Raw genomic sequence first — 138,749 nt, forward strand, 5'->3', positions numbered from 1 at the left:
CCGCCGTCCTCGCCCCGCCTCGGCCGCGCTCGGCCCGGCGCCCCGGGTCCCGTCCGGCTGGCGGCCCGTGGCGCCGGGCCGAGCGCGGCCGAGGCGGGGCGAGGACGGCGGGCGGCGTCCCGAGACCCGCCCGAAGGCCCAGAGCCGGAGGGTTCCCTCTCTTCGCGTGACTCCGCCCACGCCGGTCGCTGACACCCCGGGGCTCGGCTTTGGCCGAAGTCCCTCACGCTTTTCGGGATCCAAGGCCTGGGGCGCACCGGGGATAGGCCGGGGCCTCAGCAGAGGAGTGGGCCCGGCCTCCCTCCCCGAGGCCTCCTCTCCCGCCCTCAGTACCGTAGGGTTGGAAGCCTGCCGGGCCCAGTCACCCAGAGTTGGGTGCCGCCTGGCACCGTAGCTTCCCGGTTCCAGCGGGCAAGTCTGAGGCTGCTCTAGCCTGTGGGAGCCCCTGATGCCCGGGCCGGGGAGTGTCCGGATTTGTGGTGTGACGGTGCCCACACTGGTCCTGACATTATTAGTAATTCATGCAACTATATTCTAAGCTCCTCGAGGGCAGCGCCCAGCATCCCTCACTAGGTGCTTAGTGAATGAGTGAATGAGTGCAGCTGAGTGCAGTTGGTGCTCAAAAATGGCTCGCTGATTGACTGACTTAAACACTGTATCCCTTCAGTCAGTATTTACGGATCATCTTTTCTGAGCAGTACTCTGCTGAGCTGAGAACAATGAATGAGAAAAAATAAAATTTCTGTCCTTGGAGAACTTGCCTTCAGGAGTGTTGAGTTTTGTTGCTGCCTTCCACAGGGCGGGGAAAGAGGCAGGGCTTTCCGGGGGGGGGGGGGGGGCCCATGTGGTCTAAACCTATCCCTTGCAGTTACCCCACTCTTGTATTTGTCTCAGGAAAGCCCTCCTGACTAGTCACATTAAAAATACAGCCAGTCCATCAATCTGCAGGAACACTCCCTAGTTCCTTGCCTGCTTTATTTTTCTCCTTTGCACTGACCACCATCTGATAGACTATACACATCATACTTCATGTATTATCTTTCTCTTCCTTAGAATGTCAGTTCCATGAGGGTAGGGACTTTTGTCTGTTTTGTTCCCTATACCCAGCACCTAGCATAGTACCTGCTGCATGGTAACAGTAAATAATTGTTTAATTAATGTGTCCTCTTGTTTGTTTTTCCAACTAGATTGTGGGGTCTTATTCATCTGTGCAACCATCAATGGTTGTTGGACGAGTGAATAAATAGAAACGGTTGAGAGAGGTGGTCCTCTGTCTTGCCAAACTAATAGGTATTGGAAGACAAAATGATTCACTGTGCTGGCTTTGGAAAGAGACTTTTCATCCATGCTATTGCTTCTCTGTGTTCATAAAATGGTATAGTGATAACTCTGGCTTGATCAGACCTAGGCCTTAAGAATATCCTTATAAACAGCATGTTCACGAAGTCCCCGCCAACAAGCCCTAGCCCATTCTAGATAGGTTACCACTTCTAACTGAGAGGGCATGAGCTTTCTGTGGCAACGGTTACTTATGGGCTTCAAATTCTTTCCCTCCTTTTTTCCCATCCATTGCCTTTCAGTTAAATGCCTGAGAAGGATAATAATAATGTTAGCTGCTAATATTTATATAGCACTCTCTAGTTAGTATCACGAAGCATGGTTCTGAGTTCATTACATGCATTGATTGACTCATTTAATCCTCACAGCAACCGAGTGGTGGTCCAAGTTACAAATGAGTACATTGAGGCACAAGCCAGGAAGCTTACCTAGCCGGGAAGAAACAGAACCAAGATTTAAACAGATCACCTGACACCATCTGAGTTTCTTTTTTCAGTTGGGATATAACTGATATATAACACTGTATATATTTAAGGTATATAACACATTGATTTGATATACTTTTATATGGATGAAGTTCATTAATGGGGTGCATGATATAAATGAACATATTAACAAACCAGTTCTGTATGGCTGCCATCACTACTTCTAGTTTTTTGGGAGTCATTTTTGGAGAGACCTGGACTTTTTTTTTTTTTTTTAATTTTATTTATTTGAGACAGAGAGAATGAGAGAGAGAGAGCACATGAGACGGGGGAGGGTCAGAGGGAGAAGCAGACTCCCTGCCAAGGAGGGAGCCCAATGCGGGACTCGATCCCGGAACTCCAGGATCATGACCTGAGCCGAAGGCAGTTGCCCAACCAACTGAGCCACCCAGGTGCCCCGAAGCCTGGGCTCTTTTCAATGAATAGCCACTGTGGAAGAAAAAGAAAACACACAGATTTGGGATGAGAAAAATTTGGGTCAAATCCAGTCTACCATTACCAACTGAGTGACCTTAGGCAAATTTTCGACTTCCTATTTTAAAAATCACTTAGAGTGTTTTCATGAGATTAAAAGAGAAAATGTATAAAAAGCACTCAGCACATAGTACACAATAAAAGTTAGTTTCCTTTTCTTTATTAATTACTTTCTAGTTAATGTCACTTTTAAATTGAGTCTAAAATTTTTCACCTATGTATAATTTTGTCTTTTACCATATTGACTGCTTCCCAGAGGAACATAGCTACTAACATAAATTTACATAAGATTTGGCATACACTGATATCTATTTTTAAACCAATTTATCTCCCTGAATCCCAAAAGTGTTTTAACTGGAAACTGTAATGCCAATGCATATTACCAATTACTGCTTTAAAATAAAAAGCTTGGGCGCCTGGGTGGCTCAGATGGTTAAGCGTCTGCCTTCGGCTCAGGTCATGATCCCAGGGTCCTGGGATCGAGTCCCGCATCGGGCTCCCTGCTCCTTGGGAGCCTGCTTCTCCCTCTGCCTCTCTCTCTCTCTCTGTCTCTCATGAATAAATAAATAAAATCTTTAAAAAAAATAATAAAATAAAAAAATAAAATAAAATAAAATAAAAAGCTTTATGGAGGGTTAAATATGGCCCAGAATTAACGCCTATTTCTTTCAGGGTCTCAACCATCTCTTGTACAATTGCAAGGTAGAGATACAGGCAGGAGAAAAGGAAAATTTACTTGGAGGCCAGCAAATGACCAACAAAAATTATCAAAATTTAAAGTCTCAATGCAAATATTATTGGGGACAAATAAAGAAATGAAGTCACTTGGGGGACACTGGGTGGCTCAGTCAGTTAAGTGGCTACCTTTAACTCACCTGATCTCAGGGGTCCTGCTCAGCGGGAGGTCCTGCTCAGCAGGGAGTCTGCTTCTCCCTCTCCCTCTGCCCCTCCCCCTGCTTGTGCTGTCTGTCTCTCTCTCTCAAATAAAAAAATCTTTTTAAAAAATGAAGTAATTTGTTGTTCAAATTATAATTTACTACATGACACACTACCTAAAACTTAATGACTTGAAATAACAACCATTTTATTACATCTCAGGATTTTGTGGGTCAGAATTTTGGGCAGGGCTCAGCTGAATGATTCTTCAGTTCCATGTGGCTCAGACTGGGGTCATTCAGTAGAATTTAGCTAGTGAATGACCCAGCCTGGAGGGTCTCAGATGGCCTTACCCACATGTCTAATGCCTTGGCAGGGATGGCTGGAAGGCAGCCCTCAGCTGGGATTATCAAGCAGACCCCCCAACATGCGGCCTCTTTATCATAGTGGTCTTGGGGAAATCAGACTTCTTATATGGAGGCTCAGGGCTCCAAAAGTGAGTGTTCCAGGAAACAAGGCAGAAGCTATGTTTTATGACTTAGCCCCTGAAGACCTGGCATGCAACTTCCCCAAACTTCCACAGTTGAAGCCAGCCCAGATTCATAGAGAGGGGAATTATACTCTATCTTTCAGTGGGAGAAACTACAAAGAACTTCCAGACACCTTCAATCTATCACACTTGTTTTTATGAAAGAGAATGGTATTAAATAAAGTTAGTAAAAACTCCTACATTTTTGTCCATTGTTCATGTGGAAACATATATCATTGTCAGCATTAAAGAGATTTACAATGAAGACCAGGAGTCATCCACCAGGTGTCAGGTTTATAGAAACATTCAAGAGTAGTGCAATTCAGAGCTGTACATGCTTTTCTTGCCCCATTATCATTGTTCTTAAAGTTTGTCCAGCATCTAAGTTAGCTATGTCCAACACAGAGAAAGGCAAAGTCCATACTTCCAGCATTTTGTTAATTTAACAAATATTTGTTAAGGACGTACTGTATGCCAAGCCCTATATTAGCTACTGGGGCCATAATAGTGAGAGAGGGAAATCTAGTTCATGTCCTCACAGAGTTTGGGAGTATATCTGAGAAAGAAGACAGATAAACAATGAGGATACAGGCTGAGAAGTTCAATGATCAGGTGCCATGGGAAGGTTTGATTAGACCATTGAACGTGGTAGAGGAGGAAAGGAATCTGGGTCAAGGCAAGTCAAGTAGGGTAAGCTAAACAAATAAACCCCCAGATGATAATGGCTCAAATATAATAGCAGTTTATTTTTTCTCAATGAACAACTGAAGGCAGTTCCAGAGTATGGGAGGTGGTGAGGGAGGAGGGTAGTCTCTGTTCCTTCAGGAACCAGACTGGTAGAGGTCCTGCCATTTTCAGCTCAAGGCTGCCCGGCTTTTCTGGGCACGAATGTCTCCAGCAGGCAGAGAGGGAAAGAACCTGGAGGCTCTCTCATGGGAGGTTTTTCACGGGCCTGGCACTTTTGCGTACCTTCTTTTGGCCAGAAATTAGTTATACGGTCCCTCTAGCCACAAGGAGGCTGGAAAACGTAGCCTTTGTGCCCAGGAAAAAAAAGAAGAAGTCAGTTTCCAAGAGCAGTAGCAGACTCCACTTCAAACCACCTTTATTTTATTTTATTTTATTTTATAAGATTTTATTTATTTATTTGACAGAAAGAGATACAGCGAGAGAGGGAACACAAGCAGGGGGAGTGGGAGAGGGAGAAGCAGGCTTCCCGCTGAGCAGGGAGCCCGATGGGGGGCTCATTCCCAAAACCCCGGGATCCTGACCTGAGCCAAAGGCAGACGCTTAACGACCAAGCCACCAGGCGCCCCTCAAACCACTTTTAGAGGACAAACAGGTGTTGGCCAAGTTCCTAGCTTTTATAAAGGATCCCAACATGGGCGACCCAGATAGCTAAACCATTTTTAGTTTTGATAATTTATTTTCAGATTATATAACACATACTATGAAAAAAGAGTAAGCCTTTCTTCATCCTACACCTGGTTTAAAGGATAGCTAAGAAAACATGGAGAAACTGATGATAAAGCGGGTGAGGGTGGGATTTTCATCTTCAACAGTTACTACTGATAAAACCTCTTAGCTGAGTTTTAATTGAAGGGGGAGAGTGGGAATTGTATATACATTTGTGGTTTAGCAAGGTTCTTAAAAAGGCTAATTACAGTGGAAAAAGCAATTTGGCAAGAAAAAAAGTTATCTTGGCATCTGACTCAATCTTGACTGACTGCAAGAAACACCAGTACAATAAATGTGTTAGTCTGAACAGTGGAAGAGAAAAGAGCTCCAGAAGTTGAGCCCCTGCCACGTCTGGGCACCTTTGACACCACGAAAGCTTTTTACTCTGTCTCAAACTGTCCGTAGAGGTGGACTTTCTTTCTCTCTAACGGTCTACTTTGAAATCTTCACGCTTGGTTTCTGCCCCAGAAGAACTGTACCTGTCACCTCACTGCAAGGCTAGTTTTCTCTGAGAAATTAGACATCCAGGAGGACATAGCTACCCAGGGACTTAACTCAAGGAGGCTCACTTTCTGCAAGCAAATCCACCTTCCTCTGCTGATGTTCTCATATTAAAAACAACAAAAGCATCGACACTGATGGTTAATTTTATGTGTCGACTTGACTGGGCTAAGCGATGCTTAGGGAGCTGGTTAGACATTATTTCTGGGTGGGTCTGTGAGGGTATTTCTGGAAGTAGACTTGAATCTGTAGACTGGAGAAAGCAGACGCCCTCACCAAGGCAGGTGGACATCCTCCAATCACTTGAGAGGCTGAAGAGAACAGGAAGCGGGAGGAAGAGTGAATTTCCTCTCTCTGCCTGAGTTGGGACATCCCTCTTCTGCCCTCAGACACTGGCATTCCCGATTCTCCAACCCGCAGACGTTGACTGAATTACATCACTGGCTTCCCTGGTTCTCTAGCTCATAGAGAGCAGATTGTGAGACCATCAGCCTCAGGAATCATGTGAATCAATTCCTAAAATAAATCTCCCCATATATAGATATAATCCAGATGTCTATATATAGAAGAAAACAGAACCAATAGGATACACCTATCTGCATCTGTAGTTCTACATAGATATACAGAAAAATTGTCCCAGTAAATTTTACGTCTATACGGATATATCTAGTTATGTAGATATACAGTTGACCCTTAAACATGGGTTTGAATTGGGCGAGTCCACTATTATGCAGATTTTTTTCAATAAATAGACACATAGTATGATAAATGTATTTTCTCTTCCTTGTGTTTTTCTTAATAACATTTCCTGTAGCTTACTTTATTATAAGAATACAGTATATAATACATATAACATATAAAATGTTTAATCAACTGTTTACGTTATTGGGAAGGCATCCCAGGCAACAGTAGGCTATTAGTGGTTAAGTTTTGGGGGAGTCAGAAGCTAACCGTAACCCCCACCCCCTGGGTTGTTCAAGGGGCACTTGTATGCTACTGCTTCTGCGTCTCTGGAGAACTCTAACACACTCACCAAAAGCCAACCAAACAAGCACATCCCACCATCACTTTGGACAACCGTTAAGAAACTTAACGAAGCTCGCAACTATTGAGGACTGACTTGCTAAAGAGGCTTTTTAAAGAACCCAGTAATTCTGATTTGGGCGGGGACATTGTATGGAAATGTGTTTTGGAAAGACTAGTCTTTGATCAGGACCCTGAAGCACAGGGTCCAGATAATCCAAATAAGCATGCTTGCAAGTTCCCTTATTTCTTATTTCTCCCTCCTCCCCAGAAAAACCCTGCCAGCACGAGGGTAATGCCAAACATTCCCTCTAACCATGATTAGCCGCACATTCTAGATTCAGAAATAGGCTGGAATGCAAATATCCCCAAGGGAATTCACACTGCAACAAACAATCACATAAGACATAAAAATTGTTGCAGATTCTTTTGGGATAGCAGGGTTTGATCAAGAAGTTGAAAGATACATGGGAATGTTAGGGAAAGAAAACTACTAGTTATTTCACAACTTTGCTACTTTTAGCTTATTTGGGACAGCGGGCACCAGGTTGGAGATCTATAATTGCTGTAGCCTTTGAATGCTTCCTTTGTGTCCAGCATAGTCTTTTATGTACATTATTTCATTAAATCTTTATACAACTCTATGAAGCATTATTATCCCTATTTTATAGATGAAACAACCTAAATCCTAGAGAGACAGCCTACAAGTCTGGCATAATTGATACTAGGATTTAAACTGAGGTCTGAGTCCAAGCCCTAACTCTTGACTACTGCCTAATAAGTGAATTTGGGGAAGAAGTCAAACATCTAAACATAATTCTGAAAGTTCTACTTTTCGCCTTCAGGTAAATTAATAATCAATCAAAACAGGTTATTACTTTTGTTCCTAAAGGTTCTCTGGAATATTGACTCCTAATACAATCCCTGCAGGCCAGTCTAATGATTTCTATTGCCCTGATATTAAAATGTAGTATTTTTTATGTTTTCTAGAAATCGTTTTCTAGGAAAGTGCGAAAAATGGGTAGTCTGGCTTTCACTGAAATTTTAAGGGAGGAGAAAGTTGTAAGACTTTCTATTTGTTTCTATTAAAGCTTTTGTCATTTCTTCTAAAACTGCCATATAACAGTCATTGGAAGGCTAAGAAATCTGGGATAAAAATAAATTTAAAATCTATTATTATTATCCATAATATCTACAAAAACCCAAAATATTTTCTCAGCTCACAATTTAGAGGCTGATTTCTCCTCTTTTATGTCTTGTCTGATGATTATTATTAGGAAGTCCAGAGAAAATTCTTTCTGATGACTCTCAGGCATGTTTGTACGGTACTTATTATTTATATACTTTATTAAATGTCATCTGCTTTTGCTTTATTAATGTTTTATTAAGGACCATCTGGCAGTTGCTACAGATCATATAGACTCTCCAATGAGTAGGTTCTCACCCATGAATAAATTATCAAGTGTCATGATTAGCAAAAAAGAGATTAAACTGGGTAGTGGAAAGAACAGGGGACAAGGACACACATGTCCCAAGGCTGCCCCGGGCTGGTCTTGTGGCCAGCATGGTCCCTCTACCTCTCTGGGCCCCATGGTTTTATCTGAAAACTGAAGGTTGGACTCAGTCTCTGAGATTACTTCAAACTTTAAAATTCTGGGTCAGAAGCTCAAATGCAGTGCTGTGGACCCAAACCCCAAGAACACAGGGGAGGGGATTCCGTATGGGGGTCGCTAGTAAACACGTCCTGGCTGTGGCCAGGGACCTAATGATTTAGGATGGGTGGGAAGAGGGAACAGCAAAAGCCAGGCAGGTGCAGCATTATATAAAGTTTGGGGCAGGAGTCGGGAACTGAGACTGGAAAGACAGGAGAGCAGACTGGGGAGGGCTTTACCTGATAAGAGGAATTGACAGTTGGATCTTGACCACCATTTCCCTCCTCCCTGGCCTTAGCTCTCTTGAGTCCTTAGGAACCATTCACATAGGTCTAGCCAAACAGATTGGTCTCCTTAGTGGGTTAAACATTACCCTTAAAGCAGAGTTTTCCAAATGGTACAGCATACAGATGATGAGTGGACCTAGAAATTGAGACCTTCAGCCCTTGAGATGAGTCACCGGCTGGTTATTACATAAACACTTTATTTTCTGTGTGTGCCATGATATGGTAAAGATTGGGAGCACTACCCTGAATTAATCTGGTCCACCACATTAATTTGCTTAGCAAATGATTTTCATCAGGAGTTCAAGCATAAAGCACTTATATTAAATTGTATAATTGCTTGTATTACTATACAATTACTATACAAGCAATTATATAATTGTACAATTATATTAAATTTTATCATAGACTGAATATTTGTATCTCCCCCCAAAATTCATCTACTGAAATCTAATTTCCAGTATGATGGTATCTGGAAGTGGGGCCTTTGGGAGGTGATTAGGTCATAAGAGCAGAGCCCTCCTGACTGGGATTAGTGCCCTCACAAAAGAGATCCCACAGAGCTCTCTTCCCCTTCTGCCATGTGAACCATGAAGTGGGCCCTTACTGGACACCAAATCTGCCTTGATCTTGGATTTCCCAGCCTCCAGAACTGTGAGAAAGAAATCCTATTGTTTAGAAGCTGATATTTTGTTATAGCAGCCTAAAAGAACCAAGACAATTATATTAAGTTGTATTATATATTATGTTAATTAAATGAATGAATGAAGAAATAGAGAAAATTCACTCAACACAGTTACTCACTGAGGCCCTCATATGCGCCAGGCACTGGATTAGGCATGAGGGATACAGCTATAAACAACAGATAAAAATAGACTAGAACCCCTGCCCTCGTGAAACTCATATTCTAATGGGTGAAATGACAATAAACAGGAAAATAGAGAAAACACACTTCCAGTTTCCAATTTGGCATGTAAGGAGCTTGGCTGTCATCACTCCATTCTAATGATAAGTGAAAAGTTGAAAAAACTGAAAGACCAACAACTCTTCTTGGATCTGTTGAGAAGTGAGGTCACAGGGCAAATGGCTAGCTTGGAGACAAATACAGAGAATCACAACTGACCAGAGTAGAACCCTCTGTAGGAACCAGGGTCAGAGGAGGAAAACCTGGTCTAGAATTGAGGAATTACTGGAGGCTCACAGGGGACAAGTATAAGAGTTAAAAATTTTCCATTCTTCTGTGAATTTTACCTCTAGGACCTCTAGCAGGTTCTCACAGTGAGTACTGAAGAAAAATCTTCTAATGCTTCCAGTAGGGAAATGGGAAGAATAACCATCTAAAAATATGCCAGTGCATCAGTTCTTCTTAACAGTCTCCTTAACTGTCTTCAACACAATTTATTTCACCAAGGCCTAAGCTGCTGAAGCTTTATCAGAACCTGACTGACTTGAGAGGAGAAATACCCAACTTTAGCTCCTCTAGCCATCCTGCCCCCCCCCCCCCAGGGGGTGGGGAGTTGAGAAGCTCTTGTGATTTCACAGCCCACCTGCACAGGCTGTCTGAAAGACTGAGATCTAATCACAGAACTATAGACCCCTTGCCCTCCCCCACACCACCTTACCACTACATCACTAAAGGCCTATGTACCACAGTTTCTTCGCTCAGTACATACATAATGCCCAGCTTTAAACAAAAAAACTACAAGGCGTACTAAGAGGCAAAACAAAACAGTGTCTGAAGAGAGAGTGTAAACATCGGAACCAGACTCAAATATGGCAGGCATGTTTGTATTATCAGACCAGGAATTTAAAACAATTGTGCTGAGGGTTCCAATGAAAAAACGGAGAAAACATTCAATAACAGATGAGTAATTGTAATATAAGAAGAAATATTTTGTCTTTGCCCTGGTGTCTGGCACAGAGCTCTTCAAACTCTTGGAATCTCCTGAGTGATGAGTGGTTTTGGCATGTTAATGAAATGACTCTTGGTTGAGGGGTGCCAAATAGCTTCGGGAGGAGAGCTGCTCACCAGAAAAACCATACCATGTGATTAGAAGGTTGGAAAATTCAACCCCATTCATGATCTCCTGGGAGGAGAGAGGGACTAGAGATTATGTTCAATCACCAATAGCGGATGGTTTAATCAATTATGCCTATGTAACGGAACTTCCATGAAAACCCATAAACAATAGGGTTTTAAGAACTTCCAGGTTGGCAAACACTTTGAGGGGCTTGAAGGGTCATGCACCAGCGTGGAGGCTTCTGGCCCCTCACCCCATATCTTGTCCTATGTGTCTCTTCCCTTTGAATGTTCCTGAGTGGTATCCTTTATAACAAACTGGTAATAGTAACTAAAGTGCTTTTCTGACTTCTGTGAGTTGTTCTAGTGAATTATCAAGACTGAGGAGAGAGTTGTGGGAATCCCCAAATTTATGGCCAAGTGAAACAAAAGTATGAATAACCTGGGGACCTGATACTTGTAACTGGTGTCTGAGGTGGGGGCAATCTTGTGTGGACTGAGCACTTAACCTGTGGGGTCTGTGCTAATTCTGGAAATTGGTGTCAAAATTGAATTGAATTGTTGGACACCCCCTTGGTGTTGAAGGACTGGTGAATTGGTTGGTGTTAGAAAACACTCCAGAAAGAACCTGAGAGTAAAGTAAGCAAAGAGATGAAAGCTCTGAGAAGGAATAAAAAAGAAATACTAGAGGTCAGAAACATTGTAACTGAAATGAAGAATGCCTTTGATACACTAATTAAATGGACACAGGTGAGAAAAAGACTGAAAAAAAAGGAACTGAGTAGCCAAGAACTGTAAGACAGTGACAAAATGTATAACATATATGAGAATATCAAAAGAAGAGAGAGAATCAGAAGAAATATCTGAAGCAATAATTGAAAATTTCCCTAAATTAACGTCAGACACCAAACCACAGATCCAGGAAGCTCAGAGAACACCAAGGAGGACAACGGCCAAACAAAGAAAAAAAGAAAAGAAAAAACCTTAAAAGACCCCCCCACAAAAAAAAAAACAAAAAATAAGCCCCAAAAACCCCCCAAAACATAAAACAAAACAAAACAAAACCAACTAAACAAAAAAATTACACCTGAGCACAGCATCCTCCAACTGCAGAAAACGAGAGAAAGAAAAAAATCTCAGAAGAAGAAAACATAAGGCATGTTAGGTAGTGGCAATGCTAATGCAGAGAAAAGTCAAGAGAGGACTAAGGAGTTACAGAGGGAGGAGGGGGAAAGGTTTGGAATTTTCCACAGAGTGGCCAAGGAAGCCCTCCTTGGAATGGAGGCCTTTTAGTCAAATTCCTGTGAACTTTGGAATTCATGGACACTTTAATAATGCTTTTCTTTATTTGGAGCCTGTAACAGGTCCCATGGTACAGTTGGAGGGGTGTAACCAGATGGCATCCTGGGCCTTGGGCAGGTGACCCAACTTTCTGGGCCTCCAGTCCACATCTCCAGCTGAGCTCCTTTCCACAGGACTTAGAGCTGCAAGGACCACTCTGTCCCCAGCTCCTCACGTGGCTGCCCCTTGCTTATCTTCGGGTCTCAGCTTCAACTTCATTTTCTATTGGCAGCACTCCCTGACCCACAGCCTTAAGAAGGTCTCTCTTATTTATTCTCACACCTTTCTTCTTAGTAAATTTCTTAATCGTAATTAATTTATTGGTGTGTAACTACCTAATGTCTGTTTTTCCTGCTAGAATGTAAGCTCTGTAAGAGGGACAGCCATGCCTCCCTCTGCTCACTGCTACATCCCCAGAACCTCTCAGAATGTCTAGCACAGAGAAGGCACTCCACAAATGTATTTTGAATGCATAGGTGAATGAATGAACAATCAAGTGGCCGTTGCTTAGGGATCATTCTAGATTAAGCAAATGGCACAGTTAAGGAATGGGCATATATTCGGTGTCTGATAAATGACAGCTGCTGATTTCATGGATGTATTTCTCATCAGATGCTAGTTGTTCCCATGACTAACTTGGTTTTATGTCTTTGCAAAAGCTGTTGGGATTTTAGGACTGGGTTTCCATATAGTTCAGCAATTTTTTCAGAAATCCAGGTCACTAGAATTTAGAGGGGCTTTTTTTTTCTGGTTTGTTGCCTCTCCTGCGATATGCTAATGCCTCTTATTAAAAAAAGGTCGGGGGGTGCCTGGTTGGCTCAGTCATTAAGCGCCTGCCTTTGGCTCAGGTCACGGTCCCAGGGTCCTGGGATCGAGCCCAGCATCGGTCTCCCTGCTCGGCGGGAATCTGCTTCTCCCTCTCCCACTCCCCCTGCTTGTGTTCCCTCTCTCGATGTGTCTCTCTCTCTCAGATACATAAATAAAATCTTAAAAAAAAAAGGCCATGACATGAGACTTGATCTTAGAAGATGAAGAATCCAATAGCCAGGGACTTGGGTTATTTCAAACAATAAAACACCCAATACCATTCAAGGACCTGTGGGGATGAGATGAGGCCGACAGGAGGTGCCGGTTAGAGTACAGGATTGAATTGTTATAGGACACCATGCTCTTGAACCCTGAACGGCCTTTGTGGTCTGGGAGGCTGCCGTCAGCGGCAGTGTACAAGATGACACGCAGCAACAGAATAAACTTTTCTTTTCCCACCTCCATTTCTGAAGAGTTTGTCTTTAGTCTCCTGGAAACTCATCAGTGACACTAAACACATGTTTTTCATCTTATTTTCTTTATAAACACAATTCCAATCAGGCACTTATAATTCTTGGGTAGAAACGAACCCAGTGTTTAGTTTTACATTGCTGTTTAAATCACTTGGGCTATAATTCAATTTCATGGTTTAGACATCTCAACTTACATAGCCAGTATCTGAAGCACTTTGAAAATAATTAAGTTTGATAGGGCTTAAGATGAAGTGCTATTCTTATTCTTTCACATTTTAGTGCCAATTATAAATCCATATATCCATGGCCTTCATATTAATATAGCTTATGACCAATTCACTTTAATTTTGTTCATCTTTGATGGCAATTCACATTGTTCTTCCATTTACTGATTTGTAATTGGTTCTTGTTTTCATATGTTTTATGGAGACTCTCAGCTTCAGATAGATTAGGCAGATCGAAAGAATTTTTAAGACTAACAGTCATAGACATATTGTAATTTGTCAGTATAGCTCCCTCTCTCACCCACCTTTACAAGTTAAAGGCTTTATAGGGTCGCCATGGTAGCTCAGTTGGTTAAGTGTCTGACTCTTGATTTTGGCTCAGGTCATGATCTCAGGGTCATGAGATCCAGTTAAAGGCTTTAGCGGCCTTTCTGTTCCTTCTGAAATAGTGATGGCATGGGCCGTTGGGTTTTGCAGAGCCAGGGAGCTTACATATATACAGATGGCAGGAACTCTTCCTAGAATCTAGTATGCTCCTTCTGAGTTGGTCTAACTCCCTTTGTCAGTTGTGGAAAGCTCTGTGACTCCTGTTTCCTGGGGTTTACCAGAAGACTCAAATGTCACAGCCACATCTTCTCTTGTTCCCAGTACAACCGTCTCCTTGGTTATTCTTCATTGTTTCTAATCTCTTTTTATCTTTTAATTTCCCTGTGTTTACATAGATGTGTGCCTCTTAGATGTACAAATCTCTTTGGAAAGTATGTGGGGCCTAGGTGAAAAACAAATCATCCTGCTTTCTTTAGGAGGGGACTAGATGGTCTTTCTAAGACTCTCGTCTTGTAGCAGTCTGAGTGATGAGGGGCTCCAGGCACTGTCTGTCCTCTGTCTCCCCCATGACTCCCCCATGACTCCTCCAAGGATGCCCTCTCTCTCCAAGTCATTTCCTGGCAACATCACTCATTTGCCACTTGCCACAAACAGTATCATGGTCACTTGCTTGACTTTTTAAAGCATTCATATTTCACCTGGAACCCTCAAACCAGAACCAGGACCTCCCCAAAGATTTCAAGCATTTCCCAGGATTTCAATCTCATCCTCACGTCTGGCTTTGAGATCCTGGGTCTGCAAACTCACCTACGCTTACCTAGTCCTTCCAGTCATTGGGGATGATCCAGCTACGGAATCAGGTCCCTGTCTTTCATTCACACAAATATCACCTCCACAAAGCATGTGTGTGTGGAAGATGTTACTAAATGCTTGGGGAAATAAAAAGAGCTTACAAGAAAACAAAACCAAGCAACTAAAAATTATGCAATAGGGGGCACCTGGATGGCTCAGTCGTTAAGCGTCTGCCTTTGGCTCAGGTCATGATCCCAGGGTCCGGGGATCGAGCCCCACATCAGGCTCCCTGCTCAGCGGGATGCCTGCTTCTCCCTCTCCCACTCCCCCTGCTTGTGTTCCCTCTCTCGCTGTGTCTCTCTCTGTGAAATAAATAAATAAATAAAATATTTTAAAAATAAATAAATAAATAAATAAAAATTACACAATAGGGGGTGCTGGCATTTTACGGTCTCTGTGATTTGTCTTCTGCCGAGCCATAGTCTTGGAGTGTCATGGTGTTTTTTCAAGTTAATTTTCCCGATGAAGACAGTTCTCCTCCTAAGAGGAATTCCAATACCAGGTTTCGTGGTAATTGTTCTCTCATTCTGTTACACAATATTATATGGACACATTATCTTCCTACCTCTGTGTTAAGTCTAGGAAGGCAAAGACCTTCTTAGAGCTTTCCTAATTATTCAGGAGAAGGGAAGGGCATGAATAATGGCCATCTACTGTGTGGCAGACAGTCTGCTAGATCCTTTTCTACGTGTTATTTTATTTACTTCTGTGCTGTGAAGTCAGGGTGGTTATCTTCTTTTCATTGACTTGGAAACTGAGGCTCAGAGATTAAATAATTTGCCTAAAAATCAGTGTTTGCAATGCAAAATCAACACAATTTGTGAAACATCTAGAATTCCATGCTTCTTCAAGCTTGCAAAGTGTGGCTCAAGGTTGCTTCTCCCTTACTGCATAGCCCCCGCCGCCACCACCACCACCTGCCCCAACCTCAGCCTCCCTCTTGGAGTCTTTGCTAAGGATGTGCTGTGGCAAGGAAGAGCTCCTGGGTGCTGGCCACGTTGGTCGTGCTGATTAATCCTATGTGACTAATACAGTGGTCATGGTGGTGGTGCTTCTGGGAAAAGAGAAGACTCAGAAATGGAAAGATGGATTTTGTCTCTCACTGTGAGCCAGTTCCTGAGTTTAATGGTTATTTGTTTTAACTTTTTGTTATGAAAAATGTCAAACTTCAGGGTGCCTGGCTGGCTCAGTCTGTACAGCATGCGACTCTTGATCTTTGGGTCATGAGTTCGAGCCCCACATTGGATGTAGAGCCTACTTAAAGAAAAGAAAAATGTCAAATATCTATCAAAGACAGAATAGTAAAATAAACTCCCATAACCATCCATCATCCAGCTTCAATTATTACAAACTCATGGACAATTCTGTTTCATCTGCATCCATCCCTACCCCCTCCCAGCCACCACCATTTTATTTTGAAGCAAACCCTAGGTTTCATTTGATGACCAGGTCTTTGCCACCTCATCAATATTTGTTTTTATGTCATTAAAATTTTCAATTAAAAGTAAAGCCTTATTGGACAGACTTCATTAAAGCCTACTGGAGCAGATAGAAACTGCTATTGCACAAAGGGACCCATGAGATGGGCACTAAACGTCTGCCCTGTCAGCTTAGTGTTGGCTCCCACCCTCACCACTCCGTGTAACATAAAATAGCAATATCCTCCAGGTTTGCCTCCCCGCCGGGCTTGTGTGTCTGTTACACTGCACATTTGTCTGTTTCTGTGCTCCTGTCTGCACCCCACCCTCTGCCCATGAGACTCTAACCTCCAGGAAAACAGAAACTTAATTTTTTCCTCTCTCTCCTGCATTCTGTATCATTGGCTGGATGAATGTGGGCAGGCAAAGGACCCTCTCAATAGGCTTTGTGACAACTGCTCACTCTTGGATAATTTTAATTCCAGAAAAGCATGATGATTCAAAAGCTGACAGCTTTTTCTGAATATGTGACATCATTCTTCCATGGGGCGAAATAATTCCCACTTTCAGGATAAAATAGAAAAGAATACTTTAAAGCAGATTCTGCAATTTGTAGGTAAGCTCCGTGAGGGCAGGGACAGTGTCTGGCACATGCTTGGTGCTCATGAATATTTGTTGATCGACCGAAGAACATTTCCACCTATTCTTGAGATCACAAAGTGGCAGCATAGAGAGAAACTTAAGGATAATCTGTCCATCTGCTGCTGGGGCTAAACGAGATTTGTAGAGGGTAAGTGACTTACCTACGGTCTCACCACTAACTAGAATTAGGTTTCCCAAGGCCCATCCCACGGTTCTTTCCCGTCCTTGAACTGCCTGTGTCAGCTTCAAAGACCTGATGAAACCTTTGGAAAACAAGTTCTTAACACTTGAGAAGGGACAAGCGTGTTGGGGTCACATTGTTTGCATCTCATTCTGTAGCAGAAGGAGCTAGATTTGGACAAGTCAGTGGTATGTCCCCAGACTGCTATTGACTAGTCGTGAAAGTTGGGTCAAGTTGCATAACTTCTGGTCCTCAGCGAACTCATCTGTTAAATGGGGATGGTCTTCTTCAGTCCCTTCAGTGCTGTCTGCTAGGACTCCCCACCCTTTACCTCCTGGCTCCAGGCGGAGGAAACCCCAGCTATTGTGACACATCAAAAATTTCACTGTGATGTTAGCTGGGAAGCAGTGTAGTAGCTTCACTGGCTTGGAGAGGAACTGTGAGTCATACGTGGCACATCCCCCCCACCCCCCAGCCTTAGCCCCTGTCGCCAAGCCCTCTTGTTCTCTTCACTGTCTGAGGTCTGTCCCTCCTTTCAGCGCACATCTGTGAGGCCCCATCACCTCTCCCCTCAGCACACGGGTGTCCTCTATATAGAGCCTTCTTACCACACTGGTTGTTGACCAACCTACCGGCTCCCCACCAGACCGGAAACTCCTCAAGGTGGAGGACTGTGTAGTTCCAGTGTCTGGGACCACTCCTGGCTGGGCAAATGTTTTCAAAGAATCCATCCCGGCAGCTGCTGACTGCTCTCTGTGTGCAAACCCCTTTTAAAGTACCCATGAGGCGTCACAGGAGAAAGAGGTGACAAGGCCCTTATCTTGACATTTCCAAGATGGTACAAAAGCAATATGTAACATTTCATGAAAAGAAACATAGTTGTTACCAACATGCTACTTTTAAAGACCTAGAACAATCATAAAGTTAGAAGGTGGTGTTTCAGCTCAGTGGTGAGCAAATGCTGGTGAACAGAGTATGTGGGGCTCTCTGGGAAGTGTGTGTGTGTGTGTTTGTGTATAAAATCACCCCCACCAGCACATTATCCAAAGTTGAGAATCACTGCTGAAGTTGATCGATCTTTCCTAGTCTGGTATCTGTTTAAATTATGGCATTTAATAAAGAAGAGAGGCTGCCCTTAGCTCATCAAAAATTTGAAAACAACCATATCACAGAGAACCAGAGTTTGTTGGGTTTTTTTTTTAAAGCACAGTTAATTACAATTCATCCTTGGTAAAATAACTAGGAGCCAAAATAATTTAACAAATTCTATCCTCTCAAAAAAAAAAAAAAAAAAAAAAAAACTCTTAAGCCTATTTACTTACTGAAGATTCCTCTCAAAGCCCAGACGTGAACGCCTCCAGTCAATGTAAGATCCAGGTGCTTGTTCTTCTGTTTGCCGAGCCCCCCACCCCCCGCCTCGCCCCGCCCCGGTTGCCCTGCCCTGGGGGCTGAGCTGTTAGTTCTGGGCTTCATGGGCCAGAGGAGACAGAGATTGGGATAGTTCTAACTTCCTCTGGGCTGGATTTTCTAGCAGAGGCCAAATGTCCCTCCACTCCAGCTGCCAATGGCCCTTCCCCTCTTTGGAGCTCCAGCTACTTCCGGGTGGTGGTAACAACTTCCTGCTCTTAATAATATGCCTTCAATCTGCTAGAAGCCTGCAAGTAGTCTCTTCATTTTCCTCTCTTGAACTACCGGCGTTAGATTCGGTTTCCTGCAGGGACCCCAACTACTAAGTCCATGAAAAGAAACCCTTGTCTGGGTGTGGAGGAGGACGGTGATGTCTTGATTTGTGGGTTACTCGTGGCCATCAAGCATGTTAGTGCTGGTAGAAAATTGTATGACTAAATTTGTAAACCAATGGCCTGGAACCCGTACCTCCAGATTTGATTGCCTCCTCAAAGCTGACACCTTAGGATGCTTAAAACCTATTTCAGCAATGGCTAACATGTTAAAATATTCTGAGGTTGCTTGTTAAGATTTTCTTTAGTGTTCATAACCCTATTTTGAATAATGTTGGAAAATGGCCCCCCTCTGATGACAGATTTGATTCAGATCAACAGACAATATCAACAACACATATTTGAAAATTGGCAAGAATTGCATTATGTTTCCATGCAAATTTCACTGATTATCTTCAAAATGTCTTTTATACCTTATTTTTCTTTTCTTTTAAGCCAGGATCCAATCAAGTTTCATAAATTGTTTTTGGTTGTCTCTTTAAGTGTTTTTAGGAATACAGAGATGTGAGTTTATGCACATAATTCTGTGATCCACTGTCTTGTGTACCATGATAAATATGTCAATGAATCGGGTGGGTCTTTAGTGAAGGCTAAGAATGTTCCTGGCATTGCAAAGGACACAACTTGCATATGGGAGGAGGAGATGAGTCAGTCATTCATAAGGGCCATTAAATTGGTATGAGCAGTCAGCGTTTTCCTTTTTCGTGTTGGGGCACACAGAAAAACCTCTTTCCATAGTCTGCTGGGGTAAACACAGGGCGCTCCTTGGGGGCTGTCTGGGGCTCCAGCTGCCTCAGGTCCCCCTCCTAAGGGCTGAGGGACCTACATTTGTAGAATGGCAACTTTATGGTTTCCCAGTTTATGTCCCAGGGTATTCTTATTTCAAATCTCTATCACTTTAGATAACCAGGCATGTTTCTTCCTCAAAAGAGCCTAGCTTAGCGTCTTGTTCCCCTTCAGCAGCCACTAATACCCATTAACCTGGAAAAACAAAGACAAAGGTGGCCCTTTTTCCATGTTGTTTATTCACCGTCAACTAGCTACATGAGGGGGATAAACAAATGAGTACGAACTTTTTGGGGAGAATGGGGTATATAGGCGGAAGGGTGGGATTTAAACAGAAAATAATCTTACACACAGCTAGATAGAAGATTAACAGGTATCCTTTTTTTTTTTTTTTTAAAGTATCCTCTGAGGGTAATGGAGGAAGATAAAATCATCATTAGCAACTTATCATTGTGTAACTCAAAACAAAAGTCTCAGAAAATGGTTTGCATTTTCTGTCATGATTTAAAGATACTCTTGTGATAAATATTTCCAACACAGAAAAATAAAGACTAACACCAAGTAACAGATTTATACAACGCAGAGGGAAGTTGAGCGCATGAAAATAGCTATCATCTGGTAGCAAAAATAGATTTATGCCAATGTTAATATCAAAATGAAAGACATTCAAATGAATTATGCCAATACATTGGAACTATTATTCCTAACATCATAAGAACAACTTTATTGCTCCTATTCATAACTAAAAGCCCGGAGAAAATTCTATGATAGCTTGAGGGCATAATATAACTAACTCATGGACTATGTGGTAGGCCTACAGCAAGGTTCAATAGCCAAATAAAAACTTTATTCTTTTTCTTTTAGGGTTGACACTGTTTATAGTAGAACAAGACCGCTCATCATAAATCTGGAAAATACAGATGAGGGACAGTCCTTGAAGCCCAAGCAAGTGATTTACTGGAAGTAATTAAAGGTAGAATATGAGAAAAGCAGCAGTTCAAATGAAGTAAACATGAAGAGATTTTTTGTTTTGTTTTGTTTTTTTAGCTTGTATATTTTTCTCTTCCAGAGAGCCCCACAGGAAGCACACAAAGACTGTGGGCTATTGGGGCACTCTAGGGACTTGATGGAGGATTGGACTGTTGGCCTAAAGTGCACTCTGGCTGTTTAGTTAGTCCCGGAAGCAGCCTGACTTCTGGGAGGTGAAGAGCAGGGAGAGTCGTGCTGGGATTCTGATGATTACATTTGACTCCGGGAAATACCAGCCGAGGCTCTGGCGCCTGCAGCTGGAAGGGATCTGCTGCCAGGCTACACAGGAGGCTGCTGGACTCTTCCAGAATGATCTGCAGCTTGGGGTAATCGATAGAGGCCATGGGCACATATGAAGTACAAGGTAGTCGACTGCCCAGAGTCCCGTTTCCAAGAATATATATGTTAATTCGCCATCAATTTGGGATGGAATAATCAGGAAGAAAAGGGAGGTTTAAGCATGTATCTCAGATGGCGTAGTGATTGCAATGATTGAATTGGGGTTTTCAAAGTCCAGAAAGTTAAACTCTACCTCCATTCTTCCCAAAGAATGCCACGTTTCAGTTTTCTTTGTCTTAAAAGTAGAAAATGCCCCAGAAATACAAATGAGATGGGAAGGTGCTATTGAGGATAGGGACTGAAGGGAAGAAAGAAGCCATTTCCCCCTCAAGGTAGTTTTAAGACTATAATAACAGGATGCATCACTAAGCTGTTTAAATTTCAGAAACGCCCTTTATAGGGCTGGTACTGACTCGTAGCTTTTTAAATTTGCATATAGTTCTGTGTCATATTCTAATTTATCACCACTTCCATCTCAAATAAGATGACTACAATGGTGGTATTTGGTCCATTTATCCTTGTGATTCCAAAATAAAGCATAAAGTCAATTGAAATAACAGCAGTGGGACAATTAAAAAATCTCCAGATACTGTATGACAGAGCTACATGCATTCAGGCTGCATGTCCTGTTTTTGTTTGTTTGTTTGTTTGTTTGTCTTTTTGGAGCCAGCTTCTAGAGGAGGCCTATTTAGTAGTCAGTATTGCTAAAAGTCTACATTTTCCTTCATAATTTGAAAACTAGATTTGGTTTTCCCTTGAGTATCCTTAAATCTACAGCCTGCTTTTTCCTGTCTGTGAGGAGAATTTGGATACATGCTTGAAAAGAAAAGAACAAAGCACATACACCAAAGAATTTGATTGTGTCATCGAAACTGCTTAGAAATGGAAATGATACTCACATTGTATTCATCTTGACTCCTTGATTTGGAAGGAATGAATGTAATATTTAATGAGCTGTGTATTGTTTTTAAATGCTAATCACTTGCAGATTCCAAAAGGCTACTGACCCACTTTAAAACTCTCCATTTTGAAAATGCAGTGCTGTCCAACTACTTGGTTATTTGGTGTGACACTGAAAAAATCATGCATTCTTTTTTACCATTATTATTCTACTTTTCATTCATAGAATTCTACATGCTCTGAAATGTTTTAAATATCCGTAAGTGTTTTCTGGAGAAATCTTTTTACTACACCATTATACTTGATATTCCATAGGATTATTATGGACATTAGAGTAAAAGGCTTAAAAATTAGGCTTTGGTTTTAATGTAATCTGGGCAGAAGTTGGCATTGCTTTGATAACACTTCAACTACTGCACAAATTGTATTATTGTACTTTAACATTTAAAATGACAAAGTTTCCCCTTCTAGTAGTTATAATCTGTATTATTTAAGACTGCTGCAAAACTCACAAGAGTGAAATGAGTAAGAAGTATAGGAAAGAGATAAGTCAAAGCTTTATCAGAACACAACACAAAGGAAGAACATCAATTCTCTACATTTATCTATAAGGCAGATGGTCAAACTTTTTATACAAGATCTAAAATATGGTGTTATTAAGAGGTAGAAAACACCAAAACAGTATTTAAGAAAAACTTGTTGAGTTATTTAAAATAATCAGTTATTTTGCTAAACTTTTAGAAAGTCAAACTGTTGTGTGGAATGCACTGTACGTTTTAGACTAAACTGGAACATTCCATACTCAACAGAGCTGTGGTAAAGTGTGGGGAAACTGGGGGTGGGAGTGAGATGAGAAAAACAGTTTAACTTGTCAAGAGTTCCGTTCTCACTAAGGAGAAATCTCCTACTGTGTCTCTGGGATGCCCCTATAGCATTTAATTAATGGGAATTTCTCAGACTGATGACAATTTCTCTGCGTAACAGGGTACACTTTTGCACATAAGGCAATACTCCTCTAGTGAGGGATGAGCTCAAATGCTTTCTCCTCTTCAGGAAGGTGCCATATCTATCTGACAGAAAAACACACATTCCACTAATCTTATACCATCCTCCCAACCACCAAAATGCAAATGCAAATATTCTTCAGACTCCAGCACCAGCAGAATTGTTCTGTATGAGCAATTCAAGAGCTGTCGGAGGCAAAAAGATATCTGAGCTACCAAATTAAACCTGGGTAGCTTATGCATGAGTGAGTAACCCTGGGTATCCGTATTTCTTAATGCACCTGGGAGAGATAAATTTTTTTCTCCAACACAATTTTATAAGGCATAAATTTAATTTGAATTTTCCTAACCTTTGGAAAATTAGTGTTAAAGCTTCTTTTTTAACCCACACGTTAACATTCAATCTTTCATTTTTATTAAATAGTTTATATATAAAATGAAATATCAAGGTGTTCTACGTTCATATAAACAATCGTGATAACATTTGAAATTGTAAAGAAACCTACTGAAGAAAATACATACTTAAATACTTACAATGCTAAGCTAAGCACAGGCGATCATTCTAAGTAATTTCTTTTAAATACACAGACACAGGTGTGTGACTTCGGAAAGCAAACACAGGAGAAGTAGAAGGGTGTATCATTCTTCTTTCCTTTTTCACCATAAGACAGGATGGTCCAGTTTGGAAAAACCAAGATCTTTTCTAAGTTCCAAATAGGTGCCGTTGCTCACCCAGGAGTCATCGTTGGATTTCCTGCGAAAGATAAAAAGAATTTCTTGAAGGCTATTGAAAATACTGTCATATCCCCTCTTTCCCTTTCCCTCTTTTCTCCCCCCCCCCACCCTGGCCTGGCTGTCATTCCACGTGCATATACAATATCCCTGACAGTCTCATACGGGGACTGTGAAGGAACAGGAAGCCCGGAAACGATTTTGTTACTTCTGACTTCGGCTTCTCAAACTTAGAGGCTGCGAAAAATGGTGCTTCTGAGAGAAGCATGGATAAGGGAAGAGTCTGTCATACATAAAACGTGGCTGGGATGATGGCCACCACCTTGGGTGTGACTATGTAAAAGCTACAAATCAACCAGGTTGTTCATATCAAGTTATAAGTTAGCATTAAAAACAGAAGGAATTAGAAGATGTAAGAGTCAGGAGAGAATAGCCTTGGTTCACTATTCTTTGAATAGATAATATATTAAATAGATAAAAATTCAGAAGGTCCAAAAGCGTGGATAGTAAAAGTCTTCTTTCTGTTCCTATCTCCCAGACTCCAGTCCTTTTTCTTCAGAGGCAACGATCTTAGAAGCTTCACTCTTTCAGAGAAATTTCATGCATGTATGAGCATGCATGCATACACACCCACACTCCACCCCTCTCCCATTTTTTACACAATGACAGCCCTGTATGGCGTCCTACCCCTTGAGTTTTTGACATAACAATATCTACTGGAGATCATTTTCCACTGTCACAATAAGGTCAGCTAACAATATTTACCATTTGTCTTTTATAGGACAAGTTTGGTGACTCTGGCAGTAGAGAATCCTGATTTCTTTTTAAACAGTTGCATGATATGCCATTGTAGAAATGGACCACAATTTAACAGGTACCTTACTGGTGAGCCTTTAGGAGGTTGTTTTTAATCTCTAGCTATCAGAGACATGTTAATAATAATATGATAGACATATACCCATATGTAATTTTGTATGCACGTGAGTATAGTTACGTTAAAAATTCCTGTAAGCAGAACTGCGATGTCAAAGAGCGCATTCATGTAATTTTGTCTGATATTTCATGTTTTAGAAGCAAAAGCGTACAGTGCCTGTTTTCCCATGCTCTCGGGGACACAGATTTTTGTCACACTGGTTTCCCTCTTCTAATAAAGGGATGTGTCTAAAAGGAGCCGGTCTGCCTATCAGACACTTTACTATGACCCAGAGGAGCCCGGCTCTGTCCCAACTCTAGTTTCCACTTGGAATTCCCGCTGACGGGCCTCTCGGTCACCTCTCTGCCAGGACCACTACTGCTGAGGATTCTTGCCTTTTCTCCAGCTCTTTGCCCCATCCGATACTCTGATAATTTCACAGACAACCCAGAGGAAAAATAGCTAAGGCCACCTGGCTGTAGCCATGTTTGGTCCTTTTCCGTTCCATTCTAGACGGTTGCCACAACAGCCTACGTAACGTTTTATAAGTTTGTATTTAAATGTCAATTCCTTTTCCATAGAGCTCCACAGACTTTGTGAAGTCATTTTTGATGCTTTCACATTAGGTCGAATTGATGAGTCTCTCTCCCTAGTTCTTGAGACAGCTTAGTTACCCGCAAGTTTTAATGATCCTAAAAAATACTGCAGTGAACATCTTTATAAATGTAATTTCCCTTGTTTAAAAATGACACTAGATGATCTATGAAAGAAAAAAAAAGAATTGGCCTACTTAAGGGTATATGTGTATGTCTATCAATTGATCAGTAAATCAACGGATCAGTCTGTTCATCTATCCATTTATCTATCTCTTGCCTTTTAAAAAAATAGTTTAAGGTGTCTTGTTTTTAAAATATTTAAACACAACCAATGAATCATTGAACACTGTATCAAAAGTTAATGATGTACTATATGTTGGCTAATTGAATATAAATAGAAAAATAAAAATAAATAGAATATTTAAACAAAGTTATGAATATTTTGGGATGAAACTCTGGCCAGTTGAATAATCTTCATTTGCGTGTAACCGGAGTTTGTGGAAATGATCAGAAGGGACCTGACAAAATCCACAATGACTCTAGGGGAAAAAAGCATTATATTTTGGGGATAAAACATCACTTGTTGCTATTTTGCCGTTTTGAAATACATACTTTATTGCTGCTGCTGCAAGATGAGGAGCTAATTCCTGTGGTCCATTAAAACACAATGACAACCAAAAACAAAAAAAAACCCCAAACAACAAAGCTCTGGCTGCTCTGAAAAGTAAGAGAGGGGTGGAACCGGCAGGGCAAGAATCGGCTGCTTTCCTCTGTGGGCCTCGTTTATTTATTTTTTTAAGGAACAAACAAAAAAGCCCCCCAAACCGTACAGAGCCCTGGCGTGTAGGCAGGAGGGCCAGGCCCCAGTCCAGGACATTTCACTGGGGCCTTCTGTAGATTTCTTCTCAGTTACTATGAAAGGGGGTGGAGCGCCGATGGTCTCTGATGCCCCTTCTAAATCCTTATGTCTACTTTTAACAAGACCTTGAATGGCAAGTTATTTTAAAATGAATAGTAAATGTTCCACATCCAAACTGAAGTGTTCTGGAACTTCTGCAAATCAAGCATTAGACTCCTTGCACGTGCCATTTTTCCAGAGGAGAGGTTTTAGCACTCCGGAGCAAGAAAGACGCCAAGAACGCTCGCATTTGGGGAGGGGATGGGGGCGTCCCCTCCCTTCGTCCAGAAGCCTCAGGTGTCGCCAGTCCCTGTCAGCCCAGGACCCACGTGATGGGCGCACGCACCTGAAAAACCGGGGCTGGTGCTCCACGCAGTTTTCTTCTAAGACCCGCCGCCTTTCTCTCTGCAGCTGTTCGATCCTCTGCTTTTGTATTTCAGCCTCTTCTATGTTCCCTTCTTCGAGGAACCTGGGGCAGTGAGGGGGAAAATAACGGAACACAAATTCCAAGAAAATACTGTCATTGTGACTACTTGAATTGTGTCTAGAACTGGAGATTCAATATGCTTCCCTATCCATAAGAACCCTCTCCAACCCTAAAAATGGTATTTTGCGGTACTTAGGGAAGATATTCTTTGTGGAATTGGTGATACACACGTGGTTCAAAAAATTGTATCTATAAAAAGGAATTTGTCCTTTTCGTCGCCATCTCTCATCCCACCTGCTTCCTCACCACGCCCTTTCCCGGGAGCCTCAGAACACATCAGACTGTTGAATCTTTGCTGGCTGGTAGGTGAAGAATTGGTATGTCAACATGTTTTTAAACATATGCATTTCTTTCAGTGAGACTGAGCATCTTTTCATATGTTTATGAGAGAGCTGCAGTTCCTATTTTGTGAACAGTTCATTTTCCTATGTCCATTTTTTTAATGAGTTCATCTTGATTTCTGGAACCAATTCATGAAATGAGTTGCAAACATAGATTTCTTAGTTTGTCATTTATCTATTTAATTCTGGGTATGTATATATATGTATATATACACTTATGTATATGTGTATGTATACACATATGTATATAGACACATACACACACACAAAAATATAAAAAATATATTAAAAATATAAAAATATATATAAATGTATATATATATATTTTTTACTTTGCCATGAAGAAGGGTTTTTTTTTTTCTTAAATAAAGTCAAATATATGTATATTTTTTTCCTTTCTGGGTTTGGAGTCTTAAATTAGGTCCAAGGGCAGAGATAATTATGTCCATTTTACAGAATAGGAAACCGGGACTAAGAAAGTTTACACAGCTTATTGCCAGCAAACGTAGGATCAGAAGTTAGATTTTTATGCACCACAATAATTTAAATCTGAGGGGTTAGGGAGCTGGGTGCTTTTCAGTCTTTCAGATACACAATAAGTTCTGTATTATTGGATGCAATAAAACTCTTAAAAATAAATACTTTTTTTCGGGCTCCCTGCTCGGCAGGGAGCCTGCTTCTGCCTCTGACCCTCCCCCTTCTCATGTGCTCTCTCTCTCTCTCTCTCTCTCTCTCGTTCTCTCTGTCTCAAATAAATAAATAAATAAAAATCTTTAAAAAAAAAATAAATACTTTTTTGGATATTTCGATAGAAATAAGGCTCTACTGATGAATAAAGGTCAGGCCACCCGTAGAATTAAGCTGGGCTCCCTTCCTTCCAGGACATGATTGCTGCAAGGCCCCCGAGGCCTCTACTCCTGATGACACTGTCTCTCTCGGGCACCTCTGTTGGTCTGGGAGTTGTTAGTAAGACTTTTCTTTTTTTTTTTTTTTTTTTTTTTTAAATATTTTATTTATTTGACAGAGAGAGAGATACCAAGAGCAGGAACACAAGCAAGGGGAGTGGGAGACGGAGAAGCAGGCCTCCCGCGAAGCAGGGAGCCCGATGCGGGGCTCGATCCCAGGACCCTGGGATCATGACCTGAGCCGAAGGCAGACGCTCAACGACTGAGCCACCCAGGCGCCCCTAGTAAGACTTTTCATAAGGAGTTTTACATCTCTGGAGATAAAGATCTTTTAAAAAGTGCTTACCTTTGGTCTGGTCTAAATCGAGTGTCAGTAGGTGGTAATAAAGACTTTGACAATGGGTCCATTTCATTTAATTCCAGGGCAAACTGTGTGAAGCCATAATATTGCTCATAGCCCTTTGGCATGGGATCTAAAAGAAAAAGAAATCATTCATCTCTAACTTGCCTTCCAATTACATTACATTTTAATTCCTTCACCTTTTTCATCTCAGATCAGCTATAATTTTTCTCTCTCAGCTCTAAATCCTCCCATTTCTAGTAAAGTATTCTGGCTAACAAACTGGTGGTGAATGTTCCTCTATAAATCTTTTTCTCTAGAAGTTTTCTTCTACCTACAAGGATCAGACCTCTTTTGTGTGGCCATATAGGAAATTCATGTAATGCCATTTAGTTTTTATACTGTGTAAACTATAAAAATAATTTGTTACAAAAATAAACACGTTAAGGGGCCCCTGGGTGGCTCAGTCGTTAAGCGTCTGCCTTTGGCTCAGGTCATGATCCCGTGTCCTGGGATCGAGCCCCGCATCGGGCTCCCTGCTCTGCGGGAAGCCTGCTTCTCCCTCTCCCACTCCCCCTGCTTGTGTTCCCTCTCTCGCTGTGTCTCTGTCAAATAAATAAAATCTTAAAAAAAAAAAAATAAACACGTTAAAAAGAACTCTGGGTCCATTTTTTCCGGACGAACAAGACTCTCACTCTGGAGAATCCATTTTTCATTTAAGAAATGTCAAATCCTCCTGGAACTCTGTCTAGTTCCTAGAGTAGTGTGGAACCCATAGCAAGTGGTCAAGATTATTCTTTTCTTCCATGCCTGCCCTTCTTTTTAACCAATTCTTGTCCCTCCAAATCTTACATATTTAAATTTAAATCTAGTTCAGCTGAAGCCAGGAGTAAACATGGGATTATACCAGCAGAAATGCTGCCTGATGTGAAGGGGACAGAGAAAATGGGACCGAATGAAGTAAGGCTGTTGGACTACTGCCATTCTACAGGATGGGACCATCCAGCTCTCCAGCTGCGAACATGTTATCATTCAAGTAAAGGGAAGAACGAGTGAAGGTGATTCAGAGATCATCAGAGCTGCCCTTCCCACCACAGGCCCAGACTACACAGGCCAGGGGCGGGGGGGGGGGGGGGGGGGGGCTGCCTCCACCTTTCAAAGGGTGGGGCCACTGCTGCAGTTTTGACCTGCCGTGCTGCCACCACCCAGAGCCTTGGGGGCCTTGGGAGCAGGGCCACTGCCCCAGCGGATCCAGAGGGCGGGGCATTGAGCCAAAAATTATCATCTGCTGTCTTAGGATCTAATGGCATTTTTCTTTTTTTTTTTTTTTAAAGATTTTATTTATTTATTTGACAGAGAGAGACAGCAAGAGAGGGAACACAAGCAGGAGGAGTGGGAGAGGGAGAAGCAGGCTTCCTGCCGAGCAGGGAGCCCAATGCGGGGCTCGATCCCAGGACCCTGAGATCATGACCTGAGCCGAAGGCAGACGCTTAACCGACTGAGCCACCCAGGCACCCCTAATGGCATTTTTCTTACTGCGTTTTGGACTTATCTGGTAGCCATCACCCCTTTCTTCTTTCCTATTTCTCCTTTTTGGAATGGGAATTATCCTACGTGTGTCCTGCCATTGTATTTAGAAGCACATTTTGGCTTCATGGGTTCACAGCGGAGAAGATGAATTATACCTCAAGTCTTACCCATACCTGATTTAGATATTTAGCTGAGACTTTGGATTTTAGACTTTAGAGTTGATGCTGGAATGAGTTAAGATTTAGGGGGCTGTTAGGATGGAATAAATATTTTACATGTAAGAAGGGTGTGGTTTGCGGGGGCCAGGGGCAGTGTCATGGGCTGAATGTTCGTATCTTTCCAAAATTCATATGTTGAAGCCCTACCCCTTCATATGGCTGTATTTGGAGAAGGAGCCTAAGAAAGGAATTGAGGTTAAATAAGGTCGAACGGGTGCAGCCCTGATCTAGCGGCTGACTGCAAGCCAAGAACACGCTCTCACCAGAACCCAAATTTGCCAGCACCTTGGTCTTTGATTTCCCAGCCTCTAGAACTGTAAGAAAACACATTTCTGTTGTTTAAATCACCCGATCTGTGGTATTTTTTATAGCAGCCCAAGTGGTCTAATCCAAGTGTATTGCTCTAACTTGAATCCCAACTAAAAATCAAGCTAAAAATACCAAGTTTCCATATCGAGTAAACCAAATGCAGGCTAATAAAATCCACTCCTAGCCTAGCAGGAGTTACTCTCATGTACAAATACAAACACTTTCCCTGAACTATTCTGCAAACCCAGTTTTCCAAGCTTCAGGAGTCCTTTCTGTCTAATTTTAACTCTAATCCTCCATGTACCCTAGTCATGAAAATCGTAGCAAAGCTTCCTACTGTGCCTTCAAAAATCCAGCCCAGTCTCCCAACCACCGGAGCAAAGACAGTGGTTCTTCTTGAAGATGGGCCAGGGATGCTCATGGCCAAGGCAGAAACACAAAGTCAGTGAGCAACAACAAGCGTAACAGCTCACACCCACCGTGTGCTTTGTCAAGGTGCTACTATAACATCCCAAAGAGGAAGGCAATTTTCATCTCTGATACATACTTTAAGCAAAGGACAGTGAGTGTCTCTCTGAACTTCTAAAGCTTGGAAGGTGGCCACTGGTGCCAATTCATTCTGGCTTCATGGCCACCCCTGTGACCATATATGGTTGCTACCCAGTGAAAGAGACACTGTTGGTTGCTTACCCTACATTTATTTCCCTTTCTTACTTGCTAATGGGAAACTGATCTGTTCATGTGGCATTGTGTCCTCCCTTGGGGGTGAATCTAAGCCCATCTGAATCTCTTCTGTCTACCCAGTTGCCCCTGAGTGGCTCAAGGATGGGTTTGGACCCACTTGAGGCTGACAAGACTTAATGATACATTTGCTGGGGAATCCTAGTAAATATTTCCTGAAAAAAAGAGAGACACAAGAGAAGACAACTCTTTTGTTCTCGCTTCTCTCCTGCTTAGTGACCTGTCACATGGGGATATGATATTGAATCATGATAAATGTTTTACATCCATGAGGGGACACATCACTGCCATATTGGGACTGGAGGATTGTGTCGTCAGTGGTCTGTGCTCTTGACAAAGGTAACGTTGCCTGTATAACAACCGTGGGGCCATCCAACCCCTTACTTGTTAAGTAATAGCACACATACTAATGGTTTAAGTTACTATTAGAATGGTTTTTTGTCTTATTTTGATCAGCCTAAAGCATACTAATGGTGGTATCTCAGAACAATCATTTATAATATGGCCAAGACTTGGAAATATACTTATCAGATTAGAAGATGGACAAAAGTCTTAAAATGTTTTGGGGGACATGTTATGAAGGTTTGGCTTCCCTAGCCCTCCCCATAGCTGCTTCAAGGGCTCAGTATTTTCTAGAATTACAGGAGAGATCAGAGTGGCTAATGGTATTGGGTGAATCTGGGCGACCCCTAACTTTATAGAAGCCCCAGGTCACTCTACTTGTCTAGTAACAGTTTTCTCTTTATTCATTCTGACTCTAGAATGACCTCTTGTACTTCACTGCCACTGCTTCTCAGCGCCCAGGAGAGGCACAGGGGTGATGTGTGTAGCCTGAAAGACCTCCTCGGACAGAGTAACCGTGGATGAGCAATGGCTTTGTTCTGGGATGAAGAAGCCAGGACCTAGCAGACCACCTGAGGTGTTGGTGATAAGCATGAGGATGAGTTTGAGATAGGCCTGGTGAATGAAAGAGGGGCTGGTGGCTCGAACAGAGTTCAAAGCTGGTAGAGGCTGGAGACCCTGGATGGCGGACATTGATGCCAGCCCACCCGCAGTTCCTCTGGCCATGCCCCCCGACCCCTGGCCCGAGACTGATTAACCGGGGTACTGACTCGCTCTCCAGACACAAGCGGACGAAGAGGAGCCACCGCAGTAGATGCTTTCATGCCATTTCCCAAAGAGCCGATGCACCGCTTTTCCATTCTTGTCAAATACTGTACCTTCAATCTCACGGGCATTAGTGCTCCAGTATTTCGCCTAAGATTCAAATGAGAGTTAGCAGTTTAGTACTTTGGAGTCAACTTATTACAGATATTAAGAGAGAAACAAAAGTAAAGAAAAAAAAAAAAACCATAGGAATGATGCTTCATTGCATATAATTTGCCAGTTCTGGGTTCTGGCTTTTTTAAAAATCATACTTTTAATTACTTAATAAAATTTAACATCTAACCCTTTATTTATTTGTAGTTTGCAACACAACAATCCACATTTGTGAGAGATACAGGTTTTTCCCCCTACTTTTGTTACATACAACATCAGAAGGAAAGGCTCAGGTCTCACACATCGGCCAAGTAATGCGGTTGGCTCTTAAGCCCCCCCCCCCCCCCCGCCCCCGGAATAGCTGTTCTGTGGATGTCACCATGGCTCTGACTATTACAATTTCAGAGAAAAGTAACTCATATATATTTTTTCTCGACAGGAACTAGACAGTCTTTTGTAAACCAATAAAGGAGGCTCCTTTGTAAAGCAACCAATTTTCTGTTTCTCCCATCATTTCTCCCCCAAACTAGATTTGTTCATCCAATCCACTGGAACGTGATGCGACCCATATTTACCCTGTGGATTGGTCCTGATCTGAGAGCAGCTCAGTCCAGCTCAGCCTTGTGGGTTTTATACAGTACCGCAAGCTGGCCAGCAGAGGGGGGTCGAACTCCCTAGAGTGGATGTTTCCCTGCCGAGTCTCCCAACTACCTGCCTGCCCTAAAAAATCTCTAGGAAAGAATGGAAGGCATTACTTCATAAATCAAAACTCCTAGTGCTATTTTCATCCAAAACAGAATCCGTATTTGGAAGCCAATAAAGTTGAGCAGCATTTTGGGGCCATATTCTGGTGGTTTGGTTTCCCCATTTTATGTCTGTGGGGAAGATGGGAGGAAGGACAGAGGACAGCAACATCACAGAGCTGCATCAGAAACATAAACCTGAGGTCTCTACTCGCGTAAAAATGGAGGAAAAGGGAAACAAATGCTGTCAAGGCTCTTAAGTTTATTCGGAAGCAGGAGTCAGATTTTCTGTTACAGATACTTGCTGACAAATCCAATGCTGGCAATACGGTGGGATGCCACAGAGGAAGGTGGTGCATCTGGGAAGGGCTACATCTGCTTTCAGATTCTCTTTCAACACCGGGGGCACACCCAATGTTCTAATTCCCTCCTCTCTCATAGCCACAGAAATCGATCCTCTGGCCCTAAGTGTGTGAGTACCAGGTGGATGGTAGAAAGGGGACTCGAGCACATTTTCTTGGGGGAGCTGCTGAGAAGCAGGTGCCCTCACCTGGATGGGGGCATATATCCCTACTCCAGGTTGCCTTTTCTTCTTTTTGCAGAGAGACTCCATGAAGTTTTCGAGGCAGGTTCATTTTTATTTCACCCCAAACACTATTAGCTTTTTATCTGTCTACATCCCAGCCTGAATTATAGGATATAAGAATGACCCCAGTCCACCTCTCCATAATGTCCCCCAGCAGCTATAGGTGGTGTGGAGAGGTACTGCATGAAATTCCACAATTAGAGCCTCATCTCTCTGCTTAGGATTTTGATCTTAATTAAATGCAAATACTCCTTTAAGGCCATTTTAAATACATGAAATTTTTAAGGGCAAGAGGAATCTAAGGGACTCAAAGCACTTGGAAAGTTAAGCAGACTATTCCATGCTTTTGCCTTTGGCCAATCTGTTCATTTACCCTACGAATGTTCATGAGCCTTTCCACGCATCAGCCTCCAGCAGTGAGCAAGATTAGATCAGGCTTTTGCTTTTCCAGACTCAGGGACGGTGAGGAGGGTGTGGGGAACAGAAAATGAAAATCCCCAAGTAAACCAACAGTGAGCAAGTTAACTCTGGGTGGGAAGAAACACTTTGAAGAAAATGGGATGTGACAGAAAGTGACTAAAAAGGCAGGGCTGATGATGGAAGGATCTGGGGAAAGGGATCCAAGCAGAAGGAGGGGGAGAGAGGAGAGCCAATGTGGTCAGAGGATGGTGGGGAAGGAAGGCGAGGAGGGGGTGCTGGGAGCTGAGACTGCAGAGAAAGGAGTGGGTGTGTGCGTGCACGCATGCAGACCTACGCACATATAGGCAGGGGTGTGTGCCTATAGCCATGTGTAGGCTTGTGTGTTCACATAGGTGTGCACGTGCGTGTGCGTGTGTGAACATATGGGGTGGGTGGGCAGCGCATACCACACAGGGCTTTGTGGGCATTGTCAGGAGGCAGGCTTTTGTACTGGGAAAGATGGAAGTTGTAGGGGGGCCTTCTGGGATATACAGCATGACTTTCTTTTTTTAAATTCTAGTAAAATATACATAACAAAATGTACCCCTTTAACCATTTCTAAGCATACAATTCAGTGACATTAAGCACATTCACAGTGTTGTGCAACCATTATCATTATATATTTCCAGAACTTTTTTCATCTTCCCAAACTGAAACCGTGTGTCCATTAAACACCACCTCCCATTCCCCAACCCCCCAGCCCCTGGTATCACCATTCTACTTTTTGTCTCTATGAGTCTGACTGCTCTAGGTACCCCACAAGTGGGATCATACAGTATTTGTCCTTTCGTGTCTGGCTTCTTACACTGAGCATAATGTCTTCAAGGTTCATCCATATTGCAGCATGATGAATTATGTTTTATTATTATTTTTTTATTTTTTATTTTTTTAAGATTTTATTTATTTATTTGAGAGAGAGAGAATGAGAGAGAGCGAGTACATGAGAGGGGGGAGGGTCAGAGGGAGAAGCAGACCCCCCGCCGAGCAGGGAGCCCGATGCGGGACTCGATCCCGGGACTCCAGGATCATGACCTGAGCCGAAGGCAGTCGCCTAACCAACTGAGCCACCCAGGTGCCCGATGAATTATGTTTTAAAAGGGTCCCTCTGGCTACTGCCTTGAGGATAGACCATAGCGGAATACGAGTGGAAGGAGAGAGGCCAGAGGGGCCGTGGTCCTGATCCAGGTGAGAGACATTGGGAGGGGGGACACCAGGGAGCTCCTGGCATTGTTTGTCCGATGGCACAAAGGGGAAGGTGAGACGTTCCCTGAGATATCCTGTGCCCTCGGGCCCCAGCTCTGCCAAGGCCTTTCTAGGGTCGAGCTCACGGGGCCACCTGGGTTACCTTTATAAAATTCACTTTGCAGTGGCAGGAGTCATCATTCAGGTTCTTGATGACAATCTCTCCGTAGTGCTCAATCCATCTCTGCCCACTTAAGATGTTATGGATGCAAGAGGTCACTTTGTTCCACTCAAAATGATCTCCGAAGCTGGAAAGGAGGAAACAGTGACATTAACAATTCCCAGAAGAGCCAGCAGCAAATGCAAACAAATATAGCTATTTAAAAAAAAATAAGTCACAGGATGAATTACTCATTTCTTCATTTATGGAACCAACACTGACTGAGGGCCGAAGCCGTGCTGGGCCTCGTGAGCTTCCGCTCTCTGAGGAGACACGAAGGCACAGCGGGCCACAGCGGGCAGGGTCGGGCACTCCGGAAGCTGCCAGGGATTTCACTAGAAGCTGGTGATCTCCTGGAAAAACCCATTCTCTCTTTTGACAGAGGAGAAAACTGAGAGCCAGAGGTGATTTGTCTAAGTTATCAGACTAGAAAAGGGAAGAGGCAATGGGGAAGGTGTGGTGATCTCACAATCTGCTCTCTCTCTACACACACACATACATGAATACACACATCTATATGTGTACGTATGTATACACGTGTGTGTGTATGTATATATATGCAGAGACACATATCTATCATATATAAATCTTAAGATACACATGTCTTGGGGCGCCTGGGTGGCTCAGTCGTTAAGCGTCTGCCTTCAGCTCAGGTCATGATCCCAGGGTCCTGGGATCGAGCCCCGCATCGGGCTCCCTGCTTGGCAGGAAGCCTGCTTCTCCCTCTCCCACTCCCCCTGCTTGTGTTCCCTCTCTTGCTGTCTCCTTCTCTGTCAAATCAATAAATAAAATCTTAAAAAAAAAAAAAGATACATGTCTTAAACCTTTTTATGATGAGTTAAGTATTCAGGTACTACTTACAGAGTCCTATAACAGTTATGAGGATAATGGTAATAAGACCAAACACTTAACATGGCGTAGGCTCTGGGCCAAGTACTTTTTTCAGTGCTTTACATATATTACCTGTTTAATCTTCACAACAGTCCTGCAGAGTAGGTGGTTTATTATTCCCATTTTATAGGTAAGGGAACTAGTGATCAGGAAGGTTAAGTAACCTGCCCAAGGATTTGCAGTTAGTAAGTGAGCACCTGAGTCCTGTTGGCCCCACCCTAGAAGCCACCCTCGAAGCCATTTTGCTTTATAAATGAGGATCAATAAACCCTGTAGGATCAAGATCATATTTTTCTTAAAAGGAATTTTGACAGTGAGGTAGGACAACAATGTTAAAGCAAAACTACCATTCTTGATTTTGTTAGAAAGTGAAAATGAGTTTTTAAAAAGCTTCTTTCTGTTCAGGGAACTTTGGTTTCCAGGTAGCATTCCCATTTGAAGGAAAGAAAATGTGAGCTTGTCAAAATGAGCTACATTTGAACTTACTGTCAAACCAATTAAAAGAAAAAAAAAACCAACCATATACTCAGCACCATGGGGTATAATGGGAATCCCATTCCTAAAGCTGTATCTTGGCCCTAAGTTCTGTGCAGTTCCCAACCACAGAAGAACTTACGCTGGCAGAGTCACATGGGTTGTGCCAATGGGAACAATTTCCATGGATTTGCCCCAGAATTTGTTTTTCCACCTCACATCTGAAATGAAATACCAATTAGCACATATTTAGCAGGAGAGCTACACAGATCAAAGAATTCTTAGGCTGGATAAATAATCCCTATATAGAACAATCTCTTCATAATAAAATCCATTACATTATAGGATAACTTTTCATTCAATCTAAGTACCAACTGAGTATCTGGAACAGAATCGGAAAATTAAAATTGTAAGATAAAGTCCCTCTCTTGGGACTCATGGTATGAAAGGCAGACAAAAGTGAAAACAAGTAATGCTCAAACAGAGAGGCACGGGTTATAACTGAGTATATTGTAAGATGAAATGGAGCCAGAGAAGCAGGAATGACCAACACTCTTGGGAAAGCATTAGAAGAGGCCACTTAGATTAGGCTTTGAAGAATAAGCAGGAGTTCACCAGGCAGAGAAAAAGGAATAGAAGGCATAAGACAGCTTGTTCAAAGGGAGAGAGGTATAAGAGAACAGGGTGTGCTTCTGTCCTATGGGTCTTGGATTGTTTAGAGAGAAAAGCAGAGAGACAGATTGAGTACAAAAACAGTGGGCTCTAGGAGCCAGGCAAAGAAGTTTGGTACGTATGCGCTGGGGGGAAATAAGATGTTTGTTTAGAGAGAAAACACATGTGATTAGATACAGACTTTGCAAAGACAATTGGGAGTAATACAGAGAATGGACCAGGAGCACAAGAGATGAGAAGCAAGGTGACAAGTTACAAGGCTGCTGTAACTGATCAAGAGATAAGTGAGGATGAAGTGAACTAAGACAGTAGTGGATAGAGTAGAAGGGAATGATTCCAGAACCATGAAAGAAGTAGAAATAGAACTAGTTGGCAAATTAGATGCAGATTCTGAAAGACAGGGAGAATTTGTAGATGATTTCATATTTTTCTCACTTGCATAAATGGTGGCACCAATAGGGAGAGAAATAGAAAAAGAATAGGGTAGAGGGCGCCTGGGTGGCTCAGTGAGTTAAGTGTCTGCCTTGGGCTCAGGTCATGATCCCAGAGTCCTAGGATGGAGCCCCACATCGGGCTCCTGCTCAGCGGGATGCCTGCTTCTCCCTCTCCCACTCCCCCTGCTTGTGTTCCCTCTCTCGCTGTCTTTCTCTCTGTCAAATAAATAAATAAAATCTTAAAAGAAGAGAGACTAGAAATAGAATTTAAAAAAGGGATAGAAAAAGGATGGCAGAGACAGGTGATCCCTCTGACTGCTGCATGACAATACACAGACCACGAGGGAGCAAATGTGAAAGCAGGGAGGCCAGTAGGGGGCCATGGCCATGATCCAGGAGAGTGATAGGGCTGGGACCAGGCAGCCCCTGGCCACATATACATGATTCCACTTATATAAGATATCCAGAATAGGCAAATCTATAGAGATAGAAAGTAGGTAAGGGATTGCCTGAGGATGGAAGAGGTTGATGGAAGTTGGGGGGGGGTAGGTATTAGCTAAAGGGGTTGTTGTTGTTGGTTTTTTTGTTTTTTGGAGTGATAATAAAAATGTCCTTTTAAAAAAGATTTTATTTATTTATTTATTTATTGAGCTCAAGTGGGGGGAGGGGCAGAGGGAGAGGAAGAGAGAGAATTTCAAGCATATGCCACACTGAGCACAGAGCCCAATGCAGGGCTCAGTCCCACGATGCTGAGATCATGATATGAGCCAAAATCAAGAGCCAGATGCTCAACTGACTGAGCCACCCAGGTACCTCTGGAGTGATGAAGATGTTCTTAAATTGATTGTGATGATAATTGGACATCTTTGTGAATATCCTAAAAATCATCCAATTATACCTTTTAATTAGGTGAATTGTATGATATACAAATTATAGCTCAATAAAGTTTTTACAAAAAAAAAAAAATAACTGTTTAAAGCAAAAGCAGTAATGATGTATTGTTGGGTTTATAACACACATAAATAAAACATGTCCACAATATGTGAAATGGCATAATATTACTTGAAGACAGACTTATGATAAAGATACATAACATAAATCCTAAAGTAATAACTAAAAAATGAAACAAGGAGGTATAGCTAATAAGTCTACAAGGGAGATATGATGGAATGATAGAAAGTACTCAGTCCAAAAGAAGGCAGAAAAAGAAAAAAAGGGAAACAAAGAATAGATGCAACAAAAAGACAACAAATACTAAGAGGCCACATTTAAATCCAACGATATCAATATTCATAATAAATGTAAATGGCCTAAGCAACATGATTAAAAGGCAGAGAAATGTCAGATTGGATTAAAAAGCAAGATTTGGGAGTTGTGAGCCTATGGGAATACGTGGGACTGCCCAGGAAAAAGGCTGATGAGGAAGAAAAGAAGGGGACTGAGGAGAAAACTGTTGTGTAAGGTAAGGAGCACATAGAAACTACTTGGAGAAAGTCCTTCTCGTTGCCTAATCCATTACTTAAAAATAATAATAAAGTGCTTACAGGGTCAATAACATTTAGCAATTAGAAGGTTACAGATCTTATAAGAATTATTCCCAGTGGGTTTCAGTGAATGTTAGAGATGTTTTTAATCAAGCTTCAATTCTAACCTTTAATGGCAAAGATTCAGAAAAAGTACTAAGGTACTTGTAACCTAACCTGGAATTTTGCCTCCAGAGAGAGGAACTGGGTGGCTGGGGACTAAGGTGGGGGAAGGAGCTTTTTTTTTTTTTTTTAACAAAGTGTATTTTTTTTTTTAAGGCAAAGGGGTAAATCAAGTGTCATCACTGTTAACAGAGAAAAATGCTTTAAAAACTGATGTGTGCTCATTGTTTGAAAAGCCAAGATGCTCAAATTTTCCTCAAATCGTACACTGTGCCTTTTGAATAAATATATAAGTTAATAAAATTAATTAATCCATTTAGAAAATATTTGCAGTCTTATTTATTCTTCAGAACAACCCACCCTCTTCCAAAATCCAAAATACAAACTGAAGAGAGACAACAACCCCCAAACTAAAAAAACTCAGCAATCTAAAACGTGCTGTTTAGAAATAAAATGAAAACTTTTCAAAAGCAAAAAGAACCCTGTTGTCTAGACTCTGATAAATACCTGTAAATATTTAATGTCTCTTGAAATACACAAGGCATTTCAAGTGGCTGTGGAATTAGAGAAAAAGTTACAGGAATAAATGGTGGTGGCCCAGACACAGATGAAGAATTTTTTTTTTTTTTTTTTTAAGGGCACAACTAAATTATCCTCCTGAATCCTTAATTATGAAGTAGACAAGTATTGGTAATTGTTCAGGGATGAGAGGCAAGAATACCAAGTGGAGCAGATCCATGCAACAAGGCCCAAGTCCAGGGTCCTACTTGTGATCTTAATAAGCACTTGCAGTAATTCCTGAATAAAATAGATCTATAACATTACAAAAAATGACAGAGGACAAATATATGAGCACATTACCTTGCCAGAAAACAAAATTTCCAGACTCAGCGTGACAAGCAGAGATAGGTGGATGGTGGCTGACCTGATGGAAACAAAGGCCAGAAAACAAAAACTTAATTCACTTTTGTGTCTCGTGAAATCCATTCCTTCGCCCTTGCCTTGAGAGGTAACACAGTGTGCAGTGTCTAAGTGAATCAAAACTTTAGTTTTCCTTCAACAAACCGGTCCTCAAGAGGGCACTCCTGATACAGTCGGCCCCAATTCGCTCAAGTTTGTCAGGCGTGAGAAGAAATCAGGTGCATGGAAGCCTCTTGAAGTACAGGAAAAACAGCCAAGAGGCAAATGTTGGGGATAGAGACACGTTTTGAAAGATGTAAAAACAAAAGCAGGGTCAAGCAAGGGCTGCCCGCTCTTAAACCATATAATCCGACACTGGCTACCCATGTCAAAATCTCTATTAGCTGTTGAGAAAGTACCTGCAAATGTTTTAATTAAGATATCAGATAATAAATATTTTAAAATGCTACCTCTGAGAAACACAAAAATATTCTTGGCTCAGCAGTTTTTGTTGTTTTGAAAACTCTGCATCACAAAACTCAGCCTCTTTTCAAATCCTCTATAAGACTGGTCTAAGACAATTTTTTTAAAAGAATAATGTTTCTATAAAAAAAGAGCCAAGCAATTATTGAAGAAATGTTAGTCAACTACTAAGAAAAACATTTTATTCATTTTCTGTCAAGATAAAAAAATCTTGAGTAAATATGTAATTTTGTTCCCGGAAAGAGAATCCCCTGTAACGGAGACTGTTGCACATTTCCCTGAGCTTTGTCCCTGGGGTCATTACTTCTGTTCTGTTCACTAATGAAGAAGCTAAAGAGAAAATGCCTCCTGAGCTGGGTTTCCTCTTATCTCAGTAACGCAAGGCAAGTGAGCAGTGTACATACCATGATTATAATTCAGGACCAGTGAAACTAGACTAATGCAGCCAGCAGCATTTCACAGTTTCTCTGACTTCGCTGGTTCTTAGCAAGTATCTTACATTTAGAGCATCCAGCCTAACTAATGCCTCCAATACACATGAGGAGACCAGAACCAGAAAAATTCAGTAATGTTTCCCAAACACACCGACAGGGAAGAAACAGAGGTCAAACCCAGCATTTTCGGTTTACATCAGTGGTTTTCATTCAGTGGGGAGGTGACACATCTCCAATCACTCACCTTGTTCTGGACCCTCAGCTGTAATGAGGAACATGGTGTGAAAACCACTTGTATGTGCCTGTCACTTTAGGTGGAGAACTCTAGGCTAGGCTAGGCCAGGCTAGGCTAGGAAGGTCATTCCGCATACACATTTAACTGATGGAATTTCAACTGTACCAGCTTGACCCGAAGAAAAGTAGAGACAAAGATTTCAATAGTCCATGTATCTTTCAGGTCTCAATGAACATAAATGCCAGATCTGATATGAGGTGGGAGATGCAAATTTGCTACCCGTTGGATGATTTTAGTTCCCACAGCCTCTTAGGAATGTGGCCCCTCTCTCTGTGCCTATGGGATTTTGCAGAGCAATTTTCACTTCCAGCATGGTTTAGAAGCCTAAGTCCTAAAATGCAACTCTCTGCGGGCCTTCATTGTCTTTTTTTCATTGAACTCCTTGGAGATACTTTATATCACAAAATGCTGCATCCCCGTTCCCCCTTCCTCCCCCACCAGCTCGCAGTGAAAACAGTGGAGTTAACTATTAAACCTTGGGATCATATAAAACAAAACCAGGGAAGACAACACCTGCACCCTACTTCTTCCTTCCCTCCCCCCCCACCCCTCAGTGCAGCTGGTGAGGAGCTATGGAATGTGCCCCTTCCCCCAGAACGTAGGCATATTTTAAAGTGGATTATTAAAAGTAGATCATATTCATTCCCACAGAAACAATTGTAGTAAAAAATGTAGGGTTCACAGCCTTGATCAAGAATTTGGCATTTTATAGGTGTGGCCAAATCTGGCTACAAACATCAAACATCAAAGCAAAATACAGTATATACAAACTATAAACCTCTTCTGTAATAACTTTAAATCCCATAAAACTGGGATAAATATACTACCCACATGAATTATAAAAAGAAGCCCTATTATACCATAAAATATATATACGTCCCATAAAAAGGCAACTTCGACCTTTTAAAACTATTGTGTCAGATACATGAATCAGTGCTTAGCAGAATACCTTTACGTGGGTTCAAAAGCTGTTTTCTGGATGAATAAATCTCAACATTCAAATATCAGTGATTTGGGTTTTTTGGGTTTTTTTTTCTTCCTGGCTTAAAAGGGCCTTTGGGAGTGATTTATTTGGTGCACACTGCTTTTAAGAAGTTTACAAAGCTTCCCAGGAAAATTAAAGTGAAGTCTTATTTTTCTTTGATATATTTCCTCACAACAGGTATTTATTCATGAAACATTTCTAGAGCATCTACCGTGTGCTGAACTAGCATCAGGGAACAAGGGGGTGCTTCTGGAGTCCCAGAGATGTGGGTCTTAACTCGGCAACATCATCTAATGGCTGAAGGGCCTTGAGCAAGTTTTTAAGTCTTTGGGCCTGAGTTACCTCATCTATAAAATAGGGCTAATCCCACCGGCTTTGCAAACAAAAAGATGACACATATAAAATTACAGGACCTTATGCTGGTATGAAGTGGGCAGGAACTAAATTTTAGCCATTTCTCATGAGTAGTATTTCCACTGAGTTACCATGGTGACCTTGTGTCTTCATTAGCCTTATTCTATAAATTAGGAAACAAAGAACCTGTCCAATGCTACAGAGTTAATTAGTGATGGTGGGGGTGCTTTAAACTAAGGTCCTCTGATCTCAAATCCAGTGCTTTTTTCTTTATGTCCCAGTTGTCTCTCCATGGCTGCTCTCAAAGCTGGGCTCTGGTCCTCCCCAAAAGCCTCTACACACCATTAAGATCTCATCTCACGGATATTTAGACAAAGAATCTTTTGAGTCTGAACTTCCAATTTCTCTGAGTCTCATTTATGTCATTGTAAAATGAGGTCTGAGAGTCCCTCTGACTTCAAAATGCTCTAAATCTAATATCTAATTCTCAATGTCTCTTCAAATCCTAGCATCAGCCAATTGGAAAAAGATTATACTAAGGCTTTGACTAACTCAAAGGTCCATTGAAAGGGGGTAATTCAAAGTTCATAATCTAATTTTTGTTGATGGCAATCTTTTTAAAATCTACTGGAATAGAGAATGATGAGCACAATCTAACCTGTCTTAGTGTTGGATTTAGTTGAGTTTCTATTCTCGTTACATCTTAACCCAGATGTAACCCAGAAAGGCATTTGATTTTGAGTCTGAACTGACCCAGCCCTGAAGAAGACACTGTCTGTCAGCTTACTGGATAAATCCAATTTAGATGGGTTTTTAGCATCCCTCTCTGCCTCCTCCTCCTCTCCATCCCAAATAAGAGCAATTTCCAATTGGTAAAGATTCCCAAACATTCAGGAATTTAGTATATATGGTTCTTACTGTGCAGGTATTTATATGTATCTTTCTTTCTATAAGCCCAAAGTCAGTGAGTTCCCCTACTAGTTGAGAATTCCTGTCATTTATTTGTATATCTCAAGACTTTCTTCACCCTGACCTGATCATTTTTTATTTATGCTTTAAATGTACTTAATGTAAGAGGTGAATGGTATGGGGAGAAGCAGATGGGGAAAGAGTACATTTTAATATTTGCGTATTTGTGTGAGTATATCTTTTTCAGATTTAGAAAAATATCCCTTAAATACATCATTTCTGCAGCTGTCCAAAGACCTAACTATAGATTCTACCTAGTTCCTGACTCGCCTCGAACCGCAAAGGGCAGCTTATAGAAAAGAGGACGAGTGCAGGTTGAGAAATCATGCAGGTGCAGGAGCCAGGTGAGAAATCCCATGGCACTCATCATTTACTGACTGCCTCTGATGTGTCCGGTACTGTCCTAATCACTGGGGATACAATACATTTTGGTGCAGAAGTGGGCGAGATAGATAAAGAAATAAGGACATAATTTGTCGGTAGTGACAGGTGTTAAGGAGCAGAATGCAAGGCATGAGGATGGGGGGATGGTAAGCGGGAGTGCTATTCCAGACAGGGTGGTAGGAGCAGGACTCTCTACAATGGAATCGTCTGGGGCTAGAAGAAATAAGGAAGTTCACCACGTGGAAAACTGGGAGAAGCGCATCCCAGGCAGAGGACACGGGCACTGCTCAGGGCTGGCCAATGCTCCGAATGTTTTAAGAGAGGCAGAAGGCCAGTGTGGCTGACGCTAAATGAGCAGAGGTGGGAGAGGCCTGCTCTCCGGGCTAGCATCTCAGGGGCTTTGTGGGGCCATGGCCAGGACTTTGGATTTTATTCCAAGTGACAGGGGAAATCATTGGAGGGTGTAGAGCAGGTGTTGCTCCTGTTTTGAAGCAATCGTTCTGGCTGTTGGGTGAGGAATTGGTTATGGAAACAAGAGGCCAGCTAATGAGTCTACTGCAATGATCCTAGTCATTGATTACATTGGCTTGGGCTTGGAGGCCAGCACCAGTGGGGGAGGCAGTGAAAAATGGCTGGCTGCTGATCAATAGGATATGGATTCTAAGAAAAAGCTATTAAGGATGATGCCAAGGATGCTGGCTGATTTGGGGGGGAGAATGCAGTTGCACCAATTATTTTCTCTTCCCCCATGTTCAGAGTTCATCACTTGGTTTGACAAACCCATGGCTTCTCGCCAAAACCAGAAACAAAAACACGCATTAAGTGATGACTTGACCCAGAAGTGGAGAACTGGTTTAGCTGCCTTGTATTTGATCAATTGCTAGTTCTATTTGAACGGCTTGCATTTCCCTTCTGATAACCTCTTTAAATAAGACGCCACTTTAATCAGTAGTGACAAACTCTGCCTACTAGTAGATAAAAGAGCTGTTTTATCGTGAGTGAGCATGCAGGGAGAGAAGTGATAGGTATGGTATTTATAAGTCTGTCCAAGAATGTATGTTCAGAGTTCTCGTGATGAGTAACAGAAAAGCAAGGAGGGCTGAGGCCAGGGAGCAAAGGAAAAAAAAAAAGACTTCATTTGCATCTTTTATAGGTTAGTAACTTCCAGTAACTCCATTTAGCTTTTCTGTCGTGAACTCTCAACAGTACATGGCTGGGGGAGGGGGACCCAAGGGGGCATAAATGGTTAGAACGACTCCAACAATGATCTGACAACTGAAGTTCCAGAGCCCCATCAGGAATGATCTCTTCTAGGTAACAGCTTAACTGCATAGCCTTTATATATAAAACCTTTCCCAAAGGTATAAAAAGAGAAGCAAAGCTAACTGAAATCAGTTTTCTGAACCACCCAGTCTCCAATGAAGCTCCAAACCAGTTGGTCAGCTGCCTGCCAGGGGGCAGGAGCACCAAGTAAGGAAGAACCTTTCAGCAGGACACCCAGTCCCTGAGGAGAAAAAGGAAGTCCTTTCTGAATTCCCCTTTTTATGAGCTTAGACAGCCAAGGCTGAATCACAGTTCTTGGCACAAAGCAAACTCCTCCCTGGAGAAGGTGGAAGAGACAGAGGGTAGAACACAGGACAGGAATGTTTATGATTTACTCCTGAATGTTGCTTATTCACAAAGGCCACACCCCAGACAATAATGGGAGCTGGGAACAAAGTCCTACCCGAGTTTGGTCTAAGTGACAATGGCAGGCCAAGTCCCATCCAATCAGCATACATAACACTATTTTCCCATTGGCAGCCAATGACCCTGGCAGCTCTGAGCACAGTAACTACACCTACAAGAGACCCCAAGAAAGGTGAGGGAGGGAGGCCACTGGAGTCAAACAGCGGGCACTGAGAAAAGTTAATGCTCTAGGCCTCAGTTTCCCTGCCTCTAACTGATCCTCACCTCACCTGCCACACAGCAGTATTTTGAAGATCAAATAAGATCCTGAGCAAGTTTGAAAAGCACAAAGGACTCTGCAAACCTAACAGTTATTGTTGTGAGGAAAATTTGAAGAGCAAATGCCTTCGCTGGTCTCTGACTGCATGAGTCCTTTTGGGGTCTTTTAGGTAAGAGACAATACAGAGGAGTGAGCTGTGATGGAGCCAAACTCTGTGAAGAAGCGATTACTTCAATATCTTTGGCCACTGACCACTTCGAACAACCACATCCCCACCCAAACCACAAAACAACATCCAGAGCCTTGGAGTAAAGGATAGATGTAGATTTTCAAATCTCAAGAACTCCATAGAAGAGCCGAGTTAGCCTAGTTTCCTTCCAGGTCCTTTCACTTGGATATATGAGTTCCATCAACATCCTCGTTAGAGTAAAATCCCACCCAAAAATATTAATTTGGGAGTCCCAGCCAGCTTATTACATTAGTCATTCAGTAAACTTGACTCACTGTAGAGAGGTACAAGAAAGCAAAGAAAGCCTCAAACTCTGAAAGTTAATGCATGCTGCTAGAGTCATGCTGCTCCATAAAGGTAGGACGCCTCCTGGGCCAGAAGCAGAAAGAGCCACACTGGCAGGTACCAGCATGCAACATACTAAAAGCCCAGCGCGCTCTGTCAGTGTGTGAAATTAGAAGGTTTTCATGCACAATGAGTCAGCAGGTCAGCATAAGCAAGGCTGGGAGAGGGAGTGCAGGAGGCTGAGGTGTTGTGTCTCCTGGTGGCCAGGAAAGGGAGAGCCCTGGCCCAAACCCCTTCCACGCCTGGGGCAGTGGGCAGCTGAGCACCTCGAATTCAACAGCCGCCTCTCCTTCTCATTCTACACTCACCTGGTGATGAAATTCTGGTTTCCCAAGTAATCTGTTTATGGAGAAAGGATGCCTGGCCATGTGATCAAGGCCTTCTGGTCCCCAGGACAGGTCTATTTTTTATAATAAATGCACAGAATAGCATCCTAGTTTATACGTCAGTTTCTTAAAGGCTTAGCTAGGGTGACTCTGTCCTTGGGAGACTCATCCATTCTTGGGTGTAGTCAAAGAACCAACTATCTGAGGCCATAAGGCTAAATTCCAGGCAGATGAAGTGGCTCCATCACGATCAGGACTGGTGGTACCACATGGCTGGCTTTCTGTCAGAGACTCAGTAGGGACAGTCTGCCCTTCAAACCACTTGAATTAGTAGAATAGATATATCGTATTTACTATTCTTAACACTGCATAGTAAAAAGAATTTTAAGAGTTGCCTCTGAAGATGAGAGCAATAACCATGTACAGAATGTTTACCGTCTTCAGTGCAAGTATTTTATATCTTAGTGTAGTGTTTCACTTGAGCCTTATTGCAACCTAGGAGTTAAGCATTATCATTCCTGTTTTAGAGATAAAGACACTATTGAGGCTCAGAAAGTTTAAGTAGCTTATACAAGGCCACACACAGAGGAAGTGATGGGGTTAGGGTGTGAGAGCAGGTCTCCATTACACCTAGCACACCCTATACTATTAACAATGACCAGATCTCTTTCTTGCTTATTTCCTGGGGATCCATTTCACGGAACCAAAGACTGAGTTATGTAATGCTCCTTCTGTCTTTGTGCACACGTGTCTAGGAGCTCTGCTTTCTCTCTCGGCCACCATGGGAGGTGCGCAAGCAGATCCTGTATTTGGCCCTGCCCTGTCAGGGGCTCACGGGATGGAAGCTCAGCTTTACACACAAGCTCACGTTACTACTCTTTTCTTACACCATTCATCCTCTCCGGATTGTCTGCTGTAGTCTGGGCTATTTTGGGCCGTTATTTTTTTACATGAGTGCATATAATGCCATGGTAACCAAATTATATTTTCATTTATTCCCATTCCATTTTAGTTTTATATTTAAATAACCCAGTTGAATTTGAATAGAATTATCTTCTGATTTAACTCTCACTTCCTCAATATCAGTATTTAATTTGTTTTAGCTTCTAAATGGAAATCTACTAAAAATGTGCTTTGGGATTATTATATATTCCTTTCCCTTTGAGTTTCAAAGAACACTGCTTGTCCTTGACAGTGAAGACCAGCACCATCCTCCTAAGTCTCTCAGCTATACCGCCTTTCCTTTCCTACCCCCCAAATGCAAATCCTTTGATAAAGGGGGCAGCAAGATAAGAGGAAGGAAAATAATATGCTAGCATCCCACCCATTTTTCCTCAGTTTTCTAAGAACTGCGAGGAGAGAAATGTATCAAAGCAAATGTGTTTAATGTTCCTAGGCTGACATTTAAGGATATGCGGAGAGTGGACATGTTGGGTCGTTGTTTTAACTAGGGGTGAGAGGATTCTTTTTTATTTTCGGTATCAGTGCATCCTATCTTAGCTGAACAATTCCTTATTGACAGATACTTGGGATGTTCCCAATATCCCACTATTACAAACTGGTGTCATGCATTAATCATGACTGCAAACACTCATATAACACTTCATCCTCCATGTACCAGACACCGCGCCAAGTGTGTGGTAGAGAGTATCTCATTTAATCATCACAAAGCCATCTGAGGTCTGTATCACTGTCATTATTTCCACCTTAAAGAGGAAACTGAGGCACAGAAAGGTTAAGTAACTTGCCCGGGGTTACAAACCTGGTGAGAGGTAGAGCTCAGATCTGAACCTACGCTGGCTCCAGAGACCCTGCTCTTTCTTCTCGAGTATTATTATCGGCTAATGCTTAGGTGGGAAAGGCTCATGGAACTTCAAGGAATGCAGGCTACGTAAGGATAGAGGATGTCCCTCCATCAGATGAAGACAGGCATTGTCTGACCCCAGCTCCCATCCCACCGCAGTCTCCCTGCACCCGGAACAATGCTGGGTATGAGTTACATTCTCAAGAAATATTTATTGATTGGATGAATAAATACATGAATGAATTCAAGAATAATGTCTGTAGTTGGTGCTACCCATTTTGATGGGAGCATTCATATTCTAGAAGGACAAGATCAATGAGTAAGGGTGCACACTTGAAACCTTTAAATCAGTTTGGGCAAATGCTTCATCCTTTGCAAATTTGTCTCGCTATGGCTCCACACAAGAGGGCTCCGTCGGTGCCTACGGTCAAAGGCCTGCTCCACCCTGCTGGTGCCCTCATGCTCATGCGGGTGGTCAGGTTCCAGTGCAAGGGACATCGTTCCTTCTCTTTATGTGTAAAAGCACTATAATTATCTCAGCTGCTTTAAAGCCAGTGCAAGGTGGACAATAAATATTTCAAAAGCACATGTAATGGAAGGCGTAAGTGACTCCTCCAGGGCAGGTGGATAAAAAGGGTGTATGCAACAAACAAAAAGGGAATATATCCACCTGTTCTGAAAAGAACCGGAAGCCTTTGTCCTCACGGATACACTCATATGTCTCTCCAAGAAGAGGATTAAAGGGCTTGCTCCCAGCTCGGAAGTAGCTAGATGCATATGCCGATACGGCAAAAGCTGCCACGTACACCTGAGGAGGGAGGAAAGAACTTGATTATTTTTCTGTCACCAAGACATTTTTTTACAAAGTCATGAACAAAATAAAACCTTTATTTCTCTCTTTATGGGTTATTTTGGAAAGCCAGCAATCTGTCTCTGGTTTAGAGACAACCGAACCAACTTTGATTCACAGCGGCAGGGTTAAATAAAGTTCAGTTTGGCCCAGAGACAAATGAAGCAAACATTTGCAAATGGCCCGTCTGCTCTGATGCCAGTTGGCAGAGGCTTTCAAGAGGGTGATATTTATCAAGTGAGCTACCCTGTTTTCTTCGAGCTGTTAAGCTAAGTCCAGTACCTCTAACTCTGATAATCAGGAAGGAGAGAGCAGAAGAGCATTAAAAAAAAAAGGCCAAACTTCCCTCAAAATTCAGGAAAAGCAACCATTCCTAGCTGGATGCCGTGGAAACCTACAAGCTCATTTTGACAAAAGAAAATCTGTGATAGTAATTTCCTGAGTTTCCTGTAACAAGCCACAGGACAGGGCACGGTGCCTTTGAAAGAGTCTTGGCTTTTCTGGGAGAAAAAATGAAAAATCAAAAGGCAAAGGAAGGAAAGACTACAGATAAACATGATATAAGCAGTCACTGTGAGGCTCTCAGCATTTTTATCAGTTCCCCTTTCAGGGCACCAAAAAGACCCATTATTTTTCTTGTCTTTTTTGGGGGAGCGGGTACAAAACATTGAACCTAGATAGTGATGGCAACTTCCCCTTTCTACCAGTGAGTAACAATCTCAATGCCTCCCCTTCCCAGCACATTTCATGAGGTTTCTTATAATGGGGGGGAGAAAAGCTGAGTACCTTTCATGAATGTTCACTAGTCACACAACTTTTCTTAAGCCTTTTGCAAATAGGACCCACCTTTCCACTCACACTACAGAATACTGTAGAACATCTGGATGGCTTATAAAAACCAATTCAGTATGCTCAATTCTGTCTTTGTTCTGGAAATCTGGGGTCTGTTCCTCTCTTTGCTTCCCCATATGTTGGTTACCGGTTAAACAGTAAGCTCACATTGCCTCTACGGAATGTTGAATCAAGCCTGAATCACCTTCACAATTTAAAACAGAACAGAATCTGGTGTCATTCATAACGCTGGGGGCAGAAGGGAGGGAGGGAGCAGGCACAATGAGGCAGCCTGAGAGGGATCCTATGCAGGGGCATGAGCTGACCTGCAGGGCAGTGAACAACCCACAGCTATGGTTCTTGTGCAATGCCTTCCTGTCCTTTCCCTTCCAGGTGCATTGGACTGGAATGCAAAGCCTTCCCTCAAACTCCTTCTCCAGGTCAAGTCCACCAATCTATCAGCTGACATCCTAAGGGTGTCTAAATCGCCACAAGAATGAAACACCATGAAGAATATTTTCATCTTCAAAGCCAATTTTTTAAGAAAAGAGCTGTCCACAAATGTTGACTTTCCACCCTTGCGTTAGAAGCTATTTGCCTCGGGTGCCTGGGTGGCTCAGTCGGTTAAGCGACTTCGCCTTCGGCTCAGGTCATGATCCTGGAGTCCCGGGATCGAGTCCCGCGTCGGGCTCCCTGCTCGGCGGGGGGGTCTGCTTCTCCCTCTGACCCTCTTCCCTCTCGTGCTCTCTGTCTCTCATTCTCTCTCTCAAATAAATAAATAAAATCTTTAAAAAAAAAAAAAAAAGAAGAAGCTATTTGCCTCCCTTTGTTCAGCAGAAATTCTCTAGGAAAGAGTAACAAAGAAGATAAAAAAAACACACAGAGCTTGTTTCAGCTCTCCTACTCTTATTATCATTAGTATCAAGAAAGTCTCTTTGACGGAGAAGTCCCCGGAGACTGTGGAACAACATGGGATGCCTCTCTCATCCACAGCCAGATTTCCCCTTCATCTTCAAATTACTAATGTAATGAAGTTTTTAATAAGGGTCAAAACTATGGAACGCTTAGAATTTTAAAAAGAATGGTGTCCTCCATCACTGAGAGGATGATTTAGGGTCAGGTCCCTGAAGCCCAGGGGCTGCGCCGACTCCAATTTAGCCCATCAGCAAATGCCCAGGACAGAGACTGCATTCGGGGAAAGACACTGAGGTCCCAGCCGCCCATATAAACAATGGCCTTACTGTGGAGCAGGTAACACAGGAGGGAGCCAAGAGAGAGAGGGACACTCAGCTAGTCACAGAAAGGGCCAATTTGACTGTCATCTAACCACCAGGGTCCCTTATCACCACCCCACAAGACAGGGGAAAGATGAGAAACACCTGGGGGTGCCTTCGCTGGACGACCCATCACGTGATCAGAAGCAATACTGAGTAGCGAACAGAAGGTGAATTTTTCTAAGAGTTTTTGTTTTGTTTTGTTTTGTTTACTTACTCTATAGAATAAGAGTGGGGGGGAGCAATCATCTTTCTTATGTAAAAACCTCGACTACAAACGTTATTTTCAAAAATCTAGTTGCTTGTGGGACCCCAAAATAAACAAAAACATTCTCAGGGGAAATTCACCCTGGACAAGAAAAAACCACTTGAGAAATTAAATTCTGTCTACCCGGGATAATAAAAAATAAACATGCAGACAGCCCTCAAGACATGTTGTCCAGTCAGGCATATCAGAACAATCACTTGTAAGGTTCTGGAGAAAAAGGAAGCGTAAAACCACAGAGCAGAACTACCCAAAGGCACCAACTGTCACAGAGAAGCTCCCCCGAAAAGGCAAATCCTGACACATGATGGAAAACCGCTGGGCACAGGGGAACTAGACGCTGGTGAGAAATGAACGTGTCTGCACAAGAATCCAGAAGACACAAGGCAGAGCCAAGAGGTTGGCTCTGCTCGGCTTAGCACCGCTGGGCCCCCGGGAGTGGCCTGCTGGCGGCTCGGGGGCACGGGCAGGACCGCCCCGCTGGAAGGTGAACTCCTCACCATCCTTTCCAAGGCGCTGGGGATCTGTGCGGCCTTGTCCAGAAGCTCGCTGTACTCCAGCTCCTCACAGAGCCGCTGCAGTGTGTTCAGGGGCTCGTTCAGCTCCACCGGCATGGCCACTTTGGACAGATCCTTCCCGATGTTATTCCGCAGGATGTTCCACAAGCTGATCGTCCTGGCGCTGGGACACGGAGCCGGCAAGCAAGTTCTTCGTTTGGACTTGGCTTCCGCACCACTTTCGAGCAAAGGCCCTGAAAGGGAAATCAGCCTTGTGGTTTCCAGAGGACTTTTTATTTTATTACTTAAAAAAACACAGAAATAAAACCTGACCCAGCAAGTACTCGATTCTACTGTTAGTCTCAGTTATCTAGGACTGAAAGTCAGAAAATAAAGAGTTCCGTGCAGCCCAGCTGAGCACCCAAAATTACACGCGCTAAAACTCGTGGACTTTATTCACAGGGAGGTCTTCAAGTTCCTACTCAGAAGCTAGTGCCTCATAGCTTAAACACACTTAGGATAAAGCTGGAAACTGGATTTCTATGCTCGGAGCAGTTACTGTTTATACCTTTAAACTCTTTAGATTTTTATTTATTTTTAAAATTTTTTTTGAGTAGGCTCCATGCCCAGCGTGGAGCCCAACGTGGGGCTTGGATTCCTGACCCAGAGATCAAGACCTGAGCGGAAATCAAGAGTCAGACGCTTAACAGTTTGGACCACCCAGACACCCCTAAACTCTTTAGATTTTTTAAAAAGCACTTCAAGCTCTGATTGAAAACTTTTTTTTTTAAAGATTCTATTTATTTATTTGACAGAGAGAGACAGAGCAAGCACACAAGCAGGGGGGCAACAGAGGGAGAAGTAGCTCCCTGCTGAGCAGGGAGCCCAAAGCAGGACTTGATCCCAGGACACCGGCCGAAGGCAGTCGCTTAACCGACTGGGCCACCTAGGCGCCCCTGATTAAAAACTTTTAAACCCTTGGGACTCCTGGGTGGCTCAGTCGTTAAGCGTCTGCCTTCGGCTCAGGTCATGATCCCAGGGTCCTGGGATCGAGTCCCACATCGGGCTCCTTGCTCAGTGAGGAGCCTGCTTCTCCCTCTCCCTCTGCTGCTCCCCCTGCTTGTGCTCTCTCTCTCTCTCTCTCTCTCACAAATAAATAAATAAAAATCTTTAAAATAAAAACTTTTAAACCCTTTTTAAAAATCACTTCAAATTCTGATAAAAACAATTATGTTTATTACAGAAAAATGGAAAGGGAAATAAAAGTCTTCCATTATCCCACTACCCACAAATAGTAGCTGTTTGTATTCTGGAGTATTTTCATGTAGTATTTTCTCCATCCAGAGCTCATATAGCACATCTAGTTTTATGTTCTGCTTATTCCCTTAACTGTTTTTCCATGTTATTCAATATTCTTCTAAAACATTATGTATAATGACTGTAAAAAAATTCCATGCTATGGATATGCCGTAATCTACTAAATCATTTCTCTATTGTTGGACTTTTAGATTTGTTTCTATGTTTTGCTATGATGCAAAAAAAAAAAACAAGTACTGAATATTTATATTCTTAAGATTTGATTATATCTCTGAGTATCTGCTTAGGATATATAGACATGGAATTACTATGTCAAAGACTATAAACATTTTTAGACATTTGAGTCATATGATCAGATGGCTCCTCAAAAAAGCTGTATCAATTTCCTATTTATCAGCAGCACACGTGTGTCCATCTCTTGAGATCTTTCTGGGCTTATCATCATTTTTTTCAATTTTTGGCAAATTGTTGGGCGGACAGTATTATTTCCTTGTTTTAACTTCCATTAAAAAAATTCCTAGGGGCACCTGGGTGGCTCAGTCGTTAGGCATCTGCCTGCGGCTCAGGTCATGATCCCAGGGTCCTGGGATCGAGTCCCGCATCGGGCTCCCTGCTCCGCGGGAAGCCTGCTTCTCCCTCTCCCGCTCCCTCTGCTTGTGTTCCCTCTCTCACTGTGTCTCCCTCTGTCAAACAAATAAATAAAACCTTTAAAAAAAAAAACTCCTAGGGGCGCCTGGGTGGCTCAGTTGGTTAAGCGACTGCCTTCGGCTCAGGTCATGATCCTGGAGTCCCTGGATCGAGTCCTGCATCGGGCTCCCTGCTTGGCAGGGAGCCTGCTTCTCCCTCTGACCCTTCCCCCTCTCATGTGCTCTCTGTCTCTCTCATTCTCTCTGTCTCAAATAAATAAATAAAATCTTAAAAAAAAAAAAAAAAAAACTCCTAGTGTGATTTGGAATGCTTTCATAAACACTTCTTCTTTTCTGAATTGTCTGCTTTCCTATTTATATACTAAGATGTATTTTTTTGTTTGTTTTCATATTCATTTTACAATCAAATCCCTATTTGGCATTTATCTTTAAATCTGGTCCATGTGGTTCATTGATGAATAAAACATTTAAATCTACCAGTCTTTTTCTTTGTGACACTTCCTTTGGCTCAGACTCTGACATTCTTTTCCCATCCCAACTGAGCCTATTTTCAAACGAAATCTCATCAACATATGAGACAGGGGCATTTTATTTGCATATATTTATCTATTAAAAAGAAATATTTAACATTTACTCATTGTAAAGCCAGTTGCTCTGAATAAAGAGGCTGTTTTAATAAACAGAGAAGTATGAAACTGGGGTCACACTTTGCAGTCTTATGTTAACCCAAGCATCCAATTAATTGTTGAATTTTTTTTAATTGTTTGACATGAGCAAAAATCTGATTTACCCAACCGAACAGCTGCAAATGAAAGTAGTTTTTAAAAACAGTTCTCTATGTAATCTCAAAATATTTTCTCTGATTACACTAATCTAGATTTTGAAACAACAGTATATGATGACTACTATCAATTAATGCAATATCTATCTAGTTTTTGCTCTGGAGCAGCAGGTCTTCAAGAATTTTACATATATTACCTTATATATTTTTACATATACTTTACATATATCATCTCTTAAGTAACTTGACCTAGAACACAGTACCAGTGAATGGCAGAGCTGAGGTTAACCAAGGAAACCTGGTCATGAATCTATATTCCTAAGCCCTGAACCTCCCATAGCACCCATTACAGTGACAGATCCTAGTATTTGCCTCCTGATTTGGTGAGGAAAAAATCAATACGAAGCACTCTAAATATCTAGCCTTTACTACGGGCTCAGAAAAATTCTCATATTATTAATTATCAAGAACTTGATTTAATCCCTATTTCCTTCTGTAGGCAAAAGTGTGTCATAATGTGCAAACATTATTTCTACATCCAATCTTTTCAGTAGAGTACTGAGGTTTAGAAGTCTCATCTTCAACAGAGACAGTTAAACTGGAGGACACCTATTTTTACTTCTAAATACTGCTGAAAAAGAAAGCTGGGTTTGGCCTAGTGTTTGTCCAAGCCAAGACAATGTGTTGGTCAGCATTCCAGCAAAATGGCTGTGGAATAAGATAGAGAGAACCAGCCTTAGCTTCAGTGCTTTTCCTGGCTGATGTCAACTCAGCACAGCTCTGGTCTTAGGTTCTGGGGCAAGTCTTCTGTTTCCAACTATGACCTCTGAACCCTCTTTCCCTGCATTCCCCGTGGCCCCCAGCTAAGGCCTCAAAGAGAATGAGGACTTCAGCATTTGTCTGACTTCCTCATGCACGGCCAGAGTGCCATTTTAGTGTGTGTGCTGTTTGTCAAGGGGATGTGATGTTTCTTCATTTCTCTTTCAATTCACCTCCTTGTTTTTCTAGAAAAACAAGTAGCTCCTATATTATTGGCTTTCTCCTTTGAACCATTATGGTTTGCAGACTTTTTCACCAAAGGGTTCATTTCTCCAGAAACATTTCAAGCAAGATAGAATGTAATGAGCATCGGACTTTTAGCAGGTCTGATGCTGAAAGGATATTCTGCCAGAGAATGGTAAAATTACCTGCCTTTTTTGTGGTCCCCAGAGAGTAGGTTCTTTGGCATTCAGATAACAACTCATATTTCACATACACTTACTAACCTGAGAAGTACCAAAATAGAAAAAGCACTGACATGGTCCCTCTCCTCTGGGTAGATATGAAAATAGGTAGTGCCCTGGGTATCCAATACGTGACACAGACAAACCTCAAGACCCGAGACGTACTGAGTACCAGGACTGGGAATATTTGATGGTACAGGATCCATGCAGAGAACTGTCCAATGGGCTGATTCTTCCTAAACAGACTTCCTAAATCAAGGCTGTTTGGGGAGACACTCTGGATACCCCACGGTTCAAACTAACATTTCCTGGGCATCATTTTGCTCTTGGGATTAACCAGTAATAAAGACTTGACAACCCCATCCTCCCTTCTAGGAGGTAGCAGTTACTTTTTTTTGGTTACTTTTAAATGTGTTATCTTGAAGAATCTAAGGCTAAATTACCACTTAGAGGGGCACTTGGGTGGCTCAGCCAGTTAAGGATCTGCCTTCAGCTCAGGTCATGATCCTGGAGTCCTGGGATTGAGCCCCACAGTGGGGAGCCTGCTTCTCCCTCTGCCCTTCACTCTGCTCGTGCTCTCTCTCTCTCTTTCTCTCTCTCAAATAAATAAATCTTAAAAAAATAAAATCTTTAAAATCTTAAACAAATAAAAATAACCAGTTAGACCAGACTTTTTTATTACACAATCCCTATAAAATTCCTAAATCATGAAAACTACTAGGTACCTAAAGGCAAAAACCTATATTGTAATATGTTTGCAGAGAGAATATTTGACCATTATCAGGGGTCTCTGTTGGATTAATTTTTGTTATTTATATGATAATTAGTATACATTCACTTTATAAAATAGAAGTTTTCATGAGCAGACAAATTTATTTGAATGAATACATTTTTCACACGTGAGTGCTATCTCCCCACCTAGATTATATAAACCTCAAGGGTAGGGAGCATGTCTTCTCTTATATAGTATGTGTTACAGTTCAATGCCTGCAGCAGATACTCTATATATGCTTGTTAGTATTGTGTGAAGATGCAAGCTTTCAGATATCATATAATTTACATCTTACCCAAGGTCTGTCTCTCATTATCTAAGTCATTACTGAGATTGTCTAAGGAAAGGTTATCACTTATGTCACTGACATAGGAGTCATCTTCAGAAATCTATGGGGAAAAAAACATACATTAGAGAAAGAGTAAACAAACCAGATTTTCATCAAACCTTTAATCCAAATCATCAAACGTCTTGAATCCCACCATTACAAACCTACAGAAATAGGGTTGTTTTCATAGAGGCCCATACACCGGTCTGCCTCGAAGGTGTTCATGATAAACACCTGTTATTAAAATTTTTATACCTTCTTGACCAGTTATCCCAAAGGAAACATAAATAAACTCAAGACTATAGTTATTACAGAAATTCTTATTAATTCAGACTGCATTTCAGAATTTGTTAGTGTTTGCATAGAATGAGTTATAATTTGTCTTTTAACCATTTGTGAAAGAAAAGAATCTTCTATGGAAATTAAATAAGATTAGTATTTCTATACTAAAGGGGTAAAATTATCAATTTGCATTTTCACAAGTAATGCCAACTATGATACTTGCTTATTCAGGAAAGTACAATTTTTATGCATCAATATAAAACAGTATTATTATATATTATAAATGAATTACAATAGCCATATTATAAGAATTATAATAATATAATAATGGCATGTTATAAATTAATATTGGTAAATTCACTCATTAAAAAAAAAAACAAGATGCTATTTTCTGGCCCTGTGGTAGAAATGACTAGTTAATAGTTAAAATGATTAACAAGTAATTGAAAAGAGGTACAACAAATCAAGTAACAGAAATGAGGAAATAAATAAAATCTTTAAAAAAAAAAAAAAAAAAAAAAAAGGGCGCCTGGGTGGCTCAGTTGGTTGAGCGACTGCCTTCGGCTCAGGTCATGATCCTGGAGTCCCGGGATCGAGTCCCGCATCGGGCTCCCTGCTTGGCAGGGAGTCTGCTTCTCCCTCTGACCCTCCTCCCTCTCGTGCTCTCTGTCTCTCATTCTCTCTCTCTCAAATAAATAAATAAAATCTTTAAAAAAAAAAAAGAAATGAGGAAGTACCCAACACCTACTTTTGCAACCTTCTCCCTAAGGTCTTGTATCTTTTTGTGTTTTGGGGGGTAGGAGTTACAAGAAGATCCTCAGAATGTAATGGTAGAGAGAGGCCATTTAGTTAAGCATTTCTAAAGATGGGTATTTACTGAACGAGTAAAGCAACAAAAGGATTTTGAGGCACCTAACTGAAAACAGTGCTCAAACCTCATTTTCTGAAGAGCTTGGAGATAACAGAACTTCCTGTGCATCAAAAAACTCCGAAAGGGAGTCAGTGATGGAGAGTCTACTCTCATTGGAAAGCTGATGGACCAGAGCTCGGCTGTCATCTCTGGAGTTTTCCTATTTGAAACACAAACACAAAATTGCATATAATTAGAAACAGTCTCAAGAGAAGCAAAATAAACAATTGATTTCATTGCACGATACACAAGGTCACAGGCGCATGCAAACAAGCAGCTCAAAGCAGAGGTCAGCTCCCAAGTTGAGGAGAAGCAACCTCACACAAAACAAAATGAAAAACAAAGGTCTCCCACAAATGGGCACCTCACTTCATAGGTACCATCACTGTTTAGGTACATGCAACAAATCTCAAAGCCAAAACAGACTGTCCAGGTCAGTCTTCGTTTCCATTTAAGAGGGGGAAAATTCCAACACTCTCTGATTCATATCCTCTTATTTTCTACCACTGCAGGATGTTTCTTTTCATCCTAAAATTTCTTCGGAATTATACTCAGTATATGTCCTTGCATGGCTGATTCAGAGCAACATTGCTTTCTTCTGCCCCCACGCTCTCCCAGAGGCCAACATGCTGCTTTTGAGGCATCCCTTGACAAACACACAGTGTGGTTTGGCCCAAAAGTGCCCCTGGTGGCAGATCATTCATTATTCATGGATGAATGAGATAAATTCTCTTTGTCAGTCTCTCTCTAACCACAATGACTCCAAGAGGGAAGGAAACTCCCAATCCCCTTTGTAAGCCTCCTTACAAACAACACCATGGCATATCATGATTTTCTCATCTTGCATGGCCCTCCCTTCCCTACTTTGCTGGGTCTAAACTTCCCCTCTGGGAAGGACCGAAATACTTTGTTTGAGAATGTGCTTTCTATTCAATTTGCAAGTGCAAATTCAATACAACTCAACAAATTGAACAACTGCTCTATCCTGGCTTTGGGGAGATATAAGGATGAATAAGACCAGGTTTCTGGCCTGAATGAGTGGCACAGAGAATGCACCCAACACAGGAGACCAAGACTGCGGGAGAGAAAAGTACTACGGAAGGGAAGAGGAAGGTGAGATTGATTGATTCTATTTCAGGCTTTGGTTTAGGGAGGGCTTCACAGAAGAGGTGACACCTGACTAGACCTTGAGGAATGAGAACAAATTCAGGACAAGATGATTCGATTCCTTCAAACCAGAGGAGAAGACTGTTGCCCTCAACTTCCCTACCACTCACATTTCTCATGGGGCTGATAAGGGAACTGCTTCTGTGTCATTGTGTATCTGATAAATGAGTCCCAGAATAATTTGGGAAACAAAAGTAAAAGCGGATTATGTATTTTCAAGAAGTTATTTCATGAGTTCAGGATACACTCTTCAGTCTCATAAACAACTTATATCCAAGATGGGAATGTGATAACAGGAGGGCCACAGCAGATTTTCAGAGTGGTCCCTTTATGAAATATTTACTTCAGGAACACATTTAAATGGCTATCCCTTCCTCCTGGATTTTTCCTAAATAAGACACCTGGTCATTCAAAGGTCTCATCCATTTTAATATCCATATAGCCTTGTGAAAAGCATGCTTCCTCTCTGCCCTGACAAAGAGACCACTTGAGGATCTACAAACAAGTACCACACTTGTTACCTTCAAGGGGAAGACTGGTCTCCTCAAAAGAGGAGACACCACAGGGAATAACTGAGCTCCTTCAATGCTCACCAAAACAACAGAATCTTCCTGGGGCTTGGTGTGCCACGGCCATATAAGACTCTAATGATTTATTTACTTGTTATAGTCATTAATTCATTACCAGTCATTCTTCCTCTCTATCTTCCTCCTTCTAGACTGGTGGATCAGGGTTGGCTGACAAACGGTGAAAATTATACACCTAGCCCGAGCCCCTTGTGGTGTTCCACCCCTCCAGAAACTTCTTATTAATACCCACTGAAAACTCAATGGGACTGCAGCAGCTCCAAGCCCCAGCATGCTACCTTACACACACAGGACTGCACTTGTTAAATATCAACTTGGTCAGTTTAGTTCAATGATTTCCCCACAAGTTTAGAAGGTCTGAATGGTTGTTTATCTATTTTTTTACATTGAAAAAAGATAAACAGAGAAAAGGGAAGGAGAGGAACACTCATAATCCTATCACACTAAAACCACTATAAGCATTTTGATACATTTCTCGCCCATCCTTTTTATACATATGGTCTTGCTCTGTTTTAAAATAATTGTACTCATATCTATATGTACTCACATATATATATGTACTCATATACATATATATATATGAACTTTCCCCAAACACTGTACCATAATCATTTTTTTAAAAAATTAACATGTATCCTGAGGATAAAAGTAGTATGTGTTCAAAATAGAAAATACAGAAAAATGTAAATAAAATACATATTATTTAAAGCTTCATCACCCAGATGTGGCCCCTATTAACCTGTTGGTATATTTTTTAATATTAAAATATTTGTGTGTGTATATATATATGTGTATGTAGATATGGTGTGTATGTATATATGAATAGGTTGTATATAGATACATAGATTTAAGTTTGAAATACTGGGATCACACTGTACATAGTCTTTATATAGTCTGATATATTCATTTAGCATTATATTGTGAACTTTTCCCCAGGCTGTTAGTTTTTCGAGACATTAACTTTAGTTGATAGATAATACTTTATTATATATGGGTGTTACAGAGTAACCCTTTTATGTATTGGAAGTTAAGAGTGTTTCCAAATTTGTAAAGATGGTGAACACGTTTGCAAATGTCTTTTGTAAATAATGAGACATTATCATTATTTTTTAGAATCAGTTCCCAGAAGAATTATTAAAAATGTTTATAGTAATATATATATTACCTAATTATATTAACAAATAAGAGAACCTCTGTTTTCTCTATATCTTTAAGGGCATAAAATACTATAATTTAGAAAAATTTTGTAAATCTAATCGTTTTAATTTGCATTTCTTCGTTAAGAATTAGGTCAACAGGGGCGCCTGGGTGGCTCAGTTGGTTAAGCAACTGCCTTTGGCTCAGGTCATGATCCTGGAGTCCCTGGATCGAGTCCCGCATCGGGCTCCCTGCTCAGCGAGGAGCCTGCTTCTCCCTCTAACCCTCCCCCCTCTTATGTACTCTTTCTCTCTCTCATTCTCGCTCTCTCAAATAAATAAATAAATCTTTAAAAAAAAAAAAAAAAGAATTAGGTCAACAGTTTTTTCTTTTTAAAAAACTAGCTGTAGAGATGTTAACGTTGGGGGAGACTAGGTCAGGGTGCATGGGAACTCTTTGCATTTCTTTGCACCTTCTTGTGAATTTATAAGCATTACAACGTCCAAAGTTTTAAAAAAAATCCAGTGTATTTGGGTTTTTCTGGTGAACTGTGTCCCTTTTCTCATTCATTTGTTGAGGTCTTCAGTTGTTTGTTACTACCTATTAATTACTTACACATTAAAGACATTATCACCTATTTTGCATTATCTGAGTCTATCATTTTCACTGAAAATATTTTTCGTTTATTATTTGCCTCATTTTTTCACACACACCATTTTTTCCCAAAAAAAATCCTGTCAGCTCTAGTCAACATTTCTTTTGTAATTTTTCTATTGTTTCCAAGTTTAGGAAGTCCTCCCTACTCTGGCCATTTGATAAATACTTAAATCAATCTATTTCAATTTTAGTTTTTATATGTAACTCTCATTCACTAGCGATTCATTTTAGTGGCAATGGAAAGATTTAAACTGCTTTCCAAATTGCTTTTGAGCTGTGCCAACCGAATTTATTGAAAAATCCATCTCTTCCCCATTGGTTTTAGAGCCTCTTCTATCAGATATTTGTCTCTTTCATACGAAATGGTGTTTATGCCTGAGATAGTGATTCGGTCCATTCTCACACCATCCCCAGCATATTTTCACTACTGGAGCTTCACTCTGTCGTATTTTCTGGCCTGGTACATTCCTCAATATATAGCAGTGATGCTATTGAGAAAACACTTCCGACTCGCCAGATGTGGACTGAAATCCCAGCTAGGACTCTTACTAGCTGTGTGCCCTGGGGGAAGCTACTTAACCTCTCTGGTTTCCTTGTCTCTAAAATGAAACTATCATCACCTACCTCAAAGAACTGTGGCTAGGATTTTGTGAGTTAATGGACTCAACTGCATATGGAATATAGCAGAGAGGCAATTTAAAAAGTTCTGTTCTTCTCTTTCAGACATTGCTTTAAAAGTTCTTGCCTCATCAGTCTCTCTCTCTCTTTTTTTAATGTTTTATTTATTTATTCATGAGAGTTAGAGAGAGAAAGAGAGAGGCAGAGGCAGAGGGAAAATCAGGCTCCCCGCCTAGCAGGGAGCCCGATGCAGAACTCCATCCCAGGACCCCTGGATCATGACCTGAGCTGAAGCAGATGCTTAACCATCTGAGGCACCCAGGTGCCCTGCCTTATCAGTCTCTTAAGTGGACCGTAGGTTTAGTAGAATGTTATCACCCAAGGTCACTTAGCCTTTCATTTGAAACCTAAAATAATATAAGAACTAATAAGCTGATAATATTAAATGTTCACATTCAGAAACACAAAGCAGGAGAACTTAATAGAATGTGAGAGTAATTCCTGATAGGAGAGGGGGGGATTTTAGAATCTAGGAGTCAGGCTCGATGCCAAAGATGGGTAATCTGCACAACCCAGAAGTAAGGGATGAGACAGAAACACAGAGAACAGAGTGCCCTGGGCTGACCCCACTGTGGGGACTGTCATTCCCTGACAGAATGCCTGGGGTGTCTGTGAGCCACCTAAGAAAAATAAACGGGAATGGAATTTTTAGGCTCTGGGGCGGCCACTTCCACTCACTCTCTGGTTTCCTGAAGACAAGAATGGCTTTTCCCTTTCTGGGAAAGGGAGCCTGAGTCACTCAGTGAAAAGCAGGATAAGACAAGGAGAACAGAAAATCACTGAAAGAGGAAACAGCAAGGAGAACACTCCATCAGCAGGACTCCAGAAGGTTGTTTTGGAAAGTGTGAATGTGGGGGATACTACTGCCCCCCCTCAAGGACATTTGAGCCTTCAGGTACATTCCTTGTGAGATCGGTTTGAAAACATGCATTGTTAAGGGGCGCCTGGGGAGTTCAGTTGGTTAAGCATCTGCCTTCGGCCCCGGTCATGATCCCAGGGTCCTGGGATCGAGCCCCGCATCGGGCTCCCTGCTCAGCGGGGAGTCTGCTTCTCCCTCTCCCTCTGCCTGCCGCTCTGCCTACTTGTGATCTCTGTCAAATAAATAAATAAAATCTCTAAAAAAAATAAAATAAAAGCATACATTGTAAAGACTTGTGATTCTGGTTTCCTTTCCAAAATGCAAATAGCCCCAAGTATACACACTAAGCATCAATACACAGAACCATAAATGAGGGGTCAGCTTGCTTAAACAGATAGATATAATCAGGTGGCAGTACTACTTAGAAGGTAAGCACTGTCTCACAAGAGACAAGAAACCCCACGGAACGCCACGGCGTCTGGCAGCCACCAACACTGAGTGATGGCGCGGAGTGCCTGCGCCCTGCTCCAGCAACCTTGCACACTTCCCTGCCCGGGCCTAAAATGAAGGTCACCCCGGTAATGTTCAGGTGCTCAGCTTTAAAGATGATTCAGTTTAGGTCTGGGCTAAAATGACTGAAAAGATCTCTTGGTGGGGAGTGAGTGTGTGGAGAAATGTCATGCTCAACTTCCGACACGTCTCAGAAGTAACAGCAGCCTGGGAGCCTTTGCAGAGACAGTGTAGGTCCCAGCGTAGGAGAACAGGGTCCCCTTGGCGTGTGGCCGAGCCCGTGGTCCCCGTGGCTGCAGATGCCCAGGCCTCGCCCCGGGTGCTGACCGATTTCAGCCGCTAGCCTCCTCTTTGCCTGAACACGCGGCTTCCCACGGACTGAAGTATTGTGTGGGGGGTTTGTTTTCTTTGAGGACAGGAGAAGGAGGAAGAGGGATTCACCTTCAAGATCAGAAACTCCTTTTAATAAAATTCACACACACACACACACACACACACACACACACACACACACACACACCCCTTGTATAGTACCTTCCTTCTTTTTATTTTAAGTGCTCTCAGTCTAATAAGTTCGTTAATGAAAAATATAGCATATCTGAGACATATGATAGCTAAAAACAGGTTTGAAGCCTTATTATTCTTTATTATTCTTTTCTACTTATTTTCTGAGTAATCCACTTGTATCTTTTCTGCAGTTTCTCATTTTAAACACAGGCAAGGAACATTTTGTATAAACATCCTGAGTTTTGAGAAGAGACATTTTAACAAATTATTAGTTGACCAAGACACTTCAATTGTAATACAGTATTTTTTCCTTCAGAGGGTACAGCTGTGCTTTTTAAAAGAGAAAAAAAAAATCACAGGAGAAGAAGGTACCGGTCACAAAGAAAGGGGGGAGGGGATGTCACAGAGAGGGCAACTTGGGATACCACAGGGCAAAGAAAATGAGGCCTCTTCAGAAGTAACAGGAGAAAATGTTTGTCTCTCTGCATTCCGACTCTAGTAATAACTAGTGAAAAGGTGATACTTAGGAGGAAAGGGGGTAAAGAAATACAAAGGGAAGAAGACTTCTGAGGGGGGGAGCAGTTTACCGATGCAGTTAGCATATACTCAGGAAAGCTTTGGGGGGCTGGCAGGCGGCTCAGACCCTGCAGCAGCTGGGGGGGGGGCAGACTTGTGAGCACCACTCCCCACTCCCGAGGGGGAAACAGGGGCAGAGGGACTGGACAGAGGGTGTCAGGTGAGGGGGTGGCGGTCGTGGAAACATTCCCAGCCGAGAAGCCTTACCCACCTCTGCCAGACTGTCACCCGACTTGGCAGCAGCGGGGGAATCGAGGAGCAGAGACTCAGCATGGATTCTGCATAAGCGTTCTTTAAGGTCTGTGTTTTGTGCTAGGGCCTGGAACATGTTAAAAATAGTGGGGCTCTGTTAATAAATGGATGTATCAGAAAAGCACAGCAGTGGGCCCAGGGGGACGGTCCTGTGGGAAGTGCCTGAGGAGGGCACTTCCTGGACTTTTTTCTTGAATGTTATCCGACAGGATACGGTTCTGCGATGGCAGGGAGATCAAAGACACCGAACTTTGGAAGTGATGTCCCTTCTCTGGTCTCACTTCTGGGCATGGAAGAAGGGACTGGCGAGGATTTCCTTTCAGTGGGGAAGGAAATCCCCAACACCTTCAGCTCTTACTAGGCTAGTGGTTTCATGGCCCTCCCTCCCCAGCTCCCTCCCTATGACCCCATGCTTCTCTCATCTTTAAAGAGGATGCTTCTCCCACCCCTTATGATTGGACATCTTTTAATGTTATTTAATTCTCATACCAGCTGAACTGGACCTTAAGAAGTGTGCTTGGAATTAGGATTTTGTGGAGGATTAATTTTATTATTTCCCAATATAGGTGATGATTGTTTTATTCATTCTTCATGACTAAGACATTTAATTGAAAACAACAACGACATACTTTCACTTACCTGGATAAAGGCTAAGGACTAGGGCCTTGGGAATTGGGAGGAGGGAACTGGACACATGTAAACCCACCCCTGGGCAGGTCAGATTCCCTATCCCAACCTCCCAAATGGGAAGGGACTAGCTTGAAGGTAAAGGAAGATGTTTCCAAATGATCTGTCTTTGGAAAAGGGCAAGTGTGCCTCATTGTCCCCCCAGACACTCCCACAGTCAGCTCTCCAGGTGCCTGCACACAGATCTGTCCCGTCTATCTATCAGGCTCTCTCCAAGAAGCTCAGAGCCTTTCCCATCCATTAGTGCCCACAGGGTCTACCTGCTGAGATCATAGAAGGATGTGGCACTGTCTGATCTACTGCCTGGATCTCAAACAGGATGTTGGTTTTATTTTTTAATACCCAGGAACGGAATGGGTTATTTGGAAATTCTTGAGGATCATTTAGGAAACACTGAGTAAATGTTCTTAATACACACAAGTACATGTAACAATCTCTATGGGGTACTCACTTTTTTCTGACCAACATTTTGCTGGCATCTTAGCATCAGTCAGTGGCTAGAATCTATACCAATGTTAGACTCTTAGTATGGCCTGAAAAATGTGTTATTTTAGCAGCTTCTCTTTCCTTTGTAAGCCACAGGCAGAAGAAAGAAGAATGCCAAGACTGCATGTACAACACAAACATATGCATTCTGATAGCCCTGGGAGGACACTAAAAATGTTATTTTTAAAAAACAAGCTTTGAATCTAATCCAGAATCCAAGCCAAAAAGAGGAAAGAAAGGATCATTTTGTTATATCTTAAGTTTCCAAAATCCTGAACATGGGAGAAAGTAAATTCCTTAGAAGGGTAACAGCTCTGGCCTAGGATACCATGTCCTCTACCAGACAAGCCGACTAAGAAGATGAGGCCAGACCTCCCAAGATGAGAGGGGCTGGGGAAGCCCATCAGAGGTACCTTCTGAAAGTACTAAAAGTCAACCTACTGGGAACAAAGAAATGCTCTGTAGCACTAAAAAATAAACTTAAAAACAAAACACAACAAAACAAAACCACACTTCTCTCAAACCCAAATAGCTCCCAGTGTGCAGCTGGCTGTCCACTGCAATCCAAAAGGGGTGTTTCTCTCTCTGACCTTAGAAAACCCAGAGTTCCTCAGGGTGAATGACATTAAGACCCTCTACGTGGAGTAAGGCCACATTATTTTTTATTTCTTTCAAAGATAACATACTTGGACCGCCAAGTGAGGAAATATTCCTAAGTATTCTTCAACAACAACTATGCACGACTGGTAATGTGTTTCCCATTACAGTCACACCAAAATCATTACTTTACTTTTTTCAGTAACATGAGGAATCGAAAAGATGAATGGATATTTTCTAGTTCTCTCAAAGCCTGAATTAGCTCCTGAAAACAAGATCCTAAAATTCATCTCCCCAACTTAACCCTAAACAAAAAGTTTGGTATTGCTTCAGCTGATAATTTCCCACGTGCGCACACTCTCTATTTGTACTAGGGATTCGAAAGGACAAGCAAAGACTAGGGGCATAATGAAATAATATAATAAAATAAAAATAAAAGAAATATATAAATAAGTAAAATAAATACAAATGACATAATAAGTATGTTATTTTTTAAAACCTGCCAGCTTTTCGATAGATACAGAGTGAGTAACCAGACAACACCAGCCGTTCAAGGTAGAGTCCTAGGACACTGCACCTGAATGGAGCCCAACTGAAATCAAGGGGAAAATGTAGAGAGAGAGTGAATAACAGAAGGGCTGACTTGAGGCTGGAGCCTGATGTTTCTGTTGTGATGAAAATGCAATGATTATCTGACACTCCTTATGACTCACCTCTCTGTGCCCATGCAGAAAAAGGCAGCTAAAAGTTTTATCTTACCAAATCAAATCACTTCCAAATAACTTTGAAAGAGTGGTAAGCAGGATCACTGCTGGGCAGCAGAGAAGATGAGTGAATTTAAAGTTGCCTTCTGCTACCTGTCACTTGCAAAGTCACTCTAAGCTCGAGAAGTACAGGAACCTCCAAACCTTGGATTTTGTAATGAGAAACAAATATCTGGAAGACCCACACAAACACACAATAAACGCTTTACAGAAACAGAAAAATCAAGATAAATGGAAGGAAACCAAACTTAAGGTATCTAATGCTCCATGAAATACGAGTTACTAAGATTGGAGGTAGGCTCAGTTTTGCTGTTCAGAATTAGCAGATCCGATACAAGGTTAAAATAGAATTTGGATAATTTGTTGGGTTTTCTCATGAATTTTCAACACAACCATGGAGTCGGAAAATATAAAAAAATTCATGAGCATGGCCAGGTGGTCAGGCATTTCTGTGACACAGACATGCAACTTACGGATGACAGGGCGTGTTTCAGGCCGATGACCTGGGCAGAGGGGGAGGAGGAGACATCCTGTTCCATCAGCTGCTTCAGCTTCTCTCGCTCTGTTGATATGGTATTAAAAGCTGACCTTAAAGTGAAGTAAACTAGAAAGATATAATCATTATAAAAACGAGTAAAGGAAGAGGCATAATTAAACATAAGATACAGAGACACGTATTCCTTATAAAGGAATTTAGAAAAGTAACAGCCCTGAATAGTGAACTGAAGAGTACAGCAAATGGACACTCTAAATTGACTTCTAAAAAACACATCTGGAAGGTACAACACCAAGAGTGAACCCTAACTGAAACTATGGACTCTGGATGATAATGATGCTTTGTTGTAGGTTCACTGATTATAACAAATGGACCACGCTGGTGGGATGTTGACAGTGGGGGATGTTGTGTGTGTGTGTGGGGGGTAGGGTTATATGGAACTCTGTACTTTCTGCTCCATTTTGCTATAAACCTAAAACTGCTCTGAAAAAGTCTATTACAAAATTTAACAGCATACACATTTTTTCCCTTTTTTTTTAAAGATTTTATTTATTTATTTGACAGAGAGAGACAAAGTGAGAGAGGGAACACAAGCAGGGGGAGTGGGAGAGGAAGAAGCAGGCTTCCCGCGGAGCAGGGAGCCTGATGCGGGGCTCGATCCCAGGACCCTGGGACCATGACCTGAGCCTAAGGCAGACGCTTAACTACTGAGCCACCCAGGCGCCCCTAGCATACACATTTTTCAATTCTAAACGCCCTATCCACTATACAATTCTAGGAATTTATGACTTGTCAAGATATTTTGACACTTGAAAAGATACTTCTGATTTCTCAATTATCAACATTTAGTTTTGTTTGTATCCCCAAAGACTGAAACTGCTTGAAAACAAAGCTCATTGGTTGCTGGGGAGTCATGAAACTCGAAACCAAGAAACTAGATAGCACCTTAACCAGGTGACCAAAATTAATCACCAGTGAGGCTCAGATGGACTTTGTGTGCCTCCAGGTGTAATATCCTGAAAAAGATACACCTTCCCTTGTGTTGTACACAAGCCAGGGATAGGTCACTGCAAAGTGAGGAACATCTTCTATTTAAAAATTGACCTGTATCCTTCAAAAGCATCAATTTCATCAAAGAAAAAGAAAGGCTGAGGAACTGTTCCCAGTTGCAAGAAACTGAAGAGATATGACAATTAAAATGTGATCATAGGCTCGATCCTGGACTGAAGGGGAAAAGTGCTATTGAAGGACATTATTGGAACCACTGACAACATCTGAAAATGGAAAACAGGAGAGATGAAAGCCATGCTTCAACGTTAAATTTCTTGAATTTCGTAACTACACTGTGGTTAAGTAACAGACTATCCCTATTCTTAGGAAATAGATACTACAGTATAAAGGCATAAAAAAAGACATGATGTATGATCCCTACTCTCACACGGTTCAGAAAAATAAACACGTGTGTGTGTGTGCACATACAGTGTATGTGGAGAAAGAGGTAAGATATATGTGGCAAGATATTAAAAACGATGAATTTGGGTAAAGGATATATGGCTGTTCTTTGTATTATTCTTGCAACTTCTCTGTAAATTTGAAATTATTTTAGGGTGTTGCCTACACTCTTGTTAGTCTTGCAGCTGCTTGATCCAGAATCCCCAAGCTCTAAACTTGGCATCCAGCTACTCTGTTCACTTGAGTGAGCCCTCAGGTACATGAGAGCTTAGCACTGCTAGGCATTCAGATGCCAGAACTAAAGTTTTTAAAGCCCGCTAACACATACAGCAAAAAATTCATCAAATTTGGATCACATTTGTATGAGTTATCTCCTAGGAATGGGGAAATGCCATCTAACTTACTGATCATGGATATCACATTTGAACATTATCTTTCCAGTCTCCTTTATTACATTTTGTTTTAGAAAGGTAGGAAGAAGGAAGAGGCAGAGACATACTTCTTCTCAGATGGCCTGGCATATTACTGAATTCCACAATGCTGCATTTTTGGAGGCACTGTCATTCAAGATTGGCCGATTTAGTATCGCAGAAACTAAATACGCATAATCGACTCACTTCCCTCATTTCCACAGTCACAAGGACAACTGCATCTCGCCATAAGTTGTTGCTGAACTTGTCTGAGGTTGTGGTGTTCCGTGATGGATTTAGACCATCTTCGTAAAGTCATCATATAAATAAGCAATTTGTTTAAACACAACACACACACACACACACACACACACACAGTTTCCTTAGTTTATTAAGTACAATTCATTTCTTCCCTTCTGTCAACAGAAGACAGGGTAAATAGGTACTAAAGGCAAACAGGTACTAAAATTTTCTAACAATATCTATGGAACACACTTAGCTCTTTGATTTAAACAATTCCATCGAGCAAAATAATGGGCAGCACAACAGAGTGACCAATAGTGTGGACTCCGAACTAGCCCTGGATTCTTTCCAGCTCTATCACTCAGTCACTGCATGACCCTGACAAACACACGCTGCACCTGAACTCCCCTTTCCTCATTTGTAAATGGCGGTCATGATAGCGTTTACTTTATAAGATGGTGATGGGGATTAAAGACGATAATGCGGGGATAGCACTTAACCCCATGGATAGCATATAATAAATAGTAAGTGTTGCTGCCATAATAATAGTGATGGTGATAAAAGCAACACAAGAGGGTGAAAAGTGGTGGGGACTTGAAATACGGGCACCAGTTTCAGGAGAGTACTTTGGTCTCTTGCCAGAACAGCACTTGTTAATAACTGCGTGCAGGGTACAGGGTCTATGAGTGAGGGACTGACCGGAATCTGCTCAACAGTGGAAGGACAGCCTTAGCTGGGGGGCAACGAGCCCCACAATTAACATTTTACGTCCTATTAGATAGGCATCCCCCCCCAAAACACACACTTGGTCGGATACCCATCTGAGTGGGTCCCAGGGGGAATACCTCTTCACTGCCATGGGTTTTTTGGGGTTTTTTTTGGTCTTTTGGTATAAGTCCTTAATCTGCTATTACAATTCATTTTTTTCTCTTTTTTAAATGGACGTATAATTGACATTAATCTTACATGAGTTTTGGTGTCTACCGTAATGATTTGGTATCTGTATCCACTGCAAAATGATCACCACAATAAGTCTAGTGAACATCTGTCACGTTACATTGTTACAAAAGAAAAAAAATTTTTTTCACTGTTATGTTTATTGCTTTAGATTAAGTAAATGTGGTGCTCAGCTGGCTGCCACTTGACCAGATCAATTCCTCTGGCCTTCAGTCAGCCTGCAGTAAAGCAAGGCCTTCAACCTGATGGGAAGATTCCATTTAACATTGGCAGAATATACATTCCTTGCTTCAAAATGGAGAACTGACAAGGCTGCGGTGGGCATAAAATAAGCAGAAAGAAACTCATATAGTCACTATATTTATTTTTCATCTGTAAAGTGCTTCCTAAACCATCTGACAAAAGATCGCCATGCACTGTTTTTTTTTTAAAGATTTTATTTATTTGACAGAGAGAGAGATAGCGAGAGCAGGAACACAAACAGGGCGAGTGGGAGAGGGAGAAGCAGGCTTCCTGCTGAGCAGGGAGCCCAATGTGGGACTCGATCCCAGGACCCTGGGATCATGACCTGAGCCGAAGGCAGACGCTTGATGACTGAGCCACCCAGGTGCCCGCCATGCACTGAATTTCTTAAATGACTGGTGAGGCCCACCCAGAGGACATTAAAATAGTCATTCACAGCGGCCTAGTGACCCAGCACACACAGAACGATTGTTAGGGGCTGCTCGTGGGAGACTATATTTATATTAACTGTTAAAGACACAGGACCCCAGAGGTGAGGAATATTCTTTGTGACGGAATGTTTTCTTACTAATTTCTAACCTGATGCTAGGGGGAAAAAAAAAAAAACTTACAAAAATAGAAAGATCCAAGTGAATGTATCACATCTATGGATATCTGAAAACAAATAAAACCACATAGAAAGTCTTCAATGCTCAGAGCTACAAAGAACTCCAAAGATCACCTAGCCACCCACCATGCAGAATGACCAACTCCTCTCTGACTCTAAACTTCCTTGCCTGTGGTTTTTGGACCATGTTTCTCAGAGCATTTGCTGTCTCCTAAAGCAGTCCGCTCTGCCCCTAAACTCTGTTGCAGGGCACGAAGACCTCCTGTTCCCAAGTGGAAATTTCCCTCAGTGTCTCCTCACTGGCAAACAGAACTACCTCTCCGTTCATGTGGTGTTCAAATATGGAAAGGCAATCATGGCATCTTTGTTTACTCCTCTTTCCCAGACTGTCCTCAGCCATTTCTCAAACCCTCCCACTGTACTAAGACAGCAGGATGCAGGTTGAGTTCTGGCAGAATGGAATGCCATACGCCTCATACAACTGACTCCTGGACCACTACCTTTCCCGTTTCCACAGGCTTCTGCGGTATTCTTCTATTGAGTTAGATGGTGAGAGTATAGTTAGCACGTTTGGTACTGAAGCACACCTGTACTCTTAATCTACCTCAGCTCTACCGTTCAATGCGCTCCTTTTCTAGCAGTTTCTCGGTATCACGGAAGAATAAGGTCTGGGGGAAGACAGTTACGAATACCAAAGACATCACTTCTACAGAGGCAGTCTGGTAGAAGGGAAAGACATTTTGTAATAAGGCAAACGTGAACCAAAATCCTACTTCTACCACTTGGTTGCCATTTAGATTTTGGACAAATCCTCGGTTTCCACATCTGTAGGTGTGGATAATGCCTGTAATCTCGTGAGTGCTTTAAGGAAACAGTGAGAAAACATACTACCGTATAGTGCCCAAACCACTGTAGGACCCATTATTTTTCTTTCCCTCTTTTTTTTTTTTTTTTAAGATTTTATTTATTTGTCAGAGAGAGAGAGAGAGAGAGAGCACAAGCAGGGGAGCGGCAGGCAGAGGGAGAAGCATGTTCCCCGCTGAGCAAGAAGCCCGAAGCGGGGCTCGATCCCAGGACCCTGGGATCATGACCTGAGCTGAAGACAGATGCTTAACCGACTGAGCCACCCAGGCATCCCTTTCTTTCCCTCTTTTTAATGAAAAGCATATTTTGGTGAATTTTCTTTGAAATGATAACACACCTAAAATATCTCGGGTGGTTTGATCTTCTGTAATCTGCTTCCTCTAATTTTCAAACCTCACAAGATATCCATGGTTTTAAAATACTTTCTGATACTCTATCCAAATGGTTCTTTCACTTAGATACATTAGGTAATTTGATTAAATGGTCCTACTTATTTCCAGATAATTTACATAAATGCAAGTGCTCAGCCTATTCTTATGCTGAATTCTAAATTATGCTTGATAAATGATCTGGCTTTTCTTTAAATTCTGTATATCTTCTAGCTTTTAATCTATGAAAATGATGGCACCGTGACATGCTTGGTTTTTTATCCAATGCTTCCAGAAACTCAAAACAGTTCAGAAAATGATCCTTCAACAATTAAGACTCAACACAGGAAAAGAATCAAAAACAAAAGAATGCTAAATAATGGAATACAGTTTAATTTTGTTCTACTTTTAATCTTTTCATTTGTAAATGAGGCTTTCCCTCTCTGAAAATACCTTTAGGAAAGTATCATTAAACCTAACCTTGTTTTCTTTCCAAAGTAGAACATAAATGCCCCACTTCCAGAGGACCCTGGTCCTACCTAGTCCTTGCTCTCCTATCCTACAACTGCTCACCATATTCAGTCATTTCTATTTCAGCTAAGAATAGAACACTGTCTCATAAAACCTTCTTGTAACAGTAAGCAACAGCATGAATTCTATTCAGAACAAAATAACCAATCATAGAAAATAGTTACAGAATTTGAGACCCAAAAGTCAGGAGAACTACTTTAGGCCATTTAACAGATGAGGCAACTGAGGCCCAGAGAAGTTAACTGGCTGAGATAAAAATTCCACAGCTAGTCATAACAGAGTGGCTTAGAATGAATGCCTATCTTCTGACTCAGATGGTATAGAGGGTTAGCTCCATAAAGGCTTATTATTTACTGTGTTTCCTGCATTATGTTTCTCAAGAACTTTAGTTCCTGGGTGTCAACAGCTACTGGGGAAGTGAGGGAAAGATTTCCAAATACATTGAAAATCACTGACTTAAACAAAACTAACAGACTTCTCTGCTGCAGGACTTCTCAGGGCCTTTAATATTTACTATTCTTGTGTAAGTTCAAAGGGGACCATAGTCAGCAGTGTTTTCCAAACATTTTTAACCATGGAATTCTTTTGTTTTTAAAAGCATTTTATGGGCAAAGTGTTCCGTGAATATATTTGGAGAAATGTAAAAGTTAATATATGCAATGTAAATTCCTTAATGGCTTTTAAGTTTTGGTACATTTTGTTCTCTGCTTACTTATATGTGTGTCAACATATGCTCAAAGCCAGACACACGAACCAATGAAAATTATTTCAATGATATGCCATAAAAATCAAATTCCATTTATAATATATAAGAAGGACTTTTTCACCTATGATGGGTATATATTGGTTGTCCACCCTTTGATCTAATCTTCTACAAAACAGAGAGCATTGAGATGCATTTAACAAATTGAAGAAAAAGCAGGTAACACAGACTATGTTACAACATCAGTGGAATTCCTACATTTAGTTCGCCTGCCCTGGAATCATAGTCGACAGATTAGTCATACAGTCAAGAAAGTACCATACAAACGGTCCGTGGCCAGGTCAGGCCCACACGGGAAGAAAGGAAAGGTCAAGATGCTTTGAGTTTGACTGTATGGAAGTGAGAAAGCGCGCAAGCTCGCAGGACTGAGGACAAACCTGGGAAGTGTCTCCATTCCACGAGGCCTCTGAGTCACAGCCTGTGTGAAAGGGACTCCCAGAGATCCGTCAGTCTGCACGAGTGTATGTACTTGAAATCCACAGCAGTGAAACACAGCCGGTTAGGCTCCCTGTGGGATTCGAGGCCCTAAGCCCACGGGGCAAAAGCTGTTGTTGTTGAGTAAGTGCACCTGGACCTTTCTCGGAGCACAAATCGAGACCTCGTCTAGGCATGTGGCAGTCTCTGCAGCCAGCTTGGTGTAACAAAGCCTGAAAGGCAAAACATCTGGCCGCAGCCCATTTCAGACGGGCCACAAGGCTGAGCCCTCTGCGGGAGGACGGTATCCGTGGCCTGACTCTGCACGGCAACCTCTCTCTCTCTCTGCTGAGGGAGCAGCTTCTTCAGTGACAAAATTCAGGACAGCCCTGCTGCGGGGATGCATTAGCTTCTCATTCGTAAAAAGACAGTTCGTGGGTTTTTGTTTTGTTTTTTTTTAAAGATCTATTCATTTATTTGAGCAAGAGAGAGCACGAGCGGGAGGGGCAGAGGGAGAGAGAATCTCCAGCAGACTCCACACCGAGTGCAAGCCCAACGCAGCCTCACCACCTGAGCCGACACCAAGAGTCAGACGCTTAACTGACTGGGCCACCCAGGTGCCCCGACAGCTCGTGTTATTAAAAAGTTGTGCTCTTTTTTCAGGGATTTCCTCCCACAAAGCCTAAAATGCAATGCCCTGATTGCAACCGATCCTTTAATACTAGAGAACACACAAGGGCCTGCCTGAAGAGCTTTGGGTGGGGCAGGTAATCCTTCCCCTCTTACAGACTCATCCTATAATCGCATTGCAAACACTGACAAAGTTCTGACAGCAACTAGAACACGAGTTTGATTGAGGTTGGGATTTGTAAAGAACATGAAATGGTTTCCTCATAACCAACATGTTTTATGTTTGTGGGGTGTAAGGGAAACGGGAGCTGAAAGAATCAATAATGTCATGGGAGAAAAACACGGGGCCAGGAGAATAAAGCAGCAGAGCCAGTATCTTCCTTCCTCTCACTTCAAGCATTGCCCTCCCATTTTTTAAAAAATTTCTAAGGAGGGGAGCGGCAAAGGGAGAGGGAAAGTTTTAAGCAGGCTCCACACCCAACTTGGAGCCCGGCGCGGGGCTCGATCTCATGATCCCGAAATCATGACCTGAGCCGAAATCAAGAGTCTGCCACTTAACCGACTAAGCCACCGAGGCACCCCTTTGCCCTCCCATTTAAAACTTTTAAACCCATTTGCCCTTTTAAAAAAATGATAAATATACCACATTTTTTAAAAAGACAAGCAGTAAGAAGATAATAAGCACTTACAACTCCAGCCTCCATCACTAAAATGCTGGTGTAGATCCTTCCAGACTTTTTAGTACACCTCTATCTGCCAGATTTATATAGTTTATTTTTTCTGAACAGACAGGATCATACCTATACATTGTTTTGAGACCTGTATTTTTACTCAATGGTATGTTGTGAACATCTTTCTGTGTCTAGAAAAGTAGCCCTGGCCATCCCCTCCGTAAGGGCGGTGAGACACCAGACTGGGCCAGGCAGGTTGGGATTCAAGTCTCAGGTGGGCCACTTTCTACCACTTTCTTATTCAGGAAGCTCTTCAGCTTCTTCAAGCCTCAGCTTTCTTATCTGTGCAATGAAGATTACTATGATATCTGCTCCACACGTTGCTGCTAGAATGAAATGGAACAGTGCATATAAAGTGCTTAGTGAATACCTGACCTCATAGCTATGTGCTCCATATTTTTATTATTGTGCTGTTGATTATTCTATCACATAATTATATTGCATTATAAAATCCAATTTCCCTATTGTTGGGCATTTAGGTTATGTCCATTTAAAAAAAAAACAAAAACTTTCCATTTCGAAATCAGTATAGATTCACAGGAAGTTGCAAAAACAGTACAGAGAAGACCCGGGTACCCTATACCCAGTTTCCCACAGCGGTAACATCTTACAGAACTATGCTACAGTATCAAAACCAGGAAACTGACATTGGCCTAATCCACAGCTCTCCTGCAGATGTCACCAGTTTTATGTGCTCTCATTTGTGTGTATGTGTGTAAATATATTTTATTTGCAATTTTATCACATGTGTAGATTCATGGGACCACCACCATAATCAGGATACAGAACTTTCCGTTACCGTCAAGATCCCTCTTGCTACCGCTTCATAATCACACCCATATTTTTCCCCTTTCCCTGAGCCCTGGCAACCACTAATCTCTTCTCTGCTTCTATCATTTTATCACTTCAAAAGTATTACTAAGTGGAATCGTACACTACGCAACCTTTTGAAACTGGCTATTTTCACTCATCATAATGTCTTTGAGATCCACCCAAGCAGCTATGCATACGAGCATTTGTTCCTTTTTATTGCTGAGCTGTACTCCATTGTAGGGATGTCCCACAGTTTGTTTAATCATGCCCCTGTTGAAAGACATTTGGGTTGTTCCAATCTTTGGCTAATACAAATAAAGCTGCTCTGACATTGTATGTATAGGTTTCTGTGTAGACTCAGGTTCACATTTCTCTGGGATAAATGGCCTGGAATGCAAATGTTGAGTTCTGTGGCAAGTGATGTTTGGTTTTCTATAAAACTGCCAAACCATTGTCCAGAGTGCCTGTACTGTCCTGAATTGCCACCAGCAATATATGAGGGACCCAGTTTCTCCATGTCCTCGCCAGCATTTGTAACTTTGTGGAGCTCTGATAGGGGTACAGTAATACCTCATCCTGGCTTTAACTTGCAGTTCCCTAATGGCTAAGGATGTTGCACATCTATGACTAGTTTTGATGTGATAAACAATGCTGCAAGAGATATCTTTATTTGGATAAATTTTAAATTAATTTCTACGAACGAATTCTTCAAAGTGGAATTGCTGGGTAGGCAGATTTCTTTTTTTAAACTCAAAACATAACGTCATACTGCTCTCCAGAAAAGCACCAATCTATCCCGCCACCAGCAGCATGTGAGTTAAAGAATACCTAATGCTCTCACCATCTCCCCTAAGGGCTTAAAGAAGAAACTTCTTGTCAATACCCTCCCTACTACCAGGGAAATAAAATAAAAATTAGATTGCCCCAAATCCTAATAGAGCAGAAAATGAACCAACTAAGATGCCCGCTCCAAGGGCATCCCATACCCAGACATGCACCTGACATTTTCATCAAACACATCAGGAAGAAAGAAAACTCATTTACCTTTATGGGCAATATGACACAGGTCTTCTTGCATTTTAGAAAACTCCGACGAGGTTTCAGAGCCATCAGAGTAATTTTTCTCTTCTCCAAAATCTAACGTTGACAAATTAGGATTGGAGGAATGCAGTCTTATTGGGCCAGAGAAAGGTTTAGGGACCTGAAGTGACACCAAAGGGAGACATTTCTTTTCAGATGCAAATTGCTTAGACTTTTTTTTTTTTTTTAAAGATTTTATTTATTTATTTGAGAGAGAGAGAATGAAAGAGAGTACATGAGAGTGGGGAGGGTCAGAGGGAGAAGCAGACTCCCTGCCGAGCAGGGAGCCCGATGCGGGACTCGATCCAGGGACTCCAGGATCATGACCTGAGCCGAAGGCAGTCGCCCAACCAACTGAGCCACCCAGGCGCCCTGCTTAGACTATTTACTTGTTACTAAGATTAGAAAGTTGTAGAAGAACATTTTATAGGTAAATCTTTCTACTGAGTGATGACTTAAAAGAAAATAAATGAAAACCCAGGAAAGCACTTTCTCCAGCAACTTGCTCTGGCTTCTTGCGAAATAAAAATGGGTGAGAAATCACATATTCTTTTGCAAATGATAGAAGCATTAAAGCTCTAGGTTGAAAATGACAGCTAAAGCTGCCAGGCTCTTTCTCATTTCTACTCAATTCCTTCCTCCTGGCAATAATCATCCAGCATCTAGGTTGTTAACAGTGGATAGGTTTTATTTTTTTATTTTTATTTTATTTTATTTTTTTAAAGATTTTATTTATTTATTTGGAGAGAGAGAATGAGAGACAGAGAGCACGAGAGGGAAGAGGGCAGAGGGAGAAGCAGACCCCCTGCTGAACAGGGAGCCCGATGCGGGACTTGACCCCGGGACTCCAGGATCATGACCTGAGCCGAAGGCAGTCGCTTAACCAACTGAGCCACCCAGGTGCCCAACAGTGGATAGGTTTTAAAACGTTTCCTTAATTTGCCTCTGGTGCTTCTACAAAGCTAACGTCTCACATGTTTGTACACAAATCACTCTTTACTTGGAAAGTACTTCCATTCAACCCATAAAGTGCTTTGAACCAAAGAGTATGCAAGGGTATAGCAGATGACTTACCCATTAAGTCTCTGATTTATTTGACCCTAACAATGTCCTAATTTAATATGCAATGGCCGAGCTGCAAATCTTAGCCTCTGGCTTAGCTGTGTACCGGGGAAGTCAGTGGCTAATGTAGCTCAGTGAAACTCTGATGGGGGTTTGGGAGGTTGGACACAAGAGGCAAAAGAGAGTCTGCACAATGTCCCGTTTCCAGAGACTCCAGTGGGCTCAGAGGGATGATGAATCCACTGACTGGCAGCAGAAGAGGTGGGTCAGAGCACACACACAAGCAAGGAAGAGGGCAGGCGGGCTCAGCATTAAAGAAAGGGACACCGAAGTCCGAGAAACGGCTGCACTCCCTCCATCCTCATGCCATTTTCCCCTTACCCAATTCCATTACATGCTTACTGTAGTATCCAGAAAATCGAAGTCACTGAATTTCTCTCTGCACAGGGTATTTGTGAGAACGACTGTAGAAAATCCTATCGGGAGTCCCAGCAGCCCCCAGCATGTGGCACGGAGAGCAGAGGAAGCAATGGTTACCTGCAGCGTTCCTTTAGCATCTTTGCCAATAGCTCTGGACCGCCACCTCCTGTGTGATCTTTTTTCCTTTTTGGGACTTTCAAAAGCTCCACCCTTTGTTTCAAAACAGGAAAGAGAGCACAGAAAGTAAGGCCTACCAGACCAATTGGGGAAAACTGCACAGCAAAGTGACCACCTCCATCCCCTCGAATGTGGCTGAGGCAATCAAGACCGGACAATGTCCCACTGTTAGTGCGAGGCTGGGGAGGAGAGAGGGAAGCAGAAAAACACCGGAGTGCAAACAGCAGAGGGATCTGGCTGACCTGGATGGCGTTGATTGCAGGCGCCGAATATGTCCGATGCAGGACATCCATACTTTGGAGGAGATGGCTCATTTCCACCAGGTAGGCATGACAGTGTGCCAAGTCTGTGGGAGAAAAGCAAAAGGAAGATTCATAAGCCCTCATCTTGGCACCCAGCTTGCCCTAGGCAAGTGCCAGCGACTTTGTAAATTTATCTATACTACTTGATTTACATCTGTACGGAGATGAAATTTTACTTTCTTTTTTACAGAGGAGGCAGTACATTGTCACGGTGAAGGGCATGGATTTGGAGAATAAGACTGCCTCTGTTTGAACCCTTCCTGAACTCTGAATCTTGGGCAAATTATATCACTTCTCTGTGCCTTAGTTTTCTCATCTGGGAAAGGGAGAGAATCATACACCTGCCTTCATAGGACAGTTGTGAGTTGATAGAGGCAGCATGCTTTTAGAGTGCTGGTACTCTGTCAGCAGTAAGTAAATCAGCTATCATCACTATCATCATTATTTCTAATACTGTAATAACAGGGTGTCATTCTCTGCTTACAAGGACTCCAGACAAGTAAATGAATGAAACAAAGCTGAAGGTTGCATTGGTCTCTAAGGATACCTGTCGATCAGGGACCCACAGGAGATCGTGATGATCATCTGCACATTGACCCAAGAGGACCTAAGAGTTCTCATACCAGTTCCTTGGTCGCTAACTCAGAAGATAGTCCTTAATTTGTTGTTCACTGGATGATGGTGGCTGTTTCCACTAAGAAAGCAAGACCCAAATGGCTCTCAAACTTTGACATCATCAGAATCAACTGGAGAACTTGTTAAACCACAGATCACTGAGATCCACCCACAGTTTCTGATTTGGTCTATCTGAGAATTTGCGTTTCAAATAAGTTTGCAGGCCAGGCCAATGCTGCTGGCCCAGAGATGGCACTTCGAGGACTAGCTGTGCCAAAGCTGTGTGAGCTCAGTGAAGCTCCCTCGTGACATTTACTGGGAGGGCAAATCCATTATGGCCCCAAGTGTGATAGTATTTGCATTCAACAGGAGAAAATGTGCTTTTCAAGACCTGGCATCTTTCTCTCATCGTGGTTCTCAATCATGGCTCTGCTTTAAAATCAACTGGGGAAATTCTTTAAATTCCATATGTCCAAGTCCCATCTTGAGATAATTAAGTCAGAACATCCCCAATCCCACTGGTGACTTGTTTCGTTTTTTAGTTCCCTGGGTGGTTCTTAGCTAATTAGAGTTGAGAACACTGAGCTTCTTTATGGAAGAGTTCTCAATCCTGACTCCTTATCAGAGTCATTTGGGAAACTGTAGAAAATCAGTGATGCCAGGGCCCAAGTGCAGACCAATTTAAAGAAATTCTTGTGGAGAGTGGGTATTCTTGCCTTTTAAATGCTCTTCTAGTGATTCTAGTGTGCAGATAGGGTGGAGAACTCCTATTTCGTGGGGAGCTCCATTTGGTTCACCCACTCACCGTGAGCAATGACTCCCGATCTTGGATGTACACCGGAGTCAGTTTTAGCACTTAAAAAAAAAACTAGAGAGCTGTGTAGAGCCCACCCATGGAGACTGCAATTTAGGAGGTCCTCATGGAATTCAGACCTGGGTACTTAAAGAATATGAAAGGAAACCTGTCTGCATGCACACCCAGGTGAAGACGTGAAGCTCTGCAGGGAGAGCGTATTTTGTTCATCACCACTGCAAACTCAGTAAGCAAACTCTGAGTGGAAATGTGGAACAGTGACGGGGAAATTCACCTGAGGTGTAAATACTCAACGAGTGCCATCTAAGAGCCATGACAGAAAGTAGCAGAGGTTTCAAGTCATTTTACCTTTCGAGCATTTCTCCATGTCCTCTGAAGATTGTAACCATAATGGAACTCGTGTCTCACCAGCACAAGAAAATGATAAATTGCTTCCAGTTTGAATCGAGCTCTGCTTTGATATACTGCTACGCTGTTCCACAGATGACAAAAAGCACATTATAAATGAAAACAGAGCCCAGTGGGAACACGTTAGGGTAAAGGACAACAAAGTGAGCCAGTCGCTAATGGAAGCCGTCTGCCTGTAATGGGGAAGAAGCTTCTACAAAGCACTCCACTAGAGACCCTAAGCTCTGGCTGTCACCTCAGCCTGGCCATACCATGCTCTCATGCCTGGGGCTGCTGTCCTGAATTTCTTCTTCGGTCAAACGATAATCATACCAAAATCATGATAGAAATGTTGGGAAATTTCACAATCCTCTATGGCTATAAACATGCATACTGCATTTACAACCAGAAAAGAAAACCAAAGTCAAAATAGTCAAGGGAGGCTGCAGCATTCAGGGCCATTAAATTCCCCTGTATGAGCCGTTCATCAGTTACTGTCCCAGGGACAGCAGATGTTCCTCTGGTCCTGGTTCTGACCAACTGCACAAAGAAATTCCTCCCACGAGCTCTTCTTCCTTCACACGGAGCCCCCGGGTTGGGACACCCCCGCACAAAGCCACCCCCTTCTTTTAGACTCATAATTGGCAAGCTCTTACCTTCCTACTTGAAAGGGAGTCCAAGACCCCAGATGTGGAGTCTGTGACAGTGGATCCTGGGAAATAGTGGTTAACCTCGTGTGGAAACATGGCGATTTCATTCTGACGATACATTCTGTGGTGGCGGAGTTTGGATACCCACTCATCAAAGACTTCTTCTGACTTGACCTAAATTATATTAAAAAGAGGGAAACAAGAGCATCCCTCACTGAAAGGAGCAATTTCTTCATTCAATTGAGACACGCTCTCTTTACATGTTGGCACATGGAGAAATGTAGAAATACAAGTTTATTGACTTAGTTTACATTTGTGATCTACAGGAACAAGTTTGAGGAGGAAATGGAGAATAAAAATGGTCTTCATAAACTTCATTTAGGCTCTCAATGAAAGGGTCCAATTGTCATGCTATTATTAAGAAAGCAAAACATTACCACTCATATTGAACAACAAATAAATTAGAATTCATATTTACCTGCCTCAAAACATTCCCAAATTCACTTGTCCCCACTTTTCCTATTCTTACTGAAAATATTAGCACCATGTTTCTTTTTAAACTCTTTTATAATTCAGACTTTTCAGATCAATCTTCTCCGAACTGGAACAAATTTGTAAATTCTTCCCCAAATATTTAACCTTCTTAATCTTCTCTGACAAAGAACACATTGCTGAGGAATGTGAAGGTTATTTTAAAAAACTTTTCTCCTGCACTTGGAAATAGAAAAAAAAAAATGTGAAAAACTATTATTGGAGATTTCCAAGATTTTTCAAACACACCTACACCACCATAAATGAGTTATCTATCAGTGTCTACTTTCCATGAAGAAAAATGTTTATAACTAGCAACTTTTATTATAAAGTATTTCAAATGTTCACAAAAGTACTAAAAAGAATATAACAAGCACCTATGCACTAGATCTTTCTTCACAGTCCAGGTTTTGTATGTACGAGGCTGTATTAATACTTTCAAAGTGAAAAACAATAGATACCTATATATTAGAACAGAGACTCACGAAGTGGCAGCTTAAAATCACCCAACAGGATGCATGGTAGGTTACCTTCCGAGAAGAAAACTCCAGGTCAATCTGTTAAAATCTTTACTACCACCACTGCTGAAAGCAAGGATGTCTATAGCCATCACTCATTTAGGAAACATTAGGTCGGCTCTTAGGTCTGTTGTGTTGATTAGAAGTACATTCAGGACTTAAAACCCCTCCAGGTGCTACTGAATACATCATTTACAGGAAAAAGCAATACAAACTGACTTATATCTACTTATCTCCCCCTAAATTATGTCCTCGAAAGGTATTTCACTTCCCAGATGCGCTTATGGCGGGAACTTCACAGGAATCTTACATCACCCTTTGCACTGATCTGCTCTCAGAGGCCCTTAAAAATCGGCGCCCAAAACATTCCTCTTGACTCATTTTTTTATTGGTTAAATGAGGTAGAAGAATAAAAGCACTTTATTAAATAACCGTCCAGCATTCTGTTCCAACCCCACAAGTTGATATAGGACCGTGGGTGGACAGCCACTTAACCCCTTGGCTGCCCAGATTCCTCATCTATAAAATAAGACAATGGGACTGGATGACTGCCATTTAAAAACTGCCTGACTCTGAGGCTATTAACGAGGACCCGCAGACAACTGCTCATACCTACACTACTACTCACAGCTGACGTTCAAATGAATGAACAGGAAAGATGAACAGAACTTAAAGTAGATCAACACAGGGAAATATTAAACTGTTGTTTATCATGATATTAGTACATAGTGTTATTTTAAGGCACTATGGTTCCTCAAAAATTAGGAATTAATAATTACTTTTATTCTATTAACTAGAATAGCAGATGAACAAGAAACTATTATTTCCTGACCATGTCAAAACAGAACTAGGTTAAGTGGGGCACCTGGGTGGCTCAGTCGGTTAAGCATTGGTCTTCGGCTCACGTCATGATCCCAGGACCCTGGGATCAAGCCCCACATCAGGCTCCCTGTTGGCGGGGAACCTGCTTCTCCCTCTCCCTCTGCCTGCCACTTCCCCTGCTTGTACTCTCTCTCTCTGTCAAATAAATAAATAAAATCTTAATTAAAAAAAAACAGAACTAAGTAAGAGTCATTGGAAGTACATGGAGACACGACTGAAACTATTCTAGAGGAGACTGACCTTTGAAACGGGGTGGTTGGGCTATTCTTTCCTAATTTTTTTTGTTGTTGTTGTTATTGTCAACCAAGGAACATGTGGCAATGGGAGACATTTTTTGGCTGTTATAAGTGAAGGGAGTTTGTTACTGATATCTAGTGGGCAGAGGCCAGGGATGCCCTTCAACATCCTATAATGTACAGGACGGACCCCACATCAAAGAATTCTCCAGTTCACTATGTCAATAGTGTTGAGGATGAGAAACCCTGCTTTGCTTGGGGCTTAGGCTAGGAGACAGTATGGATTTGACCATCTTGTGCAGTCAGTCAAGCACACGTATGTGTTATGCATAGATTTGTGCAAGCACCGCACAGATGCTATGAGGAGAGCATGGGGCATCTTAAGACACGGAGCTCATCATCTCATGCTCCCATTTTCCCAACTCCCAGCCCCCATTCTCAATATTCCAAGTAATTTGCCTAAGTAAGAAAAGAGTCTTAACATCCTCTCAATTAATTCCTCACATTTGGGTACCACCTAATAATTATACACAAAAACTAAACTTATTGAGCTGACAGCAGTCTGGGCATCATGCCAAGTGTCTTCCATGCAGCGGTACCACATGGGCACTCTAATAATTCCTATTCTGGGGAAGGGTGGTGAGAAAACAGAGACTTTCAGGGATTAAAAAATTTGCCAAAAGGGGTGTCTGGGTGGCTCAGTCGTTAAGCGTCTGCCTTCGGCTCAGGTCATGATCCCGGGGTCCTGGAATCGAGCCCCGCGTTGGGCTCCCTGCTCGGCGGGGAGCCTGCTTCTCCCTCTCCCACTCCCCCTGCTTGTGTTCCCTCCCCCGCTGTCTCTCTCTATCAAATAAATAAATAAAACTTAAAAAAAAAAAAAATTTGCCAAAGGCCAGTAGCTAGTAAGTAGCCAGGTCAAGATTTGAACCAGATCTGGACCTCTGAAGCTCCTATATCATGCTTTTAACCATCTATACCATCTGCAGGGGAGAGGGCAGAAAGGAGGAGTAAGCCGCTTTCAGGGGTAGATTTGGAGGCCCATATTTTAGGAGAAAAGTTCTTGACATTCACTGTAGTATGAGAATTTTAATGGAATCCCTATAAAATTAGCTAAAAGGGTAAGACTAAATATTAAATATTGTATTTCAGGGAACCTATTTTAACCTATGGTAAATGGTTCTTCACTAAAGGTGGCACAGTCTAGGGGAAGGAGGGGTTATTTGGAAACATGAAGTTTTTTTTACCACTGACTGTTGTCACAATCACGGTATGTGGGAGGGGTGGTCCTTAGGGGGTGGGCGACAAGGATGCTAAACCTTTAGCAGTGTGTGAGATGGTCCATCCAAATATCAATAGCATCTGTTAGAAATACTTTCATAAGGAAGATCTTCTACACATTGGTTGGATCTTTTGAGATAATCAAAGGGCATCACCAATCCCTTTGCAACCTAAAGAAACCATGCGACAGGAGATGGCGCCCGGGAAGCAGCCTCACCTTCAGATGGTAGATGTGCTCCTCGGTATCCAGATCTATGCATTTTGATGACTTCTTTACGGACATCACCGAGAGCCCAACATCAATGCAGCCGTGCAGCTTCTCTCTCTCGATCTGCAGAGGCGTAAGAAGAGGGCCGCTTGAGGTCCAGGGTATTAACAACAGTAGTAACATCCCTGACGCTCCTCTCCTGTAGCCTCCCCTTCAACATCCACGAATACAAACATAGGAACTACGACTTACCAAGCATTTAGTGTGAAAGGGTACTGAATTAAGTGATGTCCACCCATTATCTGTTTTGGTCTAAGAGTGGTTAAGTAACAAGCGGTTAAGGCAATCAGAAGTGATTTAAAAAGAGGCGTAAGGGCAGGAAGCTAAGACAAGCCACCGTGGTTCAGGCATTATGCCAGGTTTTCTACATGCAACCCAACAAGATGAGCACTCTACCAGTCAACGGAAGCAAGAAAGGAAGAGGGAAGCGCTGGGTGAGAGGAGGACCCGTACAAGGGGCAGGACGAACAGTCATTCCAGCCCTTATGGGCTGTCTCCCTAGTGTTAAAGCAATAGAGAATTTTCTATCACCATCAAGGGCCTTCCCCACCAAACCCCTCGGTCACTGTAACAGTGGGAGTGATACCTCTCCTATGTTTTATTCCTGTTATCTTGCTGGGAAAATGTCAGCCCAACCCTAAGACCTGAACAGACCCCTGGATACTCAGGAGCGAACTGAGCCCACCCAGAACCCAGGCCTGGGACAGTGTGGAGTAGGCACCTCTGGTCCACGTGAAGGAACTATTACCCCCTTCGGTTTCCAGTTCAGAGAAATACAATCCCCAAATGTGTACAATCTCTTCCAGGAGCTGACAACAATTAGCCCTTCAGAATTCCTTAGTAACATATTTGATTAAGAAGAAGACTTACATCGGTTTGGCTCTTGGCATATTTCAAGATTCCTTTGTCCAGATAGAAAAATCTCTGTAGGGAAGAAAGTATAATTCACTAAGACACCCCATTTAGACATCTTCCTTTCCCTCGGTCCCAATTTTCAACTTCAAATTAAATATACATGCCTACAAACCATGTACTGAGTGCGTGCAAATAAAGGTGAAGCAAAGACCAGCGTCTTACCTTGTGCCAGCCTTTTAAGGGCCATTTCCTCTTTTTCAGCAAAAATCCTTCCTGAATGGGAGGCTCTTGGGTGTAACTCATCTCTCCTCTCAGCCCTTCCACCACTTCCCAGCTGTCCTGTGCCAATAAAACAGTTCGTGCTAAATGGCTACCTTCACAAATAATAACAACAGTCAGAGACACTTCATCCTACTGGTAAATCCATCCAAGATGGTGAGCTTGGCTAGGTTTGTTGGCGAGAAGAAGTTAAAATTTAATTTTCTTTTTTTTTTAAAAAAGATTTTATTTATTCATTTGTCAGAGAGAGAGAGAGCATGAGCAGCGAGCAGAGGCAGAGGGAGAAGCAGGCTCCCTGCCGAGCAAGGTACCCGATGTGGGACTCGATCCCAGGACTCTGGGATCATGGGACTCGATCCCAGGACTCCGGGATCATAACCTGAGCAGAAGGCAGATGCCTAACCGACAGAGCCACCCAGGCGTCCCTAAAATTTAATTTTCATACAGGTCCTGGACTTCATGGATTTAATGCTGTAATTTAATGGCATCAAGTTTGATTTTTTTTTCAAAATGCCTCTCCTAGAAGGGAGTGTTTCTCTCTCTTTAGTGCTTAAACATGGCTAATGGTAAAGCTTTTACTGTCAGTTCTATTTTTGTCCCCTTTGACATCATCACACAGTTACTGTTTGCTCACCACTAGACTTCAATCTGAATTTTAACCAAAACCTACAGCCATCAGGTGAGAATATGGGAAAATTCTTAAGAACTGGCCGAAAAGTATGAGACTGAATGCAAGCTGGTAAACATGACAACATGGTCAAAATAATGATTCAGTTGCAAGTTAATCTCTTTAAATTCTAGATATTTAAATATTGGAAATCCTGAAGCATTAAAAAGGTGCTTTTGAAACAAGTATTTTCTTCCTCTTTTTCCAGAAATGTTGTCCGCCACACCCTTCTTTTGTTTCAAAAACTTTTGGGGGGAAGACAATTATTGCTGTACTGAGCTGTTTGTAATTTTGAGGAGGTACAAACTGTTATTACGATTAATCCTCTGTTGTTGGCTATCTAGTAGTGTTAACTCATTGATTGAAAAAGGATTTAAAAGGGAATACAAAAGAAAAACACTAAAAATTCTGAAAATTTATTTTTAAGTGCTTGAAAATGCACAAAGCATTGCAAAATTACCCCAAGATAGACCAAAATTGGCAATACCCATTTTAGAGGCTGAGATAATGGATTTTTATTTTACTAATGGATTAATATACATGAAATGCACAAACCTTAAAAGTACAACCTGATGAATTTATACACCTATCCCATCAGTAACTACCATCCAGATCAGAGAGAAACATTTCCAACATAGGATAATTAAGTTTTGACAAACATGTCCTTCCCCACGCCCTCTAGCTTTTTTGAGATATTACTGGCATATAACATATATGAGTTTAAGGTATACAATGTGATGATTTGATACACCTCCATTCTGCACGCCTCCCTGCCATCACTACCGCTTTTTTGTGTGTGTGGTGATAACACTTAAGATCTACCTTCTTAACAACTTTCCAAGAATATAATATGGCATACAGTCACCATGCTGTACATTAGATCCCCCAGAACTTACTCTTCTTATAGCTGGGAGTTTGTATAATTTGACTAGCATTTCACCATTCCCACCCATTCCCACCCCCAGGAGACACCATTCTACTCTCTCTTTCCTTGAGTTCAGCTTTTTTAGATTCTGCATATAAGTAACAACATACGGTATTTGTCTTTCTCTGATTTATTTCACTTAGCCTAATGTCCTCAATGTCTATCCATGTTGTTGCAAAAGGCAGGATTTCCTTCTTTTTTGTGGCTGAATGATAGTCCCCTCTGTGTGCATCACGTTCTCTTTACCCATTCATCCACTGACGGACACTTAGGTTGTTTCCTTGTCTTGGCTGCTGTGAATAAAGTTGCAATGAACGTGGGGTGCAAATATCTCTCCAAGAGACAAATGTGTCCTTTTGGCCAAGATTTTGTGTTGACTAACTTGCTTTTAGTTGAATCTCCAGACTACAGGCGAGGATTACAGGTAGAGGCCAGAGGAATTGGGAGATGGACAGTAAGTCTGGGCCAGCACCAGGGAGCAGAAGCAGTTTGATTCAAGCCCCAGGAAACAGTCTCAAGGAAGGGCATGGAACCACAGGGGTCGTGGGTGCTCTGGCTCAGTTTCTGTGTTGTCAAGTCCAATACATGGGAAACACGTGGTAACGAGAACACCTCTGTACTTTAGCCACTGAACTCTTTATGTGACAATCCTGACGGACCTGCCTTATGTCCGATTGCACTTTACTATGAATATAGTTAAAAGTACATTCCAGACTTTTGAAATGCTGTAGTAGTATGCCAAGATCCGGAGTTGTAAAAGGGAATTCTTCAATGGAAAAAAGCAAAGATTATATTTAGCTCTTAAACTGGAGGACTTTTTCAGAAAGGCAACAATGTCAAATGAGATTTCTTTATAGCACTATCAATTATTCAGAGTCACTTAATTACACCCAGACAATACCTGGAGAATGCATATTATTAAGTGATGGGAAGCCATACGCACAGGCACACACACTCATGACCTCTGTCCACATGTACTTCAGCTTAGAAAGCCATTCCGCAAAATTTAACGTGTCCTACCTGTCACAATTTTAATGAATTCTTAAGGTCAAGTTAAAAATTCCACCTCCTCCAGGAAGCCTTCTTCAAAGGAAAGTACTATTTCATCCTAGAAACTCCATCAGCACTCCATCTTACATTTCCAATGGGTTACCACTTACTTATGATATTATATGTGAGACTTTATCATCCCTACTAGACAACAGACTCCTTGAGGGTGTAAAGTGTCTAGTTCACTTCTGATTTCTTCACAATGCTTAACCTGCTGTCCTGTGAATACTATACATCTGATTGGCTAACAGATAAACTTGGTCTTAGAATAAGACTGCAAACAGATTTATGTTCTTGGAATATTATAAATCAGCATGCATTTGAAATGTGCCCCGTGTCTTTGGGCCAAATGACTATTTACAAGTTAAATACAGCACATTCATATTTGTGAAAGAGGGTATATGTGTGTATTATCATTGTTAAATGGAAATCTATGGCTCAAAATCTTTTGGAAAGTACTCTAAGGGGATCAAGTCCTTTCAATTTAAGATACCCAAGCAGAAGGCAACATGCAGTGATAATACTAGACAATCACGTGTGTCTGCTCAATACATTCAATTGTGCAGAATGCAAATGCCAAGAGGGATTAGATGTTAATTGCATACTTCACAAAACTGAAAAAAAAAAAAAACGGAATGAGATCATATCTGTAGTTTAAAGAAAAACAAGAATTAAATTTCAAAAATGTTTCAAGGATTCATGTTGGAACTACATCTCTCCTGAATTTTTGAGACACAATACATTCCTGCCAATGAGCCAAGGTGGAGGGCTCATTTGTTGGCATTTAAAGGAAATAAGCCAGAAAGGGTTTGCATTTATGCCAAACAAAATATCATCTTTTTTCCTCACTTTATTTTCTACCTGGGCTCAGAACTTAAAACTCTTACCAGATTGGAAAAGCCAGATTTGAAGTATTTAAGAAAGTGAAGACTCTGCTTGACTGAGGAAGAAATCTCTGCAGCCAACTCGTTTTATGGGCTTGCCATCCAAATCCTCCCCTTCCAACTTCCCTGTCTGTCACTGTCCTTGAGTCACTCGGCTGAAACCTGAGAGCCAGCGTTCTCTGCGGGGGCAGTACTCTCCCTCCGGGGCTGCAAAATGGTGGGGGTACTTTTAGTTGTCACGGTTCCTGCGATCTAATGGCTGGGATCCAGGGATGGTAAATGTCCCCCAATGCCTTTGTCTTAGACAATGAAAAGTTGTCCCACTTCCCATGAGACTTTCCAAAGTTCCAGTGGACTTTTTTGTAGGTGAAACCTGTTTATAATTTCTTGAGCACAGAATTTGATTCTTTCACATCCATACCAAAGTTTTTCTGCATGGTTTTTATACACGTTGAATTCTTGCTATTGCGACTCTTGGATAACTGAGGGAAGGCTATATATCCTTCTGTTTGGGACCTTAACAAGCATCACCCGCCATTCTGGAGAATCGTGTTGCTGAAGGCCGTGTCACTTGCGGTATTTGAGTTATTAGCACAACAAACCCATGTGGGTCTGCATTAGTAGCTGTCACATTTTACATATAGGTGTATCTGACCACATCATTATATCTTCTGGTATAATCATATGTGGGCTTCTACACATTAAAATAAATATTTTAACATTAACCACTTTCTTTGAGTTTTCCTTTATATTACAGGAAAGCATTATGGTGATATTTTCAAAATTATTATTCATTATAAATTATTAATGAATTTCATTTGAGGAGAGTAAAGGGGTCATTAAAATATTGGTCACAATAAAGGGATATTGTTTTGGTGGGATTAAGAACCACTGCTGTACCTGACACAAATTTTTTTTTTTTTTTTAAAGATTTTATTTATTTATTTGACAGAGAGAGAGATAGCTAGAGCAGGAACACAAGCAGAGGGAGAGTCAGGCTTCCTGCTGAGCAGGGAGCCCGATGTGGGACTCGATCCCAGGACCCCAGGATCATGACCTGAGCCGAAGGCAGACGCTTAACGACTGAGCCACCCAGGCGCCCCTGACACAAATTCTATGAGAAGAAATGTTATGTCTTCATGGTGTAGTGAGATCCCTTTGGAACTGTGAGGGCTTAATTAATTAATTAATTTCTCATAAGTAAGTACTGTTGGTTTCATCCTCAAAATGTTTACCTTCTATGTCCCTTCCTCTCTGTTCCCCAGCCACTATCTTGACCCAAGCTCTCATCCAACCTGGTTTCCCAAGACTCTCCACTTCCATAATCATTTATGGGGCCCCATTATGCCTTACCCTCCATGTAGTATACAAATGAATATAATGTAATACTTATCTGCATTTTCACTTCTGTAGTTTATTTATATTGTTAGAGCCTCCCAGAATCTTCTCTTAATCTTTTCCACCCGTGCAAACCCTTCAAAATTTTAAGTTCAGTTTCTGAAATTTTCCTAAATTATCTAAACCACATCAATTGTGTATTCCTATAAATATAGCAGTATTACTGTCGGGGCATCTGGGTGGCTCACTCGGTGAAGCATCTGCCTTCGGCTTGGGTCATGATCCCAGGGTCCTGGGATCAAGCCCCTCATCGGGCTTCCTGCTCAGCGGGGAGTCTGCTTCTCCCTCTCCCTCTGCTTGTGCACTCGCTCTTTCTCTCTCTTAAATAAATAAAATCTTTAAAAAATTTATAGTAGTATTACTGTCTATTATCAAATAACTTAGTGTTTAATTAATTCATGAATTTTTCCCACTTTTATCCCCAGGACTTTGGTCTTTTCTCCCCAAAACAGTTGTAGGGATCATCTTTTCAACTTGCTTAGAACCCCAGCAATGAACTATATATATATATTATTTTTATATTTGTTATACATATGATATATATGCTATACACTAGATATAGATATAGATATAAATATCAAATAAAAGAATTTTCCCAGGTTTATTAACTGTTGGGGTTTCAACCCAAGAAAATGGATTAAGTTCTCAAACCCAATAAATGGTGCTAGGTAGATGGTTAACAAGGAAGTATTAAGTCGTATCCATACTTCTATACAGTCTGCAATTTAAAACACAAAAGGGTAGTGCCTCAGGAAATACTATCCAAGGGGGCCTGCTGAAAGAGCCTACAAATGGAACAATATAAACAATAATAACATAAAATAATTGGAGAACAGTTTCTAGCTCCATGAAAGCACGAATCTTTTCTGCCTTGCTCATTACTTAATAGGGCACAGTAGGTATGCAGAAATATGTTGAACAAATAAATGAAACACAATAACTAAATTTATTAAGCATGCACTATCTGCCAGGTAGTGTGCTAATAAACACTACTTACAATATGGCACTTAATCCTTGCACCATCCTGTGAGGTTGGATTAGTATCCTTATTTTTGGAATGTGGAAACTTCTGGGAATTTTTGGAATGAGGACGAGAGCATTAGATAACTTCACCAATGCCATAAAGCTACCAAGAAGTAAAGCCACCTGACTTCGGAACCTGCATTTTTATTCATTCTGCTACATATTATAATATAATGCATATTCTGCTATAATTTAAATATATAAATTCTGATGATAAACCAGAGTAAATGCCAAGCAGTGGCCAAGATCCTGAAGCAGTTTGAAGGAGTTAGGGAACATTGCCCTACGGGTAGAGACACGCAAGGTCTAGGGTCCTGCTCAGAGCTACCATGCTTCCTATCCTGTAGTCCCACTGAACTAGGGCAGGAAATCAGCCTGGGCATTTTAACACTGCCAATTCTTTGCTCATTCGCTTTTTTATATTTGGAATGTCTGCCCCATCTACTTCTCAACCTGTGAATTCTCATTTGCCCCAAACCTTCTCCTTGGGGCACAAATTCTCTCCCTCATCAGCACTTCCACAAGCCTCACTCAAACGAGTCTCTCTCTGAGTCAGAACGTGGTTCCGTGAGGCCAGAGACAGGGTCCTCTATGTAGTAATCTCACTACTTCGGACTTAGGGGCCCTGAATAAAATACGCACTGAATGAACTACTCTGAGGAGCAAGGGGGTATGAAAAGGGCCCAAAAGAGTCCTCAGGGTGAGGGATTTTAATCATGTGTGCTGAAATGGGGTGAACTGGTACTCAGGACAGAAAAAAACAAAGATGCCGCCTTCTCTTGGCTCAAGGGACCAGGGGTCCTGAAATAGCTGTTTGTGTTCCATACACCCGGTGACCAAGGAGCGGGACATGCACCTTGAGCCGAATGTTCTAAGATACAGTACAGGGTGGACTTGGGCCCCCGGGGAAGATCAAGGCCCTGCTGACTTAGCCCAACACGGCTGGCCGGGCTGATAAGCTGCCCTGAGGCTGTCAGGCTGAAAGCTCACCGCGAATATAAGATGGAGAGAGAAATGTGACAGCATCTGGGGAAAGCGGCTTCTTAAGGTCTTCGCTTCAGTTTTAACTGAACACAGTCTGGCACTGTCGTCCGGCATTAAATTCAGTCTGTTCTACTGAATGTCAAAAGAGGGCCAAATATAGAAAGCTGCTTTGTGGTTGGAAAGGCAGCTAAGCATTTATCCATGCTCATGAGCTGGCACAGTTCATTTCCATATTGCTGAGTGCACAAGTTGAAAGCGTCCCCCCCCCCAGCACAGCTGTTTCCACAGTGAACGTCTCCTCTGCAACTTTCAAATGCTGGATTCTCAGCGCTGTCCCCTGCAGTGATGTCAGAAATAGAAAAGGACTTCCATTCTTCCTGCAGCTGAAGAGTGTTGTGATTGCCTCTATCTGGCCTGAATGTGGAGTGGGTTGCTCTGATTATTTATCTAATCTGCTTCTCAGGTTTTTAAAATTCACAAGACAATAATACCTAGCATTAAATCACATGGAGCATAATTTAACATGCCTTTAATGACTTTAAAGGCATTTCTGATCTTTTTTTAAGATTTTATTTATTTGAGAGCGAGAGAGCATGATGGGGGGGGTTGGCGGGCAGAGGGACAAGCAGACCTCCCTGCTGAGCACAGGGCCCAATGTAGGGCTCAATCCCAGACCCCTGGGATCATGACCTGAGCAGAAGGCAGATGCTTAACCGACTGAGCCACCCAGGGACCCCAGCATTTCTGATTTTCTAAAGCCTCAGAATCATCAATATCATCTTTTATGATTATACTATGAACATATGGAAATACTTGTCAATAGATTCCCAGTTAATATAATGACAGCTTTAACTGATGCCATACCAATTCTGTACTTATATTTAGTCACTGAGAGTTGCAATTGTTACACCAAACCTATAAATGCCACCATGCTCGGGCCATGCAGCCCATTAGAGGGGTGGGGGCAGGGTGGTCATAGCTGCTACCGTGGTAGTGACAACAGCAATACAAGTAACAAGTAGTACTTCCTGACGATCTTCTACGTGCCCCCAGTGACTCGGTAATGAAGGTGTACGTAGTCCGCCCAACATCACCCGCCCTGCAGTGGTCGGCCCCATCTGTGGGCTGCAGACCACACACACAACCTCTCTGCTCAAGATCACCTACGAGTATACTAGAGTCCCCCGAAGGCTGCCTGCTGCCCTGCCCGTCCGGCTCCTCACCCCCAGCCCTGCTCTCTCCCCAGGCACAGTCAGTCTGCCTGGCAGCACGTTCCTGCACGTAACAGGCATGTGTGTTAGCCAGTGATGACGGGATAACTCTGTGCACGCAAGGGACTCAAGAGTCTCTTCCGGGTTTATTGATTTTTTCAGGGTACAGAAGTAGTGGTTTGTTTGCTCTCGTAGAGTAGTTCTTTTAAACCTCAGAGTTTGAAAGAGAATGTGAAGTCATCTACCCAGCTCTTTCATTTTAGAGATGAGGAATCTAAGATAAATGATTTGTGTAGGACCACAAAAAGGAGTGATGGACTTCTGAGGGCCAGGACCAATCTTTCGACTCCAACCTAGTGCCCTTCCCCCTACCCCTTTCTAAGAAGTCCCTCACTGTCACAGTGGCAGACAGCCTCACCGAAGAGCCCCTGGGCTCCCTCCTCACACAGGGGCAGGTGCATGTGATGCCAGGGAAATCCTCCCATACAGACTCCTCTGTGAACGGAACTCAGCCAGAGGCACAAATTGGGGGAGACTCTCTTGTGCTCTTTGTTGTATACCTTCCAGCACCATTTTAATATTTTATCTTTACTACCTTTCATTAAAAAAAAAAAAAAATCATACTGTAGGGATGCCTGGGTGGCTCCGTTGGTTAAGCATCTGCGTTCGGCTCAGGTCATAATCCCAGGGTTCTGGGATCGAGTCCCAAGTCAGGCTCCTTGCTCAGCCAGGAGCCTGCTTCTCCCTCTGCGTGCCGCTCCCCCTGCTTGTGCTCTCTCTCTCTCTCTGACAAATAAATAAATAAAATCTTAAAAAAAAAAAATCATACTGTCTTTGGCATCATAGAGCTCTGCCCTTTAGTGTCTAGCCTGGAGAGAATCGCAGACTCTCTGCATTCAGACATCATACTTTTGCACTCCAATTACGGGGCACACAACTCCTGAAGAAAACCCACTTCGTTGCTGGATGGCGCAAGCTGATAACAGTGTTCTCTCTGACAAATGTGCTCAAAACTGTTTTTTGTTTTGTTGGTTTTTTTTCAGAGCTAATTGAAATTTGCAATCAAAGCAGAGACACATTCCGGCTAACTAATGCGCATATAATTTAGAATCACAGGAGTAGGTACCCGAATAGACTCTTCCGGCCTCTGATCCAAATCATCTGCGATTTCTTCCTCAGTCTGTGTGAGAATAACTGGTTCTCATAATGAGAACCTAGTGACAGGATAAGATCCTGGAGAGCCTTCTGAATCAAAGAAGGAATGATTTAGGTGCTAAGTAAGTTAGACTTTGGTTCATAGCTGACCTTCTATTTAATAAGGCAGTCTCTACTCAAAGGTCTGAAGCTTAGCACTAGATGCCAGAGATGGAAAGATGGAAAACCAAGGTCTGGCTTCCAAGAAGTTAGCATATATTAAAAATCAAGACATACCACGAGGCTGAAGACTTGGAAATGCTGAAAGAAACATGCTACCGGAGTTCTCGAGCACAACCACACGAGCTAGACCCACCTCAGGAAGAGGGCTTGAGCTGGGACTCAAAGGAATATAGACACAGGGTGAGAAGGAGGGTTTCTGAAGCTGCCTTGACAGCTAGGTGGCTTAACACAAAAGCACTTTATTCTTTCACAGTTCTGGAGCCCCAAGTCCAAAATCAAGGTGTCAGCAGAACCACACTCGCTCTGGACGCTCTAAGGGAGAAAGTGTTTGGATCAGCTAAGGTCGCTATAACAAAATACCACAGACTTGGTAGAGGCTGGGAAGTCTGAGATCAAGGCGCTGCTAGATTTGGTTCCTGGTAAGAACCTGCTTCCTGGCCTGTAGACGGCTGCCTACTTGCCATGCACTCCCATGGCCCTTCTCCCGTGTGTAAGAGTGAGCGCTGGTGTCTTTCCTCTTCATAGAAGGGTACTAATCCCACCATGAAGGCACCACCCCTCATGACCTCATCTAAACCTAATTACCTCCTGAAGGCCTGCCTCTAAATACCATCAGGAGGGTTAGGGCTTCAGCATATGAATGGGGTGGGGGTGGGGGGACATAAACATTCAGTCCGCGAGAGCATTACTTGCCTCTTCCAGTTTCTGGTGGCTACCAGCATCGTTGGCTTGTAGCCACATCACTCCAATCTCTGCCTCTGTCTTCACATCCATGTCTACAGTCTCCTCTGTGTGCTTCTTACGAGGACATTGATCCCTGAACTTAGGGCCAACCTGGATAACCCAGGATGATCTCCTCATCTCAAGATCCTTAAATTAGGAGCGCCTGGGTGGCTCAGTCGGTTAAGCCGCTGCCTTCGGCTCAGGTCATGATCCCGGGGTCCTGGGATCGAGCCCCGCATCGGGCTCCCTGCTCAGCGGGAAGCCTGCTTCTCCCTCTCCCTCTGCCTGCCTCTCTGCCTACTTGTTCTCTCTCTCTCTGTCAAATAAATGAATAAAAAAAAATCTTTAAAAAAAAAAAAAGATCCTTAAATTAATTACATCTGCAAAGGTCCTCTTTCCAAATAAGGTAACATTCACAAGTTCAAGGATTAGGCTGTGGACGTATCATTTGGGAGGTGGGGACACCGTCAGCCCACTAACTCGGCGAAAGGAACCACCAAGCCAGAGATGTGCCAGGGATGTGCCTGCTCTGGCGTGGGACAGAGAGAAGGTGAATTTAGCTGTGATGCGGGCTTGTGTACAGATGCGAAGGGAGACACAACTGCTCTTGATGGTAGGGCCGGCACGTAGAGGACTTAGGAAGGATGTCAGATTATTCTAGAGAAGGCTTCTGTTTTGCCACTGTCCTACTTCTTATACTGTCATTTCTAGGCCTTCAGCATTTTAATATCATCATATCACTGAGGTAGATTCAGACTGTCCCCTCCTTAGGAAAGAACTGTTGAGTCAGTTCAGCTCGTATTTGCATGGATAGCTTCTAGAGAAAATTCCAGTAACTGCTCTCAACAAAAGCTTTGGGGTCACTGTTCTGCTTTTGTGTATCCTGCGCTATGGCCGATGCCAACCGTAGATAAATAAATTGAATTTCTTAAGGCACCCTGTGTAGTCTCTATCAAAGTAGTATGTTTTTTTTTAAGGTACTATTTATTTATTAGAGAGGCAGAGAGAGCACAAGCAGGGGGGAGTGGCAGAGGGAGAGGAAGAAGCAGGCTCACCGCTGAGCAGGGAGCCCGATGCAGGACTCGATCCCAGGACCCTGGGATCATGACCTGAGCCGAAGGCAGATGCTTAACCAACGGAGCCACCCAGGCGCCCCCCAAGGTAGTATTTCTAAAACCCACCAGAATATAGTTGTTGTGCTTGTCATCCTGCAATTGCATGCACAACAGCACGAACAGTTTAGCAACTTCCAGAAGTGTTATCCGATTTCTCCTGCTCCTTACAGTGCGGAATATAGCTGACAGTTTATCATTTGCGGACATGGAGAGTAACAAAAAAGCCCCAACAACTCAAATAGGTCACTTTAGCTGAAGTCTTCACCTCTTCTATCAAACGTTTGTTTATTTTTTCTTTCTAAGACTTACAGCGGGAATACGTTGAGAATTGAGCCTTGTATCTTTGCCCTTCCTACTTTCAGTATATCGGGTCCAGTGTGACTTGCTTAGGTATGCAATAAGAATAAATAAAAGGTAGGCAATAAGAATAAATAAAAGTCCCAGAAAGTGAGAATCTGGAAAACTAACACAGAAACTATTATAATTAATTATTTTTCTCTGTTGGGCCCACCAGAAAACAAAAAACAAAAACAAAACAAAACAGCAGCTCCAGAGAGACCTAAGGGATCCTAAGACTGCTTCTGCATTATTCTTGGCCCTGCATGCACAGAGGTGTTAGCTGAAGGAGGTTTGTTTCAATAACAATCATTTGTACATAAGGCACATAGGACTTGAATGAACTTCTAAAGCAGCTTTCTAGTACCTAACGAAATCCAGTGTTCTCCAAATAGATGGTTGCCTGGTCTCCTACCACTTACAAGCTGTGTGACTCAGAACAAGTCAGTTAATATCTCTGAGCCATATTTTCTTTCTAAAGTGTAGAAAATAATACAGACCTCGCTGGGTTGTTTTGAGACTCCAGGGGATAGCATGAAAGGATACTATGAGCTGTAAAAATGCTAACGGATACTTGTTAATTTCTAGTGTCCCTCGCTAACGCTTCCTTTCAGACCAGCCCAGACAGAAGAGGCCCAGCCATGTGACTGCACCGTGCCACCCAGCTGGTAGCCGAAAGGAGGTAGTGGGGAAGCGGTCACCAGGTGGTACTGCGTGAGGGCTCTTGGGACTCCTGCTTATGGAAGGTGAATGGTTTATGTATCCAACACTTACACAGCACCTACTGCATGCAGCCTTTCTTCTAATTTGCACAGCCTCATAAGAAACCAAGGCAAAGAAGAGTTAAGTAACTTGTGCAAGGTCAATCTGTTTATAAACAGTCCAAGGTTTAAACTCAGGCCATCCAACTACCAAGGGAGTTCATGCTTCTCACCTGTCATCTTTTGTGACCATCACAGAATAACTGATAGAATCACTACATTCTCAAGTATCTCCTCCTTGACTGGTTGGTCTTCCTTGTGGTATTTATACAGCTTATACTTAAAAAAGGCAGATGTTAAATCTCAGAGTCTCTAAAAATATGATTATTTAAAAGAAATAAGTAGGACTAAGCATGTTCAATAAACACCTGAGCATTATAGCTTTAATTCACGTTTCACTCCTTGGCACGGTCTCTCCCATTCAGCCTCATGTCTTACGGATCCTGGCACCAAGCCCAGACAGCCTGGGCTCCCTAAAGAACAGCATAATCTAATAGACTGCATAAATAAACCCTCATCAGGTGACCCTGGGAGAGCTCAAACACCATCTCAGATTAGCCCAGGGGCAGGAGAGTGACAAGAGCAAATTGCATAATTGTATGGAGACTTACCCAGCAATGGCTTCTCTCCATTTCAAATCCCCTACACTCAAGAGTGAAACACTTGCCAATTATTTTAAAAGGATTCACTTTCTGATTTCTAACTTATTATATAGCAAATACTAACAACATATTAGGAAAGAAAGGAAGCGTGCTCTCTTTACAAAGCAGTCTCCCCAACAGAGTCAATTTCTTAATTGTAGTGGTCTGTTCAGCTGTCCTGTCCTTGGTAGCTTCACATATCCCTGTCCAGGGTTCTTTTAATGATAGCTTCTTAATAGATATTGGCTAAAGAATTAAAACTTGAGCATACAGGACTGTTTCACTAAAGACAAAACTTACTCATCTTTATCTAGCTCAGTCTGGCTTCCAAAATGTGTTACTTTGAAAGTTCTAGGAAAGAAATGTAAGGGGGCAGTGGGAAGAAGGCGAGAGGAAATTACTCATATTTTACAAGTTCGGAAATAGCAATTCTCTCTCCCACTTAGTTATCCCTTAACCTACTTAATATATCCACAGAGCTTTGTGAATAGTCATCTTTCAACCTAGCAACTGCATGCTTATTCATTCATTAATACACTTACCTAATGTCTACCATGTGCTAGCCTAGGTACTTCATATTTATTATTTCACTTAGTTCTCCAAAGTAAGCACAATAATCCCAGTTTCACAGCCGAAGAACTGAGACTCAGAGGTTTTATGTAATGTGGCAAGGTCACCCAGCTAGCAAAAAGCAGAGCCTGTGTGAATACAGGTCAGTTGCAGCAAGACACCTTTACGTCTGTTCCATACTTTTCGACAGAGGGTTTGTTCAGAGACCACAGGTATAGAAAGCAGTTAGGAATTTCATCATTTGCCAGATGAAACTCAATGGAGAGGCCTTTGTTGATTTTTGAAGATCCTCACAATACATCACTGGAATGAGGGAGCTCAGGAATTTGTGGGCATGTTACTGCCATTCCCCATGTCCACCTGGCCATACATTCTAAGCGACCCTGATGGCATTCAGTAAATTTAGTCCACTAATTTGCATCTGCCATGTGCAAAGCCCTGTGCTAGGTGCTGTGAGGACTAAAAAAAATATGTAAATAGAAACCCAGGACTCTGAGAACTATATTAATCAAAAGAGGTTATCCACATGAGCAGAGAAAAGGGCAGTGTTCAGCACGGAATCAGTCAAGCTCAAGGTTCCCAAATGGAACATGTGAAGGCCTATCTCAAAACCTGTCTGGGGCCTGGTAGAATTGGGGTGCCCTCTTTCTCTGCTCCTCTTCTCTCTGAGAATGAGCTCTAACCAGCCTTTCACATCTACCTCTCCCACTAGACAATGCCAGCAATGACCTCCACAACCAATGGTCATTCCCAGGCTTCAATCTATTTGACTTATCAGCTTCATTCATTAAAAGTAAATGAATTAAAGTGTTGCAATTCAACATAGATTTGCATGTACCTTGGAAATGATTTGCAGTGAGCATGTATTATTTTTATAAAAGTTACTTTTAAAATACTACAGTGATAAATGAAGATTCTTTTCCAGAAAAATCACAAAATTCAAAAGGGCAGAACAATTTCATATGGATCATTCCAGCTGAAGGGGTAGCTGAACCAATGCCTGAGATGGGGAAGAACACTAAAGCAAAGATGGACCTAGCGCACTACAAAAATTAGGGTACGAGTAAGACAGTCAGAAGGGACCGACAGCCTGCTGCTCCTGGCTGGTTCCTTTAACTGGGGATTTCCTCAGGGAGAACAGGTTCCTACCCTACAGATAAAGGCCCTATATCTGAAGGATGCTCTGCTCTTCTTCAAAGAGATCCATTTCATCCGCCGACTGTCAGGGTTCTTGAAACAAGACCATTTTCAGTTCTGGCTCTGGAACTGGCCTGAGTTCAAAGGAAGCTCATCTGTAATTGTTAAGAGTTTCTTAAATTTACAGAGGATCTTTCTCCAAATAGATTCAACATCTTTTAGCCAGTAAAAACATTCAACTTTCTCTCAAAACAGCCCTGGAAAGGAAGCAGGAGGTGAGCTTTGTCTCCATTTCATGGATCAAGAACTGAGGCAAACCTCACTTGCCTAAAGTTCCTCAGTAACATAATATAAAGACGATAGCAGAGATGGCTTGATTTCAACCCTCCAGTATCACTGCGGGACAACCCTTGCTGCCATGCATCCTGCCTATGCCCATGAGCTACAGTGGCAAACAGGGCACTCTTTCTCACAACAGTCAGACTCAGCTGCAGAATCCTTCTCAACACAAGGCTCTAAGCAGCTACTACCAATAGATAGGTGCTGGCATGGGAAGAGAAAAAAAAATGTATACCCTTGAGAGGACAAGGCCTGGCAGAACAGAAAAGGGTAAGGATTCATCAACTCGTTTCACCTGTTTTAGGTATGGATTATGCCAGGTATTGAAGGTACCAAATACAGCCCGAATATTAAATATTCTACTACATTCTTCTCTAAAAGCATTTTGGGGGCGCCTGGGTGGCTCAGTCAGTTAAGCGTCCTACTCTTGATTTTGGCTCACATCAGGATCTCAAGGTCGTGAGATCAAGCCCATGTGCTCGGCTCTGCACTGGGCATGAAGCCTGCTTAAGATCCTCTCTCTCTCTCTCTCCTCTGTCACGACCCATGCATGCTCTCTCTCTCTCTCAAAAAAATAAATAAATAAATAAATAAATAAATAAAAGCATTTTGTTAATGTGTATAAAGGAAGGCACTTTTTATTTTAAAAGTATATATTCAGGGGCGCCTGGGTGGCTCAGTCAGTTAAGCGTCTGCCTTTGGCTCAGGTCATGATCTCAGGGTCCTGGGATTAAGCCCCGCATCGGGCTCCCTGCTCAGCAGAGAGCCTGCTTCTCCCACTCCCTCTGCCTGCCACTCCTTCTATTTGTGCTCTCTACCTCTCTGTCAAATAAATAAATAAAATCTTTAAAAAAAAAAGTATATATTCATATATGCATTGTATACTTTGTGGGCCTTTGTACAATACTAACGAGTACTGGGTAGATACAGGAGTAGATACATGTATAATGCCTGTAGAATTTTCTAGGGGCAAAAAGCAGAACTATTCTCTATGAGCATTTATATTTTCCATAAATAAGAATGAAGTTCAAATTAATGTTAACTATAATAACAAAAATGAATGTTAATATTAACTCAGGACCTATTATGAGTCTGACCCTGGATTAGATGCTTCAGTTTTCATCCTCACAATAATCCTATGTGAAAAGAACTATTATTATTTCAATTTTACTGATGAGAAAATAGAGGCTTAAGGTTAAGAGTTTAAGGTCAGAGAACCAATGAATGGGTGGAACCAAGGCTGGAGAGTTCAAGTTCTAATCACTAATGCATACATTCCTCTCAAAATTACCTTGATAAGATTATATTTGCAAGTTGTTTCCATACTGACAAAATGAGGCATGCTATATTTAAATTTCAAAAGCCCTAGTATTTAAGCTAAAAGATGACAGAACCCTTCTTGGGTATTTGTGGTCCTAAATTGTAAACTCTGTCTTAGGTCAGAAGTAAAAACAAAGATACAGATCACAATTCTTGATCATTCTGTCCTTCAAGGAAGCAAGCTCTTCTAACAAGACTATAGATAGGGAATACCTCTACATAAATGCATAGCTCCTTGTGATTTCATGAGGGGAGGCTCTGGGATAGGAAGGACAAGTTCAAATTCAGTTCAAGAAACAAGGACAAGGGCAAGTTCATTGCAAAGAACTGAAAGAAAGCTAGTGTGGCTGGAGTACACAGACTCTCAATGTCACTTAGTGATGCTGGAGGAGAATTTAAGTAAAATGACTTAAGATGACCAGGTCTTTCAGCCAAAACTATATTAAAAGTTTGTGCATTCAGTGCCCCTCTCTTAAAACCGCCCCAGCTCCAAAACAGCAAAAATACAAAGTTACAAAGATGTAGGGGCTTTTGCATGTGTGTCTGCGTGATTTAAAAAAAAAAAATTAAATATCTCCATGGATCAAACACAAAATAGAAATGCAAAAGAAACTGTACACAGAAGTGTCCAGGAGTCCTACTTCTGTGGGCTATTGGGGCTAAAAATGTCCACAGGAAAAGGATGAGACCTGAGCTAGCCTCACTGCTGGAAATAAGCAAATGCTGAGGGGGAGCTCCACACAATGAAAGGGGGCTTTAAAACTTGCCTTATCCAGGGAGGTGGCAGAAGGCAGACACAGCCTCACAACCAGACTTGGGCCATGTGTGCTGACCTGGTGGTGGATCTTGGATGTTCTATCACTGACATGGAACAGAAGCCCCCAAGAGCAAATATAACCCCTGACTCTGGGTTGGGGTCCTCGGAGGTAAGAAGCAGGTAATAGCAAATCCCTAAATGGGGCAGGGTGAGTGCAAGGAAAGAACATGGGGAAACAAACTCAAGATGATACTCTAAAGCAAAATTCCAAAGCACAGAAGAAAAATCAGCATTAAAGAGGGTCCAATACAGTCAACATCAGGCCTATCCACCCCCCGCCCCCACCATGAAATGAAGAAAACAGCCTAATAGTGACTTTAAACTGGAGCTTTAAAAACGAGTAGGTTGGGCGCCTGGGTGGCTCAGTTGGTTAAGTGACTGCCTTCGGCTCAGGTCATGATCCTGGAGTCCCGGGATCGAGTCCCACGTCGGGCTCCCTGCTCAGCAGGGAGTCTGCCTCTCTCTCTGACCCTCCCTGAGCAGGGAGCCTGCCTCTCTCTCTGACCCTCCCCCCTCTCATTCTCTCTCTCAAATAAATAAATAAAATCTTAAAAAAAAAAAAAAAAAAAAAAAAACGAGTAGGTTGGGCGCCTGGGTGGCTCAGTTGGTTAAGCGACTGCCTTCGGCTCAGGTCATGATCCTGGAGTCCCGGGATCGAGTCCCGCATTGGGCTCCCTGCTCCGCGGGGAGCCTGCTTCTCCCTCTGCCTCTGTCTCTCATGAATAAATAAATAAAATCTTTAAAAAACAAAAAAACAAAAAAAAACGAGTAGGTTGTTGAACAGATTATCTTTATCAGTTAGAGTTCAACATTCCTCACATTAAATGTATTATTCCATAAATCTTGAAGTTTTAAGTGTTGAACTTGTACTTTCCAGTGAAGTGACTGGAAACACAGCGTCACTCTTTAGCATCTACAAGACCACGGGGTACGGCTCTGTTCCCTTGGAGCCATGAAGGTTGAACTTCCAAGGTTCCTGTACCTCCCCAGCACCTTTAGAGAATGAAAGACAATCTTGGGACAGCTTGTGATGGCAGAATGGACACAGCTTGCCAAGGTGGACTATATGGATGGAAAACCTAAGCCACTCCTGCAACAGAACACCTCTCTTTGACAGAAGGATGGGAAAGTGGGCAGAATAAGAAAATGGTCCCTGAAATTAAACATGGCCTTTATAACTAGATTCAGTCTAGGATTGGAATAAAGTTATTAAATTCTCCACCTGCTCTGCCACAGAAGTGTTTATGTTTACAAAGCTACATTACATGTCCCTTAAAGTGGGAGATCCTAAATATAAAAGATGACCATTTGATGAATGAATAGCTGAATGGCCAACCATTCTAAGTGAGAAGAAAATGGAGGCATCACACACATTCCTTTCACTCTTCATGACAAGCTCAAAAGAAGCTCTGTGAAAACCAAATCAATCAATTCAAATAACACACCAAAAGAGTGTCTGTAGTATTCAGTTGTAGAATGTCATAGCACTGCTCCAATTCCTATGGTGTTATAAGCACCAGCAGTTTAAATGAATCATGTTCCTTCTCTTTATCCAAGAAGTACATAGCAAGAGATGCTACTAGGTACAAAGGGTGAGGGAAAGCTCACACATTCAGGCTCTAATGCCAACCAGAATCTCGGCTTAGGGAGAGAAACACCCCCGTGGAAAGCTGACAAGGAGGGTGAGTGTACAGTCAACTTTCTGAAGCCAGGACTCCAAAGGGACCACGATGCATTAGCCAAGGACTAGTTTTAGTCATTTTTTTAAATCCCAGACAGAAGTGATTACAGTGCTAAAAATTTTTTTCTTCCTAACCCCTCACAGGAGATCTTGGAGGGCGCCCCAAATGTCCAGGCTGGGGCAAAATCTGATCTGTCTAGACTCGTAGATTCTAATGACACGAAGCGGCCTTGTGAAGGAACAAGCTCCCTGTCCCAGGCGATGTTCACATGGAGAGACGCATGACAATGCGTCAGAAATATGCAGACGTGCCTGAGGTGGGAGGTTGCCGGACTGTTGCTTCCAAATTTGGAACCAAGGACTCGGGGCCAATTCTTGGGCGAGCGCTTCTGGTGGGGGAAAGGCAATGCCAGCAAAGCCGGCAGATGCTGAAAAGGCTCAGGGACCACTGTGGTCGGGAACCCACAGCTTCCTGACAGCCCACTCTCTACGTCACTGAAGGTGAGAGAATTAGAATGATTAATTAACATGCATTTACCACCACTGACCTAAAGCCAGCAAATTCTGCCAACGGAGATGTATTAGAAAGAGAAACAAAAAACAACATATCATTACGGCTGGTGCTTAGATAGGAGTTAATTATCCAGGTCTTTGCTTCACTTCTTTCTTCTTCCTACTGAATTCCTTTTGCCCACTTCTCTGTGGCTTTGATTCCCTTATCCAGTGGAGAAAGAAAGCAGGGGAGACTCAAAGTCACCCACATGGCAATCTGTGGCGGAAGCGGTCATAAAAGGCTTGGGAAGGGGAAGGAAGAAGAGGGCAGGAGGATATTAAACTTATTGGGACAGTGACTGTTCCTTTGTTTTGGTTAGTAGGGTACAAAGGAAAGTGTGGGCTCTGGAGTTGGACTGAGTTTTGACTTCTTGTTCTGCCACTTACTAGCAGTGTATCCTTGGGCAAAGAACTCAGTTGGTCTGACTCAGCTTCCTCATGGAGAAAATAGGGATAGTCCTATCTGTGTTGGAAGACAGTTGCAAGAATCAGATAAAATAATGCAAAGAGCCAAATACAAATACAGTTCCTTCCCATCGGGTAAGCACTCAAGCTGCATTATGAAAAGCACCTAAAGTTTACTCTTCTCATACAATTAAGATATGGCTGAAAGCCAACGCTCTTCCACTGAGAAGCAGGAGGTCCCAAGTAAATGCACACATCTTAATCTGCCAATTTCCTAGTATAAATTTGCATCTTAAAATTTGCATTGGTTAAAGTTTACCTGTCGACTTCCTTGCTTGGAGGAGCAGCTACTTATGCTCCTTGAAGGTGAGACCAGTTTTTGGGACACCCCAAGGTTCTTCTCGTCACTCATCATGAGCAGTGGGTCACTTGGTCTCGATGCAGTCAAAATGCCATCAGAAGACAGTGGAGCTGAGAGTACGGAAGTCGCACACGGGCAGGTGGCTCAGTTCTTATCCAATACGTTTAAAGGCATTTTGGATGACCCAGAGGAAATCTCTAAAAGCAAAAGAAAAGGATTACAGAGAAGGTCAGAGGCCTCAGACACCATCTGTAATTAGCCCCTGACTGTCTGCAAGTGGTTTGTCTACAGTACAGATTACAGAGCCATGATGCATAGTTATATCAGGAGCTGTGAAGGAAAAGATGCTTTACACCCATCTTTTCTTGGAAATTATGTATAGGTGGTTTTTCATGTAGTTTTGCCAGAATTAAGAACAGTAGTAAGAAAATTTGAGTCCAGACACATACAAATCAGTACTATAAAAAACCATCCCGAACCACAATGAGATACCACTTCATACCTGCTAAATGATAAGTATAATTTTTTTTAAAAATGGAAAATAACAAGTATTGGAAGAAACTGGAACCCTCAGGCATTGCTGGTAGGAATATTAAATGGTACAGCATAGTTAGAAAGAGTTTGGTAGTTTTTTAAAAAGCTAAGCAGAATTATCATCTGATCCAGCAATTCCACTCCTAGGTACATACCCCAAAGAACTGAAAACAGGTGTTCAAACAAAAACTTGTATAAGAAGGTTCATAGCAAAGCTACTGGCAGTAGCCAAAGGTAGGAACAACCCAGCATCCATCAACCGATGAACAGATAGCATACACCGTCTGAATGTTTGTGTCCCCCTAAAATTCATGTGTTAAAAATCCTAAACCCAATGTGATAGCAATAGGAGGTGCAGCCTCTGACAGGTACTTAGGTCCTGAGGGCACAGCCCTTATGAATGGAATTAATTATAAAGAAGATGACCCAGAGCTCCCTAGCCTCTTCTGCCCTGTGAGGATACAATAAGTCTACAAGCTGAAGAGGGCCCTCTGCCCATGCTGGCATCCTCATTTTGGGCTCCCAGGCTCCAGAACTGTGAGGAATAAATTCCTGTCGCCTCTAAGCCACCCAGTCTGTGGCACTTTGTTATAGCAGCCCAAATGGACTAAGACTGCATATCCATGCAATGGAATATTGTTCAGGAATTAAAAGTAATGAAATAGTGATACATGATACAACAAGGATAAACCTTGAAAACATTATGCTAAGTGAAAGCAGCCAGACAGAAAAGACCATATATGTATGTTACTATTTATATGAAATAACCACAGTAGGCCAATCCATAGAGGCACAAGGCCAAGCAGTGATTGCCAAGGGCTGGGGGAATTGGGAAATAGGGTATGGCTATGAGGTTTCCTTTTAGGGTGATTAATGTTCTAGAACTAGATAATGGTGATAGTTGTACAACACTGTGACTAAATGTCCCTAAATTGTATGTGTGAAAATTGATTTTATTTTATATGTATTATAGTGTAATTTTTTTTTAAAAGATTTTATTTATTTATTTGACAGAGAGAGACACAGCGAGAGAGGGAACACAAGCAGGGGGAGTGGGAGAGGGAGAAGCAGGCTCCCCGCCGAGCAGGGAGCCCGATGTGGGGCTCGATCCCAGGACCCTGGGATCATGACCCGAGCTGAAGGCAGTCGCTCAACCAACTGAGCCACCCAGGCGCCCCGTATTATAGTGTAATTTAAAAAAACTTTTTTAGAGGGATGGGGTGGAAGATTTGTTCTACCAAAGGTTTTGGAGACATCTTCTAAAAACACTATTACAAAGTGTGACAAAATTATGAAGGAAAACAGAAGTTCCCACATCATCTAGAGTATCCTAGTAATTGAATCAATAATCATCTTTGAGTCCACGCTACCTACCGCCAGGTCCTATAGTAAGAGTTTCCCATACACAGTGTATGATCTCATTTAATCGACAGTCTGATGGGAGGAGATTATCTCTCTTTTACAGAGGAAACAATGGAGTCTCTGAGAAGTTAGGTAACTTGCCCAATCACGCAGCTGGCAAGAGACTGAATTCAGGCCAGATGCCAGGCCTTTAACCTTGGTATTGGAAATGAGCACGCTTTAATAGCTGGGCCTGGTGATAACAGTTACTGCCCAACTCTGGGACCCAACAGAACTGAGGAGCTGCCTAGAAACACTAGGAGGGAGCACCTCGTAAGCCAGCTTTGCAGAGGCCCTGCCCCATTCCTTCAACCACTGCCTTCATCCATAGCCCCGAGTTAAGGGTGACTAACATGTTTGGTTTTGGCTTCCCAAGGCCAGCCTTTTATTTGACACACTAAGTTCAAATAAACTCTGTAACTTTCCCAAACATGTTAACAACAATAAAAATATATATATCTCCAATCTATTTGGTTCTTAGTGCTCACATAGTCTTTTTTTTTTTTTTTAAGATTTTATTTATTTATTTGACAGAGAGAGACACAGAGGGAACACAAGCAGGGGGAGTGGGAGAGGGAGAAGCAGGCTCCCCACTGAGCAGGGAGCCCGATGCGGGGCTCGATCCCAGGACCCTGGGATCATGACCTGAGCCGAAGGCAGACGCTTAACCATCTGAGCCACCCAGGCGCCCCCATATAGTCTTAATTTTAAAAGAAGCATGTTATATAATTGTCCAGGACCCAGGTAGTTAGATATTATTTTAAACCTTTGGTTAATTATAAGTACTCAATCTCCTATGCCTTTCATTAACACTTAGTTCTTTAAAAACGAGTATGCTAATGAGCACCAGGTGCTGTATTGGAAGTGTTGAATCACTACATTGTACACCTGAAACTAATATTACATGGTATGCTAACTGGAATTTAAATAAAAACAAAAAAAATGAGTATGCTAAAGCCATCAGCTAAAACCAGGACAACGAGAAATATCATGTCAGAAAATAAAATTAAGGTACATGTAGCTGGAGAACTCAATTCGCATGTTGCTTTCATAGAAACCCCCCAAATCTCTGTATGCATACATACTGGATCCAACAATAACTAAGACTAAAACCAAACCAACACCAGCCTCTTTCTTCGCAAAGTTAGCTTCCCTTATGGGGCGTGACTAATTGGACCCGAAGTTAGAAGTCAATGTAGTCGAGTTCAAAACTGCCAAGAAAGGCTGTACGGATATATTAATAGTCGGTTTAATAGCACGTTGGCTGTTGCCGTTGAAGAAAGAGAGGGAAAAGAAAACATGACGGGAACCCCAAAGGATGAACTGTGTGCGGGGGCAGCCTTTGCCATGACAACCGATTCCACAGTGGATCGGGAACACCAACAAAGGGTTTGTGTGTGTGCGCGCGCCAGTGTCTTTGTCATGTCTTTAAAAGCGGAGGCTCTGACAGGGAGAGTGCAGGACCACGGGCGGTCTGTAACGTGTGCAGAAGGGGCAGAAAGGAATACTCGGGCAATACAGAGTCACAGCAATTCTGAAACTGCCAAATTAAAAACACAATAACCCTGTCCCAGAGGCAACTGGTATAAAGGGTCATCTTTATCACTTAGCTCTGCCAAAGTTCACCTTGGAGGAGTGAGCTACCAGAGCCAGGGCTGGGCGCAGGCCAAAACCCCATAATTTAAGTTGGTACTTTGAGGTAAGGCCTCCGGAAGTACCACAGTGCCTCTTTTTCTCCTCCAGGGACAAAAAAAGGTGCGACTCCAGCCCCTCCCACATCCATCCCCGAGTGAGTCTGGGATTATCACCTAGGGAAACAGATCTTGTTTCATCCCCCAGAACCTTCCAGCCTAGCCTCATCAGAAATTCAGTTAAAATCATTAGTTAAAATTCGGTCCACTTACGGCTTAAAGGGCAAAAGAGATCAAATTCTGGGAAAAGGAAATACTTAAAACAGGGTAGAATAGAGCACGAAGGCAACAGAGGCCTGAGACTAAGGTGGCCCAGGAATGAGGTGGTCGTGTGGAATGAGGTACTTATTGTGTCAACCTAGGGGGCCCTAAGGGCTGGCCTGCAGGTCCTCAGAGGGAAGACCCTGACAGGAGTCCCAAGACAGAGGACCTTAACAAGGAGGAGTCATACAGAAGACTGGTGTCTCCTACTCCAACTAGCTGACTTCACAGTGCTGACCTAGTAAAATGGGGAAGACCTAGTAAAAAGCCCTTAGGGATGACAGATACTGGCCAGGGGCCAGGGCTGCTGATTCAGGGGTATATGGATGATGATGATGAGGGTACCTCTGAAAGAGCTGTGGTGCTTTCTCCTCTCCCAGTGACCCTTCCATGGAAAACCTCTAACTCAAGGGGCTTGTATAAAATATAACAGTTTCCCTGCTCAGACGCTGTGAACAACTTAAGGCCAATAATTCATTTCCCCCCTTATCTTTTTTATTGAGGCATAACTTCCATATAGTAAAGTGAACAAGTCGTAAGCACACAGATAGCTCTATGAAATTTTACATTTGCAAATACTGAAATAATCACCACCCAGATCAAGAAATAGACCATTTGCCGCCTCCTCAGAAGGTTCTTCCATCCCTTGGCCATTGATCTGACAGGTAGTGGGGTCAATCCTGCTGAATGCTGTGGTACCTGCCCCAAGTAAACCTGTCTGGCGGTACCTGTCGTGCCCTATAGACAGACGGCTGGGACTTCCCAAACTCACAGGAACAGGCTGAATGACTGCTCTTGTGCCTTCTACCTAAGACAAGTGTTTGATGCATGACAGAAGTCAGTGCGGGACCCGCTTTCATTTCAACGAACCACCTGGTAGCCAAATCCAACAGGTATGAGAAGCTTAATGTAGTTAGGTCAATTAAAAAATGCCCTTCTTGGGGCGCCTGGGTGGCTCAGTCGTTAAGCGTCTGCCTTCGGCTCAGGTCATGTCCCAGGGTCCTGGGATCGAGCCCCGCATGGGGCTCCCTGCTCTGCGGGACGCCTGCTTCTCCTTCTCCCGCTCCCCCTGCTTGTGTTCCCTTTCTCACTGTGACTCTCTGTCAAATAAATAAATAAACTCTTTAAAAATAAAGAAATAAATAATAAATAATAAATAATGCCCTTCTTGTGCTTCTGAAATGAGCTAGGTCCTTTCTCACCATTGCTACTCACCTTGGAAGCTGATGGCCCAGGTGAAGATGGTGTTCTAACTAAAAGTCCAACGCATGAGACATGCGTGCATGGGGCTTCCATTAGGGAAAAGAGAACTCTGATTTCTACCAAGAACGGGGAAGAACAAATGATCAAGGCACTGCCAAGCATTTTGGCCACAAAGACTGATCTTAAGACTTATTTGGGCCATTTTCACTTAAAAAAAGAATACAGAGTTTGGGAAAAGATGTAAAGGAGATGTACAGACCAAGATGCATGTGACTCGGAAGGAGCCAGACCTGTTTGATTTTGGTGCTCCCTCATTACAAACTCTGTGCACCTTGACAGATGGAGTGACGTCTCTGGTCTTTAGGGTTTTTATGTAGGAAATGGGGCATCATGAGGATTAAATGAAAAATGAGGACAAGATGTGTGGTGTGGATAGAATAGACACTCAACAGATGTTAGTTACATTTCTTCCTCTCCTGGCTTCCTGGAAGTGGCATATACAGCACCAAATAAGATCCTATACTCCTCTTGCAACCAAAACCAAATACAGACTCTACAGAATTTTAAAACATATTAACATTTCCCCAAATCTGTAGCACAAGCGTGAACAGATTTTTAAACCATCAAAGCAGCATGCTTACTTTGAATAAGACATAAATGCAAAAAGATAAAAGCCACATTATTCGTCACCATTGGTTGTCCAAGAAAGCAACTTAATATTAACTAGTGGGTTTGAAACAGTGGCATATAACATAGCTATTTATTATTCTATTAGGCCTGGCGGCCTGCACTCACACACTTGGTCATGTTTGGCTGAGAAACAGGTTTTCCTTCCATCCTTGAAAACAACTTGCATTAAGGCCAGATGGCATATAGTTCCAGTTAATTTAAAGTTTCCCAGTAAAATATATAGAAGAATTATGTCCCCAATCAACACACATACACACACAAAAATTCATAATGGAATATCCATTTCTAGTCTTCCAGTCGTCTTTGGAAAAAGAAAATTATTCAAATCCCAGATGTGCATCTTTTTAGAAATGATGCCTGCTGAAACACCCTGATTTCCAAGATATTACATGATCAACTGTAGGGCTTTGGTCATTTGCCTCTAAGATCCATAAATTGATCAGAGGTTTCTGGAAGCAAGTTCTAACCACGACGCCCTCAGATAGCTGATCCTGGACCTCTGTGTGTCGTGCCAGCCAATCTGCCTTAACTCCCTGGACGGCTGGCTTGATCCAGAGACACTGCTGACTGTTCCTGGAGGGATGAGTACCAAGGCTCACAGCCAAACTCGTCTCCACAGAAGTCTGTTCTAGACGGGTTTTCATTTAGAGTTGAAATCTGTCTCACTAGGAGACACTGCTCCCAGACCTGCCCTCTGACATGACAATTTCTTTTTCCTCAACCCCTGTCCTGGAACCACCACCACTCCCCCATCCCACCCAGCAAATCTTTTCTTCTGCAGACCAGTCACTTTTTCATCAGCCGTGTCTTATGTGATCCTTATGATCACAGCCATCCAGCTCTGATTACACTTCAATTTGTCTGTGCTTCCCCGAAAAGGGTGCCCAGATCTCGAGAAAGCTCCAGGTGTGGTCTGGTTAGAGCAGGAGGGAGGGGAGCTCTGGCCTCCCTGGCCACGTACACACCACAACTGTAACCCTGGCTGATGTGTCTGAGCTTTGGGGACACCCACACCTCTCTCTAGCACTTGCTGTCCTTGCCATTCTCCAGGACTCCGATGCGGTAGGAACTGTGGAGAAGCTGGGCTTTTCTCTCGCAACAGGACTCCTTTCCTTCCTTTAGCTGAAATTCATGACTTGCCTTTTTTTTTTTTTATTATCGTATTTCCTCACATCAGTTTTCACCCCTGATTCCAGTCTGTCGATACATTTCTGGGGACCAATTGCCATTCAGTGGCCTTGGCCGGCTTTTCCTTTGTGGATGCATTCAGATTGCCTAGGCCTGTGAATTCTGTCCTCATCTAACAAATTATACCGGAAGATCTACTAAGAAGAGCACAAGGGCACAGAAATCCTCTCTTGATGCTAACTTATCCCTTCATTGGCATTTCTGGGTTCAAATTTGCCAACCCACGCACAGTAATCCCCCTAACTATACAGTCATGGCCAATTTCTCAAAGTGTCCAGATCCACCTTCTTCAAAGTCTCCTGGATTCTTGTTTAAAATGCAGATTTTGGAAGCTGCACCTTAGATGGGTTGAATCAGAATATCTGGGAATGGGCCTGATAATCCTGTACATGTGACACATTCCCCACGGGATTTTGTGCATGATGGAGCCAGTCATTCTTTTTTTTTTTTTTTTTTTAAGATTTTATTTATTTGTCAGAGAGAGAAAGAGAGAGCACAAACAGGGGGAGCAGCAGGTAGAGGGAGAAGCAGGCTCCCCGCTGAGCAAGGAGTCTGATGCGGGACTCGATCCCAGTACCCTGGGATCATGACCTGAGCCAAAGGCAGACGCTTAAACAACTGAGCCACCCAGGTGTCCCTGGGCCAGTCATTCTTAACCCCTCTTACCTTACCCGGAGCCAGTCCTGCTATTTGTGTATCTGTGATGTAGCAGAGTAGACAGGAAGCCAAAACTCTCTTTTATTATCCTAGGCCTGTGCTTTTCAAAAAGTGGCCCTCAGACCAGCAGCATCAACATCACCTTGTGAGAAATGCTTGCTAGAAATGCAAGTTCCCAGATCTTACCAAAGACCTGCAGAGCAGGAGCTGAGGGTGGGACCCAACAACCTGTTTTTAGTAAGTTCTCTAGGTGATTTTGATACACAAGTTTAAGAACCACTGCCCTAGGTTAATATTCTTCTCCCCATGGAATCTTGAGGCTTCTGGTACATATTTGTCCAGGACTAGAATAGACCCTGAGCTCTCCTCTGAGGAAGATTCTGTCCTGTTGCCTAATGATTCCTTTAAGCCAGGGATGGCAAATACCAGATCCATGTGCTTCCAGTCCCCACTCCCATGCTTAATCACCATGGCAAATTTTCTCCACCCTCCAGAAAACTAGAAGACATTAGTGGAACAGACAGATCCTATCTTGCAAAGGCCCAAGTGGATGTGGTGGGGTCTGTGGAGGTCCATGCATTTCCTTTTCCTGAATTTCATGAGACATTAACTGCAGTCTGATCACAAGAGTCACCATATACGGATCTGTCCTTGATCCTCAACACAAAATATCTACCCTGCAGGCTCTTGCCAAATATCATAATCCTGAATGTTGTACTGTCCAGACTCTGGAGAGCAGTGGATCTCAACTCTGACTACACATTAGATTTATGTGGGGAGCTTTTAAAAATGCTGATGACCAGGCCCTACCCATGATCTAGCATGGTGAAATTCATGGTGGGGCCAGGCTTTGAAATTCCTAAAACCTCCACAGGTGATTCTGATGCCGATCCAGGGTGGAGGGGCATCAGTAATGATCTAGAAAGGTAACATAATGCGTGCAACGTAGCTCAAGCCAGATCATCAGATGGAGAAGCCGGTCAAACTCGACTGTTCTCACCTCTGAAGAACGACTTTGCCTGCACTGCCCTCTAGGTCATGCCCTTCACCTACAATGAGAGAGATCATATACACAAAAATAAACAACCAACCCACCCGATGATATTGGGAGGTTTTACAGAGTGGTGTAGTAATTAAAGCCATGAGCTCTGGATTCAAACTGCCTGGGTCCAAAGCCAGCCTTACTAAGTGGCTTTCAGCAAATTTTTAGCCTCTCTAGATCTTCAGTGTTCCGTGTGACAAATGGAAATAATGAAAGGATCTCCCCAAAGGGGTTGTTGAGGTGATTAGGTGAGTTAATGCATACAAAAGCTACGAAAGGTGACAGGGCAGTCACCTCTCGGTGAGCTAGCCAGTGTATGGTGCTGAGGTCACTCTCGCACACAACATCACAGAGGCTGCTTTTCTCTTGGAATCAGAAAAATCAAAAGGATATTTGCAAATATCCACATTCCTACCACCCAGCATTAATAGGTCTCCATCCTTATTTATACAATATTCTGTATCTACTCTTCTGGCTTTTAAAAACTTGTGCCCAATAAATAGGACCATACCATACATTTCTTTCTGCAGCTGGCTGATTTTCACTCGCAATCATTACACATACACTCTAGTTCATTCGTGTCACACAGTTCTGTGGTATGACTATGCCTTGTTTCACTTATTCTTCCTTTAGGTCATCTCTGATTCTTTGCTCTTAAAAACAGCTGCGAGGTCTGCTCCTTGTGAGGATGCGGTGTGATTTTCTAAAACACACGGAACGACTGTAGCTTAAGGTAGAACTAGTTCTAGTTTTGCTGGGTATTCCAAATTGCTCCTCAAAATGGCCATACCAACGTGCACAAGGGTTTCTTTAAAGGACCTTGATAGGAAAATAGCCAGGTCTCAGGATCAGAGTGCCACTCCTAAATGACTGGCGTGTTCTCAGTTTTGGACCCAGGAACTTATATATGAGAATGTGTCCCTCTTTGTTTGGGGTGCCAGGAGGGACAGAGAACCACCGGGGTGAAGATGAGCCTTTCCATGTGCCTGGCTTACCTTATTGTCACTGTGTTCTAATTCTCTCAACTACCCACCTATTTGCCTGGAGAGTGTGTGTATTCTTAGGAACCACTTCAAATACTTTATGAAATAAGACATTTAAATTTAAAAAAAATGTTTATTTTTTAGCTAGAAAGTTATACGAACTGCTGTTGGCAAGCTGTTCTGATAGTGGGCAGTTTTCTCCTCAGCCCCCCAGGACACCCCCATGTTATCCTGTGGGGGAGCCCCAGCCTCAGCCTGACTATCTACATGCCTCAGAGATGCTTGGAAAAGTGAGAGGGGGAGGGAGGGCCAGCCACACAAACAGCTCACAGAATAGGAAAGTAGCCTATCAAAGGTACCTGTCGGTGAAGAAAGGAAAAGGACGGGACAATTGGGGGAGGTCCCAGTGGCCATTGCTGCTCACACTAGCCTTTCTGAGGGTACAGATGGACGGCTCCAGATGGCAGGCTTTCTAGGACAGAGCACTTGCACGCAAATATGGGGAAGGAGGTAGAGGTAATTTCCTAATGATTTTTTGTCCAAATGATTATTACGAAAATTCCACGTCATACACCTAGATGAGTCCTATCCTTTACCAGAAAAGAAGTTCTTGACTCAGACCTTAGTTTTCCACCTTGTTCACAAGGGTATCATAAGATAGATACTTTAGTGAGCACTTCAAATACACTTTGAGAAGTCTGACATCCTCCTTAAAAAAATGGGAAAGGAGCTTGCTATCCAAAAACTCTCTTGTCTGGCAATACCAGCTGGCCGCCCTGATGCCCAGGGCTTTGCACCCGCGCAGAGCCCCTACTCCTGGTCACATGGGCTCCACTCTTGGCACTTACCCCCCTGCTCCTAACTGCCGACTTCCCTCAGGATAAAGGCTTTTGCTGCCAGTGCGACTTCATCAGGCTGTGTCCTCCTCAGCAGTACCATATTCTCACCATTCTCCCTCCCCGTGGCTCCCAAGGTTGTAGATCTCACCTATCTTTCCATTCTACCTCTCCCAGGACAAGTTCCTGAGCCGAGGACGACCCAATCCTCCAGGGCCAGCTGGTAGAAATAAGATCTACTCTATCAGTGATGTTCTTAATTCTTGATTCATTTTTACGATCCACTAACCTAATCACAAGGGCAAACTAGAATAATCCAGCCTGTCTCGTCTTTTCTAAATGTATACTGTTCACCTGATTTGTAATACTGCATTAAAGAATTCTGCAGTGGATGGACGAAACTCATTGGTATGCAGTTGTGACTCTTACCCCTGGGTGCTTGTCGGAATGTCCTAAGGGGTGGCATAATGTCCTAACAGCCATTTATCAGAAATTTGGGGATAGGACGTGGGCAGCAATAGCTTGGTAAAAGCTCCCCAGTAGATTCCGGTGTGCAGCCAGGATTGAGATACTAATCTTGACAGCATCTACCACTGAGAACCCATCGCCTTCTCTTTTATCCAGCACAGTCCACTCTCAAAGGCTCTGTGAAGACTGAAGTAACTCAGTCTCCTGGTGTGTTTTGGTCTGAAAGGACACCCAGAACCCATTTCACAGAGCTAGGTACAGGTTTCCTATCCCTTCCCCTGTCTTGGGTTCCAATTTCCCCTTCTCTTGTGTGTATTCAATTCTTTTCAGTTAGTACTTCTCCTTTAGAAAATAGATTTAGACGGGGGAAAAAAGTGGAATTGGAATAATTCTTTTCACTCCTGATGTTTTGTGAAGAGAAAGTTTCCACACCCAGAAGTTTACTTTCATTTGTTCATCTGGCTCTGGATATATGTTTGAAAAGCTGTTCTGTAGCTTTTCAACATTTTTTGAAAGCGTCAGCTCATTTCTGACATGAGGTCTGCAGACTTTATTCTAGCATGTATAACATTCTTAATTCATTCCTCTTCCATGTGTGGCTTGCTGGCTCCTCTTTTTCTCTCCCAGGCACACAGGCATTTACTAAAGTCTTGTCCTTCATCCACTTTTTTCTATGAGCTTTAGCTGTTGATCATCTCACCCATGCCCCTGACTTTAGTAAGGCAGGTGTCTACCCATTCTACAATCTTTACCCTCCTCCAGACCACAGCCTGGATTTATCACTGGAACATGAAGCCTACTGCTTACTTCAAGTGTAAACTCATCACTCCCTCATGCTGACACCTGGGCTGAGTTCCCTGACTCCAGGACACCCACCATTTCCTAGCCCACCCCAATCCCCTCTCCCAGATCTCTCAATACCGTAGATTCCAGCTCTGACCTGACCCTCACCTCAGCACCCCCAACTAGTTTTCCATTCTTCTGTTCTCACAAGTACCAGTCCACCCCAGACCCCCACTGAGGGTTTCTCCCATCACTTCAATCTACCTTACTTTCCCCTTGCCCAACTCACCTTCCCCGAAAGATTCCAGTGTCTCTCCTCAGCTCAGAATTCCCACTGGTCATGGAACTAGGTTAAAAGTCCTAAGCCCTTCAATTTCAGTTAAATTTAGCTGGCTTTGGACTCCAGCTCTACCTACCACTCACTGTATGTTACTAAATTTCTGAGTCGTGCCTCATCCGAAAAGAGAATGAATGATAGTATTAAGCTTTTGTGAAGACAGACTGAAATAAGGCATGGAAAGCACTCGACGCTGTACGTGGCAGACATCACTCCATTATACTTTAGCTGTTATCACTCACACCTCATCTCCAAAAGCTCACATAGCACACCCTATATTCTAGGGGATAGAATATACCTGCAATTACCCCACTCTGCATTGATCTTTGCTGGTTTCTCTCTGTGAAGCACCCTGGAACCCACGTTCTCTCCTCCATCTGTGGAAATGTCCTCCACCCTTCAAAAAGCACTTCAAATGTCATCTTCTCCATTAAACCTTTTCTGAAACCACCCCCACCCCCGGTTTTATGTCTCTTTTGAACCCCTGCTTTACTTCTGTGCTCTCTGAAAGTCTGTCTTCTGTTTCCTGTAACTGACTCACTCTTCATACACTGACCACTGATGTTAGGTCTACATCTAACTGGGGGACTGCACTTGTCTCATCTTTATATTCTGTGGGAAAGCAAACTTATGAAGACTGGCAGCAATAATAATTGTGATTGTTGAGCCAGACTGATATGAGTTTCAGAACATTCTAGCTATCCCTTCTTTTTGAGGTCTCCTTACCATTCTGTTTTTGGCCCCAAAAGAGATCATTTCTCTCTTTTGTCCCAACTGTTGAAATGTTTCTAGAGTACATGGCTAGGCCCAAAGCATGCTTCTTTAGGGATTTCACCACCTGGTTCCTGTCACTTTATATCACTGGCCAATGCTTCTTTGTTGGATCAGAAAGAAATCCAGAGATGTCAATCCCTGCATTATTTTCTCAGTCTTAAAAATTAAATGATCAGCAAAACAAGCCAAGAGTTTATCAGATATTAGCAGAACGAGACTTGTGGTGCTTTTATCAGCACGTTTGGCAGCCACCCTAGATCTATAGTCTCTGGGGAGAAAGCATCATCCATAACCTCTGTCCAACAATCTATAATATTGAACCTACTAACAACAACCTTTCTGTGGCTATTTCCCCCCTTACCCAGCAATTCACCCTTAAGGTCTGGATTTTTGTAGGTTTGCTTCTTGAAAGCAAAATATGCCCTTCTAGAGTCATATTTTAGCCATGAGAACCACCCTCACCTTCTAGGTGAGATGATCAGACGATCCTATCTATGCCCAAGTTTTCACGTTTCGTGCCTACTTTGCTTCACCCTCATAGGCTGCACTATGGCAGATCACACATAACCACACTGCTTCCCAGGTGTCCATGTGAATTACTGAAGTTCTCCTCTGTTAGCGCTCTTCCCTCCACGATGCCTACTCTCCTCCATCCAATCAGGTCCTAAGGTTTCTTCCTTGCCATTAAATTTCAGTTGAACTCTCTTGACCAGGTTGGTGAATTTCTTGCCAACATGCTTTTCGCAAAGATGCCAAGAGGCTGCCCTGCAAACCAAACCCATCTGTCAACACCACCCGTGCTATGGTTATATGTCCACTTTCCACATCCTTTTCCAACTCATGGCTCCCTTCCCCTGAAAGGTAGAAACACGATATGGTCCGCTGGAGACCTTTGGTGTCCTGCCACGATTTTATAGCACTAGAAATACATTTGAGGTTCCTTTTGACAGTTTAATGTATTTTTAACCAAACCAATGAACAGGGGTGAGAGTCGATAGATCTCATATTCTGGCAGATTATTACACATCCCTTGGCTTACGGTTCACCAATATCCAGTCTTCTTTTCTTTCATAAGAGAACTCTCAAGTTGTAGTTGGGCACAAGGTCATCTACTCAGAAGCTACCTTTCCAGCCATCCTTACAGCTTCGTGGTGGTGTGGGGGTGGGGGATGACTAAGTTCTGCCAGTGAGGTGCCGTGGATGCTGTACTAACAAGAGATGCACACGTGTAACTCTGTCCTTTCCTGAGGGCTGAGAGACGCTGACAAGTGGGTCCAGAAATGAAAGCCATTGGTTGAAGAGAATAGTGCTACTGTGCTAGCTCAGGAATAACCGTGTCCGGACAGTTACGTGAGAGAGAAATAAACTTCAATCTTGTTAAAAAACCACTTAATTTGGGGGTCTGTCAGTTATGGAGCTGTAGTGCCAATAATGTATGCCCTAAGAAGGCAGCGTGCCTTACAATTAGGAATCCTGGTAACCACCGTACCCCTCAACAGGACGGTGTCAACCACCCCTCCCCTGGTCAGCTTCCTGGGCCAGAAACCGGAGCCCCTGAAACACTGGCAGCGAGAATCCTCGTGGTTCGACAAAGTACAGAAAGCTACTGTTCTCCAGTTCTCGGGGCATATTCTCCTGGAACAATCCCATATTCTTCAGTAGGCTTTCCGTAGAGATCCATTCCTCTGAGCATGTTCGCTCTCTCCAGCAGGACAGCCCCCTTCACGTTGCCTTTGACACACACGTGGTCCCGAGAGCCACTGGGGAACAGGATGACTGAGTGTTCTGATTGGAGAAGGAGGAGTCCACAGGTCAATCCCTCCAGGCCTGAACCGCAAAACCAGCAACGGGCTGGTGGATTTCCTCTTCCTGCCGTTTAGCCACTCTGACTTGCCCTGCAGTTTCTCAAGAGGGAGAAACACTTACGGATAAATGTAGGCTAAGAAAGAAAGTGATAATGAAAACGCAAGAAGCCAAAGGGGAATGGCTACACTGATGAAAATTCAAGTCAATACACATCTATAAAGTACCTACTAAGCATCCAGTGCTAACCCCTAAAGGATGGAAACTAAGTGACCAAAGCTTAATGCAAGGAGGAAACCACTCTGATCAAGAAGATAAGCAGTGTGTAGATGAAACAAGCCAGAACCCAGGTCACGGTGGGATAGCTAGTTGGGGTTGTGGGCAGTCACAGGGAAGAGCTCAATGGGGCTGGAGTTGTGAGCAAAAGCTTGAAAGAGGTGGTCTGTGGGGAGAAGCTTCCCAGGGTGATCCCATCATCCAGCCAGGCTTGAGAAATATTGCATGAGGGCACCTGGCTGCAGGACAGGGTCACCCTGGGGAGCTTCTATAAAATACTAGTCTGGCCCCACTCCAAGCCCATTCATCCAGGCGCTCTGGGATGAGGCCCAGGCCCCGGGGGCAAGGCACTGGAAAAGCTCCCCAGATGATTCTGATGCACCATGAGGGTTGAGAACCACTGCCCTAAATCTGGGCTCCAGAAATTATAGCAAGACTTACCCCACAGAAAACGGCCTTCTTTTATTTTGGCACTAAATTTCCTTTTAGCATCTAACACCAGACCTACGTCTACTGCATCTAATTTATAGCAAATTAAAATGCAAAGCAGGATGTGACTTAGCGGTTTAAAGGGTAAGAAGAGAGTGCGCCACTCAAGAACTTAAAATAACATCTTGTGGTTTGAATTTTATCAGTGGGTGTTGTTATCCATCCTTAACTGACAACTGCTGGCGGAAGCAGGGTAGAGTTTTAACAAGTGGCAACCACAGGCTGTGTTTCAGTACTTATATAAAAAGGCTATCAACCGAGACACTGTGAAATGTGAATGCAAATTTTAAAAACTTCTCTATCTTCTGTAAAAATCTGCTAATTGTCTTTTCAGAAATGTAAACAGGAAGCTAAATGTAAACATGAACGATGCTCGAGAAGAGCTACCTGAACCTTCTCAAATAACAAGAAACTAAACACCCAGTGGCTAATGTATCAGATGTGCACACTTGAAGTTCCCTTGGGCGTCTAACTAAAAAAAACCCAAGGACGGAGAATCGAAGCTGAAAAAAAAATTCTATCAAACGAATTTCTCGAGATACAGTTTGGGGGTGTCCTTCCAGAATTGCAGGGGCAGTAATAAACAAGGCATTTTAAGAGGCTCGAAAGAAAGCAAGAATTCACTAATTTAGTGATGTAGGTGGGGAGAGAAAGCGATACAGGAAGTTTTACTCACTCCTACGGGAAGGACTGTTGCAAGAAAATGAACACACAACACTTTTAAACTGTGCAAGCAGAACAAAATTATAAGGAGAATTGGATGGAAAAGGTAGCAAGAAGAGATTTTAAAAACTGGGGTGGATATCAGGAGACTAGAGCTAAAAAGGGAAGAAAAACGTGAAAGTACCTCTGTAACTGATGTCAATGCTGTGGTTATTTTTTCTCTCCAGTAGGGTATACATCAGAAGCAATTTGAAGGCTGCATCTTATTCTCTTTTGGTTCTGTTTTTTAAATTGCCTACAACGGGCACAGAACCTGGCATGTGGCAGGTTATTTACCAAATGGATGACCTGTGTGTCCCCTCCCCCTTACAGTAGTTACTAGATTTTTACTAGAACTTATTTTAATCTAGAAATAGAAAAAGAAATATTCTCAACTATCCCCATTTATCAAATGTAAAAATGTAAGTCTGGACGGATCCTGTTTAGAAGCTTGCATCTTCTGAGAGCACTATAAAAGTAATAATAGAAATTACAAGAAAACTGATGTCAGAACGTGAGATGTAAATAATGTATCAAAACTCTAGCTGGATTCCATCAAAGGAATTTTAGAAATGATGGTCAGCAGCCAGAACCCTGCTCTTCACTCTGAATTCCCCGGTGGTGTGCATTCACTGCAGACCTAGGCTGAGTCAGGGAGGTGAGCACACGGAGGGGGTTTCAATACCCTATTTTGTATTCAGACAGCACCTCCCATCAAAGAGGTCCCAGTGCTGTGCAAATGGCAACCCCCCCCCCCTCATACCCAAGGCAGAGGCACTCCAGTACAGAGCCAGACAATCCTTTCCTGAAAAGGAGACGTGCCCCAGTTTCTAGACACAGGTCAGATCTCAAGTCTTATTTATGGCTTAGAGAGAGCTGATGCCAATTCTGATTCATCATTACTGGGTGTAGAAGACATATTTTTCAAAGATGACGACACCAATATACATCTCATCGCCCAAACACTCTCCACGGATTGGTGGGGTCTCTGTTTCCTTCCCTCGAACCTGAGTGGGCTTGCCATTATGCCAAAGCCACCCCACTGTGTGACTTCCAAGGCTACGTTAGAAATGGCAACACAGCTTCCACCTGATGCTGTGTCTCTCTCAGGATGCTCCGTCTTCAACTTAGCCATCATGATGTGAGGAGGCCCAAACTCGGCAATGCGGAGGGAACACTTGGAGGGGCTCATTTCAAAAAGAACTGAGGACACACCTGCACACCAGCCGACCGCCACCACTAACTCTCAGGCATGTGAGTCTTCAGAGGTTCCCGGCCCCCGCCTTCTCACCATCCCAGCCAACACTGAGTAGAGCAGACTCCAGCTTTTCCCCCCAAATCCTGTTCGCATCACAGACTTGAGGGTTAAATAAAGTGTTAATGTCTTACCACACCGAGTTTTGGGGTTGTTTGTTACACAGCATCACGTAACTGCAACACTAGGCAGGGACCCTTAGCAGACCCCCCTCCAGGTGGGAAGCATGAGAACATGGGGTCATAAAGACAGTTCAATCAGCAGTAATGCCCCCTTCTCCTGACCCTCAGGCCAGCAGGCTCCTCCTACCAGAGCATCCCGCTCCTGTCACATAAGTCAGACTTGGAAGCGGGCTCATCGGTCAACAGACCCAGACCTTTCCAGAAAGTCACGTATATGAAGCACACGGGAGAGCGTATGGGTCAATTAGCTGATCAAGGTGGGTATGTATCTGATAGTGACAGACTACAAATGGGACAATGGAATCTAAAACAGGGGAAAGATGAGAAGACAGACAAATCCCTAAGAACCCTTTCAACATACCTTTTAGCACAGACCACAGAATTTCTCACTCATCACTTAGCATTTATCAGTTGCTTAAGCTGTGGCTGGGAGTGAGTTCTCAGCTTGCAAAGGAGCCAGAGAAATTCCTACTGAGGTCACAGGGTCAGTCACCCAAGTACAACTAGGACAGAACCCAGGACTGTACTCTCCATCAAGAATATACACCCAGAGACAAAGAGGGAATTGAAGTAAAAGTCCTAAGCACATATATTTAAATATTTCTAAAGAGCAGTTTTGTTGTTAAATTAAAGTGGCACCTGGGTGGCTCAGTTGGTTGAGTGTCTGACTCATGGTTTTGGCTCAGGTCGTGGTCTCTGAGTTGTGGGACTGAGTCCTGCATTAGGCTCCACGCTCAGCAGGAAGTCTACTTGAGATTCTCTCTCCCTCTCTCTCGGCCCCTCCTCTCTCTCTCTCTAATGGGTAAATAAATCTTAAAAAAAAAAAAAAAAGAGTCAAAATCCCAAACCCCATTGAATCCTTTGGTAAGAACACTGACTAGCTCTTGGGCCTTGGCCAGACCATTGTCTAGTTGACCTTGCCATGCAAAGATCTAATCTGGGCCACACACAGGGCTCCCAGGAGGCTATTTGTGCTCAGAGACCAGAAGGTGCCAACAAGGCAATAAGGAGAACAGTGCCTCATCATCTAAGTTAGAGCTGAAGAATGACTGAAAGCAGAGGGAGGGAGGGGAAAAAAGCCAGGAGACCAACTCATTTGGGCTGTAATGAGCCCCGGGTAATCATGACATCATGACCAGCATAGAAACCGGAGCTGTCCAATAGAATCTTCAGTGCTGCCTGATTCCAAGGCCTCCCCATGTGGTGGCCGGTGAGCACTTGAAATATGGCCGGTGCAACTAAGAAACTGAATTTTAAATTTTATTTAACTTTATTTTTTTAAATAACTTTGAATAATTTAAATGTACATAGTCCCACGTGGCTGGTAGCTGCCATATTAGACAACACAGCTTTACCACACCATTCTAAACTCCTGATTTCCTCCCAGCTTTCCTTTGGCACAAAGTGAGAACACCTTCAGGACATACCTGCCTTCTGAAATCTTCCAGGTGTGTGCTCACCCCTACCAACTAGTAAGAGTCAGCGGCTGGCGTACAGCTGCATCACCATAAAGGATGATGGCCAAAATTTAAATGTAGTAACTCATCTGGACAATTTTCTTTCCCATCCCCTCCATTGTTTGAGAATGAATTAAAGGGTAAGACAGATTATTAGTTTTCTACATTAGGTCAGTGGGGAATTCTAGTAATAAGCCCAACCTAAACTAATAGGTACCTCAAACTATGTCAGTACAGAGATGAGCTTCTTTAAAAGGATCAGATCCTCCAACTCATAATCCATTAAGAACGTTACAAAAAGATGTGTACAGGTCATGTGTCATTTAGGAAAGGCTTATAATGGCTGCTTAGTTTTAAGGCAATAATCGGTGATAGGAAAGATCATATTTTGGAACAAAAAGATGTTAGCTCACATAATTATCAGATGTCAGTTTTTTTGGTAGATGAAAATATTTACCACTTTCTACTCCCTTCAGAAGGCAACAAAATCCACTCTTGGCCAGCCAGGTGCCTTTTCACAGAGTGGGGAGGGAAGGTGAGAAGCCTTTTAAGAGGGTTCCTGCACAATTTACAAAGTCCTAGAAACAGCTCCACAAAGCTGCCCAGTAACTATCATTTGGCCTGCAGGAAAGCTGTAAATGTGGCAAGGAAATTAGAAGTTTACTGAGAAAACAACCAGTCTCCCAGTCTCCCAATATTCAAGTGTTTCCACACTGAGCAAGTGTTACCAACTTCTATTTCAGCCACTGCCCAGTTTAATATCCTCTTCTGCTTGCCTGAACCAATGTCTGCTTGCCAAAAATTCCTAAAAGTTCCCAATTCATGACAGGCGTCCTCATAAATTGCTAGTAGACTATAAATTGGCACCTCTTTAGAAGACAATGTGGCAATAGCAAGGCTGTCTTTCAAAAATAAGGGCAATAGGCAACAGCTTCCAAAGATAAAACCACTCAGAAAACATGGCTTCCAAAAGCCCTTTTCCAAAAAATCTTAATGACAATGAAGCCCCCCAAACATTAAATGACCAAGAATGGCCAAGCCATGAAGAAAGACCAATGGTTAACAGTGCATTGATTATGACTGAAGCAGTCAGGGAATAACCAGGGGAATTATAGCTAGTGAGGGTTAAAAGTATAAGTCCTAACAAAATAAAAATAAAACAAGTGACAACCATCTAAAACCAGGGGAGGGATGCTGGGCAAAAGCGTCAGATTATCATATTGTTAGAGCATGCGCAACTCATTCTGAATCCCAAACTGTTGGACGTGTTCATCTCTCTTCTCAACTAAGAGAACTAACCCTCTTCGGATAAAAGATGACTTTTCAGAAGACTGGCAATTTATTTTCCTTTTGTTAAATTCAAGTAAGATCAACTAGAATATTTTACTTTTAAAACTCCATTTAGGGGCGCCTGGGTGCCTCAGTCGGTTAAGCGTCTGCCTTCAGCTCAGGTCATGATCCCAGAGTCCGAGGATGGAGCCCTGCATCGGGCTCCCTGGTCAGCGGGAAACCTACTTCTCCCTCTCCCACTCCCCCTGCTTGTGTTCCCCCTCCCTCTGTGTCTCTCTCTGTCAAATAAATAAATAAAATCTTTTTAAAAAAATTAAAAAATAAAACTCCGTTTAGTTTGGGGTGCCTGGGTGGCTCAGTTGTTAAGTGTCTGCCTTCGGCTCAGGTCATGACCCAGGGTCCGGGGATCGAGCCCCGCATCGGGCTCCCTGCTCCGCGGGAAGCCTGCTTCTCCCTCTCCCACTCCCCCTGCTTGTGTTCCCTCTCTCGCTGTGTCTCTCTCTGTCAAATAAATAAATAAAATCTTTAGAAAAAACTCCGTTTAGTTTGAGCTCAATCTTATACAATTACTTCTGTCTGTTATTTATCTGTCCATCTGTCTGTCTGTCTCTCTCACTAGAGGTACAGAGGCAAGCCTGAAATAAATGTCAACACTGATTATTTTCTGGGTGAGATTTTGGGGTAATATTTTAATTTCTCTTTTGAACTTTTTTTGTTTTGCTTGATTTTTAAACATAAGGAACACGTATCACTGATATAAAAAAATGAAAAAGCAATTACTTTGCTGACTTGAACGGTCCATTTTCCTCATATGGTCACCTGATCCATGCTTCACTTATTTCCCCAACCTCACCAACCTCAGATTGTGACTCAAAATACCCTCAGCAGGTCCTCTCTGCATTCTCTGGTCCTTCTTCCTTTCTGGCTTTTGTCTCCGCCGTCGGAAACACGCTGGGCTCCCAGAGAGAGAACCTGCCTGCATCCCGCCTCCCTACAGGTGTCAAGCAGGGTGAGGCAGCCACCCCCAAGACCGGAGATCAGGCCAGCAGTGGTGCTTGGGCCCGTAAACTAGAGGTATGAGTGGGACCTACGGACACTGAGCATCCCATCTGCTCCACCACAGTGGTGACACACCGACCCACTGGGCTTACCAGAAGTGAAGGCAGCCCTACCACTAAGTCCCCTTCTGACTCTCTCTACCCGCCCCACCCCCCACCCTCCGCCCCCTCTCTTTTAAAGAAAGGTAAAGAAATAAACCCTATCAGACTTGGAAGCAAGGAGTGTTTGGGTGGAGGCAGGGAAGCTGGAAGAACTATGAGGGAACAGATTAGCCTGTATCCACACTGGTAGCTGGGTACAGTGTGCTCCAGCCCAGGGCTCCAGGAATGCATTCCGGCCGTAACACGCTTATCTGACAACTCAGAACACGGTAGCCATGCGGGCTTTGTTTACTCCATGGAAGTCAGTGGCCTTCTCCTGCCTCTTTCCGTCCTTTATCTTAAGGAGTACGCATCAGAGCAAAAGCTGCAGGAATCAAATTTTACAAACTCATTAGATCAGGGATTATTAGGCACTACATAAACCAAGCTATACACCTAACAGATTAAAAATAAATAAATATGTAGCTCTTGGAAGATAAAGTATCTTGTAAGCTATATATACATATACAGGGCGTTTCAGGAGTTTGATTATAGCTCCTAGTTTAAGCGCTTACTTTTTGGACAGGTCTCTTAGTAGCACAACAGAGAGACGCAATCAGCTTCTGTGTATCAGCAGGCATGACATCCCAGAAACAGCAACTCAGAGAGATTTAAAAATCAGAGCTCATGTCTGAAAAATTACGGTGCTACCCTAGATCATAATTATTCAAAATGTGCTCTGCTAGGGACACCTGGCTGGCTCAGTCGGCTAAGTGTCTGCCTTTAGCTCAGGTCATGATCCCGGGGTCCTAGGATCGAGTCCTGCATGGGCTCCTTGCCCAGCAGGGAGTCTGCTTCTCCCTCTGCCTGCCACTCCCCCCTGTTGTGCTCTCTCATTCTCTCTCTCTGACAAATAAATAAACAAAATCTTAAAAAAAAAAAAAAAAAAAGGCGCTCTGCTAAATACCAGTCACACAGGGTTCTCTGTGGCAGTGAAATATAAGTCCCCACATACCGGTCACCTTGGGGATTGCTGATCCTACCTTCCCTATTGAAATCACAGTGTAATGCACGTTGGCACATTATACGCTCTGAAAAGTCCTGCAGTTAAAACAAATGCCACATCTGTTAATTTTGTTGAACCCATTCCAAACCTATGTAACCATGGAATGTCTTCTTTGAGGTGACACTTAACAATTGTCCTTCAGTCTGACAATCCTATCTAGCTTTAAAGCTCAATTATCCTGAGTCCATGAAAGTATTTGAACTCTTATCTTTAAAGGTTGGTTTTTCCATCATGTAGATAGTAGCTTAACATGCACAGGCATCACTTCTTGGTTATAAATTAGGCTCACAACAGCCGGTAAATAACATTAGATATTCTTTGCTTACACTTTTATGTCTAGACTTGGTCTAGAGAAACCACGAGAAACCATGATAATCACATAAAAACCAAAAGCAAGTTTCAGAAACTGGGAACATGCTTCCCTGTTTGACCCAATCTTCCCCTAAAAGTCCCTCCCTGGTCTCTCATTATCACATATCTTCCCCCAAACCCAACTTCCCCACTCCCGTTCCCCTCTTGCTTTCTAAAGTTTATACCCGGACTCAATCCTTTCTACCTCAGTCTGAAATTGCCCCGAAGAGGAAACATCGGAATGGGAAGTAAAGTATCATTTGGAGAAAAGAAGTAGCACTCCAGAGAGAGGCACTCTTAATTAACTGGACAAAATGCTAAAAGAAATCTTGTGGAAATTATCTCAGGATTTAAGTACTCACACAACCATTAGGCAAGCTTACTTAAAAACAGAGCTCAAGCAATCTGCACATATTCACTCAAGTAAACAAGAAAATGGGATCGGCATTTAGTATTTACTTAACAAATGTTTATTGATCACTTACTATTGGTCAGGGACAACTCTAGACAGTGGGGATAATGTAGTGAGCAAAATCTGAAACACTGCACTACAAACAAAACTATACAATAGACTAGAAAACTCACTGGGCTCCCTGCTCAGCGGGGAGCCTGCTTCTCTGCCCCTCCCCTGGCTCGTTCTCTCTCTCTCTCAAATAAATAAATAAAATCTTTAAAAAAAAATAAAACGATCATATAAGGCACAAAGAAAGTTTTCTTGCATCTGTGAGAAGGTAAGGGAAAGGCAAGAGACATTTATTTTGTACCTGTCATTTCCCAGACACCATGCTAGATACGTTATGTTATTTAATTTCCAGAATTATCCTTTGACTTAGGTTTTAAGCTTCATTCGACGTTAAGAAACCCAGACAGAGCTAGCGGTCCAACTTTTGTAATATGCCTGATTCAAAATCTACACCTTTTATGCAAGAATAGTGAGGTTCAACCTGAAATGGAATTCATGGTCACTTCAAAGCAACATTTCTAATATGACTTTATGATGGTGGAGGAAAGATAGGTCAAAACATATGAGGTAGAAGAGTGGACATCAACATCACAACAAAAAATAATCCTCGCAGATTTGTAAGAATCACACTTCTCAATTTTAAAACACACTACAAAGCTATAGGAATCAAAACAGTGCATACTAGCATAAACAGAGACATACAGATGAAGGGAATAGAATTGAGAATGCAGAAATTAAACCCACATATATGGTCAATTCATTTTGAACAAAGGTTCCGGGACAATTCGATGGGGAAAGAAAAGTCTTTTCTATAAATGGTGTTGAAAAAGGTGGATATTCACATGCAAAAGGATAAAGTTGGACCCTAACTTCGTACCACACACAAAAGTTTACTCCAAATAAACCAAAGACCTAAATGTAAAAGCTGAAACTATAAAATCCTTAAAGGAAACCACAGGGATAAAATTTCCTGACCTTGAATTACATCATAGTCTATGAGATATGACACCTAAAGCAAAATCAATAAAAGAAAAAATATAGTAAGCTGGACTTCATCAAAATTGAAAAACTTTTGGGTGCACCTGGGTGGTTTAGTCTGTTGAGTGTCTGACTCCTGATTTTGGCTCAGGTCATGACCTCAGGGTCATGTGATTGAGCCCCACGTCTCCCAAGAATGGGAGAAAATATTTGAAAGTCATATACCTGATATGGGTCTAGTATCCAGAATATATAAAGAATTCTTACAACTCAGCAATGAAAACAACCCAATTTTTTAAATAGGCAAAGGACCTGAAGAGATACTTCTCCAAAGAAGACACACAAATGGTCAATAAGCACATGAAAAAATACTCAACATCATTAATCACGAGAGAAATGAAAATAAAAATACAAAAAAATACCACTTCACACCCCCTAGGATAGCTATGATAATAAATAAAGAAACCAACAAGCAAACAAACAGGCAGATAAGCAAGGATGTAGAGAAACTGGAGCCCTCATACATTTTGGTGGGAATGTATACATTGGAAAACAGTCCAATGATTCCTCAAAATGTTAAACATAGTTACCATATGAGGCAGCAATTCCACTCCTAGGTATATACCCAAGAGACTTGAAAACATGTTCACAGAAAAACTTGTACAAGAATGTTCATAGCAGCATAATTCATAAAAGTTAAAAAGTGGAAAAACTCAAATGTCTATCAACTGCTGAATGGATAAACAAAAAGTGGAATATCTATACATTATGGATTGAATGTTTATGTTGTCATCCCAAAATTCATAAATTGACAACTAATCCCCAATGTGATGGTATGAGGGTGGAGTCTTCATGAGTGAGATTAGTGCCCTTATAAAAAAAAAAACAAGAAACAAAACCTTGCTTCCTCTGTCTCAGCCATGTGAAGATACAGCAAGATGACAGCCAGGAAGTGGGCTCTCATCAGACACTAGATCTACCAGCACCATGATCTTGGATTTCCCAGACTCCAGAACTAAAAGAAATAAATGTTTGCTTACTATTTAAGCCAACCAGTCTATGGTAATTTGTTATAGCAACCCAAACTGACTAAGAGACCATACAGTGGAATATTACTCACCTATAAAAAGGAATAAAACATTGAGTCATGCTACAACATCGATGAACCTTGAAAACATGCTAAGTGAAGGAAGAGAGATAAAAAAGGCCACACATTATATCATTCCATTTATATGAAATGTCCAGAATAAGCAAATCTATAGAGACAGAAAGTAGATTATGTTTGCCAGGGCCTGAAGATAGGCAAAATGGGGAAGAATGGGATTCTTTTTGGGGTGATAGAAATGTACCATAATTCAATGACGATGATGGTCACACAATTTTGTGAATGTACTTAAAAAAAAAATCACTGACATACATTTTAAAAGGGTAAATTTTATGGTTTGTGAAATTACATATCAATTAAAAAACTCTTCCCTTCCTAAAAATAACCTTTGAATCAAATAGAATCAGATATATAGTTATCCATCTTCTCCCACAAAAACCACTGGCATGAGGTCAATCCACTTTTGCTGAGTCAAATGTGACACCGGATGTGACACTGGAATTTAGCCCTACGATTCAAAAAAGACCTATTCTGTGTTCTCAAAGTGTTTTAAAACAGCATATTCAATTAAAAATAAATGAGCAGTGGCACCTGGGTGGCACAGTTGGTTGAATGACCGACTCTTGACTTTGGCTCAGGTCATGATCTCAGTCATGGGATTGAGCCCAGAGTGGGGATCCATGCTCAGCATGGAGTCTGCTTGAAATTCTCTCTCCCTCTGCCCCTCCCACTCATTCTCTCTTTCTCTCTGTCACAAATAAATAAATAAGTCTTAAAAAAAAAACAAATGAGCAATTTAGTATCAACATGGAAGCCTATCATTGCAAATCAGTCTACATAAAGCCTCTGAATCTATATGCTCTAGTGAACTCATGGAAAGGAAAGAATGAAACAGCCAAGTCAAAGGTCAAGGGCAACCTCAACACATGGAAATAACAATACAAATCACAAGACTTGTCAACCTGCCTGCCACATTAGTCATCCTAGAAATCGTGAATAGATCGTGGACACTCCTCCTCATTTGAGAGGTTGCTGACAATCATACCCAGAAATGAAACACTGGGTCCTCCCTCCAAGATCTCAGAGGAATTCTTCTATGTGGGTAGCAGTAACAGCTTCCATCACCGAGGGCCTAGTTACAAGCAATCAGGTCTAATTAAAACCCTTACAGAACGATTGAAAGCCAAATCTGGATGTGATGTTAAAATTACTCTTAAGCTCTGAAACAGTTGGTTGATCTTTGATCTGTACTCCTGCTTTACATTTAGCAAAGACTCAGACCCACATTAAAAAAAAAAAAAGTTTACTAAGACTTTAACCACCATGTAGGTTAAAATAGCTGTGTGTACACGCATATTCACACAAGCCAACCCATCACTAGTCAAAAGAACACTCCAAGCTAATGAAAAGCCTGAATTTCATTGTCTGCAATAAAAGAACAGGATAAAACTGGGCAAGCACAGGTAATTCCAACTTTTGAGAGGTTATGTTCTAGAAGGTATTATAAATCAGCTGTTTCAAACTCAAAACATTTTTCCATAGAAATCTGTTGGCTTGTGATCACGTATTCAAGCTAGCCCAGAGAGACCTACTCAATGCACTTAAAGTAGAGAGACAATGGCACTTCTTATAGGAGGAAGATGCCTTCCAAGTCAACTCCGGAATGTAGTTCAGAGCGGCAGCAGCCCAACTGCAGCATCAGGAAATAGGATGGGAACAGTCTGATCCCATCATTCCCCAGGTATTCTAAACCGGTGGACAAATACAGGCCATGGTCCACAGTGGGAATCCCTCCCTACTCCCATTCAGACATAAGAATACTTCTTCACAAGGACCTCTAAGGATGGGAGAGTCTGTGGTTTTTTGCTACTCTCCTGAAGTTGGTTTGTTTTTTGTTGTTTTGTTTTTTGGATTTTTTGGGGGGAGAGAGAGAGAGAGCGTGCATGTAAGTGGGGGGAGGGCGGGAGGGCAGACGGAGAGGGAGAGAATCTTAAGCCGACTCCACATGCATTGAGGAACCCAACACAGAGTTCGATCTCATGACCCTGAGATTATGACCTGAGTAGAAATCAAGAGTTGGACACTTAACCAACTGAGCCACCCAGGTGTCCCCCCCCAAAGTTCTATTTTCAGTAAATGTCTGCTTATCTGGAAATGAAAGCAAACCAAAGAATTCACATTACAAGATTTTTTAAACTTTTGTTGAATTATAACATTCATATAGAAAGTCATATTGCTGAATTTTTTAAAAAGATTTTATTTATTTATTTATTTATTTGAGAGAGAGAGAGAGGGCCCGCAAGTAAGGGGAGGGAGAGGGACAAGCAGACTCTGCCCTGAGTGTGGAGACGAATGTGGGGCTCCATCTCACGACCCTAAGATCATGACTGGAGCTGAAATCAAGAGTCAGAGGTTTAAATGACTGAGGCACCCGGGCGCCCCTATAGTGCTGAATTTTTAAAAATGTATTTTTGTAGAGAAGATGCATGGAAAGTAGTGAATTTCAGCAACTTCTCAAATGTCTCTACAGTCAATGCAGATTCCATTCTTCATTACTACTATGTCCTACACCTAGCAGAGAGGCTGCACATAGCAAGCACCTCAAAGACATCTATGGGATCTCTGCACCTTTGACATCATTAGTATTGTGCATGTAATTTATTTTGAAACTACCCTAGAATAACTTATATACACTGCAATAGGGACTAACAGGAATGGCCTGGCCCCAGAAAAGATATCATATAGGTGAAAAATGGAAAATAGATAATTATAAAAATAGTAATCACTAGCCTCAAATGCTGCAGTGTCTGAAATGTGTTATAAAGAATCCCAGTGGGAAGCAGTGGGATGCAGCGGGGACAGCACAAACGTGGGTGGTAGAAAGACAGGCTTGCCCTTGCCACAGTGTGACCTTGAGAAATCTGCCTCTTGGTGCCTCAATTTCCTCAACCACAGAACTGTTCTCACTCAGGGAATTGGGTGACTGAGTGGCCAGGATGGGAGGGAAATTAAGTTTTCAGTGAATGCCCTTGATGCCTTTAGAATGTGGTTCCACAAATAGGTATCACTCATTGAACAACTGAAGAAACAGGATGTCTTACGGGATTGATCATTCCAGCGACCCCAAAGGAGAACTGGGAAGCGTGTGATGCCTCAGGCCACCCTGCTGGCTCTTCTTCCACCACCTCCTGGCTCTCCTCTGACTTACCCCGCCTGGCCGGCTCAGCCCCCATTCTTCAGTCTGACCTCATTCTAGCCTGACCACCTGGTTCTGACTCACAGCCTTGCCGTTAACCCTGCTATCAATGCTAATCCCCTCAGCCCTGCGTCAGGTTTTCAGGTCAGGGATCTGTTTCCTCCACACCCGCCATGACCTGCCAGTGCTGGCGATGACCTGGAGCTTCCAGGGTGAGAGTGATGAACCGTCCTCCTTGTAGAAAACCCCAGCGTTAGTTCTGAATACGAAGTGAGCTTACCTTAGGGTCAATACAGAAAGAAAAAAAAAAAAAGGAAAGAAAAATGAATGAAAAGGCAGGATGAGTTAGTTTTAGGAGCAGAAAAAAAGAAAAAGAAAAGGCAAACCTGTAAGTATGGCCATCAGGGATACTCCGCGGTATACATCACCCGCCCACCCTGCACACATACAATGTCGGAGATGGGGCCAACCCAGCAAATTCTTCTTCACTTCAGGGACAGCAAATCTCATCCTAAAAGACAGGTAATCTATCACAATTGGTGGAAACTATCAAAAAAGGGTCTGCACTAAACCTCTTTCTTTAATAAGTCCACAAAGAACACAAGGCATGCTTATTGAATTCTCTCTGCAGAGAGGAGCTCATCGTGATGGGGTTGATGGGGGCAGGTGGTGTCAGGACTATCCACAGTCTTATTATCGGCACCTATTAAGAGTGGCTCCTCTCCTCAGAGCCCTTCTCTCTGGGAATCAGCCCCTCCCTGGCCATTGCAGTGACCCAAACCAAGGGCAGCCACCATACTGACTAACCTGAGCCAACATGATTCTCTTTGTCCAGAATTTGGAAGGTAGACACAGGGAGCGAGGCTGATCTAATGACACTGAACTTGGGAGAACGTGGGACTGCCGGGGGTGCTATTTTGAACCAGGTGCAGGGAAAGCAGAGAGGATGGGACAGCAGGGTAGGCAGACAGAGAGGGGCTGGAAGACAAAGAGAGATAGGCCGACCACAGAAATGCAGAATGAGACACAGAAAGACAGACAGACAACACACACGTGCCATAAGGCACAGCCAGGGGCAACGTAAGAGGCACATAAAGGGACAAATCGGACAGAGAGGCCACGTGGAGTGGGTGAACTGGTGGGGGTACACAGATTTTAGGGGATTGCTGCCATGTCTGAGGCACCTGCCCTGGGCATGACGACCCCTGTGGCAATCCAACAAAACCCTCCTTTAGGGCGCCTGGGGGCTCAGTTGGTTAAGCGTCTGCCTTTGGCTCAGGTCATGATCCCAGGGTCCTGGGATCGAGCCCCACATTGGGCTCCCTGCTCGGCGGGGAGCCTGCTTCTCCCTCTGCCTGCCACTCCCCCTGCTTGTGCGCTCTCTTTTTCTGCGAAATAAATAAATTTTAAAAAAATCTTAAAAAGAAACCCTCCTTTAGTTGATCCAGTTGCACCTTCTATTTTTCATGTATGCAGTTAGAAAAGTAATTTTAAATATCAATACCCAAGAAGAGGAAGGACTGGCAAATTTTGACACATATTGTTGATTACAGTATAAATAAGTAAAAAATATTTGAGAAACCTACTGAGCAATTGTTATTCAAATGTTATAAAATACTCTTACCCTTTTACTCAATATTTATAATAGGGAAAAAGTCAATACAACCTTCATGCCCAACGGTAGGGGAAAAGTAAAGCAAGTTAAGACTAGAATATATTATTTCATATCAGGAATAATATTGCCTCTAAAATCATTTGCAAAGAACGTAACCTGTAGGGCGCCTGGGTGGCTCAGTCGGTTAAGCGACTGCCTTCGGCTCAGG

General features: G+C 42.5%; 1 protein-coding gene across 4 annotated transcripts; it reads right to left on the reverse strand.

The window, feature by feature from the left end:
• Positions 1 to 23,047: 23,047 nt before the first annotated feature.
• On the reverse strand, positions 23,048 to 108,477 carry OSBPL3 (oxysterol binding protein like 3). Of its 4 annotated transcripts, XM_021689656.1 has the most exons (22): positions 108,285 to 108,477; positions 87,993 to 88,109; positions 87,786 to 87,839; positions 86,865 to 86,978; positions 83,209 to 83,376; positions 82,514 to 82,637; positions 80,677 to 80,780; positions 80,375 to 80,467; positions 78,740 to 78,896; positions 68,647 to 68,777; positions 65,599 to 65,706; positions 58,735 to 58,869; positions 57,485 to 57,578; positions 52,453 to 52,703; positions 49,403 to 49,540; positions 40,138 to 40,201; positions 36,667 to 36,745; positions 35,103 to 35,247; positions 31,822 to 31,966; positions 27,918 to 28,044; positions 26,185 to 26,307; positions 23,048 to 23,453 (listed from the first exon to the last, which is right to left on the reverse strand). In XM_021689656.1, exons 1-22 carry the CDS (start codon positions 108,378 to 108,380, stop codon positions 23,357 to 23,359), a joined length of 2,664 nt encoding a protein of 887 aa, XP_021545331.1. In that variant the 5' UTR covers positions 108,381 to 108,477; the 3' UTR covers positions 23,048 to 23,356. The 4 variants fall into 4 exon arrangements, with proteins under 4 accessions (XP_021545331.1, XP_021545333.1, XP_021545332.1 ...); XM_021689658.1 differs by lacking the exon at positions 80,375 to 80,467; XM_021689657.1 differs by lacking the exon at positions 65,599 to 65,706.
• Positions 108,478 to 138,749: the final 30,272 nt, after the last annotated feature.

The sequence above is a fragment of the Neomonachus schauinslandi genome, chromosome 12, assembly GCF_002201575.2.
Source record: "Neomonachus schauinslandi chromosome 12, ASM220157v2, whole genome shotgun sequence".
NCBI lineage: Eukaryota > Metazoa > Chordata > Mammalia > Carnivora > Phocidae > Neomonachus > Neomonachus schauinslandi.

Excerpts from the sequence above, each read along its gene's own strand:
- OSBPL3 (XM_021689656.1), bottom strand. The coding sequence starts at position 108,380 with ATGATGAGTGACGAGAAGAACCTTGGGGTGTCCCAAAAACTGGTCTCA. Across the intron at positions 49,541-52,452 it reads CCAGCGCCTTGGAAAGGATG|GTGTACGTGGCAGCTTTTGC; the intron begins GTGAGGAGTTCA and ends CTCCCTCCTCAG. Across the intron at positions 28,045-31,821 it reads CGCTTGTGTCTGGAGAGCGA|ATCCCATGCCAAAGGGCTAT; the intron begins GTCAGTACCCCG and ends TTTTTCTTTTAG.